General features: G+C 41.4%; 1 protein-coding gene, 1 long non-coding RNA gene and 1 pseudogene across 3 annotated transcripts; 2 read left to right on the forward strand and 1 right to left on the reverse strand.

Moving 5' to 3' along the window:
- Positions 1-122: 122 nt before the first annotated feature.
- Positions 123-5,760, reverse strand: LOC117513791. The gene is made up of 2 exons (XR_004561717.1): positions 5,529-5,760; positions 123-1,103 (listed from the first exon to the last, which is right to left on the reverse strand). It is a non-coding gene; the product is annotated as an uncharacterized LOC117513791 (long non-coding RNA).
- Positions 5,761-22,862: 17,102 nt separating this feature from the next.
- On the forward strand, positions 22,863-75,506 carry LOC117513793 (alpha-aminoadipic semialdehyde synthase, mitochondrial-like). Of its 2 annotated transcripts, XM_034174019.1 has the most exons (10): positions 22,866-22,949; positions 53,472-53,592; positions 53,750-53,879; positions 54,995-55,105; positions 55,190-55,298; positions 57,503-57,643; positions 57,752-57,919; positions 69,797-69,892; positions 73,522-73,637; positions 74,797-75,506. In XM_034174019.1, exons 2-10 carry the CDS (start codon positions 53,484-53,486, stop codon positions 74,930-74,932), a joined length of 1,116 nt encoding a protein of 371 aa, XP_034029910.1. In that variant the 5' UTR covers positions 22,866-22,949; positions 53,472-53,483; the 3' UTR covers positions 74,933-75,506. The 2 variants fall into 2 exon arrangements, with proteins under 2 accessions (XP_034029911.1, XP_034029910.1); XM_034174020.1 differs by lacking the exons at positions 69,797-69,892; positions 73,522-73,637; positions 74,797-75,506 and adding an exon at positions 64,921-65,766 and having other exon boundaries at positions 22,863-22,949.
- A 4,100-nt stretch (positions 75,507-79,606) lies between these two features.
- LOC117513422 lies at positions 79,607-113,527 on the forward strand (annotated as a pseudogene).
- The last annotated feature ends 22,880 nt before the right edge of the window (positions 113,528-136,407 follow it).

Here is a 136,407-nt window from a genome sequence, read left to right on the forward strand (position 1 = left end):
GGCAAAGTGCATGAAGATGCCCAACAATGCGAGGGAGAATGGCCACAGAGCTATGGAGTTGTAGAAGCATAAATAAGTCTTTAGGATCTTTAAGGTACCACACCACAGTGGACTTAGGAAAAAAAGTGACTCGACCAAATGTAGTCGTTTTATGCACATAATGCCTGGTGCTTATTTAAGTAGGCTTTTTTTTTTTTCAAATGATGTTTTGATCCGGCCATTAAATGAAGCAGGCCCCTATTCAAGGTCACGCATTTAATTAAGGAAATATGGTAGTCCTGGGACCTAAAATATCTACCACACATAGAGCAACCAGATTGTTTCAATCCTGTATGAACTGTGATGTGTCTCCTCAGATAAAGCTTTCTCCCAATTTTTTTAACCACACTTAAAGCAGCCAATGGGTTTCTCTGTAGTATGTGTAAGCATGTGATTCAACTATATTTTTTGACTAAATATATTACTGTACTCAGAACTGGTCTCTATGAATGCTCATGTGGGCATCCATTTGTGTTTTTGTGAAAATGTTTTGCAACACTCTGAACAGGCATATGGTTTCTCTGTTATATGAATGCACATGTGGATATCCATTTTCTCCTTTCATGCAAATCTTTTGCCACACTCGGAGCAGCTAAATGGTTTCTCTTTTGTATGAATTGTCATGTCTCTCCCAGTAATATTTTCATCCAAACCTTTTACCGCACTCAGAACAGCCAAATGGTTTCTCTCTTGTATGTATTCTAATTTGATTGTACAGACTGCATTTAAATCTAAAAAAATCTAATCTAATCTTAAATCTAGAAAGTAAAGCTCTCATCACGTTTTCAGTGTGCTGTGTTTAGCTGAACTGCTAGCTGCAGCCTCTGTGTTCTCATCAGTTAGGCTTGAATGAAACTTTGATTGTGGGTTTTCTTCACGATTTCCAGTCTTCACAGGGAAAAAGGTGAGAGCGAACTTGCTGACAACAGCATCTTCCAGCCCGTGAAGCTGCTCTTTCTCCTGTTGTTGATTAGTGTTCAAGGACTTTGGGTCATCCTGGTCCAATCTCAGAATCTGCTCCTCCTACTCAGCAACATCTTTATCCACAAATGGCTGCTTCATGTCTGAAAGGAAGTAATTAAAATTGGGAACATTTATTTGAGTGTGGACTGAGTTATAGTTACTGTTTAATACAAAATTACTTCAATCCATGAAACAGGACAGACAAAAAAGAAAGACGTCAAACAACTAATTTAGTTATCCATTAAGGGCCTTTCACATCAAATGCATTGGTCAGTCGTTTTGACTGTTTCACTTCAACACATTCAACGCACTGGATGCGGCAAGAACGTGCAGAGGGGCAGAGATTTTGACATCACTATCTGCCTTTTTGAGGCCTCAGTGAACAACCCGGACAATTGCTATCATGGATTCGCAACAGGAAAAAGCAAAACACTCAGACTGCCAGTCATACCACAATATTAAGAGAAAAAAGCAGAAGAAAGAGTGACGGACCTCATCCTGTCAGGAGAAGCTTTTTTTCAGCAACTGTTTGGAGTGAGGCTGAGCTGAAGAGGCCAGGTGGCCAGAAGTGAAGCGGCCAGTGTTCAGGCCACAGACCCGGGCAAAGTGAGACACAGCAGCCAGTGTGATCGAGCAGACACACTCCAGCTGAAATTCTTCACTTTTGGATATATACACACACCCAGAGCTGGAAGAAAGTGCTGAAACTGAGACTTCGGCTTCAGATACTGCTAACCCTGACAGCAGTTCTGAAGGGTATAATGTTGACTGAAGGTGTGGAAGGACTCTCCATGAATGATAATTTTGATACCTCCTCACGGCGGCAGAAAAAGAATGCAGAAAGCAAGAAAAACAAAGGGAAAAGGAGGGACTGGGAATGGCACGTCAGCACCTGCCTCTTCAGAGGCGGGAGCTAACCATGCACCACCTCTTGATACCTTAAAGGGCACCCCTGGCAAAGCGCTCATGCCCACTCACCATAAGCAAAAGCAGGCTGCTGACTCCATGCCAGGGAGTGCTCAGTATTGCAGAAAGAAACATACAAGAGCTCCCATGTCTCTGGCGGTGGGGGGAGACTTGCAGGTTGTTATCTATCCTGGTGACAACCAGCAAAGACTTCTCACTACTGCTGAGGCAAGGCACATTAGGGCTGGTACAAGATAACTAATATGGTCGTCTTGCCAAAATGGTGGGTACAGTCATAAATGTTATCCAGACTAAGAACCAGTTTTTATAAGAATCAGGCAGGTTTCTATTCGAGGGTGATTCATAACCCCTTCAGATTTGTCCCCCCCCCCCCCAAAAAAAATTATGGGTAGATATATGTTAGAAAGGGGGAAAAAAAAAATCACATTTTTAATCCTTGATAAGGTCCGCTTTTTCTTTTTCTTTTTTTTTTTTAATGGGGGTCCTGGAAATTTGGAGTCAAAGGGAGCCAAAATGGCAAAATCACAAAATTTAGGTTTTCGAATGCTCATATTTCTGTGCACCCTGAGTGATCCAAATTGATTTTCATTTGTGTTAGTCTATCAGGTACAGACTCATTCAAAAATGTGAAAATTTTGGCAGCTGACTCAGGGCACAGCCCATAGGTGGTACTGCAAATCGCTACTTTTGGTAATTGTGCACATTTACATAGGGACGGTGTGGCCTGCACCCTTAGTCAGCCAAGGTCTTTTATGCATGTGATGATAAATTAGGACCTCTTACTTTGATTTCGCTGAAAATTCTGGCAGCTGAGTTTGGGCGCACAAGTATAGGGACACTTTTTGCTGACAAAATGCAAAATTACCTCTTTTTCACACAGTGATTTCCCCATGCGCACTATGTCAAAAGTGATGAAATGTGGCTCATATTGTCACTCAGTATCTGTAGTTTCAGTGGTAAAGAGTTTTGTGGCTGGTTTTGATATTGACCCTTTTTGCACCCTTTTTGTTGGACCACTTCACGAAGAGGCCAAATATGGTAAATTGACAACTTCCTCTGATTTTCATGAAACTTGCAGAATGTGCTCCCATAACAGGGTAAAGGGGGCCTCTGTAAGTTTGAGTGCAGTGTGGCAAGCCATTGTGGCTGTTGGCTGCCATTTGCAACTGCCGTTTAGTTCCTATTTAGCCACCAGGTGGCAGCCTACAGCCAAAAGAGCTCCCTACACTTGTGCGCCCAACATCAGCCGCCAAACTTTTCATTGAAATCAAATTAAGAGGTCCTAATCTATGACCATATGCATAAAAGACCCTATGAAAATGTGCACAGTTATGAAATATGAGCATTCGAAAACCTAAATTTTGTGATTTTGCTCATGTTGACCCCAAATTTCCAGGACCCCCTAAAAAAGTAGAACCTATCAAAGAGACAAAAAATGTGTTTTTTTGGTTTTTTTATTGATTTCTAACATATAGCTACCCATAATAAAAATTTGGGGAAAATCTGAAGGGGTCATAAATCACCACTTGCCTGACTCTTACAAAAACTGGCTCTTGCATCACTGTAAGGAAGCGAGTGCTCTTTTGTGTGTTCATCTCAGCAGGATGCATACAGCTACAGTTGTATACAAACGTTTGGACACCCCTGATAATTTTCATGACTTTACTTTATAAATCATTGGTTGTCTGGATCAGAAATTTCAGTTAGATATATCATACAGCAGACAAACACACTGATATTTGAGAAGTGAAATGAAGTTTCTAGTATTTACAGAAAGTGTGCAATAATTATTTAAACAAAATTAGGCAGGTGCATAAATTTGGGCAACGTTGTCATTTTATTGATTTGAATACATTTAGCGCTAATTATTGGAACACAAAATTGGTGTGGTAAGCTCAATGACCCTTGACCTCCTTACACAGGTGAATCCAGTCATGAGAAAGGGTATTTAAAGTGGCAACGAGCCTCTAAACACCTCTCAAATGACCTGAAAACAAAGATTGTTCAACATCATGGTTTAGGGGAAGGATACAAAAAGCTGTCTCAGAGATTTCAGCTGTCAGTTTCCACTGTGAGGAACCTAGTGAGGAAATGGAAGACTGCAGGCACAGTACTAGTTAAGGCCTGAAGTGGCAGGCCAAGAAAAATCTCAGATAAGCTGAAGCGAAGGATGGTGAGAACAGTCCTAGTCAACCCACAGACCTGCTCCAAAGACCTACAACATGATCTTGCTGCAGATAGTGCCTCTGTGCATTGTTCAACTACACAGTGCACTTTGCACAAGGAGATGCTGAGTCGCTTGAGGTATGCTAAAGCACATTTGGACAAGGCAACTTCATTTTTGAGGTGGATTTGGAGATGGTTCCATCATGCTGTGTGGCTGTGTAGCCAGTGCAGGTACTGGGAATCTTGTTAAAGTTGAGGGTCACATGAATTCCAGTCAATATTAGCAGATTCTTGAGAACAGTGTTCAAGAATCAGTGACAAAGCTGAAGTTGCGCCAGGGCTGGATCTTTCAAAAAGACAATGACCCAAAACACTGCTCAAAATCTACTAAGGCATTCATGCAGAGGAACAAGTACAACATTCTGGAATGGCCATCTCAGTCCCCAGACCTGAATATTACTGAAAATCTGTGGTGTGATTTTAAGCAGGCTGTCCATGCTCGGAAACCAACAAACCTGAGATGTTTTGTGAAGAAGAATTGTCCAAAATACCTTCAACCAGAATCCAGACTCTCATTAGAAGCTATCATTGACATTGATGACAGAGATATTTTTTTTTGTCATCCTTGACATTGATGGGGGATTTTACTGCATCATTTTGATGTATGTATTTTATTTTGCATTATGCATATTTTACATGGCATTTAGGAGGTATTTTTTTCGCCACCTAGTGCTCTGTAAACTTCGGTCAACTTCGGCGACAGCATACTCACCACCGAGTGCTGACACCTAGAGGTGGGCGATACCGGGAATTTTTGTATTGATCCAATACCAAGTAAACACAGGCCCAGTATCGCCGATATCAATACCAATACTTTTTCATATTTAAGCTTTATAGAGCCAAAGGATCCAAAAGCCCTAGGATAGAAATTCGCCAAACACTGTATGTGACAACAAAATACTTTATTATGACAATCAACTTTTTTGTTTAAAAAAATATCACTCAACACAACTTAAAACAAAATCTCCTGAGGTAGAGGACTGACAAACCACAATACAAGGGTGCGCTGCTCCATGTTGTGTGACACAGCGCAGCGCTGCTCTTACAGACGGAGAGCAGACGTTGATAAATCTGCATGCGCAGCAGTCATTGCGTGCGGGAAAGAAAAAAAGCTTGAGTATTGATCTTTTTACACGAGGATCGTTCAATATCAATACCAGCGTTGGTATTGATATTATCGATATTAGGATCGATCCGCCCACCTCTACTGACACCCCCTTCCTCCGAATGGTTTGTGCCGACAGTTCACACTCAACCCGTGCGTTCGTCACACCCCTGTGGGATCATTCCGTGTAAAAAGATGCTCAAGCTTCCTCAGCCGATCAGTAAATAATGACCAGGACCCAGTGTAAAATGATATTTGAGAAACAAACCTGCTTTGTAGAGACGAACTTCAGGCTTGAAAACTGCATCCAGCATTTTCAGCCGCTTGTTTTCTTCTTTTAAACGAGAAACAACTTCTCCTTGTTCTGCGACTGCTTTTTCAAACACCCAAAATATGTCCATATCAGCACCATTTAAACGTTGTTCCAACAACGTTCTCAGCTGTTGGATTTTAGACATTTTTGAAAGCCTTTAAACAATGGATTTGTGCGCTGGTGAACTTCGCACAAAACGTCTCTGCTGCACGATGACTTCCTGTTCACGGTCATAGACGTGATAAAGACCAACACTAGATCGGACACCGTCATTCATTGAAACATTGCTCGGGTCGCCATCTTGAGTTAGGTGTTGGATGACGTTGCAAAAAAATCAGAGCAACGTGATTGTTTACACCAAAGAAAATAGCAGGAATATTTTGGAAGGGGGACCCTGTCTGAGAATTGTGGTTGTTATGTATTACGTGGGGTTTATTGTGTGTATTTACAAGACAATATTTTACACAAAAAACAATTTTATTGGAGATCAACAACAATTCTGCTCTCTCTTCTCTCATTCACAGTGTGTCCATGACAGGAGACAATTCTGTTATGAATGTGGATTAATGCAGATATATTAGGGGGGTCAAAAATATGTCTGTTTTGCAATTCATTAAAATGTAACATCATATATGTATAACTCAGCCACATGGGGTGTGCAACCAGTACGCTCTGAGTGCAGGTCCAAAGCCCGAATAAATGAGTACAGTTGCATCAGGAAAGGCATCCGGTGTAAAACAAGACAACCTAACCATGCAGAGAACAAAATGAATTTCAGTACGGGATCGGTCGATGCCCAGGCTAACAACAACCATCACCGTTGCCCAACAGGGTGCTGACGGGAATTGGGCTACTGCTGGGTGAAAAAGAACCGCGGGAGAAGAGGAAAACTAGAAGGGTGGCAGTGAGAGTCTGGACTTTGAATGTTGGCAGTATGACTGGTAATTGGAGAGAGCTGGCTGACATGATGGAAAGAAGAAAGGCAGACATATTGGGCCTCATTTATCAACATTGCGTAAAAACAGACACAGATCTGAGCGCATAATTGGTCTTACAACAATACACACGTGTGATTTATGAAACATTCGTATCTGACCAATCCCAGCGTACGAATGATCGGCTCTTGATAAATGTGGCGGCTGAATTTAATCGTCATTAGCATGTTACGCCCTTAAATATTCATGGTTCGGAAGCCTCGCCCACTGAACTCAACATGAAGAGAAGAAGCACTGGGAAGAAGAAAAAACTTTTCGGAGATGGAAATCGGCATCCTAACATCGGAGGTGGAGAAAAACAAACATATTTTTTGGCAGTCTGAAAAGTGGAGTCAAAGGCGCTCATAAAAATGCTGTGTGGAAGAGTGTAACGGAGGCAGTCAACAGCGTTGCCGCAGAGGAACGGACTCTGTCTGAGGTTTGAAGAATTCTTTGACTTAACCAATGCCTAATGATTTTGAATCAATCTTTTATGCACCCACAGTTAAAAGCTTATGCCTGCTAATTGATACTAATTGATTAAGAATTCTTTGCATTTAGGTCAAGAAAAAGTGGTCCGATTTAAAGCTGGCCACCAAAAAACGTGTTGCGGCACTTAAGCGCAGCATTAGGCATTTTAATGTGCAATGATTAGTTGTCATGTTTAGGCTATTTAGCATATGTATTTTTTATTTTACAAAGGAAGCAGTATCATTAAAAACGTGGGCTTTTTTAAATTAATTTTGTTTAATCCATTTTAAGAATTCATTTTGATCTGTTCTGAATATGTGGCTGCTTATGCTTGGATGACAGCTGAGGTTTCATAATTATTTTCAGACTCAGATTTTGTAGTGTTGCGCCGCAGACTCAGATGTGCATACACAAGCTCAGACCAGACGTGAGCTCTGTCATGAGATTCGTCTTAGCCTCCGCTCACGTCCAAATTGATAAATACCGAAGTTTGCTTAAAAATGGTCGAACGCACGTTTTCTGCCGTACGTTCGTTTGATGAAATGAGGCCCATTGTGTGTGCAAGAGGCCAAGAGTGTTACGGTTTGGACTTGAGTGGAACAGAGATCCCAGATGCTGGGAACAGAAATGAGATTGAAGTGAGTCAGAACACTGGATTATTCACAAAAGAGTGTATGGAGGAGGATGAGGAGGCAGGCTTTCAAGGTGGAGACGGGGCCTGCACAACGGTGGAACCAAGGAACCACAGTCCGGGTGGCGCTGAGCCCAAGTGCTGAGTGGATGATGCAATCCGGCCGCCTGCAAGCTGTCGACGTGGAATCTGGAGGAGATACACAGGTGAGTGGATTGCTGAGCACACGAATCAAGTCAGTTCCAGAAGTAGATCAACTCAAATTCAGTCAGATTAAGAGACAGTTTATATCTTAGCTGAGTCCAGAGTGTTGAAATGAGCTGAAGCTAGAAAACGACAACAGAATGCTGAGCTTGGAAACTCAGATAAGCTGCAAGAAAAAAAATGACAGACCAAAAATGCTGAGCTTGGAAACTCAGACAAGCTGCAGGAAAAATTGCAGTGCACAATCTAAAGAGTGTGGGAGCTCAGAATAATCACTGCATAGGAACGCACAAAAGAGAGGCCAGTTACCATGAAAGATATGCTGAGTTTCTGGCGACGATGGAGTGAAGAGCCTGGGTTTATATGCAGGGACTGATGAGATGACAAGCAGGTGTGTCAATCAGCTTGAGGCGCGCCACCTGTGCAGAAGAGAAAGAAACAGCAGCAGCAGGAACAGGCAGCCCACAACAAAGTGGAGGGGATGTTAGAGCAGGAGCATAGGCAGTGGGTTCAAGTTGTTGTATCATGATGTGGATAGGAAGAGAAATGGCACTTGGGTCATTTTAAAGGAAGAGTATGTTAAGAGTGTGTTGGAGGTTAAGTGAGTGTCCAACAGGGTGATGAGTGTAAAGTTGGAAATTGAATGGGGTGATGATGAATATCATCAGTGCATAGGCCCCACAGGTAGGTTGTGAGAAGAAGGAGAAAGTCTGTTGTGTGGAATTCAGTGAGCAGGCGAGACAGATACTGGATGGAGGGGAAGAAATTTTGGACAACTCAAAGTATTGCGATGTGGTGAGGGAGATAGCTAGGAAGGTACTGGGTGTGACATCTGGACAGCCGAAGGAAGACAAGGAGACTTGGTGGTGGAATGAAGATGTCCCAGAAAGCATAAGGAGAAAGATGGTGGCGAAAAGAATTGGGATAGTTGGAAAGATGAAGAAAGTACACAGGAGTACAAGGAGATGTGGTGTAAGGTGAAAAGAGAAGTGGCAAAAGCTAAGGAAAAGGCATATTGCCAGCTCTACAAGAAACTGAATAGCAAGGAAGGAGAAAAGGACACATATATATATATATACTCAACAAAAATATAAACGCAACACTTTTGGTTTTGCTCCCATTTTGTATGAGATGAACTCAAAGATCCAAAACTTTTTCCACATACACAATATCACCATTTCCCTCAAATATTGTTCACAAACCAGTCTAAATCTGTGATAGTGAGCACTTCTCCTTTGCTGAGATAATCCATCCCACCTCACAGGTGTGCCATATCAAGATGCTGATTAGACACCATGATTAGTGCACAGGTGTGCCTTAGACTGCCCACAATAAAAGGCCACTCTGAAAGGTGCAGTTTTGTTTTATTGGGGGGGGATACCAGTCAGTATCTGGTGTGGCCACCATTTGCCTCATGCAGTGCAACACATCTCCTTCGCATAGAGTTGATTAGATTGTCAATTGTGGCCTGTGGAATGTTGGTCCACTCTTCTTCAATGGCTGTGCGAAGTTGCGACGACGAACTGGAGTCAGGTCGAGACCCTGATAAGGACGACGAGCATGCAGATGAGCTTCCCTGAGACGGTTTCTGACAGTTTGTGCAGAAATTCTTTGGTTATGCAAACCGATTGTTTCAGCAGCTGTCCGAGTGGCTGGTCTCAGACGATCTTGGAGGTGAACATGCTGGATGTGGAGGTCCTGGGCTGGTGTGGTTACACGTGGTCTGCGGTTGTGAGGCTGGTTGGATGTACTGCCAAATTCTCTGAAACACCTTTGGAGACGGCTTTATGGTAGAGAAATGAACATTCAATACACGAGCAACAGCTCTGGTTGACATTCCTGCTGTCAGCATGCCAATTGCACGCTCCCTCAAATCTTGCGACATCTGTGGCATTGTGCTGTGTGATAAAACTGCACCTTTCAGAGTGGCCTTTTATTGTGGGCAGTCTAAGGCACACCTGTGCACTAATCATGGTGTCTAATCAGCATCTTGGTATGGCACACCTGTGAGGTGGGATGGATTATCTCAGCAAAGGAGAAGTGCTCACTATCACAGATTTAGACTGGTTTGTGAACAATATTTGAGGGAAATGGTGATATTGTGTATGTGGAAAAAGTTTTGGATCTTTGAGTTCATCTCATACAAAATGGGAGCAAAACCAAAAGTGTTGCGTTTATATTTTTGTTGAGTGTGTATATATATATATATATATATATATATATATATATATATACGAGGTCTGTTAGAAAAGTATCGGACCTTTTTATTTTTTTCAAAAACCATATGGATTTGAATCACGTGTGATTGCATCAGCCAAGCTTGAACCTTCGTGCGCATGCGGAACTCCTCCGCACATCTGTCTCAATGTGCCGAAAAAGTGCTGATGTCTACGTCTTTTCACAATTCCTGTGCTAGTCAGACGACATAATCAAGACATCAAGACAGCGTCCAGTTTAGAAATGAACGGCACATTCCACTGTTACAGGAGTTTTTGTCATGGAAAGAGGAGTGGAGTTCCGCGCGTCGCGGTGGAGCCGCATGGTGCAAAGCAACACTGTGATGAAGCCTCACAGGACATGTTGGGGCATGTCCAGCTCATGCTCAATTTCTCGGATAATCACACGACTGAAAAGCAACCGACAGCCGTCTGAAATCCACCTGAAAGCCGTCCTGAGAGACCAACACGGAGGTGGTTTTGTCCCGCATAATGAATGGCTCCGTGGCGCGTCCCTTCGCTTTTCTTTCCATGAAAAAAACTCCTGTAACAGTGGAATGTGCCGAAAAAGTGCTGATGTCCATGCCTTCTGCCTTTTTGTGAAAGTCAGACGACGTCCCGGATCAACAAAGCCTTCACGTTGGAAATGATCTGGTTGTTTCATCGGGGTTTGAGCCTGTCGATCGGCGCACTTTTTTACAAAAGAGCTGAATCCCTTTTTGATTGACAGCGAAATGAGCGAAACAGCAATCTTTTGGTGTAAACATCCATGGGAGCATTTTTTAATTTTCATTCTGTTCTGAGTTGAACTGGAGACTTTCGTAATCCTCTTAGCGGCATTTTCTTTGTTAAAAACGACTAGCGACAAATCGAGCTTCTATTTCTGGTGTTTTTTGTTTGTTTATTTTGTAGCTGCTTGTGTTTGGAGACTGACTTCTATCACTCTTTCTGACTTCTATTGCAGTTTCTGTTCCTACCGAGCAGCAGGTGCTGCTGAGCTCCTCCACCGTCACAAAGCACTCACAGGCGGACAAACTTCACACTAGCCTCGCGCCAGTCCCAGCTAGTGAGCTAGCTAGGTAGCAAGCTGCACATAATGGCAGACAATTTGAATGTTGTGGACTGGATTTTGGTGAAGCCATTTGATAGTCTTCCTTACGAAGAAAAACTTAGAGTTAAACAGCAGGGCAGATCAACTCCTCAGAATAATTTGGTGCAAAAGGTGGGGAAAAGTAGCTCAGCTCTCAATGGTTTGCAGGCCAAGTTAAAGCAATAGCCCCCAGTGTAATGTTTGTGCTTTGCTATGCACACACATTGTTGTTATGTTGTGGATTTCTATGTTTGTTTCGGAGATTATTTAAGTATTGTATTTATTATTTAAGTATTTAATTTTGATTACAACTTTATTTTTCTGTAAGATAATGTGAATGTCATTTGATTCTATTTTGTATTTGGATATTGAACATTTTGCACACCATTGTACATCTGAAAGAAATTAAACTATTTAACGTGTTTACTATAAATGCAGTCTCCTGCCTGCTGATGTTACTTTCAAATAGTTAAATTAATGAGCCATACTTATACATCACTCTGTATGTAGAAGTTAATTAAAACATATTTATGAGTTTGCTACGCCTTTAAGGTTAAAAACAAGAATGACTGTTGTGTGGGCCGCCGAAGAGGAGGTACTGCTGGCCCACCACCACAAGATGGCACCCTACTTGAAGTGCAGGCTTCAAGCACGAGAGGGCGTCGGAGCGACCAGGAGTGACAGCTGTCACACATCATCCGTACCAGCTGTCACTCATCCACTACTCATCACCACCACCATAAAGGCCGGACTGCAACTCCACCTCCCCGCCGAGAAATCAGCTACCATTCAGGTAATTTTCTCTGCTGACTCAAAATATTATTAATCTGAACTTCTTTGCAGCCGTTTTCCTGGTGTGTTCTTATCTGTGGGATTGGCGTTTGGTGTGATCAGCGACGGCTTCGCCTCACACCCCAAACCAGATAAGTGGTGAAACAGGAGCTGCACGAGTGTGTGATTGGAGGTGGAGGTGCTCCCTCCTAACTAAACACTGACTGTGGGATTACTGAGTGTGCGAACTCACACACATCAGGACTGTCTCTGTTCTCTGCCAGCAGTACCGGGTCTGACTGCTGAAGACAGCGGCCACCTGGGGCGCAGGGCTTGGCGGCTCCGGTGTTCTTCAGCTTCGTTGGTGGTGGAAGCTGTGTGGGGATCCGGCTCTTCTCTCGCCAGGCGTCTTCTATCGTCGAGCCTGCCCACACGTCACCTGGTGTATGATTGACAGTCCACCATATTGTTATTGTCTGTACGTCGTTGTGCGATTCACAACATTAAATTGTTACTTTTGGCTTATCCATTGTCCGTTCATTAACGCCCCCTGTTGTGGGTCCGTGTCACGACACTTTCACAACAATGACACCTGTATGATGTAAGATAATTACAAACAATGCTAATGATTGTAGGTACGTTACACACATAACAGTGTAGCCTATGGAATAATGAGGCATCTGGTGCTGAGGTGATGGTAAGGGGGCCCCCAAATGAAATTCTGCTTAAGGCCCCATAAAGGCTTGGGCCGGCCCTGTAAGTAGGGATGCTTCGAATGTACTTCAGTGTGCTTACACTCTTAGAAAAAGCGTTAATCTAGGTAAAGTGACAAAATATTGTATAACTCATTGTGAATATCAATATACCTATGCAATATAGCTGTTAGTGAGCATAGGGCAAAGGAAAGATGCTACTCATGCACTCTAACATATTTAAACTCTAACAACAGTGTTTGAACAGAAAGAAATGCTTTTTTATTATTTACAAGAACTCAGTTTTGTTTTGATGGCTATAACCATTTAGTTTACAATTTAAAACACTCAGTTTACCTTATGCTATATCTTCCATAACATAAACTTTTTGTGACCGGTATTGACTGCTGTTGTGTCAGAGATGATCATCTGAATACTGTTCCATGCATTGTACTCATGGTCACACTCACGCAGGTCCTATCTTGGTATATAGATGTCTGCAGTGGTTCTACTGTCATAAGCCAAAATGCCAAGTTGTAATGTTCTTTTGTCATTTTTCAAGCACACAACTTGGTACTCCTTATTGTTAATTTTCTTACCATCAAACTGCAAACAAAATTTCTCTTCAGAGATCAGTTCCATGAGGCGGTTCTTAACTTTTTCTGCATCTCTGATTGTTCAACTCCAGACTGTGATGGTGTTGGGACACTAACTCCATCTTAAGCCAGACTTTGAAGCACCTGTGGCGCTTTTCTGGTTGACAAAGAGTGTTTAGACACCAGTTTGGCAGCAGACTTTGAGTGGCGTGTTCAATTTGATCTATTTTACCTTTATTTTTTATTTCTTTTAATTATTGTTTATTAACATATTTTAGCAATATTTATTTGTATATATTTTTTGTTATTTCTTGATACTTCTTAATTCTTTTCTTGTTACGTTATTTTTTTAAATCGTATTGTGTAAACTCATGTATTTTTAAAAGTGATGTGGCGCTAGGTGCGGGAGGTTTTTTCAAGATCCAATGAAATAAACTTCAGAAAAGCAATCTATGGGTAAAGGTTCGTCAAATGCAACCTCAGGAAAATGAAAGTTTTGAAAAAAGTTTTGTAGTCATAACCCTAGTAGACATGCTGTAAAATTATAGCTGTCCCAGTTCTAACTACTTCTCTTGCACAGTCACCCACATGGATCTACAGGTTAGGCACATGTTCCTACAGTTGTGTAATCTGAAGTGGTATAGACCTGACAGGGTTCTACGTATGGGGCTTGAACCTCGTGTATACCTGCGAACAGCTACAGTGAGGAAAATAAGTATTTGAACACCCTGCGGTTTCTACGTTCTCCCACTTAGAAATCATGGAGGGGTCTGAAATATTCATCTTAGGTGCATGTCCACTGTGAGAGACAATAAAAATAAAAAAAAAATCCAGAAATCACAATGTATGATTTTTTTTTTTAATAATTTATTTGTATGTTACTGCTGCAAATAAGTATTTGAACACCTGCAAACCAGCAAGAACTCTGGCTCATACAGACCTGTTAATTTTTCTTTAAGAAGCCCGCTTATTCTGCACTCTTTACCTGTATTAATTGCACCTGTTTGAACTTGTTACCTGTATAAAACACACCTGTTCACTCAATCAATCACACTCCAACCTGTCCACCATAGCCAAGACCAAAGAGCTGTTTAAGGACACCAGGGACAAAACTGTAGACCTGCACAAGGCTGGGATGGACTACAGGACAACAGGCAAGCAGCTTGGTAGAAGACAACAACTGTTATGATTATTTATTAGAAAGTGGAAGAAACACAAGATGACTGTCAATCTCCCTCGGTCTTGGATTCCATGCAAGATCTCACTTTGTGGAGTAAGGATGATTCTGAGAAAGCTCAGAACTACACAGGAGGACCTGGTCAATGACCTGAAGAGAGCTAGGACCACAGTCACAAAGATTACATTAGTAACACATGATGCTGTCATGGTTTAAAATCAGATGGCAGTCAGATGAGACCAGAATAGAGCTTTTTGGAATCAACTCCACTTACCATGTTTAAAGGATGAGAACAACCCCAAGAAAACCATCCCAACTGTGAAGCATGGGGGCGGAAACATCATATTCTGGGGGTGCTCTTCTGCAAAGGGGACAGGACAACTGCACCATATTGAAGGGAGGATGGATGGGGTCATGTACGAGGTCTGTTAGAAAAGTAACGGACCTTTTTTTTTAATTTTATTTTAAGCGCGAATCCCTCCGCATGTCTTTTCATGCCGAAAAAGTGCTGATGTCAAACTCTTCTGCCATTTCTGTGGTAGTCAGACGACGTCCCGGATCAACAAAGCGTTTACTTTGGAAATGAACGGCACATTCCACTGTTACAGGAGCTTTTGTCATGAAAAGACGTGCGGAGGGATTCGCGCGTCGGGACAGAGGCGCAGAGCACAGAACAAAAAGCAACGCCGTGATGAAGGCTCACAGGACATGTTGTGGCATATCCAGCCTGTCCACAATTTCTCGGATAGTCACACGACTGAAAAGCCACCGAAAGCCGTCTGAATTTTCCGAATGGTGCAAGAGCTGGGCATGTTAGGGCTTGTCCTGTGAGACCAACACAGAGGTGCTTTTGTTCCGCGCCATGAGCGGCTCTGCGGCGAATTTCTCTGCTCCTCTTTCCATTACAAAAACTCCTGTAACAGTGGAATGTGCCGAAAAAGTGCTATGTCCAGCTGTCTTGCCATTTCTCTGGTAGTCAGATGACATCCCGGATCAACAAAGCGTTCACTTTCAAAATGATCTGGTTGTTTGAGCCTGTCGATGCACGGCGCGCCATCCGCCGCTGTGAAATCTTGATCCAAAATCTGGATCTGGATCCAGATCACCTCCAAAATTCAGTGGAGTCTTCCATGGCCTAATATCTACTTGTGGTGAAAATTTGGTGAGAATCTGTGAAGTAGTTTTGACGTAATCCTTCAAAGCCTATATAAAATGAAACTTGATCCTGAATCCTATTTCCAGATCTGGATCATCTCTAATATACAGTAAAATGGAGTCTTCCATGGCTTAATATGTATCTGTGGTGAAAATTTTGTCAAAATCTGTGCAGTACCTTTGACGTAATCCTGTTAACAGGCAGACAGACAGAAAGACAAAGACATAAATAAATCCCGATGATTTTATTACAACGTTGGTGGGCGTATTCATCACTTTTAAACTTTTATACATTCCATTAAAACATCTCAGTTAAAAAAAAAAAAAAATCTTTATTTAAATATAGAAGAAATATACAAAAAAGTAAATCTTTTAAACCAAAGAGATCAGGGTTTGAAGATGTATGATGTGCAGTTTTCATCTGTCATCCTGACACGTAGAAACAGATGGAAGGCTGCTATCATCATCATCTACATTAAAAGCTGTGCTCAAATCCAGCAACAGCAACACTGGTGTAGAATCTGCATCCATGACCACCATCAAATTATTCACCACAGCTTCTGTGCAATGTAGATGCTTAGATAGAGCTTCTGTGTAGCTGTAGATGTTGACTGCAAGGGCTCAAACACATCATCTTCTAAAGGCAAGAAGTTGGTTTGACACGACCTGCTCTAACACTTTTGAGAAAAAAGATACATTTGAAATAGGTCGATAAGTCATCAGTAACCCTGAATCCAAACTAGGTTTCTTAAAGGAAAAGAAAACCCCCTGATAATTTATGATTGGGTTGGTAGATTATGATATTGAGAGCGCATATGAAAAGTTGTAGGCATGTGTGATCATTTGTGATTAACATCACTTTGAGCAGGTGGAATCAGTTAATCAGTGAAATCACTTGGTGGAGTGGGTGGTTGCAAAGAAAGCCTGCCTCTCAGCCCTTTCTGTAACGAGTTTGAGACCTCTGTATAGACAGAAAGATTTTTTAACTTTTAATTAAATACGTACCGTAAATGCTGTTGTTTCTGATGCGCACATCATCCAGTGCACGCATGGTGGCTCACGGAGTCTGATGTGCTCCACATGCAGAACTGTGTACCGGTAATTTTAACTTTTTTTTCTGTTGTGCATCATGACATAATGTCATTGTGCAGCCAGGATTGCCTGGTGTCTGTGGTAAATGAGACGTTAAGGTGCTGTGATGCTTTCAACTCGTAGCGCAAAGACACGATGGGGAGGGGACGGGGGGTGAGGCTCGGCTGACTGATCTAATGGGAGGCGCAGCTGTAGTGCGCCAAGTGCCAGAGGGACTTTTCTTCATCCACGACAAGGATTTAATTGTTTTCAGACGTCGTTTTCTGCAGGACGTGTTGATGAATCCACTACAACTAAAAGGTAAGACTTTATATTTATTGTGTGTGTGAATTTACACCACGAGGACCGCAACTTTCAACCAATTAATGGACAGAATCAATTGACGTATTTTGACTTATGAGAAAGCCTGTAAAAATCCATACATTAGCCACCATTATTGTTTACACCCCAGTGTTCAAAGTGTGTGAAAAAAGTAGCAGCTTAATGTCCAGCAATTACAGTATAAATACTGTAATCGCCAGTCATCAGCGTGTGTTCACCATGTGTTGCTTTCTGTGCTCATGCTATGTCACAGCATTCCACAGTGATTCTGGGTTTTTTTTCTGATTGGTTAAAATTATGTCAATGGCGGCATTTATGAATATATATATTATATTATATATTTTATACATATATTGATTTAAAGATGCCACAACACCAGAGCTTCCTGCCGTAGCTGGGGTACTGTATCCCTCATAACCTCAATTCTAATCCAATTACATTTGTTCCGCAAATCTGACTGGTTAATCATGTGAGATTTCCAACCATAAAATATAGCGTTGACGGTGGCAAAATATTCAGCCATTTCACATTTAATGTATTACTCCATGCCCTGACCGCATTGCTAGGCAGATGTCAATAATGGCTCTGCCAGCTGAGAGTGAGAGAAACTGGTGGAGCGACGACGATGCTGAAATGGGTGAATTTAATCTGTCATAGAAAAGCACTGATGTGGATTCTGATACAGAATTACTCAATGCAGGTGACCAGATGGAGAAATCTGTGGGTCTACTGACAGAATTTCCAGTTTGGCATGAAGACGCTGTTGCTATGGTAAGCTTTGCTGACCGATGTAAATATTGAATTACTGCTGTAATAACGGATAAATACAATACTAATTATTTGATGACTTGGGGCCAGGAATCTAGCAACATTTCCCTAAAACTACAGTCTGCATAACAGTTTTATTGAACTATATTCTTATGCAGGTTTAGATGTAGCCTTCAGTGGTGAAGCAGTCTTTCGCTGAAAACAGCTTGAATTCCAGTTTGAATTACTTACAGAAAAATAAACCGTGCAAACAGTGGAACTGGATTAGAATAGGAATAACCTCCTTGTGTCTGATGATTTGCAGATGTTAATGCTGGATTTTACGGTCACAAATATCCATTTTGCGCAATTTGCGACCGTAAAATCCATCATGAACGTCCGCAAATCATCAGTCACAACAGGGTTATTCCCTAATTTTACTATAAAAAATCCTCAAGAATGGAAATCCTACATGAAAGCAAGACAGTGATTTTTTCAGAATTGGTTTCTTCACTTTACATGGATTCATTTCATTTTAAAACAGTAAGTTTCTGTAAATGTGTGTGTTTGTATTGAGGGGGCAGCAATGAAGGAAAGGTTATGTGGTTATTAAACTCAAAATGTGTATTCCAAAGGGAGCATGAATATTGTCAGCAAATGTCATGGCAACCCTTTGACGACTTGAATAGTTTGTGTATAAAGCTGACATTTTGTCCTGCTGATGAGCACCGGAACAAATCTCAGTGCCTGAAACACAGGGGATTTGTTTTATTTTGACTTTTAATATGTACAAGTGAAAATTTTGTTCTGATTGCACTGAAAAAGTTCAGCATTCATCCCTCATGAAAAGCTAATCTCCATATTATAAAGCAATCCGACTGGTTTTCTTTGTGTAACAAGTTAATTGTCTGTTTACTCTTTGCTGGCATCTCATATGATTACTGTCATTCATTAGGTCAGTTTCAAACTTTCCAGAGACAGTCAGCACAGTGATCTATTTTCATTGTATACATAATCAAACAGACCATATCATATCCATCTTCTCGAGATGACACTGGACCTGATTCTGTTATGTGTCGGACGCAGCTCGGAGAACCGACCAGCGTTTGAAGGACCCAGTATGAAATAAGCAGAGCACGGTACAAAGGCTAACTGAATTTAATACATAACAGTGATAATATAATAACAAAAAGGTGCGGCCTGGCGTGGTGCGCTCCCAGCAGCGCTAACGGTCCGGAGCCAGAAGCTGTTTCGGACCCAAGGACCCCGCCGACACCCCCCAGGTGGCCGCAACAACCGAGTCTGTGAAAGAAGGAACCATTATGTGAGTCCACACTCTACACACAGAACACTTAAAGGTGTACAAACAGCAAACACTTCCTGGCTTGATTACTGATCAGCTTCCCAACCTGCAGGCATGGAACATCCAGTTCACAAAACTCCACTGCAGTGGAAGCTGATACATGACTAACAAACAGCTCAATATAATAAGGTGTGAGGGACACCACATTTACTGACTGTATAACTGTTAGTCACAAAATCTAACGTACCTCAGGAAGTGTGCTGACGAGCGTGAGACCTCACCCCCTCCTCTTTCACAAACTGTGCATCAAACCTGGACGTTCTCAGCATCCGCTGCTGATGAGATGGCTCCCGAGACGACGATCTCACCCGTCTGGTCACAAGGTCGAGTCTCTGGCAAATACACACTGTGCACTCCAGTCTTAAATGCCAACATGTTCCAATCCATCCAGATGCACCACAGCTGTGAGTCCTGACGAGTCGCAGGTGATCAGGGTGAGGTCCTGACAGCCTCAGCAACACAGCCACTCAGTCCCAAACGCACGCCACCTGGGAGGAAAACCAAAAGACAGAAACAAACCGGCAGCCAGGCCCCCCCAGCCATATAACAGATTCAATAAAAATCCAACGCTGGTCCCAAACATCAATGTGGTACAAGTACAAATACACACCCGGATGTGTGAACAGCCTCCGGTCGATGTGGCTGTTTGTCTGGCTGTGGGAGGAATAATTCCATTTAAGCATTAGGCTGAGACAGTGTAATAGGGAACAGGATAAAGGTGAAGGCAGATTTTTGTCCCTGTAGGCTGAATCTCCAGACTCCACTCCTTGAGCTACCATTTTGATCAAATTAGCAATTTTCCTCAGCCGTGTTACCCTTCAGCCTCCAACTTTCACCATCATTATGAGATTAGACCACATCAGGAACATTATTCTGATTGTTTATCACACGTTGGGCTTTTGCACTGATCTAAATCACATTTTGTCAATTTCTTCGGTGTAACTTTGGTTTTGCATCTGCTGTTTTTATCTTTTTAATTTCTATCTTTGCTATGAAAAGTCCTGTGTTTCTCCACAATTAATATAGACTGCAATAATCTATTAAAAATGGACATTTTCCATACATTTCCAGAATATAATGCCTGATCACTGGACATTTTTACACAATGACAGTGACTCATCTATTGTATGTTCTGGCGTATAAATCATACATCTTTGAGTCAATTATCAGTGCTTTGATTCCTGGAAAAGTCCTTTATAAAATGTTATTATGACTATCAGTATTAATAATGAATACATTGTTTTTTGGCGTATCAGTCACATGAGTATAAGTTGCAGGAACTCTCAAATTTGTAAAATAAATAAGTAAATAAATACGTGACATATACTGTATTTTCCGTAGTACAAGTAACACCAGAATATAAGTTGCACTGGTCCAAAAATCCCTATATATAAGTCACTTCAGAGTACAAGTTGCATTTATCACTTCATGCAAGAAGAAAATCACTGTATTATTCATTTATAAAGGCACACAAGGTGTTAAAGAGCTGAGCCAACATGCTAATTAGAGCCAACATGCTAATTAATATCACAGTAAGGACAGAAAATGTGAGTAAACTGCTTCTTTAAGCCACTGAACAGATGATTATATGTGAGGTGAACGTACCACGCAGTGAAACATTTGAAAACCTGATGTATCATTTATTTATTTATTTACTTACAACACAAACACTGCTCTAGCCATCGGAAGCTAAGAGCTAATTAATGTTTTCTGTTTAAAAGCACAAACTGCTTCTTTAAGTCACTGAACAGAATCATATGTCAGATGAATGTACAACGTAATTACTTAGTGACTGTGGGTGTGTGTGGGCGTGTTTCCGTAATTATCGGGAAATTTTATCGGTTTACATACCGACATTATCAGGACACCACCGGATTATGAGGACACCTCAAGTGTCCCGATAATTCAAGTACTGTAGATGCATTTAGAACAATGCAATTAAGCTTCTCCCGCTTTTTCTTGACATGTCCTGACAATTACGTAAATCTAACTGGCTCACAATATGCTAAACCGTTATATTACACCTGAGGTACTTCATGAATGTGTTTATTAAATATGGATTGTTGAATAGAAATGTTTGTTATTGTTAACACTAATGTAACTAATGTGTATATATAGGATGCATAATTTGAGTGTATTTCGTTGCTCATAAAATAAAGAAAAATTGAAAAGAAGTTTGGAAAATCCACTTTTTTCATCACATATTATAAACACAATTGGACTTCACTTTTTCAACCAGGTCATATTTTTTTCAAACCAACCTCAAGGCAATTGCATTGTGCGTTAGTCAATAGAAAACCCATGAAATTAAAAATTAAAAGCAAATAAAAGGCCCTTGAGTCAATTTTAAGTACAAAAAAAAAAAATTAAATTAAAAATGACCCTTGCGGATGTTACGCTGTCTGTCAAAACCAAGTGGGAGATATAGATGGTTAAAAGTCGCATAAACTATAGCTAACATTTACACTTAGATGGGCATTCTACTTTGAAATATGTATTCTCCGATATACATAGTCAATTTGTATAAAAGATACACGTATTAAGAAATTATAACAAGTTGAAAACAACCTGAGAATTGTCCATCAAAAATAACATCCGCAAGGGCCCATACTCTTATTAATTTCACTTTTCCATAATGGAAAAGTGAAATGTTTAAAGTTAATAGTTGAGTTATGTTGAGCTTTGTGGTTTATGAAAGAAATATATGTGTACTACAATTTCAAACTAGTTTGCAATAAAAACATGTAACTTGAAAAATTGACCTTTGTGTTACACTTTCATAACAGTTTAGCATATTGTGAGCCAACTTTTTTGTCTCACACTAGTGCAGCAGCTAAGAGAATATTTAGAGCAAAATCATGCAAATAGTGATACAAGCACCAAAATTGGCACAAATACTCCTTAGATATTACTCTTTTGAACAAACCGACTGGCCACTTGAATTTTCAATAGGCGGCCAGGTAGGGGTCAATTGAAGAATTACACAGGGGTCAAAATTATAACTGCTCATATCATTTTGAAAACTACACCACATTATTTGTCCGATCGTAAAGATTCCAAAAAGGTATCGTTTGGACTATCTATGACTGAATGTTCTGGAGGTATGGGGTAAAAACAGTAAAAATGGTGAGAAAGGTCACTTTCAGTTTGTACAGAGGTCAAAAGTTAAAGTTGCTCCAAAGTTGAGTTAATAGGGTTTTAAAAAGGAATAGTTTGGACCCATGTATCATGCTTAGTTATTATGTTACAGGGTAATATATGTCACATGTTAAAGAATGCAATGGACGTTGACCTTGTTTGACCTTTACTTTGGAGACCAAACATTCAACACAATCAAAACGATTCCATTTATTAATCCTATTAGCTCAACCAAGAATTTGCATCACTTTTTACCAAAATTGAAGGATTGATGATTTGAGCATTTTTAATTTTGACCCCTGTGTAATTCTTCAATTGACCCCTACCTAGCCGCTTATTGAAAATTCAAGTGGCCAGTCGGTTTGTTCAAAAGAGTAATATCTAAAGAGTATTAGTACCAACTTTAGTGCTTGTATCACCATTTGCACGATTGTTTCAGTTATCTGCTGCACTACACACAAAGTCATACACACGGAAAAAATTTGCCGCGATCGGGCTTCCATTTGGCGTAAATGGGCTTCCGTTCAGTGTACCATACACAAGTTCAGCTCAATTCATTGGCCGAGTGCTTACGTGACGTTTTGCTCCGTGGATGGCTGCTTTCGACGTCAATCCCGGAGTTTCTGCGCAGTGATTGGCTGTCGTTGGTCTGTTGGCGCTGCTGTTTCCTGATTGAGAGACGGAGGGGATGACGCAACCACTGTTCAGTGGACGCAACGAGGGGGATTTAAAGAGGAGGTAAGGAAAATGTCTGTTTTTAACTTTTTCGATGTAAATTTACTTATGTGTTCGTGACATAGTCGTTTAATATCCTTATCCTGTCTGTTGTACCGAGTTGACCTGCAGTAGTGATGGCAATTTCGAAGCCTCACGAACCAATGAGCCACTTCAACACATCTGGCTGAAAATCGACGCACTGCTTCGACGCGTTTGATACAGTTTGAAGGGTGACATCTGCTGGATTGTTTTGAGAATTACCGTGAGCGAGTGCTCTGACAAATGTTTGCAGTAAATCATGACTGATGTGGTTTGTCCTTGAAAAATAATAATAAAAAAAAGTCATATGTATTATTGTGTCTTTCTTAATGTAATAAATAGTCCCTACAGATGCACACATAATGGTTATGAAAGCCTTTATTGTAGACTATATGTACATTTATCATTCCTCAAACAATATTTGGATAAAATGTGACAGGAAAAGTGAGGAAGGCATGTGCTTCTGCAACTGGTGTTTATGTTACTGTAATTTGTAAATTAGAGGGGATGGGAGACTGTGATTGTGCAACTTTCAACAATTTTTATTCAAAAAAAGAATAATTTCAACGGTGCTGGGCTTTAATCGGCTCCTCTTCTGCCTCACCACCTCTCCAGCTTTGGAGAAGACCCACTTGCAAGGCACTGATGTTGCTGGCATCGACAAATATTTTTTTGCCATTCTATGTAAATTGGGATAGACTGCGGCTCGTGTCGCCCAGTACATGAGCGGGTCTTCTCCTCTGGAGAGGTAGGGCTCCGACAAGAAGCGTTGAACCTCCACTGTGGCATCTGCGGTCGCGCTGTGTGTTCTTTGGGTTGCGCCTACAATAAAAAGAAACAAATTATCCTTTGAAGATTTCTTGACATGTTTATATCATTGAATGATACAAACCAACTCTGCTGTCCAGTAGTTCCCACAGGCTATCTCCGCTCTCCTGCCTCTGTTGTGCAGCCTGATAAAGTTGATCATATGTAAGATGCAAGTATATATGTAACAAAATAATAGAGTTTGTCAAATGAGAGACTACCTGTGATGTAGACGGCATCCTATCCTGTCGAACTGCAGAAGGCTATTCGGCTGTTAGTCTGTTTACTGCATCCTGGGCATGTGATTGGTTTCCAAAAGCTAACGTTTTGAAACGCGGATCGAGAATTGTTGAAAATGCAAGGACCCTCACTGTTTCCACATTGCATCTGGCAGCCAAGAGATGTTGCAAGTTGTACATTGTACTCCTCATAGAAGCTGTGTGATGATGTGCGCAATGTGAGCGTCCAATCGGAATTGGTTCACCGTCACATGGTTTTCCAATATCCAGTCGTAGGGCAGAGCAGTCTCAGATGGTAGGGCCAAAGATTGTTAGGAGCAGTGATCTGTTACTCTGTGAGTTCTTGTTTCTGTAAAAATAGAACAGCTGTGTGACACTATATTCATGGGAAATATATTGAGTTTGTACAAAATACCTACAATGTACTTGTAGACATTGATTTTATTGACAGCAAGCAATTTTTCTGTGGAGTAAGAGGATTTAACTGTGGAGGACTTCCACCATAAAAGAGCCCATGAGATCCCTGATGTTAGTTATTAATATATGGACAAAACCCCAGTTATTTGATACCGCTATGCAGTTGTGTGTACTGTAATAAAACTGATTTTGGTGCGATTTAGGAGGTTATAAGGATTTTGTGTTGATTGTATGGATTTTATCACATGGTTATACAGGTGGACCCTCAAAGGGGTTGACATGTATGTACCGGGTTGGTTACGGGCGCCATTTTGGATCACCGCTGAAAACAAACCGCTCGTGCACTCTCAACCATTGTTCATATAATCGTCTTTTACCACTGTTAATCTCGAATTCCTGTCAAATCGGTGATGCCAAATGGTTATGATTAATAGGTACAGAGATGAGAAGGGGAGGTGCACGGTACAGATATTCAAACAATGTGTTGGAATGTGCAGTTGTGTGGGTGTATGGTCTATAGAGGGTTTTCATTTTGTGTCCCGCGGCCATTCTGGATTACGACGCGGTGGCCGCTGTGATACACTACGTGCATTTGGTGAACAATTGTAGAAGCTTCAACGTCGGTGTGAAGAAGCCTCACGGCACTGTGGCGCTGAGAGAGATCCGCCGCTAACAGAAATCCACTACCAGAATTTTATTTTATTTGGCAATAAAGTTATATAAGAATACATAAAAATACTGCCGAGGATAACACAAGAATGCTTCCAATACGGATGCTTATTTACATTGTGGTCCTCGAGCACCGAGCTGCTGATCCGCAAGTTGCCCTTCTAGTGCCTGGTGAGAGAAATCGCTCAGGACTTCAAGACCGACCTCCACTTTCAGAGCGCCGCTGTGATGCTCTGCAGGAGGCCGGCGAGGCTGACCTGGTCGGCAGCTTCCTAGTTCACAATATCACAGTGTGACACTGTCGGCCAGTTCGTTACATCACCACTAAATTCACTATCTGGTATAAGATACGGATCCACTGAACCAACTGTTACACATCTATCACGATAAGTAGCTTTATCCCGAGGATTTAAAGCATCGTAATAACCGTACATTCTCTCCATTTTTCTATCACGCGGCAGCCTCCTTGTAATCCAGAATGGAGACGGCACCTGTCCTGCAGCAAATCGGACACGTGATTGAAAACACTCTATAAGGGTGGGAATGTGTACCTATGTATGACTACCTCTGGAGGGAGTGTATTGTGGTTGGAATGTTATTTTGGATTGGAGATGTATGCTGGTTTGCACATATACAAATAATGAATGTTTATAAGTTCAATGGTACGAATATTTCATGAGGTTTCATTTAACGTGGCGAAGCCGAGTTGAATGGGACGTTCCATCTTTCACCAAGTTAAATATTCATTCCATTGAAAGAATGTAAAAACATTCATTATATGTTTTATATAATGACTAAAATAGATCCTTGTTACTTGATATTAATTTCTAAACAACATAAAAGGGACTTACATTTTCGTTCATCACTGCTGCTTTGACATCAACAGTCCAAGACGAACTTCAGATAGGAGTCCAAAAATAATTCTGATGTAGTCCATAATGCCATGCACTGACTTTGTGTACAAAAAAAATTTGTCGAGTTTTTCATTCTATCTTCATGCCACCCGGCGGCTTATGACGTAGTGGATTTGTTTTGTGTGCGTGTTAGAAAAATTAGCACGCTCCATTAGCTTGTTCACATTGTCATCCGTCAGCAAAACAAATCCTGCCATGTTTAGCTAAACACTGCCCCCACTAGTGTGTGTGTGTGTGTGTGTGTGTGTGGGTGGGTGGGTGGGGTTTGCAGCATGCAATGGTACAAAACTTATTGAACCAAATTGCACACTAAATGGAATGAATAATCCATGTCACGTGACATACAAAGCACCAATCAAATGACAAGGATCCACTCAGCTGTTATATAAATTGGAATGGTGTATAGTTGGACTTAAAATGTATTTGGTATGAATTTATGTGTAGATATGTGTGTGTGTATGTATGTCTATATGGGCGGCACGGTGGATTAATGGTTAGCACTGATGCCTTACAGCAAGAAGGTTATGCGATCGCTTCCCCCATTTCTCTGTGGAGTTTGCATGTTCTCCCTGTGTCTGCGTGGCTTTCCTCTGGGTACTCTCGTTTCCCCCCACCATCAAAAACATACCTAGACATGCCTATCTCGGCTTTCAATGCTTACCAGTCCAGTAAGTATCAGAGAAATTGTGGAGAGCTGGGCTTGTCCTAACTTGTCCTCTGACACGCCGAAACGGAGGTGTTCCAGATTCGTGTGACGCACGAATCTGATGGCACTGTTCACTTGCAGTGTTGAGTAGACAAGCTGTCAAGCCCTGCCATAGGATATGGCCTTTTGGTAGCTGAATTGATCGAAATCCGTCATAGTGATGGAGAACTTTAATCCTCCCAGTTGTAAGGAGAAACTTCTTCTGGCATTCTTGACGATGAAACCTCAAGCAAACCAGACTTAGAGGGGGGACCCACTGCTTAGGCCATACTACCAGTTACAGAGTTACAAGCAGTTACAGCAGTTAAATTGCATAATAGTTCAAAGTCCAATATAAGCCCAAGCCGACAGAGTCCCATATCTGTGCCACCGACAGTGGCACATCTGGCTGTCGTTGTGGAATGCGGAGGACAGATTTGCTATCCATCATGTGACAGTGGTCACACCTCGACTAATCACCCAGCCATGGGGCACTCAGGTTCCCCAGTCTCTGGAATGATACCTAAGACAGAGAGAGAATCAGAGGATCAATCAGACAGAATTACTAGCATTAGTTTCACAAGAAATAAATCAGCAGAGAAGCAGAGAGAGTACTAAAGTGGCCACTGGCAGCTAACCCCTAGTTTCAATAACAATCCCAAAATGTTTGATCTACTACGACTGAGACCTGTTCCATTTTTAATAATACAATTTAAGAAGAGAGGAAAATTGACAACAGCCCCATAAAACAGTTTCTCTCTCTTTTTTAATACTGGGCCTGGTAGTAGAGTTGAATGTCACAGTTAGTGGGTAGGCCATTCAAGTGTGACCAGCCATACTGCAGTGAATGTTGCAGCATTGTTAATTTATAACTCAAATCCCATATCCATGATATCAGATTGATCATTGACTTGAGCACATGTATCAGAGACGCATTAGCATCCTGGTATGCAGTTAAGCTTACACACTTTGCAGCTATATACTTGGGTGTACAGGACATGCACTTGCACATCTGAATTACAAGAAGCTTATTCAGTGCTGCTTTTGCATCCACAATTTTTTATCCCACCTACAGTTGGGGAGGAAGTATCAGGCATGTCTGAAGCACTTCACTCTCCCAGAAGCACAGCTTGAGGCAGCAACATACAGATACCTTTTGGCAAAATCAGGTTGCTGAGGAAATGAACTTACATTGATTTTCCACCAAGAGAATGGATCCTCCTCATCACTGCGTTCTGGCATATTAAACAAAGACCTCACCATTTAAAGGGCAAATTGCACTCCAGTCAACACTATCTTTTAAAAATTCTGTACCACGTTATACTCATTACTTCCAACTCTTTAACTTGTGAGTCCTGATGTAGCTGATAAAAATAAAATTAACCATACAGCGTCTGAAAAATGCACACAGATTCAGAGCTATTTTTTGCCATAAACGTGACGTAACCTAACGTGATGACTATCACCTCTCTGAAGGTCACTACACCTGTGTTCATAACTTAGTCATCTGGAAAGTATTCACAGCGCTTCACTGTTTCCACATTTTGTTATGCTACAGCCTTATTCCAAAATGGGCGAAATATTTTTTTTTTTCCCCACAAAATTCTACCTACAATACCCTAATGACAATGTAGGTTTTTTTTTTAAAGTTTTTATATGTTTTTTTAGATTTTTTGCAAATTTGTAAAAATTAAAAATCTAGGACATGCCCAGCTCTCCACAATTTCTCTTATAACTCACTCGACTGGTAAGCATTGAAAGCCGAGATAGACATGTCACAACTTGTCCTCTAACACACCGAAACGGAGGCGTTCTTTGTCTCGCTCAAACAGCGAATCGGTCGTGACATACAAAGCCTCCGAGCGGCTTTCCACGACAAAATCTCTTCTTAAAAGTGAAATCTGCAGGAAAATGGTTGATGTCCAGCTCTTGTGATAACCAGAGAAAGTGCACAGGACGGTTCCAGCTCCACACAGCCATCCGTTTAGAAATAATCCGGTGGTTCATGCCTGTCGTCGCAGCTCGGAGTGCGGCGTGCCGAGCGCCATTGTGGGCCGTCCTTAAAGCTGTAGTAATAGTCCTTATTCTCTGTGAAGCCCATAACATTTTCACTGAAAGCCAGATAAATTTTTTGAATGGTTTCCAGGTGCCAGTCTCTAACAGCTTCTGAAAAAATTCTGATGGGAAAAAAAACCCCAAATCATTCTGCCATTTCCAGACAATGAAAATCCGACCATGGGGTGGGACCACTCCTTCCACAAGGCGTGCTCACAGGCGAATGACGTCACCGACAGGCGTGGAAAAACTCACGCATGCGCACGAGGGTTCAAGCTTGTCTGACATGAAAACACATGAATCAAATCCATATAGTTTAAAAAAAAAAATAAAAAGGTATGATACTTTATGGACAGACCTCATATTTACCACTGTGTTACATCACTTTTCCTTCTAACAACACTCAATAAGCGTTTGGGAACTGAGGACACTAAATGTTGAAGCTTTGTAGGTGGAATTCTTTCCCATTCTGGCTTGATATACGACTTCAATCAATCAATTTCAATCAATCAATCAATTTTTTTATATAGCGCCAAATCACAACAAACAGTTGCCCCAAGGCGCTTTATATTGTAAGGCAAGGCCATACAATAATTACGTAAAACCCCAACGGTCAAAACGACCCCCTGTGAGCAAGCACTTGGCTACAGTGGGAAGGAAAAACTCCCTTTTAACAGGAAAAAACCTCCAGCAAAACCAGGCTCAGGGAGGGGCAGTCTTCTGCTGGGACTGGTTGGGGCTGAGGGAGAGAACCAGGAAAAAGACATGCTGTGGAGGGGAGTAGAGATCGATCACTAATGATTAAATGCAGAGTGGTGCATACAGAGCAAAAAGAGAAAGAAACAGTGCATCATGGGAACCCCCCAGCAGTCTACGTCTATTGCAGCATAACTAAGGGATGGTTCAGGGTCACCTGATCCAGCTCTAACTATAAGCTTTAGCAAAAAGGAAAGTTTTAAGCCTAATCTTAAAAGTAGAGAGGGTGTCTGTCTCCCTGATCCGAATTGGGAGCTGGTTCCACAGGAGAGGAGCCTGAAAGCTGAAGGCTCTGCCTCCCATTCTACTCTTACAAACCCTAGGAACTACAAGTAAGCCTGCAGTCTGAGAGTGAAGTGCTCTATTGGGGTGATATGGTACTACGAGGTCCCTAAGATAAGATGGGACCTGATTATTCAAAACCTTATAAGTAAGAAGAAGAATTTTAAATTCTATTCTAGAATTAACAGGAAGCCAATGAAGAGAGGCCAATATGGGTGAGATATGCTCTCTCCTTCTAGTCCCCGTTAGTACTCTAGCTGCAGCATTTTGAATTAACTGAAGGCTTTTCAGGGAACTTTTAGGACAACCTGATAATAATGAATTACAATAGTCCAGCCTAGAGGAAATAAATGCATGAATTAGTTTTTCAGCATCACTCTGAGACAAGACCTTTCTAATTTTAGAGATATTGCGTAAATGCAAAAAAGCAGTCCTACATATTTGTTTAATATGCGCTTTGAATGACATATCCTGATCAAAAATGACTCCAAGATTTCTCACAGTATTACTAGAGGTCAGGGTAATGCCATCCAGAGTAAGGATCTGGTTAGACACCATGTTTCTAAGATTTGTGGGGCCAAGTACAATAACTTCAGTTTTATCTGAGTTTAAAAGCAGGAAATTAGAGGTCATCCATGTCTTTATGTCTGTAAGACAATCCTGCAGTTTAGCTAATTGGTGTGTGTCCTCTGGCTTCATGGATAGATAAAGCTGGGTATCATCTGCGTAACAATGAAAATTTAAGCCATACCGTCTAATAATACTGCCTAAGGGAAGCATGTATAAAGTGAATAAAATTGGTCCTAGCACAGAACCTTGTGGAACTCCATAATTAACCTTAGTCTGTGAAGAAGATTCCCCATTTACATGAACAAATTGTAATCTATTAGACAAATATGATTCAAACCACCGCAGCGCAGTGCCTTTAATACCTATGGCATGCTCTAATCTCTGTAATAAAATTTTATGGTCAACAGTATCAAAAGCAGCACTGAGGTCTAACAGAACAAGCACAGAGATGAGTCCACTGTCTGAGGCCATAAGAAGATCATTTGTAACCTTCACTAATGCTGTTTCTGTACTATGATGAATTCTATAACCTGACTGAAACTCTTCAAATAGACCATTCCTCTGCAGATGATCAGTTAACTGTTTTACAACTACCCTTTCAAGAATCTTTGAGAGAAAAGGAAGGTTGGAGATTGGCCTATAATTAGCTTCATATTCACTAGATATTTAATGTACAAACTGATAGACTTTTTTGTTTTTGTGCAAATATTTGCTCATTTTGAAAGAGATGCCTGCAACACATTTCAGAAAAGTTGGGATGGTGCAACAAAAGAATGGGAAAGTTGAATGCTCAAAGAACACCTAATTGGAAACAGGTGAGTGTCATGATTGGGTATAAAAGGAGAGTCCCCAAAAGGCTCAGCCGTTCACAAGCAAAGATGGGGTGAGGATCACCACTTTGTGCAGAACTGCATGAAAAAAATAGTCCAACAGTTTAAGAACAATGTTTTTCAACATTCATTTGCAAGGAATTTAGGGATTCCATCATCTACAGTCCATAATATAATCAGAAGATTCAGAGAATCTGGAGAACTTTCGACATGTAAGCAGCAAGGCTGAAAACCAACACTGAATGCCTGTGACCTTCGATCCCTCAGGTGGCACTGGATTAAAAACCAACATCATTGTGTAAAGGATCTTACCATGTGGGCTCAGGAACGCAGTTAACACAGTTCATTCCCTTACCAAAAAATAGTACTGATAAGTATATAAAAAGTAAACTGGAAGTATACTTGAAACATACTTGCATGTACTACTTTTTGGTAAGGGTTGCTACATCTACAAGTGCAAGTTAAAACTCTACCATGCAATGCGAAAGCCATACATCAACAACATCCAGAAACACTGCCGCCTTCTCTGGGCCCGAGCTCATTTGAAATGGACAGACGCAAAGTGGAAAAGTGCTATGGTCTGATGAGTCCACGTTTCAAATTGTTTTTGGAAATCATGGACATTGTGTCCTCTGGACAAAAGAGGAAAAAGACCATCCAGATTGTTACTAGCACAAAGTTCAAAAGTCAGCATCTGTGATGGTATGGAGGTGTGTTAGTGCCCATGGCATGGGCAGCTTGCACATCTGTGATGGCACCATCAATGCTGAAAGGTACATCCTGGGTTTGGAGCAAACCATGCTGCCATCTAAGCAATGTCTTTTTCAGGGACGTCCCTGCTTATTTCAGCAAGACAATGCCAAGCCACATTCTGCATGTGTTACAACAGCGTGGCTTCGTAGTAAAAGAGTGCGGGTACTAGACTGACCTGCCTGCAGTCCAGACCTGTGGCCCATTGAAAATGTGTGGTGCATTATGAAGCGTAAAATACGACAATGGACACCCCGGACTGTTGAACAACTGAAGTCGTGCATCAAACAAGAATGGGAAAGAATTCCACCTACAAAGCTTCAACAGTTAGTGTCCTCAGTTCCCAAACACTTATTGAGTGTTGTTAGAAGGAAAGGTGATGTAACACAGTGGTAAACATAGCTTTTTTGAAATGTGTTAAAAATGAGCAGATATTTGTGCAAAAATAAAGTTTCAGTTTGAACATTAAATATCTTGTCTTTGTGGTGTATTCAGTTGAATATAGGTTGAAGAGGATTTGCAAATCATTGTATTCTGTTTTTATTTACATTTTACACCATGTCCCAACTTCATTGGAATTGGGGTTGTACATATAAGGTCCCACAGTTGACAGTGGATGTCAGAGCACAAACCAAACATGAAGGCAAAGGAATTGGCTGCAGACCTTTTTTTTTTTTTCTTTTTTTAGAAAATACATTTACAGTATCTGCTTCTTGATTTTAGCCATTTCACGGTCCTGTTAAAAGACAGTAATTGTAGTGCAGTGGTAAAGTTTCCATCTGGTAATCAGAGTGTGCGAGTTCAAATCCCATCAGTGGCATTTTTTATTTTACCAGGATTATTTAACCACAGGTTCTGTATTGCAGCAGCAGCAGCTTGCACTGTGTTCCTGCTCGAAAGACACCATAACATGCACGAACCGTCGCACCGGGATCGTGCACGGCTGCCCATCGGCGCCGTGTTTCATGGTTCGCTCATACGACCTGTTTTGCCGTGAGTCACCCTGAGTTGTACTTATTCACACTATGTGTGAACGGGCCCTTAACAATGGACATTGATATTTACATTCTGGACTCACATGCCAATCCAAGAGGGCGTGGTAAATCATCTATATATGTTAAAGCCTGAGTGTGTGAATATATTTAGTAAGTTCAGTGTAAGGAAATAATATAATTGTAAATACATTAAAAATACATGGATGCCACAAGAAAAAGATAAAATAATAAAAGCCTTTATTCATCCCTCAATGGGGAAATTTCAGTGTCACATCGCAGCATAGAACAGTAGGAATAGAAGGGCATGCAATAAAACAGACAAGTATCTCTTAAAAAACAAGAACTAAAACTGCTGCACTGCCGGGATGATATAAACTGTCGGGATGTGAAAGTGATCAGATAAAGTGACTTCAGCGTGAAATGAACGTTAAGTTACTCTGATATTTACAATATGGATAGGTTAAAATATAGTAGGTAAAGTGACTTAAGTTTGCACCATAAGTTAAATTATTGCACCTAATAAATACAGCAGGTAATGACATGATTAATGACCTGGTTTCTATGGTTACCACAGTACTAGCATTGTTCATTGTACAGTCTGACAGCAGCCGGGAGAAACGATCTGCGGAATCTCTCCCTCACACAGCGAGGGTGGATGAGTCTGTCACTGACACTGCTCTCCAGAGCAGACAGAATATCCTGCAGGGGGTGACACTCATGGTCCAGCATAGATTTAAGTTGGACCCTCCTGTCCCCCCACCTCCTGCAGAGAGTCCAGAGGACAGCTCAGGACAGAGCAGGATTTCCTGATGATCTTATCCAGTCTTTTCCTGTCCCTCTCTGTGATGCTGCTGCTCCAGCAGACCACACCGTACGGGATGGCTGAAGCCACCACAGAGTCATAGAAGGTCCTCAGGTAAATAAGTAAACACTTATTTCCATTGTGGTCCATTTAAAAATCAAATGACAAAATACAAGTAAAAATATAATAAAAAATAATTAACATTCAGAGATTTCTGATGTCTGCCAATCTGTATCTGGATCACCTCCAAAATTGTCTTTGTTGAGGTCTAACGTCTAAGGTTCTAAAAACATTCTGGAATCACACACCATTCCACCTCATTATAGAAACTGTGCACGATTTATTACCACCCTTGTAAAATGTAAGCTACCTATTTTACCCAATCTAGAGCCCGTGGATCTCCGCGGGCAATGCGCTAGTCTAGATTATAAAAGCCAAGTAACCTCTGTGTGTGCGTGCATGTATATGGCTTCGGTCACCCAAAATCTGGGGAGAGCTGGCATTTGCTGTTTGGTAGACTTATGTATTTTGGGTCAAGGATGAACGCCATGGAAACAGAAAGTCGTGAGGACAAATATTTTTGGAGAAATTAGCAATTTTAGCTAGCCAGTAAACAATGGACATTTTGCTGCAATGCACCATGGGAGTACGGGGTTTTGAGGTTTTAAATATTATTATTGTGTTTCATGTTAGTTTAACAGTGTTGTTGGTGTTACTAATTTATTGTGTTTTTGTCGTTCAATTGGTTTAGTCAGTTTAGTTAAGTATTATGTTGCTCTTACCATGAGTGAGTTAGGTCTCATGTTGGTACCATGACTGAAATGTTTAGTGGTTTTCATGTCTTCAGCCACTGTCTTTTTTTTTGTCAAATTAAAAGCACATGCTTACAGCAGCTGTGCCTGCGTGCGTGCGTACGTACGTGCATGTATCTTCAACCACAGAGAAACTATGGACGGCTGACATATGCCATTTGGTATGCTTATGTATTTGGGTCAAGGATGAACGCCACCAAAAACGGAACGTTGATAGGACTAATGTTTTTTGAAGAAGCTACGGATATTGGCTAACAACACTGAATGGATGTTGCTAACTACTTTAGCTGCTTTTCACACCGGGGCCAACGTAGAGTTGCGTATTGAGACGTACTGACTACGCTGAGTTTAAGCAGCTGTATGCTGAGTTTTTCCTCCCCTACACTGCAGTATGCTGAGGGGTACGCAAGGCGGATGCAAGAAATGAAACATTTAATTTTTTCTGCGTCGAGCACTAGAAGCAGAAAGTATGCAGTTTTTAAGCAACAACACTGTGCTACTGCATACAAGTCTGTGCAACACTGCACAGCTTTACACATCCAAAAACTGAGTGCATGCATCTAGAGTGAATCAGCTCGAGGAGAACAAGTGTTGCGCATGTGTGTGGCTGCATGGTCCACACAGCCCATAGCACCTGTGCATGCTTACTACAGGTGATCGAACTGGCGCATGTGTGTGATGAAATAATTCCTCAGCTGCGTGTGTTTGTGTGTTCATAAAACGGGTGAAAGACAGCACCGTCTTGTTCTCTCTCCCTCTCTGTCTCATTCTCTTTTGAATGCTAAAACAAGAAACAGGATGTTTAAGTATGCTTGTGAGTTTAAATGGCAATGTTTTCTACTTTTTGGGGGGAGTGGCGAGGGGCAACAGACTCTGAACTTTGCGATCTGATGTTACGAGCGCCGACGAGGCAGCAGCTTGTGTCCCTGTACGTCTGGAAACGTGAGTGCCGTTTGCTTTTTCATGTACCATTTTGAGAACGGAGTGCATTTCCACAATGCCAAAAAACCCCTCCAAAAGTAGGCAGGAGTGGACTGTGAGGCAGAAAAATAGCAGCGAGGGCTACGTATGTGGCAGTAAGCATACAGTAAGCAACCATATGCAACTGAAAAGACTAGCAATGCAACCATACGAGGTCTGTTAGAAAACTATCCAACCTTTTTATTTTTTTTTTAAACTATATGGATTTGGATCATGTGCTCTTGCATCAGCCAAGCTTGAACCTTCGTGTGCATGCGTGAGTTTTTTCACGTCTGTCGGTTGCGTCATTCGCCTGTGGGCAGGCTTTGAGTGAGCACTGGTCCACTCCCCTTGTCAGATTTTCATTGTCAGGGAAATGGCTGAGCCATTGGAGCAGCGCTGAATCAAATTTTTCCAGAAACTGTGAGAGACAGCCAGGTGGAAACCATTCGGAAGATTCAGACGGCTTTCGGTGAGGATACTCTGGGCGTCACACAGATTAAGGAGCATTACAACCGGATTAAAGACGGCCCACAGCGGCGGAGTGTGCGCCGCGCTCCGAGCGGCCATTGACAGGCTGAAATGGCCAGTGAACGCTGTGTTGATCCGGGACATCGTCTGACTACCAGAGAAATTGCGGAAGAGGTGGACATCAGCACTTTTGCGGCACATTCCACTATTACAGGAGATTTTGTAATGAAAGACGTGCGGAGGAATTCGCGCATCAGGATGGAGCCGCAATGGTGCACAACAAAAAGCACGTCCGTGTTGGAAACCATTCGGAAGATTCAGACGGCTTTCGGTGGCTTTTCAGTCGAGTGAGTATCCGAGAAATTGTGTAACAGCTGGGCATGTCACAACTTGTCCTGTGAGAGAAGTCTCACAGGAGTCTCAGCCATTTCCCTGACAATGAAAATCCGATGAGGGGGGGTGGACCAGTGCCCCCTCAAAGCCTGCCCACAGGCGAATGACGCAACTGACAGCCTGCCTTTCAGAACAGCTCTTTATATGATCATTTTGATTCATCTACCTGTTACCACATGTACAGAAGGACTGGATTATCATTCCTACACTCATATTGTTATATTTAATAAAAATAATAAGCGCACGCAGCAGCTCCTGCTGCCGCTGATGCTGCATTCAAGTACCGTCGGAAATTACACAACTTTTTTGTTGTTTCAAATTCAATAGTTGCTTGTGGCAAAATAATTAATTATATCCACACAAGAGATTAATTCTGGCCTATGTAAGGTGCCTGAGCCCATTGAAGCTGCCCCCCCACACAGATAAAAAAATCCAAGCAAGCAGGCTGAGTTTGCCCTGTAATTTCCGACAGTACATGAACACAGCAGCAGAAGCAGCGCTCACGAACCAGCTTCTGCGCTGTGTGAAAACGTTCAGCTGCTTCAACGAAGTCAAATTAAACAACAACAATACAAAAACTACACAAATGATTAAAAACATCAAGAACGACAGCAAAACGAGACACAGACAAATTGAGGTTTTCGTTGCCCTTCGTTCAAATTTTTCAACAGTTTAAAAATCCTTAAAAGCCAAACAAATTATTTTATTTTCACCAGTGAATTAAAAAAAGTGGCTGTTGAATGGTCAGATCTGCCAGCATTGACTGAGTCTGTTTTTTTCTCCTTCTGTGTAAGAAACTGTTTATTTCCATGTTCCAATCTTATTTTTTTTATTTTTAATTTTTTTTGTGATTTAGATGTGCAATAGTACAGTCTCTACGGAGCATTGATTTCTGATTGTGTCTGATTGTGATATCATGACATGGTGATATTATGCCTGTGAAAGTGATTTATTTCAGCCTGTCAATGGCCGCTCGGAGCGCGGCGCGCACTCCGCCGCTGTGGGCCGTCTTTAATCCGGTTGTAATGCTCCTTAATCTGTGTGACGCCCAGAGTATCCTCACCGAACGCCGTCTGAATCTTCCGAATGGTTTCCACCTGGCTGTCTCTCACAGTTTCTGGAAAAATTTGATTCAGCGCTGCTCCAATGGCTCAGCCATTTCCCTGACAATGAAAATCTGACGAGGGGAGTGGACCAGTGCTCACTCAAAGCCTGCCCACAGGCGAATGACGCAACCGACAGACGTGAAAAAACTCACGCATGCACACGAAGGTTCAAGCTTGGATGATGCAAGAGCACATGATTCAAATCCATATAGTTTTTTTAAAAAATAAAAAGGTCGGATAGTTTTCTAACAGACCTCGTATGGTTGCATTGCTAGTCTTTTCAGTTGCATATGGTTGCTTACTGTATGCTTACTGCATAATTTCTGCTTCTAGTGCTCGACACAGAAAAAATTAAATGTTTCATTTCTTGCATCCGCCTCGCGTACCCCTCAGCATACTGCAGTGTAGGGGAGGAAAAACTCAGCATACAGCTGCTTAAACTCAGCGTAGTTAGTACGTCTCAATACGCAACTCTACGTTGGCCCCGGTGTGAAAAGCAGCTAAAGTAGTTAGCAACATCCATTCAGTGTTGTTAGCCAATATCCGTAGCTTCTTCAAAAAACATTAGTCCTATCAACGTTCCGTTTTTGGTGGCGTTCATCCTTGACCCAAATACATAAGCATACCAAATGGCATATGTCAGCCGTCCATAGTTTCTCTGTGGTTGAAGATACATGCACGTACGTACGCACGCACGCAGGCACAGCTGCTGTAAGCATGTGCTTTTAATTTGACAAAAAAGACAGTGGCTGAAGACATGAAAACCACTAAACATTTCAGTCATGGTACCAACATGAGACCTAACTCACTCATGGTAAGAGCAACATAATACTTAACTAAACTGACTAAACCAATTGAACGACAAAAACACAATAAATCAGTAACACCAACAACACTGTTAAACTAACATGAAACACAATAATAATATTTAAAACCTCAAAACCCCGTACTCCCATGGTGCATTGCAGCAAAATGTCCATTGTTTACTGGCTAGCTAAAATTGCTAATTTCTCCAAAAATATTTGTCCTCACGACTTTGTTTCCATGGCGTTCATCCTTGACCCAAAATACATAAGTCTACCAAACAGCAAATGCCAGCTCTCCCCAGATTTTGGGTGACTGAAGCCATATACATGCACGCACACACAGAGGTTACTTGGCTTTTATAATCTAGACTAGCGCATTGCCCGTGGAGATCCACGGGCTCTAGATTGGGTAAAATAGGTATCTTACATTTTACAAGGGTGGTAATAAATCGTGCACAGTTTCTATAATGAGGTGGAATGGTGTGTGATTCCAGAATGTTTTTAGAACCTTAGACGTTAGACCTCAACAAAGACAATTTTAGAGGTGATCCAGATACAGATTGGCAGACATCAGAAATCTCTGAATGCTAATTATTTTTATTATATTTTTACTTGTATTTTGTCATTTGATTTTTAAATGGACCACAATGGAAATAAGTGTTTACTTATTTACCTGAGGACCTTCTATGACTCTGTGGTGGCTTCAGCCATCCCGTACGGTGTGGTCTGCTGGAGCAGCAGCATCACAGAGAGGGACAGGAAAAGACTGGATAAGATCATCAGGAAATCCTGCTCTGTCCTGAGCTGTCCTCTGGACTCTCTGCAGGAGGTGGGGGACAGGAGGGTCCAACTTAAATCTATGCTGGACCATGAGTGTCACCCCCTGCAGGATGTTCTGTCTGCTCTGGAGAGCAGTGTCAGTGACAGACTCATCCACCCTCGCTGTGTGAGGGAGAGATTCCGCAGAGCGTTTCTCCCGGCTGCTGTCAGACTGTACAATGAACAATGCTAGTACTGTGGTAACCATAGAAACCAGGTCATTAATCATGTCATTACCTGCTGTATTTATTAGGTGCAATAATTTAACTTATGGTGCAAACTTAAGTCACTTTACCTACTATATTTTAACCTATCCATATTGTAAATATCAGAGTAACTTAACGTTCATTTCACGCTGAAGTCACTTTATCTGATCACTTTCACATCCCGAAAGTCTATATCATCCCGGCAGTGCAGCAGTTTTAGTTCTTGTTTTTTAAGAGATACTTGTCTGTTTTATTGCATGCCCTTCTATTCCTACTGTTCTATGCTGCGATGTGACACTGAAATTTCCCCATTGAGGGATGAATAAAGGCTTTTCTTATTTTATCTTTTTCTTGTGGCATCCATGTATTTTGAATGTATTTACAATTATATTATTTCCTTACACTGAACTTACTAAATATATTCACACACTCAGGCTTTAACATATATAGATGATTTACCGCGCCCTCTTGGATTGGCATGTGAGTCCAGAATGTAAATATCAATGTCCATTGTTAAGGGCCCGTTCACACATAGTGTGAATAAGTACAACTCAGGGTGACTCACGGCAAAACAGGTCGTATGAGCGAACCATGAAACATGGCGCTGATGGGCAGCCGTGCACGATCCCGGTGCGACGGTTCGTGCATGTTATGGTGTCTTTCGAGCAGGAACACAGTGCAAGCTGCTGCTGCTGCAATACAGAACCTGTGGTTAAATAACCCTGGTTAAATAAAAAAAATAAAAAAATACCACTGATGGGATTTGAACTCGCACACTCTGATTACCAGATGGAAACTTTACCACTGCACTACAATTACTGTCTTTTAACAGGACCGTGAAATGGCTAAAATCAAGAAGCAGATACTGTAAATGTATTTTCTGAAAAAAGAAAAAAAAAAAGGTCTGCAGCCAATTCCTTTGCCTTCATGTTTGGTTTGTGCTCTGACATCCACTGTCAACTGTGGGACCTTATATGTACAACCCCAATTCCAATGAAGTTGGGACATGGTGTAAAATGTAAATAAAAACAGAATACGATTTGCAAATCCTCTTCAACCTATATTCAACTGAATACACCACAAAGACAAGATATTTAATGTTCAAACTGAAACTTTATTTTTGCGTATCTGCTCATTTTTAAATGGATGCCTGCAACACATTTAAAAAAAGCTATGTTTACCACTGTGTTACATCACCTTTCCTTCTAATAACACTCAATAAGTGTTTGGGAACTGAGGACACTAACTGTTGAAGCTTTGTAGGTGGAATTCTTTCCCATTCTTGCTTGATGCACGACTTCCGTTGTTCAACAGTCCGGGGTGTCCATTGTCGTATTTTACGCTTCATAATGTACCACACATTTTCAATGGGCCACAGGTCTGGACTGCAGGCAGGTCAGTCTAGTACCCGCACTCTTTTACTACGAAGCCACGCTGTTGTAACACATGCAGAATGTGGCTTGGCATTGTCTTGCTGAAATAAGCAGGGACGTCCCTGAAAAAGACATTGCTTAGATGGCAGCATGGTTTGCTCCAAACCAGGATGTACCTTTCAGCATTGATGGTGCCATCACAGATGTGCAAGCTGCCCATGCCATGGGCACTAACACACCTCCATACCATCACAGATGCTGACTTTTGAACTTTGTGCTAGTAACAATCTGGATGGTCTTTTTCCTCTTTTGTCCAGAGGACACAATGTCCATGATTTCCAAAAACAATTTGAAACGTGGACTCATCAGACCATAGCACTTTTCCACTTTGCGTCTGTCCATTTCAAATGAGCTCGGGCCCAGAGAAGGCGGCAGTGTTTCTGGATGTTGTTGATGTATGGCTTTCGCATTGCATGGTAGAGTTTTAACTTGCACTTGTAGATGTAGCAACCCTTACCAAAAAGTAGTACATGCAAGTATGTTTCAAGTATACTTCCAGTTTACTTTTTATATACTTATCAGTACTATTTTTTGGTAAGGGAATGAACTGTGTTAACTGCGTTCCTGAGCCCACGTGGTAAGATCCTTTACACAATGTTGTCGGTTTTTAATCCAGTGCCACCTGAGGGATCGAAGGTCACAGGCATTCAGTGTTGGTTTTCAGCCTTGCTGCTTACATGTCGAAAGTTCTCGAGATTCTCTGAATCTTCTGATTATATTATGGACTGTAGATGATGGAATCCCTAAATTCCTTGCAAATGAATGTTGAAAAACATTATTCTTAAACTGTTGGACTATTTTTTTCATGCAGTTCTGCACAAAGTGGTGATCCTCACCCCATCTTTGCTTGTGAACGGCTGAGCCTTTTGGGGACTCTCCTTTTATACCCAATCATGACACTCACCTGTTTCCAATTAGGTGTTCTTTGAGCATTCATCAACTTTCCCATTCTTTTGTTGCACCATCCCAACTTTTCTGAAATGTGTTGCAGGCATCTCTTTCAAAATGAACAAATATTTGCACAAAAACAAAAAAGTCTATCAGTTTGAACATTAAATATCTAGTGAATATGAAGTCGTATATCAAGCAAGAATGGGAAAGAATTCCACCTACAAAGCTTCAACATTTAGTGTCCTCAGTTCCCAAACGCTTATTGAGTGTTGTTAGAAGGAAAAGTGATGTAACACAGTGGTAAATACGAGGTCTGTCCATAAAGTATCATACCTTTTTATTTTTATTTTTTAACTATATGGATTTGATTCATGTGTTTTCACGTCAGACAAGCTTGAACCCTTGTGCGCATGCGTGAGTTTTTCCACGCCTGTCGGTGACGTCATTCGCCTGTGAGCACGCCTTGTGGAAGGAGTGGTCCCACCCCGTGGTCGGATTTTCATTGTCTGGAAATGGCGGAATGATTTGGGGTTTTTTTTCCCATCAGAATTTTTTCAGAAGCTGTTAGAGACTGGCACCTGGAAACCATTCAAAAAATTTATCTGGCTTTCAGTGAAAATTTTACGGGTTTCACAGAGAATAAGGACTATTACTACAGCTTTAAGGACGGCCCACAATGGCGCTCGGCGCGCCGCGCTCCGACGACAGGCATGAACCACCGGATTATTTCTAACGGATGGCTGTGTGGAGCTGGGACCGTCCTGTGCACGTTCTCTGGTTATCACAAGAGCTGGACATCAACCATTTTCCGGCAGATTTATTTTTAACAAGAGATTTTTGTCGTGGAAAGGCGCTCGGAGGCTTTGTGTGTCGACGACCGATTTCGCTGTTTGAGCGAGACAAAGAACGCCTCCGTTTCGGTGTGTTAGAGGACAAGTTGCGACATGTCTATCTCGGCTTTCAATGCTTACCAGTCGAGTGAGTTATAAGAGAAATTGTGGAGAGCTGGGCATGTCCTAGATTTTCAATTTTTTACAAATTTGCAAAAAATCTAAAAAACATAAAAACTTAAAAAAAAAAAAAACCTACATTGTCATTAGGGTATTGTAGGTAGACTTTTGTGGCGAAAAAAATATATATTTTGCCCATTTTGGAATAAGGCTGTAGCATAACAAAATGTGGAAACAGTGAAGCGCTGTGAATACTTTCCAGATGACTAAGTTCTGAACACAGGTGTAGTGACCTTCAGAGAGGTGATAGTCATCACGTTAAGTTACGTCACGTTTATGGCAAAAAATAGCTCTGAATCTGTGTGCATTTTTCAGACGCTGTATGGTTAATTTTATTTTTATCAGCTACATCAGGACTCACAAGTTAAAGAGTTGGAAGTAATGAGTATAATGTGGTATAGAATTTTTAAAAGATAGTGTTGACTGGAGTGCAATTTGCCCTTTAAATGGTGAGGTCTTTGTATAATATGCCAGAACGCATTGATGAGGAGGATCCATTCTCTTGGTGGAAAATCAATGTAAGTTCATTTCCTCAGCAACCTGATTTTGCCAAAAGGTATCTGTATGTTGCTGCCTCAAGCTGTGCTTCTGGGAGAGTGAAGTGCTTCAGACATGCCTGATACTTCCTCCCCAACTGTAGGTGGGATAAAAAATTGTGGATGCAAAAGCAGCACTGAATAAGCTTCTTGTAATTCAGATATGCAAGTGCATGTCCTGTACACCCAAGTATATAGCTGCAAAGTGTGTAAGCTTAACTACATACCAGGATGCTAATGCGTCTCTGATACATGTGCTCAAGTCAATGATCAATCTGATATCATGGATATGGGATTTGAGTTATAAATTAACAATGCTGCAACATTCACTGCAGTATGGCTGGTCACACTTGAATGGCCTACCCACTAACTGTGACATTCAACTCTACTACCAGGCCCAGTATTAAAAAAGAGAAACTGATTCGTGCGTCACACGAATCTGGAACACCTCCGTTTCAGCGTGTCAGAGGACAAGTTAGGACAAGCCCAGCTCTCCACAATTTCTCTGATACTTACTGGACTGGTAAGCGTTGAAAGCCGAGATAAGCATGTCCAAACTTGTCCCATGACACGCCGAAACGGAGGTGTTCTTTGTCTCGGATTATCATTCCTACACTCATATTGTTATATTTAATAAAAATAATAAGCGCACGCAGCAGCTCCTGCTGCCGCTGATGCTGCATTCAAGTACCGTCGGAAATTACACAACTTTTTTTGTTTCAAATTCAACAGTTGCTTGTGGCAAAATAATTAATTATATCCACACAAGAGATTAATTCTGGCCTATGTAAGGTGCCTGAGTCCATTGAAGCTGCCCCCCCACACAGATAAAAAAAATCCAAGCAAGCAGGCTGAGTTTGCCCTGTAATTTCCGACGGTACATGAACACGGCAGCAGAAGCAGCGCTCACGAACCAGCTTCTGCCCTGTGTGAAAACGTTCAGCTGCTCCAACTAAGTCAAATTAAACAACGATACAAAAACTACACAAATGATTAAAAACGTCAAGAACGACAGCAAAACGAGACACAGACGAATTGAGGTTTTCGTTGCCCTTTGTTCAAATTTTTCAACAGTTTAAAAATCCTTAAAAGCCAAACAAATTATTTTATTTTCACCAGTGAATTAAAAAAAAGTGGCTGTTGAATGGTCAGATCTGCCAGCATTGACTGAGTCTGTTTTTTTCTCCTTCTTCTGTGTAAGAAACTGTTTGTTATTTCCATGTTCCAATCTTATTTTTTTAATTTTTTTTATTTATTTATTTTTTTTTAGATGTGCAATAGTACAGTCTCTACGGAGCATTGATTTCTGATTGTGTCTGATTGTGATATTGTTGTGTGGGCCGCTGAAGAGGAGGTACTGCTGGCCCACCACCACCAGAGGGCGCCCTGCTTGGAGTGCGGGCTCCAAGCACGAGAGGGCGCCAGACCTAGAAGAAGTGACAGCTGTCATTCATCCCCTGCACCAGCTGTCACTCCATCATCATCACCACCATAAAAACCGGACTGCAACTCCACCTCCTCGCCGAGAAATCGACTACCAGTAACAAGGTAATTTCTCTGCTGACTGACACTTTGTGTGTATAACCTGAACTTCTGTTGCAGCCGTTTTCCTGGAGTGTTTCCTTATCTGGAGGATTGGCGTTTGGTGTGACAGTGACGGCTTCGCCTCACACCCCAGCTCAGAAAAGTGGTTGACCAGGAGCTGCACGAGTGTGTGTGATTGGAGGTGGAGGAGCTCCCTCCTAACTGTGTTTGGACTGTGGATTACTGAGTGTGCGGACTCACACATCATATCGCTGCTTTCTGCCAGCAGTACCAGGGTTGACAGCCGAAGACAGAGGCCACCTGGGGACTCGGGACTTGGCGGCTCCGGTGTTCTTCAGACCGTTGGTGGTGGAAGCCGTGTGGGACGCGGCTTCTCTCTCGTCAGGGGTCTTCTATCTTCGAGCCTGCCCACACGTCACCTGGTGTTTATTGACTGTGAAAATTACTGTACATTTCGTTGTGTATTATCACAACATTAAATTGTTACCTTTTGGCTTACTCATTGTCCGTTCATTTGCGCCCCCTGTTGTGGGTCCGTGCTACGACACCTTCCCAACAATCATGACATGGTGATATTATGCCTGTGAAAGTGATTTATTGTGGGATTTTTTGTTCTAATAGAATTTTAATAGAATTTTAGAATATTGTGTTATTGTTAATTTATTAATTTTTATTTATTTATTGTTAATTTATTTGATGTGCCCAGGGACTGCGGATGGAAAATAGCTATATAGTTACAATCTTGTACAACTCATCTTTGTCCTGATGAACTTAATGATGTTGTACACTGTCCCTCAAATAAACTAATAAACTAAACAATGTATATACATAATATATTTATAAATATGTTAAAAATACAAGGATGACACAAGAAACTGAAAACACTTATTTCCATTGTGGTCCATTTAAAAATCAAATGACAAAATAGAATTAAAAAAGATCAAATAATAATAATACTGTGTATACGATAAGAAGAACCTAAGCAATTTATAAATACATTAAGACAGTAAATTAACATTAAAAAAATTACATAACAGGAAAGGGTTGAGTTCCTCTTCTAAAAATTGTTGAGGTCTAAGGTTCTAAAACATTCTGGTCTCGCACGCCATTACAACTCATTATACAACCTTTGCTTAATTTATTACCACCCTTGAAAAATTTTAGCTACCTATTTTATAAACACTACCCAAACTAGAGTCCGTGCATCCCCATGGGTAACATGCTAGTTTAACATTGGGACTATATGTGCATTTAAATATACTGATCAGATCAAGTGAAGAACTAACATTCGAAACCACGTTCAACTGTTCACCCACCAATTTTTTTTTAACTTACTCTTTTAAGGAGTTGCATGTCTGTTAATTAACTTTGCTCTTGGGTGAGACAATTGGCAGATCATCCACTTCTGGTAAATGCAACCACATGTTCATTCTGACCAATGCATTGCTTACAGTTCACTGCAAGCAAGTATATAATTGACACAACCCTCTGGTCCTCTGAAGGAACCGGTCTTTCTCGTGGGTGAGTACATGTCTGCCACAGGCAATACTTTCAGCACACTTCTGAGTTTATCACCTAAATGCGTCTTGTAGTGTAAACTCATGTTTGTTTACCAGTCTGTCCTGTCTCAGAAAGTTGGTAGCTGCTCACTAATTTTGCAATCGAACAACAGCTCTGTTACCAATGAGGCTCAAAGCAAATTACTTTGCAGTTAATTTGAGTTCAGGTAATGATTTTGATGCAGCGTTGATACGGCGTTTGATACGGCGTTGTGTTTCATTTAAATACGCCCGTAATATGCGCATACTCAGCCTTTAACAGTGGTCGTTCATACTTGCAGCTGAATGTGTTCACGTTTTAATGTGTGCACACAGTCACGTGTGCCATGCTGCACCAGTGTCAGTGCTATTTTCTGCCTCTGTGGAAGTGTGCTCTGTTCTCTACTGCATGGTGTGGTGCGGCTCCAAAACAGTCATTTAACATTGTTATTATTTATTTATTTATTTATTTTTATGCAGCGAGTGCGCATTTATTTTAAAGAGTCACAGCTCTGATATGAGAGAGAGAGAGAGAGCGCCCTGGGAGGGGTACTAGATAGCGCTCCGACTGGGGACTCCATTGTTCTCCTGGGGGATTTCAACACCCACGTGGACGGCGACAGTGAGACCTGGAGGTGGGTGATCGTGAAGCACAGCCTCCCTGATTTGAACCCGAGTGGTGTTCAGTTGTTGGATTTCTGTGCTAGTCACAGTTTGTCCATCATGAACACCATGTTCGAGCACAAGGGTGTCCATAAGTGCACGTGGCACCAGGACACCCTGAGCCGGAGGTCGATGATCGAATTTGTAGTCGTATCATCTGACCTTCGGCCACGTGTCTCGGACACTCGAGTGAAGAGAGGGGCAGAGCTGTCGACCGATCACCACATGGTGGTGAGTTGGCTCCACTGGGAGTGGAGGAAGCCGGTCAGACCTGGTAGGCCCAAACTTATCGTGACGGTCTGCTGGGAACGACTGGCGGAACCCTCTGTCAGCGAGGTCTTCAACTCCCACCTCCGGGAGAGCTTCTCCCAGATCCCGGGGGGAGGTTGGAGACATGGAGTCTGAGTGGACCATGTTCTCCACCTCCATTGTTGATGTGGTTACAAGGTCTCTGGTGCCTGTCGCGGCGGCAATCCCCGAACCCGGTGGTGGACGCCGGAAGTAAGGGATGCTGTCAAGCTGAAGAAGGAGTCCTACTTACACTCAACAAAAATATAAACGCAACACTTTTGGTTTTGCTCCCATTTTGTATGAGATGAACTCAAAGATCTAAAACTTTTTCCACATACACAATATCACCATTTCCCTCAAATATTGTTCACAAACCAGTCTAACTCTGTGATAGTGAGCACTTCTCCTTTGCTGAGATAATCCATCCCACCTCACAGGTGGGCCATATCAAGATGCTGATTAGACACCATGATTAGTGCACAGGTGTGCCTTAGTCTGCCCACAATAAAAGGCCACTCTGAAAGGTGCAGTTTTATCACACAGCACAATGCCACAGATGTCGCAAGATTTGAGGGAGCGTGCAATTGGCATGCTGACAGCAGGAATGTCAACCAGAGCTGTTGCTCGTGTATTGAATGTTCATTTCTCTACCATAAGCCGTCTCCAAACCAGCCTCACAACCGCAGACCATGTGCAACCACACCAGCCCAGGACCTCCACATCCAGCATGTTCACCTCCAAGATCGTCTGAGACCAGCCACTCGGACAGCTGCTGAAACAATCGGTTTGCATAACCAAAGAATTTCTGCACAAACTGTCAGAAACCGTCTCAGGGAAGCTCATCTGCATGCTCGTCATCCTCATCGGGGTCTTGACCTGACTCCAGTTCGTCGTTGTAACCGACTTGAGTGGGCAAATGCTCACATTCGCTGGCGTTTGGCACGTTGGAGAGGTGTTCTCTTCACGGATGAATCCCGGTTCACACTGTTCAGGGCAGATGGCAGACAGCGTGTGTGGCATCGTGTGGGTGAGCAGTTTTCTGATATCAATGTTGTGGATCGAGTGGCCTATGGTGGCGGTGGGGTTATGGTATGGGCAGGCGTCTGTTATGGACGAAGAACACAGGTGCATTTTATTGATGGCATTTTGAATGCACAGAGATACCATGACGAGATCCTGAGGCCCATTGTTGTGCCATACATCCAAGAACATCACCTCATGTTGCAGCAGGATAATGCATGGCCCCATGTTGCAAGGATCTGTACACAATTCTTGGAAGCTGAAAATGTCCCAGTTCTTGCATGGCCGGCATACTCACCGGACATGTCACCCATTGAGCATGTTTGGGATGCTCTGGACCGGCGTATACGACAGCGTGTACCAGTTCCTGCCAATATCCAGCAACTTCGCACAGCCATTGAACAGGAGTGGACCAACATTCCACAGGCCACAATTGACAACCTGATCAACTCTATGCGAAGGAGATGTGTTGCACTGCATGAGGCAAATGGTGGTCACACCAGATACTGACTGGTATCCCCCCCCAATAAAACAAAACTGCGCCTTTCAGAGTGGCCTTTTATTGTGGACAGTCTAAGGCACACCTGTGCACTAATCATGGTGTCTAATCAGCATCTTGGTATGGCACACCTGTGAGGTGGGATGGATTATCTCAGCAAAGGAGAAGTGCTCACTATCACAGATTTAGACTGGTTTGTGAACAATATTTGAGGGAAATGGTGATATTGTGTATGTGGAAAAAGTTTTAGATCTTTGAGTTCATCTCATACAAAATGGGAGCAAAACCAAAACTGTTGCGTTTATATTTTTGTTGAGTGTATCTTTGTTGGTAGGTGGGACCCCGGAGGCAGCTGACAGGTACCGGCAGGCCAAGTGTGCCGCAGCCCGTGCGGTCGCAGAGGCAAAAACTCGGGTCTGGGAGGAGTTCAGGGAGGCCATGGAGGAGGACTATCGGTCGGCCTCGAAGAGATTCTTGCAAACCGTCCGGCACCTCAGGAGGTGGAAGCAGCTCTCCACCAGCACTGTTTACGGTGTGGGTGGGGAGCTGTTGTCCCTAACTGGGGATGTTGTCGGGCGGTGGAAGGAATAATTCGAGGATCTCCTCAATCCCATCGTCACGTGTTCTGAAGAGGAAGCAGAGAGTGGGGACTCAGAGGCAGACTCATCCATTACCCAGGCCGAAGTCACCGAGGTGGTTAGAAAGCTCCTCGGTGGCAAGGCTCCTGGGGTGGATGAAATCCATCTTGAGTACCTTAAATCTCTGGATGTTGTGGGACTGTCGTGGCTGACATGCATTTGCAACATCGCGTGGCGATCAGGGACAGTGCCTCTGGATTGGCAGACCAGGGTGGTGGTCCCTCTGTTTAAGAAGGGGGACCAGAGGGTGTGTTCCAACTATAGGGGGATCACACTCTTCAGCCTCCCCGGTAAGGTCTATTCCAGAGTACTGGAGAGGAGAATTCGACCGATGGTCGAACCTCGGATTCAGGAGGAGCAGTGTGGTTTTTGTCCTGGTCGCGGCACACTGGACCAGCTCTACATGCTCCATCGGGTGCTCGAGGGTTCATGAGAGTTCGCCCAACCAGTCCACATGTGTTTTGTGGATCCGGAGAAGGCGTTCGACCGTGTCCCTCGGGGCACCCTGTGGGGGGTGCTCCGGGAGTACGGGGTCCGGGGTCCTTTGCTAAGGGCTATCCGGTCCCTGTACGACCGCAGCGGGAGCTTGGTTCGCATTGCCGGTAGTAAGTCAAACCTGTTTCCAGTGCACGTTGGTCACCAGTTCTGTTCATTATTTTTATGGACAGAATTTCTAGGCGCAGCCAGGGTGTAGAGGGGGTCTGGTTTGGGAACCACAGAATGTCGTCTCTGCTGTTTGCGGATGATGTGGTTCTGTTGGCTTTGTCAAATCAGGACCTTCAGCGTGCACTGGGGCGGTTTGCAGCCGAGTGTGAAGCGTCCGGGATGAAAATCAGCACCTCCAAATCCGAGGCCATGGTTCTCGACCGGTAAAAGGTGCTTTGCCCTCTTCAGGTCGGTGAAGTGTCCTTGCCTCAAGTGGAGGAGTTTAAGTATATCGAGGTCTTGTTCACGAGTGAGGGACGGATGGAGCGTGAGATCGATAGACGGATCGGTGTAAGTGGTGAAGTAATTAGTGCAACAAGACACAGGTGTTGGTGAAGGTTCTGAAGGGGGCATGACCAGGGAAGACAAAGGTAACTGCAAGAGAGTGAAGGCAGGAAAACACAGTGGAGTGATGAAAGTAACAAAGACGTGAGCAAGTGCAAGAGCGTGAGTGAGTGAAAATACAAACCAGACAGAAACAAAGTGTGAGACAAAAACACAATAGCTGGTGCAGTGATATGGAGTGGGAACATACTTGGACAAGCATGATGGAAACATTGAACTATGAACAAAGCTAAAACAGAATAATTTATTAACCAGACCTGACAGAACTAAGTAAGTGGCAGAAAATAAGGAAATCAATGATCTTAAACTAAACTATAGTTTAGTTTCATGAATTACATGAAAATGTAAAAGATAGACACAAGCTCATTTTGCACAATGTGACCTTTTTAATAATTAATCTTATTTGATGAAGAATATAACATGGACTATTTTCATTTACAAATACAACCCAATTCCATTGAAGTTGGAACATTGTGTAAAATGTAAATAAAAACAAAATGCAGTGATTTGCAAATTCTCTTCAACCTATATTCAATTGAATACACCACAAAGACAAGATATTTAATGTTCAAACTGATACGCTTTCAGTTTCAATGTAGTTCATTTATATAGCACCAAATCACAACAGAGTTGTCTCAAAGCACTTCACACAGCCAAGGTCTAACCTTATCAACCCCCAGAGCAACAGTGGTAAGGAAAAACTCCCTCTGAGGAAGAAACATCAAGCAGACCAGACTCAAAGGGGTGACCCTCTGCTTGGGCCATGCTACAAACATAAATTACAGAAGCAATTCACTGACAAATATACAAGAAATGCTATTGGTGCACAGGACAGGAGGATCGCCAACACAAATGCAACTCCCATCTCTGGATGGAGCTGCACCTTAAACAGAGAGAAAAAACAGAATCAGACATCAGAAAGACAAAAAATACTGTATAATTTGCCAGCATTAAACAACAAGAAAAACAGAGACATACTAAGGTGATCGCCGGCCACTAGCCCTAAACTTCACTAAAAGACCCAGAATTTAGGTAAAGTTGAGGCTGCAGCCTGCTTCAATTACTAATAAATGAATTAAAAGAGTAAAAAGCGTAAAACAAAACTGTACCAGTATGCTAGTCATATGAAAGTGAAAATAAGTGCGTCTTAAGTCTGGACTTGAAAATCTCCACAGAATCTGACTGTTTTATTGACGCAGGGAGATCATTCCACAGAACAGGGGCACGATAAGAGAAAGCTCTGTGACTCGTAGACTTCTTTATTGTTTTAGTGTAAATATTTGCTCATTTTTAAATGGATGCCTGCAACACATTTCAAAAAAAGTTGGGACAGTGGTATGTTTACCACTGTGTTACATCACCTTTCCTTCTAATAACACTCAGTAAGCATTTGGGAACTGAGGACTTTAATTGTTGAAGCTTTGAATTCTTTCCCATTCTTGATTGATGTACGACTTCAGTTGTTCAGCAATCTCTGTTGTCATATTTTGCGCTTCATAATCTGCCACACATTTTCAATGGGCGACAGGTCTGGACTGCAGGCAGGCCAATTGAGTACCCACACTGTTTTACTATGAAGCCACGCTGTTGTAACACGTGCAAAATGTGGCTTGGCATTGTCTTGCTGAAATAAGCAGGGACGTCCCTGAAAAAGACGTTGCTTGGATGGCAGCATGTGTTGATCCAAAACCTGGATGTACCTTTCAGCATTGATGGTGCCATCACAGATGTGTAAGTGTCCATGCCATGGGCACCAACACACCCCCATACCATTACAGATGCTGGGTTTTGATCTTTGCGCTGGTAACAATCTGGATGGTCTTTTTCCTCTATTGTCCAGAGGACACAGCGTCCATGATTTCCAAAAACAATTTGAAACATGGACTCATCAGGCCACAGCACACTTTTCCACTTTGCATTTGTCCATTTCAAATGAGCTCAGGCCCAGAGAAGGCGGCGGCATTTCTGGATGTTGTTGATGTATGGCTTTCGTTTTGCATGGTAGAGTTTTAACTTTCACTTGTAGATATAGTGAAGAACTGTGTTACCTGACAATGGTTTTCTGAAGTGTTCCTGAGCCCACGCGGTAAGATCCTTTACACAATGATGTCGGTTTTTAATGCAGTGCCAACTGAGGGATCGAAGGTCACGGGCATTCAGTGTTTGTTTTCGGCCTTGCTGCTTACGTGTAGAAAGTTCTCCAGATTCTCTGAATCTTCTGATTATATTATGGACTGTAGATGATGGAATCCCTAAATTCATTGCAATTGAAATGTTGAAAAATATTGTCATGAAACCTTTTCATGCAGGTGTTCACAAAGTGATGATCCTCACCCCATCTTTGCTTGTGAATGGATGAGCCTTTTGGAGATGCTCCTTTTATACCTAATTATGACACTCACCTGTTTCCAAATAGGTGTTCTTTGAGCATTCATCAACTTTCCCATTCTTTTGTTGCCCTGGCCCAACTTTTTTGAAATGTGTTGCAGGCGTCCATTTCAAAATGAGCAAATATTTGCACAAAAACAAAAAAGTCTATCAGTTTGAACATTAAATATTTTGTCTTTGTGGTGTATTCAGTAGAATATAGGTTGAAGAGAATTTTCAGATCATTGTATTCTGTTTTTATTTACATTTTACACAATGTCCCAACTTAATTGGAATTGGGGTTGTATGCTACTTCAAAATTAAAATCAATCAATAACTTCATGAATCAAAGAGGTTATTTACAGTTTCACATTTAAAATATCTATGGCTGTGTAATTAATGATCATTTAGAATTAAGGCCACTGATTCAAACAACAGAATCATAGTTTAACCATTTCCCATAACCATTAAGATTTGAAATTGCTTCATAGCCAGTCTGTAAGAAAAGTATTTAAGGGGTGCATTGACTCACACATGCTGCACATCAGAGAGAGAGATTTCATTTTGTCAGACATCAAATGTAGATTTGATATAATCGTAGAACAGAATGAAATTGTAACAAAATACTCCATGTTGTGTTCAGGCTGTGTGATTAGACTATGGAATCCCCTCTCCCCAGGAAAGGACCCAAATGATGAAGAAAAGTGGGATGAAACACGTGCTCCTGCTGGGTTCAGGCTATATGTCTGAACCTGTTGTTGAATATCTGATTCGTGACGAGAAGATCCAGGTCACTGTGGGTAAGCCTTATTTTTGCTACCAAGAGGGTCTTCGAGTCAAACAGAAAATTGTGAGGGCAAAGAGTAACTTCCTGGTGTGGGGCTTGCAAGATAGGCAGTTTATTTCACAGTCCTGTTTCATCCAGATATTTTTATATTTTCTTTTTTTTCCCCTCAGCATCGGTACTGAAAAAGCAGGCAGAAGATCTTGCAGCCAAATATCGCAACACCACTGCCGTCCTGCTGGATGTCAGCAGCCAGGAAGAATACCTGGACTGCTTGGTGCAAGATCATGATCTGGTAGTCAGGTATGGAACAGCACTGATTGCCAAAGATGAAATAGTGCTCATCATAGGATATAGTACTGGTGATTGAGCTCAGTATCCAGTTTCAGTCAGAAGTGTGAATGATGAATGTTATGACAATATTGAGGTGTCAATGTTTTCTTTGAATTGTTCTCATGTGTCTATAATAGGAAAAAACAAAACATCAGCCACTTATCTTTGTCACTGGACTTCATCATCATACATGATCCAGTGTCCATGATATTCCCGCCATAGAACTGTTGGCCCCACAACCCAATCCCGGATAAGCGGTTGAACATGAATCTGAGTGAGAAGCCATTCACAAGCCAAAATGACCAAGTGATGACCATCATGTCACCATACAAGAACTTGCAGAGGATGTTAGATTTTAACCACGTTCCATTTTAGAATAACAGAGGATTTTGGCATATGGAGCATGTCAGCGAAATTCATGCCAGAGTAGCTGATGATGGAGGAGAAGCAATAGTGTCTGGAAGAGCTGTAGCCACTCATTCTGCTCAAATGACTCAGGCTTTTCTGGCCAAACAGAACACTTCTGCAGACTCCGTACTCTCTTACACACACTTCTCCCGGTGGTTCTGCCATTGACAGAAGCATTTCTGGAAGCTAGAAATGATGGCGTTCAGCTGGGCCATCACATTCCACATGAAGTCTTGTCGTGATTCAGATAGAGTCCCTTTTAGTGTAGCTTTGAACTGCCAAAAACCAGAGAGAGCCATATCAGTAGAGTAGGAAGTCCGAACGAATTACAGGAGTGATGCGTTGACCAGAAAAACCTGAATGAGCTCGCCGCATGCCCAAGTTCCCACCTCAAGTCGTTCTATCGTTAAAATCGACATGTCTGCACTGATGCTTGCTACTGGTGTGAGCTGCGGACAAGACAAAATTCACGCATTCCTTTCACCCTCAAAAGGTCACACTATAGAGAAACAACACGCTGGCCAAACTTTGCACAGTTCAGCCAGCCCATACAACAGCTTTGTGTTTATAAATGCATGGACTCACATGTAGTCAGTATTGGCTTGTTTGTATCCAGTAGCTGGAATCGTGTATGTAATCGCTGGCCTCTTTTGTGTTGCTCATCCCTATGCCCCCAGCATGCTGCCTCAGGCCTTACACTCGCTAGTTGCCAAGCACTGCATCAAAAGGAAAGTGAATATGGTGAATCCTAGCTACATAAATGCTGCCATGAAGGAGCTGCAAAGCAGGTGACACCAAATACACCAAACAGAAAATAAATATTTTTCAATGGATTGAGGCTTAAAATCAAATGGAAACTGTTTTGGTGACAGTGCACAGGCGGCAGGTATCACCATTTTGAGTGAGATGGGGCTGGACCCAGGCATTGACCACATGATCGCCTTGGAGTGCATTGACCAGGCCATAGCCGATGGCTGCACTGTAAGTTGCAAAATGTTCTGGACATGCATTAACATTATGTAGATTGTTTCAGGCTGAGGTCATATTGAGCTTTGGGTCGTGACTGAAAGTGCAAGATTGTGGATACAAGTAGCAGAAATTAGGGTACCTGTGTAGGATATGTGGGCCCATATGCATGAAGCATCTCAAAGTCCTCTCATAGAGCTCCTAACTTAAACTAAAATTTCCTGGTAAGGAATGTTAGCCTCAGGGTGAGCCAGCAGGTGTCTGAGAGCAAGTCTGAGCAAGAAGGAGACTGAAACTCCTATCTTAGTGAAGAGGCGGGGTTGACCCCGTTGCTAGGTATGACGTGGTCCTTTAAGAGCTGTGATTGCTTGTTACAGAAAGGGAAGGGGAAATAAAAAATAAATGCACTCTGCGCTCCTACATATGAATGAACATTAAAAATTAACCGATCATATAACTGCATTAAGAAATGCATAATCATGAAAATAATATAGTGGCAGAATGCCAAAAAGACAAAAGCTCTCGCTTGTCTTTGATTATCTCGCATACTCAGCTCACCACAAAATGAATTGTTACACAGCTTGAAGATGTTTGAACATATCTCATTCAAATGCTGATTATCTACATATTAAAACTGTGTGTGGGTGCGTGAGTTTATTAATATGTTCAATGTAAGTACATAATATAATTGTAAATACGTTAATATTGCATGCATGACACAAGAAAGTGAAAACACTTATTGCCATTGTTGTCAATTTAAAATCAAATGACAAAATAGAATAATAAAATATCAATAATACTGATAATAAAAATAATTATAATATTAATGTGTGTATCTGATAACAAGAACCTAAATAATTTAAGTCCATTAAGACAGTAAATTAACATAAAATAATTACGTAGATCAAGCAGGTAATGTGTTATTGACTCACTGTCATTCTACATATGGAGAATATCTCTGCTTCCTTTGTCTTTTCCATCAGCTTATCTGCTTAAGACACTCGTAGGCTTCTTAAAAGTCCTCCTCACTACTTTTACCAGTTTGGCACCTTAGGAGCTCTCTTAAGGCCTAAGGTGCTTTGTGGACAACTTTCACCTTACCAAGGGAAAAAATTCTAAGAAATGTCTTAGAATTTGAGGAATTCTAAGATTTTTCTTAGAATAACGTCACTAGGAGCTATTTTTAGCCTGGTTTACACTGCAGGATAATTAGGCCGATATCGGACCCGATCTTCCCTTTCCGACAATCTTATGGATGCCCTGACAATCATGATGATGCTAAAGATAATCTTATCAGATATTCCTGCCATGTGTGGTGTGTTAAGAGTACTCTAATCTGCTCGGAAGGACGTCAGGGGCGCTCCGATCGCAAATCAGGGGTATTCAACATGTTAGATTGTCTTGGCCCGATATCGTAGTGTGTGTTGTGTCTTCCAACCACAAACGAGCACGCAGCCTGCTGAATGTGACGTGTAGCCAATCAGAAAATGAGGTGACGGATGCACGGAGCAGAAAATAAAATCAAAACAGCTCTTCTGACTTACCAGAAAGTCCGGTGGTCGCGCTTTCTCTACTCCTTTAAGGAACGCCTTTAATTTTTCTTTTTGTATTGTTTTTTTTCCTCTGTTTTAAATAGTCCACAAAGTATCTCCGTTTGTTTACTCTGAAGTCATGTTTAATCTCGAGAGATTTTGCGAGATTTCCTGTCTGAGCTGGGAATGTTCGTGTGTGAAATCTGTTCGTGTGTGGTGTGTTGTTTTTACCATGTGGCTGAACACTACACACTGTACGACCAAAACTGTTAGATCTGTGATTTTTTTTATCTTCACGTGTGTGGTCTCTCAGGTTTTGGAAACCTAAAGATAATTTTAAAATCCTGTTGTGTGAACCAGGCTTTAGGCTGCTTTGTGGATATGGGCCCTGGTCTTTTATTCAGAGACAGGATGAGAAGCATGAATATCTGGCAGGGACTAAGGACTAGAGCTGCTGCTCCTTTGCATTGACAGGAGCCATTTGTAGATAGTTTGGTCATCTGGCGAGGATGCCCCCTGGTCATTTCTCAAGGGAGGTCTTCCAGGCATGTCCAACTACAAAGAGACCCCAAGGAAGACCCAGTTACTGCTCCACATCGTCTCAGAAAAAATGTTGATTCATGGTGGTCTTGTTACTGAACCATGCAAGGATTCTAAGCAGAATGGTCACTTTGGATGTCCATTCAGGTGGAGTCATACATCTCATTCTGTGGCGGTATTCCTGCACCTGAATGTTCAGACAATCCTCTTCACTACAAGTTTAGCTGGTATCCTTACGGTGCCCTTCTCAGCACTACTAGACCTGCTGTCTTCCTCAAGGAAAACCAGGTATGGTGGCTTTAAATGAGCACAGATGACACACACACATGAAACACTTGTTTATTGAATTTGCTGTTTTTAAAATTGGAGACTAAAACAAATCCTTGTGTCATCCAGGTGGTGAATATCCCAGAAGGTGGTTCTCTGATGGATGCCGCAACTGCAATGGATTGCTTTTCTGATTTTAAGCTGGAGGGATTTCCTAACGGTGACAGCACAGTATATGCAGAGTTGTACGGCATCCAGACGGCACACACTCTGATCCGAGGCACACTGCGCTTCAAGGTAAGACACATATACAATGTACAAACAACATATGTCAACTCAAAAAATAACAGCAAAGTCATTAAGACTGATAACAGTCTACTTCTGTCATTTGGAAGCAATTTTAGTCCTGACCCAAGACTTGAGGTGGGCCAGTGCCAAATTTTATTTTTCTTAATGAATGTTGTGCATTCCAGTTCTAGAGTATCATATTTCTGGTTGTTGTCAAATGTGTAGAGGACATACTTTTGGTCATGTTGGGTTCTGATTATCAGCACATCCAGGTAGGCAACCAGTCTATCCCCACCTCCGGAATAGTCATCCCTCTGTAAAAATTAGGTGATACAAGAGGATCCCTTGTGTTTTTTGCTGTTGCTTGGATCCTCAGCATGGTGATGGATCATACTCAGAGAAGTACACATGGCACAGTGTTATAGCTGATCTTCCCTCACAATGAAAAAAGTACCCCTGAACCGAGTACACCTAATTAACAAGTGGGAAGCTTTCATGGTCTCAAATAACGCATATCTGGAACTAGAAAAAGTTGCAGTTCCTTGACTGGCTGCTTGAAGCTGCCTCCAAAAGCAAGCATGTTCCCATAGGAATACATGTTAAAATGTCCAACTTTAGAAGAGAAAAAATAAAGCTGTATATACAGTGGGTAAAAAGTATTTCGTCAGTCCCTGATTGTGCAAGTTCTCCTACTTAGAAAGATGAGAGAGGTCTGTAATTTTCATTATAGGTACACTTCAACTGTGAGAGACAAAATGAGAAAAAAAAATCCAGGAAATCACATTGTAGGATTTTTAAAGAATTTATTTGTAAATTATGGTGGAAAATAAGTATTTGGTCAATAACAAAGTTCAACTCAATACTTTGTAATATAATCTTTGTTGGCAGTGACAGAGGTCAAATGTTTCCTGTAAGTCTTCACTAGGTTTGCACACACTGTAGCTGGTATTTTGGCCCATTCCTCCATGCAGATCTCCTCTAGAGCAGCAATGTTTTAGGGCTGTCGCTGGGCAACATGGACTTTCAACTTCCTCCACAACTTTTCTATGGGGTTGAGGTCTGGAGACTAGCTAGGCCACTCCAGGACCTTGAAATGCTTTTTACGGAGCCACTCCTTCGTTGCCCGAGCGGTGTGTTTGGGATCATTGTCATGCTGGAAGACCCAGTCACGTTACATCTTGAATGCTGTCACTGATGGAAGGAAGTTTTGGCTTAAAATCTCATGGTACATGGCCACGTTCATTCTTCCCTTAACACAGATTAGTCATCCTGTCCCCTTTGCAGAAAAACAGCCCCAAAGCATGATGTTTCCACCCCCATGCTTCACAATAGATATGGTGTTCTTGGGATGCAACTCAGCATTTGTCTTCCTCCAAACACGACGAGTTGCATCCCAAGAACACCATATAGCAATATCTGACCACATGATATTCTCCCAGTCCTATTCTGGATCATCCATATGTTCTATGGCAAACTTCAGACGGGCCTGGACATGTACTGGCTTAAGCAGGGGGACACGCCTGGCACTGCAGGATTTGAGTCCCTCTCTGCATAGTCTGTAGCCTTTGTTACTTTGGTCCCAGCTCTCTGCAGGTCATTCATCAGGTTCCTCTGTGTAGTTCTGGAATTTATGTTCACCGTCAATTGTTCAACTGTGGGAGATTCCGGTTTCAACCAATAATTTGTGATAATTTTTCTTGCGGTCATCAAAAGAAGGTGAAGCAGAAATTTTTGTTCCTGAGAAAAGTTGTCTGGAAAAACATCCAGTAAGAAAGTAACAGGGTTCAGAGAGGTGCTCACTTTCATTAAATTCTCTTGTTTTTAATATTTTTCCAGTAGTTCTGTATGTTGGGATAGTCCCAGAAGATGTGAGTTTGGTCACCCACAAATCCAGAATTTCTCCAGCACTTGTCATTGACATTTACTTTGAAGTGGACGGACTTCAGTGGTGTTCTGAAAAACCTAATTTTCATCTTCCAATCAAACTCCTTCCAACTTTGACTGCCCACTCCCCTATGGCACCCAGAGCAAATATCCCTCCAAACAGCATCCTCTAAAATTACATTTAGCTACATTTCCCATTGCTGTTTTATGTGTTGCGTGTTGTCTGCCATATCAATCAACAATTTTTGGTACATTAATGATATTTGTTTTTTCATTACCCCTGCATTTTCAACCAAATTGATAAAATGTTTTTTTCTATGTTTGTAGATTCTCTTCTAATATGTTCCTGGTCTGTATGTTTTGTGACGTAACTTCGTATTTGTAAATACCTATAAAAATTGCTTGTTGGTAACTCAAATTTAGCTTTTAGTTGTGCGAAACTTTTAATCACATTTCCATCAAATAACTGATTCAGTGTGATGAGTCCCCTCTTGGCCCACCCATGAAAACCACTGCTGTCTAATAGGGAAGGAAAAAACTCAATATTTACACTAATGGGCATAGCTCGTGAAAGGACAACCTTTCCCTTTAACTGCTTTTGAATCCTATTCCAAATTGTAAAGTATGTTTGAACCAAATATTTGTAATTTTAATTTTTTTCATTGCCTGCATGCTGATAAATGGGAGTTGTGCTAGGGAAATTCCTGGTAAAGAATATTCTTCCATAGAGATCCATTGCTTCTCTGAATCACTAATGATCCATGTCACCATAGCTTTAATTTGGGCCGCCCAATAATACAGTCTGAAGTTAGGCAGATTTAATCATCCATTTTCCTTAGGAGTCAATAAAATTTTAAGATGTACTCGTGGTCTTTTGTTCTGCCAAATAAATTTTGAAATTAATTTATTCAGTAATTTAAAAGTGGATTGTGGGATTAAAATAGGGAGGTTTTGGAACAGAAATAATAGTCTAGGAAGAATATTCATTCTTATACATTCAGTTCTCCCCAAGAGAGAGAGCGGTAGTACATCCCATCTGTTTAAGTCAGTCTTAATTTCTTTCAGCAATTTATCATAGTAAGATGAGAATAGCTGTGTGGTCTTAGATGTGAGAATTACTCCTAAGTATCTGAACCCTTGTTTGGAGTGTCTGAATGAAACCAGATTATTCAATTGTGATGGCCAATCCCCTGAAATCATTAAAGCTTCTGAGCTGGAACAGAAATGATAGGATTCTCCAACAATAACAAAATATCATCTGCAAAAAGCGACAGTTTATGTTGTACATTGGATTCATCTCTTATTCCCTGTATGTAAGGGTTGGATCTTATAAGTTCAGCTAATGGTTCTATATACAAAGCAAATAAAGAGGGAGAAAGAATTTCGCCCTGCCTAGTGCCGTGTCCCAATGGAAAAAAAAAAAATCTGAGCAATAACCATTGACCCTCACTCGTGACCATGGATTCTTATAAAAAGTTTGGACCCATTTTATGAACACCTCATTGAAGCCCATGTGTCTTAGTGTCTGTTGTAAAAAGTCCCAGTCTACCCGCTCAAATGCCTTCTCAGCATCCAAGCTGAGAAGTATTGATGGGGTGTTTTTCTGTACAACTATTTGGAGGTTTAAAGCTCTTCGAACATTATCAGTTCCATGTCTTTGGGCAGTAAAGCCAGTTTGATCAGGTTTCACAAGCTTCCTAATATACTTTTGTATTCTGTTTGCGATAATGGCAGTAAGTATTTTAAGGTCCACAGACAGGAGGCTGATGGGTCGATAAGATGTACACAGAGTTGGGTCTTTACCATCTTTGTGGATGACGCTTATAATAGCTTCAGACCATGACTGAGGAGGATCACCCTCTGAAAGTGCATAGTTATACACTTTATCCAAAAGTGGGACAAGCTCTTGGACCAATACTTTGTAATACTCTCCTGGAAAACCGTCCACCAATCTTCTTTTAGATCGGAAAATGACGTCTCCAGTCTTGTCAAGGAAAGTTGTGTCTGCATGTGGCCCTCTTGGTTGTCTTTCCTTAGTTTCTAAAGTTCAGCCAGTATTTCTCAAAGATGATGTCATGTCTATTTAGTAAAAAAGAAAAGAAATGCCGAGTAATTTGCTGGTTTAGTTAGGAAATAAACTAAGCTGGACGGTGTTTTTTAGGCTGCAGCCAACATGGAGTCACTGGAAGCCATCCTTTCCACCCTAATTTCCAAATAAATTCTTTAAAAATCCTACAATGTGATTTTCTGGATTTTTTTTCTTATTTTGTCTCTCATAATTAAAGTGTACCTATGATGAAAATTACAGACCTCTCTCATCTTCCTAAGGAGGAGAACTTGCACAATCAGGGACTGACTAAATACTTTTTTACCCCACTGTAGTCTGGTACAAAAAAGAAAAAACAAAAAAACTTTTTTGTCTCTGTAGATAGTTTACTTCCTCCATGACAACAGCGGCTACTGGCTGTTTTCTGTGTCTGTCATTTTGAGCATTTTATTTCATGACTTGTGTGGTTAGTTCTCCGACCACATAATCATATGGGAGCCACTCTTTCAGTCAAGTGAAATTACTGTTTGATCTCATTTTGGATGCTAAGGGCATTAGGACTTTCAGCAGCTATCAGTAGCTTGATCCATTAGGTCCAGTTAATCTACAATTACTGACAAAATAAGTGTCATAAGTGTTAATGTTCAATGTACAAAATGTAATGAGAAGCACCTTGCAGTCCCCAAAATATGATCTTACTGGAGTACGGTGTTTGTAGATTACAAACCTCCACCAATACTGGTTTCCAAATTCTAAAATTTTTAACTGGGAAAACATTTTCAAGATCATAGTCCTGTTAGAAGTGGCTTTTCAAAAGTTAAAATATAATACAAAATATAGATCAAAATAGTGAAGTGGATAACTGTAACAATTGTTAATTTCTGGAAACAATCCCCAAAATTGGCACACATACACTCTTGAAATAACCGATCGGCCACTTGAATTTTCAATAGACAGCCTAGTAGGGATCAACTGAAGAATTACACAGGGGTCAAAATTAAAAGATGCTCCAATCATGTTGAAAACTATAACACATTATTTGTCTGATCACAAAGATATCGTTTGGACTATCTATGACTGAATGTTATGGGGTAAAAACAGCAAGAATGGTGACAAAGGTCCACTTCACTTTGTACAGGGGTCAAAAGTTAAAGTTGCTCTAATTTTGGTAAAAAGTGATGCAAATTATCAGATTTTACGCCTGTATGTCTGTTTTCCAGTTATCAGTCGGAAACCGAGTGCCAAAAAGCAATGACAAATTGTGCACCAAACCAAAGTTCGGTGAATATTATTTGAAAAAAAGTTGAAAAAACAAAATAAATCCTGACAACATCACACACACAAACAAAAGATTCAAGCGCATGAGCTAAATACATATTCTTGATATTTGATCACATCTAATTTAGGTTATGAAAAGCCACTTCTAACAGGACTTTGACCTTGAAAAAGTTTTCCAAGATAAAATTTGTGGAATTGGAAACTAGCGTTGGTGGAGGTTTGCCCTCTATGAGCGCGATGCTCTAGTTTTCAATATGATTGGAGCATCTTTAATTTTGACCCCTGTGTCAATTCAGTTCACCCCTACCTGGCTGCCAATTGAAAATTCAAGTGGCCAGTCAGTCTAAGGTCTGAGTTTTTGTGACGAATTTGGTGCTTGTTTCACCGTTCATCCTCTGTATTCTGTTATCTGCTGCACTAAAAGGGCTTTTCAATATTCAAATCAAATAGCCTCTAAATCTACATTATACATCAGATCCCTGAACAGCAAACCTTATTTCTTGCATGTCTCAGTTAGTTACACACCTCTGTGATTCCTACATCACACCAGCTTCTGTGTCTCCATCCGCCATGAAAGTAGTTCCCTCATCCGCGTCAGTTAGTCCGGCTTCCGAGCCATGTCTCTGTCATCCAGAACCTTATGCCAATTGTATAGAAACGTGTGCAGTTTTTTTTTTTTTTTTTTTTGATGCAGTGTCTTCTCGTTTTTTTCCCCCAGAGACCCTCGCAGTAATCATGCGGCATTAATTCCAGGTCTGCGTTTTTCTGCCTGTCTTTAATTCTTTTTTATTTATTTATTTATTTTTTTTAGTAGTTTCCCATGTTTTAGTTCTCTGGTTCCCTGACCAGTTAATGTTTTGTTAGGGGTCCTGCCGAGTTGAAACATTGGCTGGTGGGTGCTACAGTGTATTTTCTTGCAGGAGGGGCCTGTCCTCCATTCCTCAATTTTTCCATTTCCCTAACAGGACAGTTTTTCCTGGACTCCACAGTTACCTCAAGTAGATCCTATTCCATCATTCCACAGGTGACCGACGACCATGGACCTCATCTTCCAAGGTAGTGGGGGCGCTTTCCTGAGTTGATTGTGAATGTCATCTGGGAAGCGTTGGAGCGACTCCCCACAGGTGACCCTGGACCTCTTTTTCCACAGCCGTGGGCTCCCTTCCCTGGATGATTGAAAGTGTGGTTCTGGGAGCGTTGGATTGTTGTTCTGGACCCTGAACTTTTTTCTTTTCCCTCAGCTGACCTAACCTCCAAACAGTTCCTGTTCCCCTGTGGGCCCTGGAGAGTCTCTCAGCCTCTGTGTTCTTCGCTGTGGGCTCTAAGTGGTTCCATTCTGCCCTGTTTAGTCACCAGGAGGCGCTCTTTGGGGGGGGGGGTTGTACTGTCATGGTCTGCCTCTATCTGCCTCTCCCCTTTCCTTTTTTTAATATTGTGTGTAGTTTGTTAGTTTTTTCCCCCAGATGGCGCGCTGCAGAGCTGAGCAACACCTGCTGCTCATCACCGCCTCACACCTGATGTCCATGAGTGGCTCATCAGCAGCAGGTTACTTAAACCCAGGCTTTCAGCTTATTCACTGCTGGATTCTTTATTTTCCATGCCATGAAGCCAGTTCGTTTTTCCTGAGGCCAGATTCTTCCACGAAATTCCCAGAGCTTCACTGAGATTCCATGACCTTGACCTCGTCTTTCCTGCCGCTTCCATGCATTGTGATGTTGGAGCTTTCCGCAACTCGTTTCAAGGTAACCTGGCCAACTATAATTCCTTTATTAGAGCTTGTTGTTTTCTTTTGTGTTTCTAGACACTCTCCTGTGTGACTTCCATGTCGCAAATGCTTCTGTATGGCGTCCGATCAGTGACAAAACCCCATTTGCGTAAAAAATGCGTTCACGCGTACATATTAACTGCGCGCACAAAGGTGCTGTGTGTGAGGACCAGCCCTGCCCCCCCGCCCGCTTGAACTTGATTTCTGCTCGTGCAGAGTTTATTTCTGCTCGCTCGCTTGAAACTTATGGAACTATGGGGGAGGGAACCAGGTCGGCACTGGCTCTTCTGCGATTGCCCATTTCTGCAGAGCAAGGTTTGATTGACAGCCGTGCTCTCTGACGCGGACGTCAGTCGGAGACAACGGCTTTAAGCGATTATCACCTCCTTTCTGGTATTAATAATATAATATTACTAAGCAAACATTACATACACAAATGTCTTTTTCCAAGACAAAGCCAAACACTCATTGGAAGAATGAGTTTAAATTTGATTATAAGTCTCTATCATTGATTGAATCCAATAATGTTTTAAAAGTAGTTTCTTTTATAGACAAATTTGATTTGTAAATGTTTGGTTGCCCTATATTTTCTTTTATTTTATTATTTGTAAATAATATTCAATAAGCTCCTTATGTTCTTGTATTCATAATTTCATGTATACAGCTATTTCAGGATTTGGTACAGGACCTGTTTTGTTTGGATTTGATTCATAAATAAATAAATTATTTATTTTTTAAGGAGATGCCGTTGTCTCCTTCAGGAGGTGGTGGCGTCATGGTTTGCATGTGATTTACGACGTTTTAATTTGTCATCTGATGGTTAATAATCACATTATTCCCTTTGATCTGTTTGGGTGTACAGAGTCAGTCTGCAGATGCGCCGGTTTCAGGAGGTGATTTTGAGGACTTTCTGTAATGTGGTTATGAAATAATGCTGAATTTATGTGGAAATGATTGTTGTACAGAAACTTCATAGATCTGTCGCTGAGATAGATGATGACTGGAGTGAAATTTTAAGCAGAAACCAGGTGATAATCGCCATTGTTGCCGACTGATTTTCGCTTCAGAGAGGAGGACTGTCAATCAAACTTCACTCTCCAGAGACAGCCAATCACAGCAAAGCCAGTGCCAACCTGGTTCCCTCCCCCATAGTGCCATAATCCTGCCCCCATAGTGCCATAAGTTTCAAGCAAGCGAGCAGGAATTCTCTGCGTGACCAGAAATAAACTTCACGCGAGCAGAAATCAAGTTCAAGCGGGCGGGGGGAGTGCTGGTCCTTGTGCACACCACCTTTGCAGAGATAATTTGCGTGCATAGTTAATACTTACGCTGGAATGCATTTTTTACGCGACTGGGGTTTGTCACTGATCTGACACCATACTCCTGTCTCCCATGACTATCTGCACCACGACTCAGCTACAGAGCGCGTAGCTCTGCCACGCTTCAGTTAAGTTCCTTTATGTTCTACAAGATTCCGCTCTCGCGCAGCTCCTGTCCGTGATTGTGCATGACTAATAACTGTCTCCAAGAACTATTTCCAAGAAATGTTCCAATAACTATTTCCTAGAACTGTATGAACTCTGATATTGAACCACTAAGAGCTTTCAAGTTATTTTTAAAAGTCAAGTCCTGCTTAATTGGAACTGAGTCACAAGAAGCACCTCACCTCTGAAGATAACTCATGAACTGTGAACAATTCCTGTTTTGATCCTTCCTGAACTGTCTGTTGTTAAAGGCTTCAGTGTTACGAGTGCACTCACTCACCTCTTCTCTCCTCCATTCTCCTAGTTCCTGTTCTCTGCTCTATGCATCCCACCTGGTCCCGGCTCCAGAACCTTAAACTCCAGGATTTCTGCTTGTTCTCAGACTCCCAAGTCTGTCCGTGTGTGCACTGCAGCTCCCAGGTGTTCCATCGCTACAAGTGGGCCCAGTCTTGGCTCAGCAGGCCGTCTAACCAGTGCAGAATTGTTCACTTGTTTATTGTAAATAAATCTCTTCTCATTCACAACCAGTTCTGTTCCTTGCTCCCAGCATTTAAGTCCATCACCTGTAACGGTCCGGTCCCGTCCTGACCCAAAACACCAAATCAAATTGGCTTTTCAAAATTAGACTCAAATGCCCACAAAATCCACAAATGTATCTAGATCCAAATCAGATCTGGATCAAATTTTGTCATGTGATGAGTGCCAGTCTCCACCTCACTTTCAAATATTTGTTTGATTAATGTGTAATGTAAAATATACATTGAATGGGGTTTTCAGTGGTGACAAATCTGTAATCCAGATCAGATCTAGATCAAACAATGTCAGTCAATTAGGGAATAATGCTGTTGTGTCTGATTTGTGGATGTTCATGCTGCTAACACATCGCCAGTAAAACAGATATTCGCGACCGTAATCCAGCATGAACATCCGCAAATCAAACACAACAGGGTTATTCTCATTCTAATCCATTTCCATAGTTTGCACGGTTTATTTTTCTGTAAGTAATTCGGTCGGCTCTTTGTGAAAGGGTGTGGTCGGCTCGTTAAAGTTTACAGTCACAACGGTGTCTTCATGCCAAACTGGAAATTCTGTGAGCAGACCCACAGATTTCTCCATCTCATCAGCTGCACTGAGTTAAATTCATAGTAAATCCATCAATCAATCCAGTTAAATCCATTAAATCCACGCATTTCGGGATGGTCGTCACTTCACGAGTTTTCTGTCGCTGTCAGGTGACAGCGCCATTGTTGACACCTGCGCAGCAACGTGTTCAGGGGGTGGAGTAACATCAAATGTGAAAAACGGTTTTAATATTTTGCCACCGTCCACGTGATATTTTATGGTCTGAAATCTCACACGATTAAACAGATTCGTGGAAAAAATGTAATTGGATTAAAATAAAGGATACCATCCTACATAACGGTCTTTACTATGAAAGAAGCTTGATCTTTTTTTTACAGAGAGATGAATTTTCGAAAATTCATTCAGTGTTAAAGATGGGGATTTTTCTAATATTTTTCCTGACTTTGACCTATGACCTGAAAATTTGATCACTGGCGTTGGCAGAGGCAATAAACACCTGAACCCGAGGTTATCTTGTGCTTAGCCATAACTCAAACACAAACACACGATGTACAGTTTCTCCAGTCACACAGAAGCCTATAACACCGCCAGAGTTACGGGTGTCTTGGTGGCTTCCCTCATCTTCTTGCACTGTTTATGAAAAGTGCCCATTCCAGACAGATTTAACATGCAGCACTACACTGTGCTCTATGTGACATCAATGAATACGCTGACTGCTGCACTTCAGAGCCTAAGAGACAAGTCAGAGTATCTGGGTTTCCAATTGTCCTGCAACAACACTAATGACCAGGCTTCAATTGAATTGCCTGACCTGAACTTCAGAAATGTATCTGTGTATATCATTGAAAGTGTTGAACATGTAGACGTTCACTTTTCTCAGCAGTGACTCTCAGTGTCTTGGTCCTTGCTCTTTGAGACATGCACTGGAGGAGCTTATGGAGTCATGAGGTCACTGGACAGAGATGTTTTGCAACTACCATCACTGTCACATGGCCTCTACCACACCTTGTCTGATGTTGTGTTTCATGAGTGGTTTACTTGCTGACTTGTTACCTCCGCCAAGGAGGTTATGTTTTCGGTCGAGTTTGTCTGTCTGTTTGTCAGCAGGATAACTCAAAATGTTTTGAACGGATTTTGATGAAATTTGTGGAGTGGTTGAAATGACAAGAGGAACAAGTGATTAAATTTTAGTGGTGATCCGGATCACGATCCAGATCCAGGAATTTCTTAAAGGATTCTTCACCATTACGGGATTAGGGGGAATTTTTGATATTCTAGTTTCTAACTCCACAAAAACAAGGCAGAAAGGCTTGAACAAAAATTAGGGTGGTAACATAGTCAAATGTTCTATCAAACAACAAAGTTTGGTGATGATCGGATCCGGATTCCGGATCTGGTGATCCAGAATATGCAAAAATATAGGGAAAATAGAAAATGTGTCAGTGTGAGGTGACAAATTAAGCTAGAGATGCACAACTAACACCAAATTGTAGCTGAATCTGTACTGATTTAGTAAGGTGTCATCATATTTGACGTAGCTTCAAATGTTATGGAGCTAGATCCAGAAGAAAACCGCCATTACAGAAAAATCGTTGTTATACAATAACGTTTGAACTAATAAAGACATAAAAGTGATTCCAAGTTCTAGTGCTATGTTTCATGGTCAAGGATGTCAAATATAAAGGAAAGAAAAGTGTATGTATCATAGTTTTGGTTGTAACACTGAATTGTTGAATAGATCACTGTGCCAAGGAGGGAATCTCTTTAGGGTCAGTGACCCTATGGCCTTGTGTAGCACATACAACACTTAAAAAATAGTTCTATTTCAGAATTGACTGTTATTTATTTAGAGAAGTGTTTCATAAATGTTAAAAAATTCATATTTGCAGTTTAGCTGAATATAAATTGAATTTTGTCTCTTGTTTGTATGTGTCTATAAGCACATTCAATATCAGTATCAGTGCTCAGAAGTAGTCAGTAGTTTCTGGAAAGGTGCAAGTTGCAATAAACTGTGATACCAAGTGCTAAGGATACATGCTATCCAGTCACAGCAGATGAAACTTTTTTTTTTTTTTTTTTTTTTTTTACTAGCAATCATCATTGTTAGACTTTTTTAGCTTCAGTGATCACGGCGTGTAGATGTTATGGTGTCAGTGACCCCATGGCCTTGGCGGAGGTTTGCACTCTCCGAGTGCTTCTAGTCAATCGAATAATGAGGTTATAACACACACCTTGACAGGAAACAGTTCACAGCTATCCAATTATTTGTGTCTCTCGACATGGGCAAGACATTAAGGGCAATCATTCCTCAGTATGTGTCAGTTTATCTCTGTTCTGTGCTGCAGGGTTTCTCAAAGGCCATGAGCAGCTTTGTGAAGCTGGGTTTGATTGACAGCGAGCCCTGTGCAGCACTGCAAAACACAGCCACTCCTGTTTCCTGGGTAAAGAATCCGCTGTTGCGATCGTATATGTAAAATGCTCATTGTTCATGTCACACATTATTCAGTTTCTCATTGAGATGTTTGCAGCACTGGAAATGAGATGTTCTGTTTCATGAAAACATATCAATCTTTTTTTTATGTGGACTTCCTGTTTCTGATGAGTTTACCGGTGTCACAGACCGAACGGTCCCCTCTAAAAAATCAGTCCCTCCGTCTTCAATGTGCATGCGTCATATTTGGGGCATCAGCAGCAATTCACGGATTATCACCTTTTGCTTCTGCTTAAAACTACACTCCAGTCATCATCTGTCTCACTGCCAGATATCTGAAGCTTTTTACAACAACGATTCCACATAATTAAGCATTATTTCATAGTAAAAGATAGGGAGGGATCAGAGCGCCACAAAAGTAACATCCGAGACTTAAGCCCCGTTTACACATAGACGGTAAGAGCTCCCGGAAGCGTCCCGGAAGAGTTTTTGGCCGTCTTAAGGATCAAACGCCGTTGTTAACGCTGGCACTAGGGGGCGTGGCTTAGTTCCGGCTTTACCGGGAATCGTCGAAAAAATTATTCAACATGTCGAATAATTCCGGGAGCGCTCCCGGAGAATTCGCGTGACGACGGAGACAACGCGAACAACGGCGTTTGATACTTTTTAATCGCCATGTCATCCTGCTCCTTCCTGTAGTGCCGCAGTTTACACCGCCGTAATTGGCCGCCGGCATTGTATCCCTAACCAACAGCATGTAAAATGGCGATAGAGCCCACATCGGCGTCCTCAAAGGCGTTTTAACCGACGACAGAGGCAGATAAAACGGCGGCGCTAGCGGACAGTACGTCGTTCTAAACGCCACCTCCCGGTTAACGGCGTTCCAAACGGCCGATAGGCGGTGGTCAATATAAAAAATGCTAGTGCGCTGCATGCAGGCCTCTCACTCGTGGCCAGCTCCAGATATTTTTGCAGAGAAGCTCCAGTATGCCTCCTAAAAGAAAATTGGCAGCGGCAAGGACTTACCAAGAGGTCTGGTTCAGAAGCAGAGGAGAGCTCTGTAGTGGAGACGAGCGACACGTTGAGGAGGGGAAAAGGAAAGGAGAATAAAAGGCTGAGAGATGAGCTCCCTCCCCCTGAAGTGACAGCTGCTTCAGCCTATTATACTCTGGGGGCGGTGCCTATATGCAAAAGTTCCTGCAGTAACGTAGGATTTGCCTGGATAAATCCAGCGGTACACAGGGCATTATCGGCGGCAGCAGAACACCGCCGTTCTCACGTGCGTCTTAACCTGCAATTGTAAAGGATAGAACTGGGTATTAACCCCCATTGCCTGACGTGTGCTGGATGCTACGGCGTCAAAACGCCGCTTTATTTGGCGGATTTAGCGGCATTTTATCCGCGCATTTGCGGCTAGTACAGCGCTCAAAACGTGGCAAAATGCTCCACCCCTTTCCACTGCGAAAACAGCCGGAACTACCGTGAACTTCGGTCTACTTACTGCCCGCCGACAAAACCGTCTATGTGTAACCTGGGCTTTAATCTCTACATCCAAAGCGATCAAAGGGATAATGTGATTATTAACCATTAGATGACAAAGTAAAAAATCCTAAAATCATTCTAAAGTCAGTTTTAAACAGAAACAAGGCAGTCTTTAGCAAAAATGAGGCTGCTTTAAGCAGAAACGAGGCAAAATTACGGCGCTTTGAAATGTCTGACGCGCAGTGAACACATCAGCAGCAGCTCATTTAGCCGCGGTGCTCTGATCGCTTCCACTGCCTTTTATGATGAAATAATGCTGAATTTATGTGGAAATGATTGTTGTACAAAAGTTTCACATATCTGTTGCTGAGATAGATGATGACTGGTATGCAGTTTGAAGTAGGTACGACGTGTTAATCTGTGAACCGCGACATCGGGGGGACCGATTCGGTCGGCGACACCGGTACAACGCACAGCACTAACATGTTTACATTAGTTTCTGTCAAAAGGGTGATTAAACTGTTAAAAACCTGTGTTTTGAAGGAATCAAAAACATTTTTATCTGCAAAGAAACAGTCCAAGTTTAAAGGTCAAAGTCTTTGTTAAATATTTTCAGAATTGTGCTCAGGTTGTGTCACTGACGATTGCCACCCTTCTGTGTTTATTTTTGGCACATTACCCTTAGCCTGTGTGTTAGAGGTCACTGCTGCTTTGTGAAACCAGTTTGAGAAAAGTTCACTGAAAGTAAAGCGTTTTGGTGACAAAAGATAGTTACTAAAGTAAGTCCCATCAGCTGCTCCCTTGTTTGCACTTGCGGTCACCACAGCACATTTGAGGTGGATCTGCATGTTGAATTGGCACAGGTTTTATGCAGGAAGGGCACTTTATATAGGCTTTGAAGGATTATATCGAAACTACTTCATGGATTCTCACCAAATTTGCACCACAGATAGATATTAAGCCATGGAAGACTCCACTGATTTGTGGAGGCGACCCAGATCTGGATTAGCGGACATCAGAAATCTCAGATTGCGCTTGTTTGTTGTTAGATTTTCCACAAAGTGGAAGAGGCTATTGTAATGGACATGCCTGTCTGTCTGTCCACGAGGATAACCTTAAAACACAAAGAGCAAGTTGAATCAAACTTGGAGAATAAACTCAGTGGACTATCCTCCTACAGCAAAGTTCATGTCAAGTTCATATGGCCAAGGTCAAATCATAGTTTATGACTAAAATACATTAATGACCATAAACTGCCTTTTAAAAAAGTTTTAAAAGGTCTTGAAGTTTGCTTACTTATTCTTTGGAGACTGTTACTGTTGTTAAATTGTCACCTTGCTGCACCAGAGTTGTTGCTGGTTCCCATGATTATAACATCTCCATTGCCATGTTCGGACGGACTTCCTGTGCCGCTGACAACGTAAGCAAATCTCTTCTGTGCTGAGCTAAAGGCCGTAATTACTCAGCCCTTTGGTTAGAATTAGGTGTCATTGTACGCTGTCAACACACAGATCAACAACTGTGTAAAGAAACTTTTTTGTGACTTTGGACTGTGAGGAGAAGAGTTGTGCTTGCTAGTTAGCTAACAACGAGCAGCACTGATAGTGGTCCAGCAACTAACAGCTACAACTTCCTGCACTGGTAAATGGCAGCGTGGCAAGAAAGTTAACTGTGCGGCAGAAAATGCCACTGAAAGCAGCTAAAGTAGAGGCTAAACCAGATGACGAGTATGTGTTGCTATTTATAATTAGTTGCTAGTTCATAATTATTTCTGAAAGTATATATTTATTTATAGAAAACTGTAAATATTATAAATATTTAATGAGTTAATTAATAATCAAGAAGTTAATTATAGATTGTTGATGTTGGACAGGGGGTGTCTTTTTTAACATTTTAGAAGAAGGGGTCAGACTCGATAAGCAATTGTGCTTATTCCTCTTCATTCAAGCAGATTTTTGTTTTTGTTTTTTTTAATCAATACTATGTGTTGTTTTTGGTGCCTATTTTACATGGTGTCTCTTTGAGTTAAATAACTAAAATAAAAATTAATAACACCTGGAAAACACCAAAGTATATTTTGGCCTCCAAGTAACACGGGCATAGCTATGTCTTCAATAAAGCAGCAATATTCTATAATCCGTTATCTCTTCATTACAGAAGGAGCTCATTTGTAAGAAGATGGGATGGTCCTCCTCGATGCCCAGTGATGCCTTTGAAAAGGCTGTTTATGAATGTATTGGAAAGGATGACTTCAGGATGGACACCCTAAGATGGTGAGACCAGAACGCATTTCTCTCAGTGAGAACAGTTGAAGAAAATAAATGACCCTCTGATGAATGAAAGCTGTTGAAGAGGATTCTGGCAAAAAACAAAAGCCCCCCCCCAAAAAACAACAACATTAAAATCACTTTGTCTCTCTACCTGTAAAGAATTTAAAACTTCCCCTGTTTGAGCACTAGACAATACCAAAACATCTAACAATACAAAGTTCAGTTTCTATGTATAAGTGGTCTACTTTCTGTCACGGATGATGCAGTGAACCCCCTTTGTGGGTTCACAGGTTTGTTCATATATTGAGAATTAGTCCAAAATAACAGAGTCCAATTCCAATGGGCATTACTCAGAAAGGAGTCCCAGTGTCACAGACCGAACGGCCCCCCCCTAAAAATCGGTCTGCCTTTTGCATCTGCACGTGTCATTTCGGACCACAGCAGCACCTCTGAGGCAGAGTCTCTTCACCCAAAGCAATCAAATGGATTAATGGTATTATGAACCATCAGCTGATAAAGGTAAAGCCTCTTAAATCATTCTAAAGTCAGTTTTAAGCAGAAATTAGGCTGTTTTAAGCAGAAACGAGGAGAAATTCCGTGATGCTTTGAAATGTCCGATGAACGCACCAGCTAGCAGCTCATTTAGCCGCAGCGCTCTGATCACTTCCGCCACCTTTTATAATGAAATAATGCTGAATTTATGTGGAAATGATTATTGTACAAAAGCTTCAGATATCTGTTGCCGAGATAGATGACGGGAGTGCAGTTTGAAGCAGAAATTAGGTGATAATCAGTGAACCGCGTCATCGGGGGGACTGATTTATAGGAGGACCGTTCGGTCTGCGACACCGGCAAGAGTTTGGTACACAGTGAAGTTTATAACTGGCAGCAGTCTTTCAAAGGACACAACAGGTGGATTATCAGAGTTCAGAACAGCAGTCCAAATTTGGCAACGTCTGAGATATTAGGCAAAACTCAGAAATCAACGCAACGTCAAAAAACATTTTAACTGTGACACTAAGAAGAGTGTGAGAAAACAGGATGAACCACAATGATATGCTTATCTCTACATATTTATCCAAGGATCCGTGGCTGACACTGCTGCAATTTTAAGCAGAGTAATTTTCATTTCATTTGATAATGTTGCTGTCTGTGTGTTCAGGCTTGGGATGCTGAGTGATGAGTGTGTTCCTCATGCAGACAGTGTTCTGACTGCTCTGGCGAATCACCTGGAACCCAAACTGTCCTACAGTGAGCCTGACACAAATTGGTCATTTCAGCATGCTTTGATTGATTGACTGTCAATACACAAAAGGACTATTGTATGCAGAGTAGCATACAAGAAAAGCACAAATTTCGTCTGAAATGTGGCTGTAGAAACTGCAGACATGGACACAACTGGTGATACAAAAGGAATGTGAGAGTTCCACCCTGAAAGTTGCTGCGTATTGTGTTGGAATCACTAATGTGCATAGGCAGATCCAGCATCAGACACAGATTTGTGGAGCCCCTTGCATTGCTCTGAGGGAGGCACTTTTTTTAAGGCCATAAGTGTAAAATCCTATTTAATCAGGGGTTTCTCCCCTGGGATACTTAAAAATTTGAACTGTTGAATATGCAATTATAACAGTTTGAGAAGGAAAGAGCAGCTTCTCATGTCTGACTCATGTGAACAAAGCGCAGGTCTGTAGTGCAAGTGCAGGCTAAATGCATGCGAGCGCAGTTTAAATGCACAACGCAGCTCATACCCAATGTGAGTTTTCTGTAACTGTGAAATTCACCATTTCTTTCACTCTTTCATTCTCTTCTAGGGCCCTCCATAGTCCTTGATTAAAGAAATGCCATATATCCATCTTTTCCTTCAGCATAGTTTTTTTTTTTTTCCATTTCTCACTCTCTTTAACAGTTAGGTCCAGTAGTCAACACTCTACACATATTTTTCAATTTTACGTTTCCATTTTATCCAGGTCATTTCATGAACCAATTGAATCATTCACAAACATTTTGTAAAAATCAGATAAATCAAAATGTGTTTATCATTATGATTATGAATCATCTGCTTATATTGGAAATTTGCACAAATCGTAGTCATGGTGGCCTGCGATTTTTTTTTTTTCTCTCTTTGTGGTTGGCGGGTGACTGGCAAGCTTCTCCATCCAGAGCAGTCCCATCTGAGGGTGGGCAAGGCCCCCTAAGGCCTGCCCATGATGCCGGGTATGTGCATATGAGGTGTTTTATGTCTCTGGGCACTCTGAATATCATCCACAGGAGTTGTAGGGTGTAGGCTGTGTTCAGGTGGCTAACCGTCTATGATCCAGCAAACTTCTCCCTGCTTACATAGAAATCAAGGCACTGTGTTGCTCCAGATACCTCGTCCAACCCCAGTCATTTCCACAGACAGATTCATCCTGACAAATACTTCTGCTGTAGTATTGTATTGGGCTGGCTGTTTTAAGCAGTTGTATAAGTCTGATCATCCTGTCAAGATGTTAGATATCCAGCCTGATCTCACACCATGGCATAACGAAATGTTAATTAATCTCTTAGTTAGTGATACTGTCATAAAATGTGCCATATCTTCATGACAGTATCATGAAATGTGTGTGGTGGGGGGTCTGTAGGGGTTATGGTAAAGGCAAGGGGTAGGGTTCGGTTACGGGAATGGTTAGAGTTAGAAATAGTACAAATAAAGTGAAGTGTCCTTGCCTCAAGTGGAGGAGTTTAAGTATATCGAGGTCTTGTTCACGAGTGAGGGACGGATGGAGCGTGAGATCGATAGACGGATCGGTGTAAGTGGTGAAGTAATTAGTGCAACAAGACACAGGTGTTGGTGAAGGTTCTGAAGGGGGCATGACCAGGGAAGACAAAGGTAACTGCAAGAGAGTGAAGGCAGGAAAACACAGTGGAGTGATGAAAGTAACAAAGACGTGAGCAAGTGCAAGAGCGTGAGTGAGTGAAAATACAAACCAGACAGAAACAAAGTGTGAGACAAAAACACAATAGCTGGTGCAGTGATATGGAGTGGGAACATACTTGGACAAGCATGATGGAAACATTGAACTATGAACAAAGCTAAAACAGAATAATTTATTAACCAGACCTGACAGAACTAAGTAAGTGGCAGAAAATAAGGAAATCAATGATCTTAAACTAAACTATAGTTTAGTTTCATGAATTACATGAAAATGTAAAAGATAGACACAAGCTCATTTTGCACAATGTGACCTTTTTAATAATTAATCTTATTTGATGAAGAATATAACATGGACTATTTTCATTTACAAATACAACCCAATTCCATTGAAGTTGGAACATTGTGTAAAATGTAAATAAAAACAAAATGCAGTGATTTGCAAATTCTCTTCAACCTATATTCAATTGAATACACCACAAAGACAAGATATTTAATGTTCAAACTGATACGCTTTCAGTTTCAATGTAGTTCATTTATATAGCACCAAATCACAACAGAGTTGTCTCAAAGCACTTCACACAGCCAAGGTCTAACCTTATCAACCCCCAGAGCAACAGTGGTAAGGAAAAACTCCCTCTGAGGAAGAAACATCAAGCAGACCAGACTCAAAGGGGTGACCCTCTGCTTGGGCCATGCTACAAACATAAATTACAGAAGCAATTCACTGACAAATATACAAGAAATGCTATTGGTGCACAGGACAGGAGGATCGCCAACACAAATGCAACTCCCATCTCTGGATGGAGCTGCACCTTAAACAGAGAGAAAAAACAGAATCAGACATCAGAAAGACAAAAATACTGTATAATTTGCCAGCATTAAACAACAAGAAAAACAGAGACATACTAAGGTGATCGCCGGCCACTAGCCCTAAACTTCACTAAAAGACCCAGAATTTAGGTAAAGTTGAGGCTGCAGCCTGCTTCAATTACTAATAAATGAATTAAAAGAGTAAAAAGCGTAAAACAAAACTGTACCAGTATGCTAGTCATATGAAAGTGAAATAAGTGCGTCTTAAGTCTGGACTTGAAAATCTCCACAGAATCTGACTGTTTTATTGACGCAGGGAGATCATTCCACAGAACAGGGGCACGATAAGAGAAAGCTCTGTGACTCGTAGACTTCTTTATTGTTTTAGTGTAAATATTTGCTCATTTTTAAATGGATGCCTGCAACACATTTCAAAAAAAGTTGGGACAGTGGTATGTTTACCACTGTGTTACATCACCTTTCCTTCTAATAACACTCAGTAAGCATTTGGGAACTGAGGACTTTAATTGTTGAAGCTTTGAATTCTTTCCCATTCTTGATTGATGTACGACTTCAGTTGTTCAGCAATCTCTGTTGTCATATTTTGCGCTTCATAATCTGCCACACATTTTCCAATGGGCGACCAGGTCTGGACTGCAGGCAGGCCAATTCAATTGAGTACCCACACTGTTTTACTATGAAGCCACCGACTGCTTGTAACAACAGCTGCAAATGTGGCTCTGGCATTGCTCTTGCTGCAACTAAGCAGGGAGCGTCCCTGAAAAAGACGTTGCCTGGATGGCAGCCATGTGTTGATCCACAACACCTGGAATTGTACCTTTCAGCATTGATGGTGCCATCACAGATGTGTAAGTGTCCATGCCTGGGCACCAACACACCCCCATACCATTACAGATGCTGGGTTTTGATCTTTGCGCTCTGGTAACAATCTGGATGGTCTTTTTCCTCTATTGTCAGAGGGACACAGCGTCCATGATTTCCAAAAACAATTTGAAACATGGACTCATCAGGCCACAGCACACTTTTCCACTTTGCATTTGTCCATTTCAAATGAGCTCAGGCCCAGAGAAGGCGGCGGCATTTCTGGATGTTGTTGATGTATGGCTTTCGTTTTGCATGGTAGAGTTTTAACTTTCACTTGTAGATATAGTGAAGAAACTGTGTTACCTGACAATGGTTTTCTGAAGTGTTCCTGAGCCCACGCGGTAAGATCCTTTACACAATGATGTCGGTTTTTAATGCAGTGCCAACTGAGGGATCGAAGGTCACGGGCATCAGTGTTTGTTTTCGGCCTTGACTGCTTACGTGTAGAAAGTTCTCCAGATTCTCTGAATCTTCTGATTATATTATGGACTGTAGATGATGGAATCCCCTAAATTCATTGCAATTGAAAGGTTGAAAATATTGTCATGAAACCTTTTCATGCAGGTGTTCACAAGTGATGATCCTCACCCCATCTTTGCTTGTGAATGGATGAGCCTTTTGGAGATGCTCCTTTTATACCTAATTATGACACTCACCTGTTTCCAAATAGGTGTTCTTTGAGCATTCATCAACTTTCCCATTCTTTTGTTGCCCTGGCCCAACTTTTTTGAAATGTGTTGCAGGCGTCCATTTCAAAATGAGCAAATATTTGCACAAAAACAAAAAAGTCTATCAGTTTGAACATTAAATATTTTGTCTTTGTGGTTGTATTCAGTAGAATATAGGTTGAAGAGAATTTTCAGATCATTGTATTCTGTTTTTATTTACATTTTACACAATGTCCCAACTTAATTGGAATTGGGGTTGTATGCTACTTCAAAATTAAAATCAATCAATAACTTCATGAATCAAAGAGGTATTTACAGTTTCACATTTAAAATATCTATGGCTGTGTAATTAATGATCATTTAGAATTAAGGCCACTGATTTCAAACAACAGAATCATAGTTAACCATTTCCCATAACCATTAAGATTTGAAATTGCTTCATAGCCAGTCTGTAAGAAAGTATTTAAGGGGTGCATTGACTCACACATGCTGCACATCAGAGAGAGAGATTTCATTTTGTCAGACATCAAATGTAGATTTGATATAATCGTAGAACAGAATGAAATTGTAACAAAATACTCCATGTTGTGTTCAGGCTGTGTGATTAGACTATGGAATCCCCTCTCCCCAGGAAAGGACCCAAATGATGAAGAAAAGTGGGATGAAACACGTGCCTCCTGCTGGGTTCAGGCTATATGTCTGAACCTGTTGTTGAATATCTGATTCGTGACGAGAAGATCCAGGTCACTGTGGGTAAGCCTTATTTTTGCTACCAAGAGGGTCTTCGAGTCAAACAGAAAATTGTGAGGGCAAAGAGTAACTTCCTGGTGTGGGGCTTGCAAGATAGGCAGTTTATTTCACAGTCCTGTTTCATCCAGATATTTTTATATTTTCTTTTTTTTCCCCTCAGCATCGGTACTGAAAAGCAGGCAGAAGATCTTGCAGCCAAATATCGCAACACCACTGCCGTCCTGCTGGATGTCAGCAGCCAGGAAGAATACCTGGACTGCTTGGTGCAAGATCATGATCTGGTAGTCAGGTATGGAACAGCACTGATTGCCAAAGATGAAATAGTGCTCATCATAGGATATAGTACTGGTGATTGAGCTCAGTATCCAGTTTCAGTCAGAAGTGTGAATGATGAATGTTATGACAATATTGAGGTGTCAATGTTTTCTTTGAATTGTTCTCATGTGTCTATAATAGGAAAAAACAAAACATCAGCCACTTATCTTTGTCACTGGACTTCATCATCATACATGATCCAGTGTCCATGATATTCCCGCCATAGAACTGTTGGCCCCACAACCCAATCCCGGATAAGCGGTTGAACATGAATCTGAGTGAGAAGCCATTCACAAGCCAAAATGACCAAGTGATGACCATCATGTCACCATACAAGAACTTGCAGAGGATGTTAGATTTTAACCACGTTCCATTTTAGAATAACAGAGGATTTTGGCATATGGAGCATGTCAGCGAAATTCATGCCAGAGTAGCTGATGATGGAGGAGAAGCAATAGTGTCTGGAAGAGCTTGTAGCCACTCATTCTGCTCAAATGACTCAGGCTTTTCTGGCCAAACAGAACACTTCTGCAGACTCCGTACTCTCTTACACACACTTCTCCCGGTGGTTCTGCCATTGACAGAAGCATTTCTGGAAGCTAGAAATGATGGCGTTCAGCTGGGCCATCACATTCCACATGAAGTCTTGTCGTGATTCAGATAGAGTCCCTTTTAGTGTAGCTTTGAACTGCCAAAAACCAGAGAGAGCCATATCAGTAGAGTAGGAAGTCCGAACGAATTACAGGAGTGATGCGTTGACCAGAAAAACCTGAATGAGCTCGCCGCATGCCCAAGTTCCCACCTCAAGTCGTTCTATCGTTAAAATCGACATGTCTGCACTGATGCTTGCTACTGGTGTGAGCTGCGGACAAGACAAAATTCACGCATTCCTTTCACCCTCAAAAGGTCACACTATAGAGAAACAACACGCTGGCCAAACTTTGCACAGTTCAGCCAGCCCATACAACAGCTTTGTGTTTATAAATGCATGGACTCACATGTAGTCAGTATTGGCTTGTTTGTATCCAGTAGCTGGAATCGTGTATGTAATCGCTGGCCTCTTTTGTGTTGCTCATCCCTATGCCCCCAGCATGCTGCCTCAGGCCTTACACTCGCTAGTTGCCAAGCACTGCATCAAAAGGAAAGTGAATATGGTGAATCCTAGCTACATAAATGCTGCCATGAAGGAGCTGCAAAGCAGGTGACACCAAATACACCAAACAGAAAATAAATATTTTTCAATGGATTGAGGCTTAAAATCAAATGGAAACTGTTTTGGTGACAGTGCACAGGCGGCAGGTATCACCATTTTGAGTGAGATGGGGCTGGACCCAGGCATTGACCACATGATCGCCTTGGAGTGCATTGACCAGGCCATAGCCGATGGCTGCACTGTAAGTTGCAAAATGTTCTGGACATGCATTAACATTATGTAGATTGTTTCAGGCTGAGGTCATATTGAGCTTTGGGTCGTGACTGAAAGTGCAAGATTGTGGATACAAGTAGCAGAAATTAGGGTTCCTGTGTAGGATATGTGGGCCCATATGCATGAAGCATCTCAAAGTCCTCTCATAGAGCTCCTAACTTAAACTAAAATTTCCTGGTAAGGAATGTTAGCCTCAGGGTGAGCCAGCAGGTGTCTGAGAGCAAGTCTGAGCAAGAAGGAGACTGAAACTCCTATCTTAGTGAAGAGGCGGGGTTGACCCCGTTGCTAGGTATGACGTGGTCCTTTAAGAGCTGTGATTGCTTGTTACAGAAAGGGAAGGGGAAATAAAAAATAAATGCACTCTGCGCTCCTACATATGAATGAACATTAAAAATTAACCGATCATATAACTGCATTAAGAAATGCATAATCATGAAAATAATATAGTGGCAGAATGCCAAAAGACAAAAGCTCTCGCTTGTCTTTGATTATCTCGCATACTCAGCTCACCACAAAATGAATTGTTACACAGCTTGAAGATGTTTGAACATATCTCATTCAAATGCTGATTATCTACATATTAAAACTGTGTGTGGGTGCGTGAGTTTATTAATATGTTCATGTAAGTACATAATATAATTGTAAATACGTTAATATTGCATGCATGACACAAGAAAGTGAAAACACTTATTGCCATTGTTGTCAATTTAAAATCAAATGACAAAATAGAATAATAAAATATCAATAATACTGATAATAAAAATAATTATAATATTAATGTGTGTATCTGATAACAAGAACCTAAATAATTTAAGTCCATTAAGACAGTAAATTAACATAAATAATTACGTAGATCAAGCAGGTAATGTGTTATTGACCTCACTGTCATTCTACATATGGAGAATATCTCTGCTTCCTTTGTCTTTTCCATCAGCTTATCTGCTTAAGACACTCGTAGGCTTCTTAAAAGTCCTCCTCACTACTTTTACCAGTTTGGCACCTTAGGAGCTCTCTTAAGGCCTAAGGTGCTTGTGGACAACTTTCACCTTACCAAGGGAAAAAATTCTAAGAAATGTCTTAGAATTTGAGGAATTCTAAGATTTTTCTTAGAATAACGTCACTAGGAGCTATTTTTAGCCTGGTTTACACTGCAGGATAATTAGGCCGATATCGGACCCGATCTTCCCTTTCCGACAATCTATGGATGCCCTGACAATCATGATGATGCTAAAGATAATCTTATCAGATATTCCTGCCATGTGTGGTGTGTTAAGAGTACTCTAATCTGCTCGGAAGGACGTCAGGGGCGCTCCGATCGCAAATCAGGGGTATTCAACATGTTAGATTGTCTTGGCCCGATATCGTAGTGTGTGTTGTGTCTTCCAACCACAAACGAGCACGCAGCCTGCTGAATGTGACGTGTAGCCAATCAGAAAATGAGGTGACGGATGCACGGAGCAGAAAATAAAATCAAAACAGCTCTTCTGACTTACCAGAAAGTCCGGTGGTCGCGCTTTCTCTACTCCTTTAAGGAACGCCTTTAATTTTTCTTTTTGTATTGTTTTTTTTCCTCTGTTTTAAATAGTCCACAAAGTATCTCCGTTTGTTTACTCTGAAGTCATGTTTAATCTCGAGAGATTTTGCGAGATTTCCTGTCTGAGCTGGGAATGTTCGTGTGTGAAATCTGTTCGTGTGTGGTGTGTTGTTTTTACCATGTGGCTGAACACTACACACTGTACGACCAAAACTGTTAGATCTGTGATTTTTTTTATCTTCACGTGTGTGGTCTCTCAGGTTTGGAAACCTAAAGATAATTTTAAAATCCTGTTGTGTGAACCAGGCTTTAGGCTGCTTTTGTGGATATGGGCCCTGGTCTTTTATTCAGAGACAGGATGAGAAGCATGAATATCTGGCAGGGACTAAGGACTAGAGCTGCTGCTCCTTTGCATTGACAGGAGCCATTTGTAGATAGTTTGGTCATCTGGCGAGGATGCCCCCTGGTCATTTCTCAAGGGAGGTCTTCCAGGCATGTCCAACTACAAAGAGACCCCAAGGAAGACCCAGTTACTGCTCCACATCGTCTCAGAAAAAATGTTGATTCATGGTGGTCTTGTTACTGAACCATGCAAGGATTCTAAGCAGAATGGTCACTTTGGATGTCCATTCAGGTGGAGTCATACATCTCATTCTGTGGCGGTATTCCTGCACCTGAATGTTCAGACAATCCTCTTCACTACAAGTTTAGCTGGTATCCTTACGGTGCCCTTCTCAGCACTACTAGACCTGCTGTCTTCCTCAAGGAAAACCAGGTATGGTGGCTTTAAATGAGCACAGATGACACACACACATGAAACACTTGTTTATTGAATTTGCTGTTTTTAAAATTGGAGACTAAAACAAATCCTTGTGTCATCCAGGTGGTGAATATCCCAGAAGGTGGTTCTCTGATGGATGCCGCAACTGCAATGGATTGCTTTTCTGATTTTAAGCTGGAGGGATTTCCTAACGGTGACAGCACAGTATATGCAGAGTTGTACGGCATCCAGACGGCACACACTCTGATCCGAGGCACACTGCGCTTCAAGGTAAGACACATATACAATGTACAAACAACATATGTCAACTCAAAAAATAACAGCAAAGTCATTAAGACTGATAACAGTCTACTTCTGTCATTTGGAAGCAATTTTAGTCCTGACCCAAGACTTGAGGTGGGCCAGTGCCAAATTTTATTTTTCTTAATGAATGTTGTGCATTCCAGTTCTAGAGTATCATATTTCTGGTTGTTGTCAAATGTGTAGAGGACATACTTTTGGTCATGTTGGGTTCTGATTATCAGCACATCCAGGTAGGCAACCAGTCTATCCCCACCTCCGGAATAGTCATCCCTCTGTAAAAATTAGGTGATACAAGAGGATCCCTTGTGTTTTTTGCTGTTGCTTGGATCCTCAGCATGGTGATGGATCATACTCAGAGAAGTACACATGCACAGTGTTATAGCTGATCTTCCCTCACAATGAAAAAAGTACCCCTGAACCGAGTACACCTAATTAACAAGTGGGAAGCTTTCATGGTCTCAAATAACGCATATCTGGAACTAGAAAAAGTTGCAGTTCCTTGACTGGCTGCTTGAAGCTGCCTCCAAAAGCAAGCATGTTCCCATAGGAATACATGTTAAAATGTCCAACTTTAGAAGAGAAAAAATAAAGCTGTATATACAGTGGGTAAAAAGTATTTCGTCAGTCCCTGATTGTGCAAGTTCTCCTACTTAGAAAGATGAGAGAGGTCTGTAATTTTCATTATAGGTACACTTCAACTGTGAGAGACAAAATGAGAAAAAAAAATCCAGGAAATCACATTGTAGGATTTTTAAAGAATTTATTTGTAAATTATGGTGGAAAATAAGTATTTGGTCAATAACAAAAGTTCAACTCAATACTTTGTAATATAATCTTTGTTGGCAGTGACAGAGGTCAAATGTTTCCTGTAAGTCTTCACTAGGTTTGCACACACTGTAGCTGGTATTTTGGCCCATTCCTCCATGCAGATCTCCTCTAGAGCAGCAATGTTTTAGGGCTGTCGCTGGGCAACATGGACTTTCAACTTCCTCCACAACTTTTCTATGGGGTTGAGGTCTGGAGACTAGCTAGGCCACTCCAGGACCTTGAAATGCTTTTTACGGAGCCACTCCTTCGTTGCCCGAGCGGTGTGTTTGGGATCATTGTCATGCTGGAAGACCCAGTCACGTTACATCTTGAATGCTGTCACTGATGGAAGGAAGTTTTGGCTTAAAATCTCATGGTACATGGCCACGTTCATTCTTCCCTTAACACAGATTAGTCATCCTGTCCCCTTTGCAGAAAAACAGCCCCAAAGCATGATGTTTCCACCCCCATGCTTCACAATAGATATGGTGTTCTTGGGATGCAACTCAGCATTTGTCTTCCTCCAAACACGACGAGTTGCATCCCAAGAACACCATATAGCAATATCTGACCACATGATATTCTCCCAGTCCTATTCTGGATCATCCATATGTTCTATGGCAAAACTTCAGACGGGCCTGGACATGTACTGGCTTAAGCAGGGGGACACGCCTGGCACTGCAGGATTTGAGTCCCTCTCTGCATAGTCTGTAGCCTTTGTTACTTTGGTCCCAGCTCTCTGCAGGTCATTCATCAGGTTCCTCTGTGTAGTTCTGGAATTTATGTTCACCGTCAATTGTTCAACTGTGGGAGATTCCGGTTTCAACCAATAATTTGTGATAATTTTCTTGCGGTCATCAAAAGAAGGTGAAGCAGAAATTTTTGTTCCTGAGAAAAGTTGTCTGGAAAAACATCCAGTAAGAAAGTAACAGGGTTCAGAGAGGTGCTCACTTTCATTAAATTCTCTTGTTTTTAATATTTTTCCAGTAGTTCTGTATGTTGGGATAGTCCCAGAAGATGTGAGTTTGGTCACCCACAAATCCAGAATTTCTCCAGCACTTGTCATTGACATTTACTTTGAAGTGGACGGACTTCAGTGGTGTTCTGAAAAACCTAATTTTCATCTTCCAATCAAACTCCTTCCAACTTTGACTGCCCACTCCCCTATGGCACCCAGAGCAAATATCCCTCCAAACAGCATCCTCTAAAATTACATTTAGCTACATTTCCCATTGCTGTTTTATGTGTTGCGTGTTGTCTGCCATATCAATCAACAATTTTTGGTACATTAATGATATTTGTTTTTTCATTACCCCTGCATTTTCAACCAAATTGATAAAATGTTTTTTTTCTATGTTTGTAGATTCTCTTCTAATATGTTCCTGGTCTGTATGTTTTGTGACGTAACTTCGTATTTGTAAATACCTATAAAAATTGCTTGTTGGTAACTCAAATTTAGCTTTTAGTTGTGCGAAACTTTTAATCACATTTCCATCAAATAACTGATTCAGTGTGATGAGTCCCCTCTTGGCCCACCCATGAAAACCACTGCTGTCTAATAGGGAAGGAAAAAACTCAATATTTACACTAATGGGCATAGCTCGTGAAAGGACAACCTTTCCCTTTAACTGCTTTTGAATCCTATTCCAAATTGTAAAGTATGTTTGAACCAAATATTTGTAATTTTAATTTTTTCATTGCCTGCATGCTGATAAATGGGAGTTGTGCTAGGGAAATTCCTGGTAAAGAATATTCTTCCATAGAGATCCATTGCTTCTCTGAATCACTAATGATCCATGTCACCATAGCTTTAATTTGGGCCGCCCAATAATACAGTCTGAAGTTAGGCAGATTTAATCATCCATTTTCCTTAGGAGTCAATAAAATTTTAAGATGTACTCGTGGTCTTTTGTTCTGCCAAATAAATTTTGAAATTAATTTATTCAGTAATTTAAAAGTGGATTGTGGGATTAAAATAGGGAGGTTTTGGAACAGAAATAATAGTCTAGGAAGAATATTCATTCTTATACATTCAGTTCTCCCCAAGAGAGAGAGCGGTAGTACATCCCATCTGTTTAAGTCAGTCTTAATTTCTTTCAGCAATTTATCATAGTAAGATGAGAATAGCTGTGTGGTCTTAGATGTGAGAATTACTCCTAAGTATCTGAACCCTTGTTTGGAGTGTCTGAATGAAACCAGATTATTCAATTGTGATGGCCAATCCCCTGAAATCATTAAAGCTTCTGAGCTGGAACAGAAATGATAGGATTCTCCAACAATAACAAAATATCATCTGCAAAAAGCGACAGTTTATGTTGTACATTGGATTCATCTCTTATTCCCTGTATGTAAGGGTTGGATCTTATAAGTTCAGCTAATGGTTCTATATACAAAGCAAATAAAGAGGGAGAAAGAATTTCGCCCTGCCTAGTGCCGTGTCCCAATGGAAAAAAAAAAAATCTGAGCAATAACCATTGACCCTCACTCGTGACCATGGATTCTTATAAAAAGTTTGGACCCATTTTATGAACACCTCATTGAAGCCCATGTGTCTTAGTGTCTGTTGTAAAAAGTCCCAGTCTACCTGCTCAAATGCCTTCTCAGCATCCAAGCTGAGAAGTATTGATGGGGTGTTTTTCTGTACAACTATTTGGAGGTTTAAAGCTCTTCGAACATTATCAGTTCCATGTCTTTGGGCAGTAAAGCCAGTTTGATCAGGTTTCACAAGCTTCCTAATATACTTTTGTATTCTGTTTGCGATAATGGCAGTAAGTATTTTAAGGTCCACAGACAGGAGGCTGATGGGTCGATAAGATGTACACAGAGTTGGGTCTTTACCATCTTTGTGGATGACGCTTATAATAGCTTCAGACCATGACTGAGGAGGATCACCCTCTGAAAGTGCATAGTTATACACTTTATCCAAAAGTGGGACAAGCTCTTGGACCAATACTTTGTAATACTCTCCTGGAAAACCGTCCACCAATCTTCTTTTAGATCGGAAAATGACGTCTCCAGTCTTGTCAAGGAAAGTTGTGTCTGCATGTGGCCCTCTTGGTTGTCTTTCCTTAGTTTCTAAAGTTCAGCCAGTATTTCTCAAAGATGATGTCATGTCTATTTAGTAAAAAAGAAAAGAAATGCCGAGTAATTTGCTGGTTTAGTTAGGAAATAAACTAAGCTGGACGGTGTTTTTTAGGCTGCAGCCAACATGGAGTCACTGGAAGCCATCCTTTCCACCCTAATTTCCAAATAAATTCTTTAAAAATCCTACAATGTGATTTTCTGGATTTTTTTTCTTATTTTGTCTCTCATAATTAAAGTGTACCTATGATGAAAATTACAGACCTCTCTCATCTTCCTAAGGAGGAGAACTTGCACAATCAGGGACTGACTAAATACTTTTTTACCCCACTGTAGTCTGGTACAAAAAAGAAAAAACAAAAAAACTTTTTTGTCTCTGTAGATAGTTTACTTCCTCCATGACAACAGCGGCTACTGGCTGTTTTCTGTGTCTGTCATTTTGAGCATTTTATTTCATGACTTGTGTGGTTAGTTCTCCGACCACATAATCATATGGGAGCCACTCTTTCAGTCAAGTGAAATTACTGTTTGATCTCATTTTGGATGCTAAGGGCATTAGGACTTTCAGCAGCTATCAGTAGCTTGATCCATTAGGTCCAGTTAATCTACAATTACTGACAAAATAAGTGTCATAAGTGTTAATGTTCAATGTACAAAATGTAATGAGAAGCACCTTGCAGTCCCCAAAATATGATCTTACTGGAGTACGGTGTTTGTAGATTACAAACCTCCACCAATACTGGTTTCCAAATTCTAAAATTTTTAACTGGGAAAACATTTCAAGATCATAGTCCTGTTAGAAGTGGCTTTTCAAAAGTTAAAATATAATACAAAATATAGATCAAAATAGTGAAGTGGATAACTGTAACAATTGTTAATTTCTGGAAACAATCCCCAAAATTGGCACACATACACTCTTGAAATAACCGATCGGCCACTTGAATTTTCAATAGACAGCCTAGTAGGGATCAACTGAAGAATTACACAGGGGTCAAAATTAAAAGATGCTCCAATCATGTTGAAAACTATAACACATTATTTGTCTGATCACAAAGATATCGTTTGGACTATCTATGACTGAATGTTATGGGGTAAAAACAGCAAGAATGGTGACAAAGGTCCACTTCACTTTGTACAGGGGTCAAAAGTTAAAGTTGCTCTAATTTTGGTAAAAAGTGATGCAAATTATCAGATTTTACGCCTGTATGTCTGTTTTCCAGTTATCAGTCGGAAACCGAGTGCCAAAAAGCAATGACAAATTGTGCACCAAACCAAAGTTCGGTGAATATTATTTGAAAAAAAGTTGAAAAAACAAAATAAATCCTGACAACATCACACACACAAACAAAAGATTCAAGCGCATGAGCTAAATACATATTCTTGATATTTGATCACATCTAATTTAGGTTATGAAAAGCCACTTCTAACAGGACTTTGACCTTGAAAAAGTTTTCCAAGATAAAATTTTGTGGAATTGGAAACTAGCGTTGGTGGAGGTTTGCCCTCTATGAGCGCGATGCTCTAGTTTTCAATATGATTGGAGCATCTTTAATTTTGACCCCTGTGTCAATTCAGTTCACCCCTACCTGGCTGCCAATTGAAAATTCAAGTGGCCAGTCAGTCTAAGGTCTGAGTTTTTGTGACGAATTTGGTGCTTGTTTCACCGTTCATCCTCTGTATTCTGTTATCTGCTGCACTAAAAGGGCTTTTCAATATTCAAATCAAATAGCCTCTAAATCTACATTATACATCAGATCCCTGAACAGCAAACCTTATTTCTTGCATGTCTCAGTTAGTTACACACCTCTGTGATTCCTACATCACACCAGCTTCTGTGTCTCCATCCGCCATGAAAGTAGTTCCCTCATCCGCGTCAGTTAGTCCGGCTTCCGAGCCATGTCTCTGTCATCCAGAACCTTATGCCAATTGTATAGAAACGTGTGCAGTTTTTTTTTTTTTTTTTTTTTGATGCAGTGTCTTCTCGTTTTTTCCCCCAGAGACCCTCGCAGTAATCATGCGGCATTAATTCCAGGTCTGCGTTTTTCTGCCTGTCTTTAATTCTTTTTTATTTATTTATTTATTTTTTTTAGTAGTTTCCCATGTTTTAGTTCTCTGGTTCCCTGACCAGTTAATGTTTTGTTAGGGGTCCTGCCGAGTTGAAACATTGGCTGGTGGGTGCTACAGTGTATTTTCTTGCAGGAGGGGCCTGTCCTCCATTCCTCAATTTTTCCATTTCCCTAACAGGACAGTTTTTCCTGGACTCCACAGTTACCTCAAGTAGATCCTATTCCATCATTCCACAGGTGACCGACGACCATGGACCTCATCTTCCAAGGTAGTGGGGGCGCTTTCCTGAGTTGATTGTGAATGTCATCTGGGAAGCGTTGGAGCGACTCCCCACAGGTGACCCTGGACCTCTTTTTCCACAGCCGTGGGCTCCCTTCCCTGGATGATTGAAAGTGTGGTTCTGGGAGCGTTGGATTGTTGTTCTGGACCCTGAACTTTTTTCTTTTCCCTCAGCTGACCTAACCTCCAAACAGTTCCTGTTCCCCTGTGGGCCCTGGAGAGTCTCTCAGCCTCTGTGTTCTTCGCTGTGGGCTCTAAGTGGTTCCATTCTGCCCTGTTTAGTCACCAGGAGGCGCTCTTTGGGGGGGGGGGGGTTGTACTGTCATGGTCTGCCTCTATCTGCCTCTCCCCTTTCCTTTTTTTAATATTGTGTGTAGTTTGTTAGTTTTTCCCCCAGATGGCGCGCTGCAGAGCTGAGCAACACCTGCTGCTCATCACCGCCTCACACCTGATGTCCATGAGTGGCTCATCAGCAGCAGGTTACTTAAACCCAGGCTTTCAGCTTATTCACTGCTGGATTCTTTATTTTCCATGCCATGAAGCCAGTTCGTTTTTCCTGAGGCCAGATTCTTCCACGAAATTCCCAGAGCTTCACTGAGATTCCATGACCTTGACCTCGTCTTTCCTGCCGCTTCCATGCATTGTGATGTTGGAGCTTTCCGCAACTCGTTTCAAGGTAACCTGGCCAACTATAATTCCTTTATTAGAGCTTGTTGTTTTCTTTTGTGTTTCTAGACACTCTCCTGTGTGACTTCCATGTCGCAAATGCTTCTGTATGGCGTCCGATCAGTGACAAAACCCCATTTGCGTAAAAAATGCGTTCACGCGTACATATTAACTGCGCGCACAAAGGTGCTGTGTGTGAGGACCAGCCCTGCCCCCCCGCCCGCTTGAACTTGATTTCTGCTCGTGCAGAGTTTATTTCTGCTCGCTCGCTTGAAACTTATGGAACTATGGGGGAGGGAACCAGGTCGGCACTGGCTCTTCTGCGATTGCCCATTTCTGCAGAGCAAGGTTTGATTGACAGCCGTGCTCTCTGACGCGGACGTCAGTCGGAGACAACGGCTTTAAGCGATTATCACCTCCTTTCTGGTATTAATAATATAATATTACTAAGCAAACATTACATACACAAATGTCTTTTTCCAAGACAAAGCCAAACACTCATTGGAAGAATGAGTTTAAATTTGATTATAAGTCTCTATCATTGATTGAATCCAATAATGTTTTAAAAGTAGTTTCTTTTATAGACAAATTTGATTTGTAAATGTTTGGTTGCCCTATATTTTCTTTTATTTTATTATTTGTAAATAATATTCAATAAGCTCCTTATGTTCTTGTATTCATAATTTCATGTATACAGCTATTTCAGGATTTGGTACAGGACCTGTTTTGTTTGGATTTGATTCATAAATAAATAAATTATTTATTTTTTAAGGAGATGCCGTTGTCTCCTTCAGGGAGGTGGTGGCGTCATGGTTTGCATGTGATTTACGACGTTTTAATTTGTCATCTGATGGTTAATAATCACATTATTCCCTTTGATCTGTTTGGGTGTACAGAGTCAGTCTGCAGATGCGCCGGTTTCAGGAGGTGATTTTGAGGACTTTCTGTAATGTGTTATGAAATAATGCTGAATTTATGTGGAAATGATTGTTGTACAGAAACTTCATAGATCTGTCGCTGAGATAGATGATGACTGGAGTGAAATTTTAAGCAGAAACCAGGTGATAATCGCCATTGTTGCCGACTGATTTTCGCTTCAGAGAGGAGGACTGTCAATCAAACTTCACTCTCCAGAGACAGCCAATCACAGCAAAGCCAGTGCCAACCTGGTTCCCTCCCCCATAGTGCCATAATCCTGCCCCCATAGTGCCATAAGTTTCAAGCAAGCGAGCAGGAATTCTCTGCGTGACCAGAAATAAACTTCACGCGAGCAGAAATCAAGTTCAAGCGGGCGGGGGGAGTGCTGGTCCTTGTGCACACCACCTTTGCAGAGATAATTTGCGTGCATAGTTAATACTTACGCTGGAATGCATTTTTTACGCGACTGGGGTTTTGTCACTGATCTGACACCATACTCCTGTCTCCATGACTATCTGCACCACGACTCAGCTACAGAGCGCGTAGCTCTGCCACGCTTCAGTTAAGTTCCTTTATGTTCTACAAGATTCCGCTCTCGCGCAGCTCCTGTCCGTGATTGTGCATGACTAATAACTGTCTCCAAGAACTATTTCCAAGAAATGTTCCAATAACTATTTCCTAGAACTGTATGAACTCTGATATTGAACCACTAAGAGCTTTCAAGTTATTTTTAAAAGTCAAGTCCTGCTTAATTGGAACTGAGTCACAAGAAGCACCTCACCTCTGAAGATAACTCATGAACTGTGAACAATTCCTGTTTTGATCCTTCCTGAACTGTCTGTTGTTAAAGGCTTCAGTGTTACGAGTGCACTCACTCACCTCTTCTCTCCTCCATTCTCCTAGTTCCTGTTCTCTGCTCTATGCATCCCACCTGGTCCCGGCTCCAGAACCTTAAACTCCAGGATTTCTGCTTGTTCTCAGACTCCCAAGTCTGTCCGTGTGTGCACTGCAGCTCCCAGGTGTTCCATCGCTACAAGTGGGCCCAGTCTTGGCTCAGCAGGCCGTCTAACCAGTGCAGAATTGTTCACTTGTTTATTGTAAATAAATCTCTTCTCATTCACAACCAGTTCTGTTCCTTGCTCCCAGCATTTAAGTCCATCACCTGTAACGGTCCGGTCCCGTCCTGACCCAAAACACCAAATCAAATTGGCTTTTCAAAATTAGACTCAAATGCCCACAAAATCCACAAATGTATCTAGATCCAAATCAGATCTGGATCAAATTTTGTCATGTGATGAGTGCCAGTCTCCACCTCACTTTCAAATATTTGTTTGATTAATGTGTAATGTAAAATATACATTGAATGGGGTTTTCAGTGGTGACAAAATCTGTAATCCAGATCAGATCTAGATCAAACAATGTCAGTCAATTAGGGAATAATGCTGTTGTGTCTGATTTGTGGATGTTCATGCTGCTAACACATCGCCAGTAAAACAGATATTCGCGACCGTAATCCAGCATGAACATCCGCAAATCAAACACAACAGGGTTATTCTCATTCTAATCCATTTCCATAGTTTGCACGGTTTATTTTTCTGTAAGTAATTCGGTCGGCTCTTTGTGAAAGGGTGTGGTCGGCTCGTTAAAGTTTACAGTCACAACGGTGTCTTCATGCCAAACTGGAAATTCTGTGAGCAGACCCACAGATTTCTCCATCTCATCAGCTGCACTGAGTTAAATTCATAGTAAATCCATCAATCAATCCAGTTAAATCCATTAAATCCACGCATTTCGGGATGGTCGTCACTTCACGAGTTTCTGTCGCTGTCAGGTGACAGCGCCATTGTTGACACCTGCGCAGCAACGTGTTCAGGGGGTGGAGTAACATCAAATGTGAAAAACGGTTTTAATATTTTGCCACCGTCCACGTGATATTTTATGGTCTGAAATCTCACACGATTAAACAGATTCGTGGAAAAAATGTAATTGGATTAAAATAAAGGATACCATCCTACATAACGGTCTTTACTATGAAAGAAGCTTGATCTTTTTTTTACAGAGAGATGAATTTTCGAAAATTCATTCAGTGTTAAAAGATGGGGATTTTTCTAATATTTTTCCTGACTTTGACCTATGACCTGAAAATTTGATCACTGGCGTTGGCAGAGGCAATAAACACCTGAACCCGAGGTTATCTTGTGCTTAGCCATAACTCAAACACAAACACACGATGTACAGTTTCTCCAGTCACACAGAAGCCTATAACACCGCCAGAGTTACGGGTGTCTTGGTGGCTTCCCTCATCTTCTTGCACTGTTTATGAAAAGTGCCCATTCCAGACAGATTTAACATGCAGCACTACACTGTGCTCTATGTGACATCAATGAATACGCTGACTGCTGCACTTCAGAGCCTAAGAGACAAGTCAGAGTATCTGGGTTTCCAATTGTCCTGCAACAACACTAATGACCAGGCTTCAATTGAATTGCCTGACCTGAACTTCAGAAATGTATCTGTGTATATCATTGAAAGTGTTGAACATGTAGACGTTCACTTTTCTCAGCAGTGACTCTCATGTGTCTTGGTCCTTGCTCTTTGAGACATGCACTGGAGGAGCTTATGGAGTCATGAGGTCACTGGACAGAGATGTTTTGCAATACCATCACTGTCACATGGCCTCTACCACACCTTGTCTGATGTTGTGTTTCATGAGTGGTTTACTTGCTGACTTGTTACCTCCGCCAAGGAGGTTATGTTTTCGGTCGAGTTTGTCTGTCTGTTTGTCAGCAGGATAACTCAAAATGTTTTGAACGGATTTTGATGAAATTTTGTGGAGTGGTTGGAAATGACAAGAGGAACAAGTGATTAAATTTTAGTGGTGATCCGGATCACGATCCAGATCCAGGAATTTCTTAAAGGATTCTTCACCATTACGGGATTAGGGGGAATTTTGATATTCTAGTTTCTAACTCCACAAAAACAAGGCAGAAAGGCTTGAACAAAAATTAGGGTGTAACATAGTCAAATGTTCTATCAAACAACAAAGTTTGGTGATGATCGGATCCGGATTCCGGATCTGGTGATCCAGAATATGCAAAAATATAGGGAAAATAGAAAATGTGTCAGTGTGAGGTGACAAATTAAGCTAGAGATGCACAACTAACACCAAATTGTAGCTGAATCTGTACTGATTTAGTAAGGTGTCATCATATTTGACGTAGCTTCAAATGTTATGGAGCTAGATCCAGAAGAAAACCGCCATTACAGAAAAATCGTTGTTATACAATAACGTTTGAACTAATAAAGACATAAAAGTGATTCCAAGTTCTAGTGCTATGTTTTCATGGTCAAGGATGTCAAATATAAAGGAAAGAAAAGTGTATGTATCATAGTTTTGGTTGTAACACTGAATTGTTGAATAGATCACTGTGCCAAGGAGGGAATCTCTTTAGGGTCAGTGACCCTATGGCCTTGTGTAGCACATACAACACTTAAAAAATAGTTCTATTTCAGAATTGACTGTTATTTATTTAGAGAAGTGTTTCATAAATGTTAAAAAATTCATATTTGCAGTTTAGCTGAATAATAAATTGAATTTTGTCTCTTGTTTGTATGTGTCTATAAGCACATTCAATATCAGTATCAGTGCTCAGAAGTAGTCAGTAGTTTCTGGGAAAGGTGCAAGTTGCAATAAACTGTGATACCAAGTGCTAAGGATACATGCTATCCAGTCACAGCAGATGAAACTTTTTTTTTTTTTTTTTTTTTTTACTAGCAATCATCATTGTTAGACTTTTTTAGCTTCAGTGATTCCACGGCGTGTAGATGTTATGGTGTCAGTGACCCCATGGCCTTGGCGGAGGTTTGCACTCTCCGAGTGCTTCTAGTCAATCGAATAATGAGGTTATAACACACACCTTGACAGGAAACAGTTCACAGCTATCCAATTATTTGTGTCTCTCGACATGGGCAAGACATTAAGTGCAATCATTCCTCAGTATGTGTCAGTTTATCTCTTGTTCTGTGCTGCAGGGTTTCTCAAAGGCCATGAGCAGCTTTGTGAAGCTGGGTTTGATTGACAGCGAGCCCTGTGCAGCACTGCAAAACACAGCCACTCCTGTTTCCTGGGTAAGAACCGCTGTTGCGATCGTATATGTAAAATGCTCATTGTTCATGTCACACATTATTCAGTTTCTCATTGAGATGTTTGCAGCACTTGGAAATGAGATGTTCTGTTTCATGAAAACATATCAATCTTTTTTTTATGTGGACTTCCTGTTTCTGATGAGTTTACCGGTGTCACAGACCGAACGGTCCCCTCTAAAAATCAGTCCCTCCTGTCTTCAATGTGCATGCGTCATTTTGGGGCATCAGCAGCAATTCACGGATTATCACCTTGTTTCTGCTTAAAACTACACTCCAGTCATCATCTGTCTCACTGCCAGATATCTGAAGCTTTTTTTACAACAATCGATTCCACATAAATTAAGCATTATTTCATAGTAAAAGATAGGGAGGGATCAGAGCGCCACAAAAGTACATCCGAGACTTAAGCCCCGTTTACACATAGACGGTAAGAGCTCCCGGAAGCGTCCCGGAAGAGTTTTTGGCCGTCTTAAGGATCAAACGCCGTTGTTAACGCTGGCACTAGGGGGCGTGGCTTAGTTCCGGCTTTACCGGGAATCGTCGAAAAAATTATTCAACATGTCGAATAATTCCGGGAGCGCTCCCGGAGAATTCGCGTGACGACGGAGACAACGCGAACAACGGCGTTTGATACTTTTTAATCGCCATGTCATCCTGCTCCTTCCTGTAGTGCCGCAGTTTACACCGCCGTAATTGGCCGCCGGCATTGTATCCCTAACCAACAGCATGTAAAATGGCGATAGAGCCCACATCGGCGTCCTCAAAGGCGTTTTAACCGACGACAGAGGCAGATAAAACGGCGGCGCTAGCGGACAGTACGTCGTTCTAAACGCCACCTCCCGGTTAACGGCGTTCCAAACGGCCGATAGGCGGTGGTCAATATAAAAAATGCTAGTGCGCTGCATGCAGGCCTCTCACTCGTGGCCAGCTCCAGATATTTTTGCAGAGAAGCTCCAGTATGCCTCCTAAAAGAAAATTGGCAGCGGCAAGGACTTACCAAGAGGTCTGGTTCAGAAGCAGAGGAGAGCTCTGTAGTGGAGACGAGCGACACGTTGAGGAGGGGAAAAGGAAAGGAGAATAAAAGGCTGAGAGATGAGCTCCCTCCCCCTGAAGTGACAGCTGCTTCAGCCTATTATACTCTGGGGGCGGTGCCTATATGCAAAAGTTCCTGCAGTAACGTAGGATTTGCCTGGATAAATCCAGCGGTACACAGGGCATTATCGGCGGCAGCAGAACACCGCCGTTCTCACGTGCGTCTTAACCTGCAATTGTAAAGGATAGAACTGGGTATTAACCCCCATTGCCTGACGTGTGCTGGATGCTACGGCGTCAAAACGCCGCTTTATTTGGCGGATTTAGCGGCATTTTATCCGCGCATTTGCGGCTAGTACAGCGCTCAAAACGTGGCAAAATGCTCCACCCCTTTCCACTGCGAAAACAGCCGGAACTACCGTGAACTTCGGTCTACTTACTGCCCGCCGACAAAACCGTCTATGTGTAACCTGGGCTTTAATCTCTACATCCAAAGCGATCAAAGGGAATAATGTGATTATTAACCATTAGATGACAAAGTAAAAAATCCTAAAATCATTCTAAAGTCAGTTTTAAACAGAAACAAGGCAGTCTTTAGCAAAAATGAGGCTGCTTTAAGCAGAAACGAGGCAAAATTACGTGGCGCTTTGAAATGTCTGACGCGCAGTGAACACATCAGCAGCAGCTCATTTAGCCGCGGTGCTCTGATCGCTTCCACTGCCTTTTATGATGAAATAATGCTGAATTTATGTGGAAATGATTGTTGTACAAAAGTTTCACATATCTGTTGCTGAGATAGATGATGACTGGTATGCAGTTTGAAGTAGGTACGACGTGTTAATCTGTGAACCGCGACATCGGGGGGACCGATTCGGTCGGCGACACCGGTACAACGCACAGCACTAACATGTTTACATTAGTTTCTGTCAAAAGGGTGATTAAACTGTTAAAAACCTGTGTTTTGAAGGAATCAAAAACATTTTTATCTGCAAAGAAACAGTCCAAGTTTAAAGGTCAAAGTCTTTGTTAAATATTTTCAGAATTGTGCTCAGGTTGTGTCACTGACGATTGCCACCCTTCTGGTGTTTATTTTTGGCACATTACCCTTAGCCTGTGTGTTAGAGGTCACTGCTGCTTTGTGAAACCAGTTTGAGAAAAGTTCACTGAAAGTAAAGCGTTTTGGTGACAAAAGATAGTTACTAAAGTAAGTCCCATCAGCTGCTCCCTTGTTTGCACTTGCGGTCACCACAGCACATTTGAGGTGGATCTGCATGTTGAATTGGCACAGGTTTTATGCAGGAAGGGCACTTTATATAGGCTTTGAAGGATTATATCGAAACTACTTCATGGATTCTCACCAAATTTGCACCACAGATAGATATTAAGCCATGGAAGACTCCACTGATTTGTGGAGGCGACCCAGATCTGGATTAGCGGACATCAGAAATCTCAGATTGCGCTTGTTTGTTGTTAGATTTTCCACAAAGTGGAAGAGGCTATTGTAATGGACATGCCTGTCTGTCTGTCCACGAGGATAACCTTAAAACACAAAGAGCAAGTTGAATCAAACTTGGAGAATAAACTCAGTGGACTATCCTCCTACAGCAAAGTTCATGTCAAGTTCATATGGCCAAGGTCAAATCATAGTTTATGACTAAAATACATTAATGACCATAAACTGCCTTTTAAAAAAGTTTTAAAAGGTCTTGAAGTTTGCTTACTTATTCTTTGGAGACTGTTACTGTTGTTAAATTGTCACCTTGCTGCACCAGAGTTGTTGCTGGTTCCCATGATTATAACATCTCCATTGCCATGTTCGGACGGACTTCCTGTGCCGCTGACAACGTAAGCAAATCTCTTCTGTGCTGAGCTAAAGGCCGTAATTACTCAGCCCTTTGGTTAGAATTAGGTGTCATTGTACGCTGTCAACACACAGATCAACAACTGTGTAAAGAAACTTTTTTGTGACTTTGGACTGTGAGGAGAAGAGTTGTGCTTGCTAGTTAGCTAACAACGAGCAGCACTGATAGTGGTCCAGCAACTAACAGCTACAACTTCCTGCACTGGTAAATGGCAGCGTGGCAAGAAAGTTAACTGTGCGGCAGAAAATGCCACTGAAAGCAGCTAAAGTAGAGGCTAAACCAGATGACGAGTATGTGTTGCTATTTTATAATTAGTTGCTAGTTCATAATTATTTCTGAAAGTATATATTTATTTATAGAAAACTGTAAATATTATAAATATTTAATGAGTTAATTAATAATCAAGAAGTTAATTATAGATTGTTGATGTTGGACAGGGGGTGTCTTTTTGAACATTTTAGAAGAAGGGGTCAGACTCGATAAGCAATTGTGCTTATTCCTCTTCATTCAAGCAGATTTTTGTTTTTGTTTTTTTTAATCAATACTATGTGTTGTTTTTGGTGCCTATTTTACATGGTGTCTCTTTGAGTTAATTAACTAAAATAAAAATTAATAACACCTGGAAAACACCAAAGTATATTTTGGCCTCCAAGTAACACGGGCATAGCTATGTCTTCAATAAAGCAGCAATATTCTATAATCCGTTATCTCTTCATTACAGAAGGAGCTCATTGTAAGAAGATGGGAGGTCCTCCTCGATGCCCAGTGATGCCTTTGAAAAGGCTGTTATGAATGTATTGGAAAGGATGACTTCAGGATGGACACACCTAAGATGGTGAGACCAGAACGCATTTCTCTCAGTGAGACAGTTGAAGAAAATAAATGACCCTCTGATGAATGAAAGCTGTTGAAGAGGATTCTGGCAAAAAACAAAAGCCCCCCCCCAAAAAAACACAACATTAAAATCACTTTGTCCTCTCTACCTGTAAAGAATTTAAAACTTCCCCTGTTTTGAGCACTAGGACAATACCAAAAACATCTAACAATACAAAGTTCAGTTTCTATGTATAAGTGGTCTACTTTCTGTCAACGGATGATGCAGTGAACCCCCTTTGTGGGTTCACAGGTTTGTTCATATATTGAGAATTAGTCCAAAATAACAGAGTCCAATTCCAATGGGCATTACTCAGAAAGGAGTCCCAGTGTCACAGACCGAACGGCCCCCCCCTAAAAATCGGTCTGCCTTTTGCATCTGCACGTGTCATTTAGGACCACAGCAGCACCTCTGAGGCAGAGTCTCTTCACCCAAAGCAATCAAATGGATTAATGGTATTATGAACCATCAGCTGATAAAGGTAAAGCCTCTTAAATCATTCTAAAGTCAGTTTTAAGCAGAAATTAGGCTGTTTTAAGCAGAAACGAGGAGAAATTCCGTGATGCTTTGAAATGTCCGATGAACGCACCAGCTAGCAGCTCATTTAGCCGCAGCGCTCTGATCACTTCCGCCACCTTTTATAATGAAATAATGCTGAATTTATGTGGAAATGATTATTGTACAAAAGCTTCAGATATCTGTTGCCGAGATAGATGACGGGAGTGCAGTTTGAAGCAGAAATTAGGTGATAATCAGTGAACCGCGTCATCGGGGGGACTGATTTATAGGAGGACCGTTCGGTCTGCGACACCGGCAAGAGTTTGGTACCACAGTGAAGTTTATAACTGGCAGCAGTCTTTCAAAGGACACAACAGGTGGATTATCAGAGTTCAGAACAGCAGTCCAAATTTGGCAACGTCTGAGATATTAGGCAAAACTCAGAAATCAACGCAACGTCAAAAAAACATTTAACTGTGACACTAAGAAGAGTGTGAGAAAACAGGATGAACCACAATGATATGCTTATCTCTACATATTTATCCAAGGATCCGGGCTGACACTGCTGCAATTTTAAGCAGAGTATTTTCATTTCATTTGATAATGTTGCTGTCTGTGTGTTCAGGCTTGGGATGCTGAGTGATGAGTGTGTTCCTCATGCAGACAGTGTTCTGACTGCTCTGGCGAATCACCTGGAACCCAAACTGTCCTACAGTGAGCCTGAACACAAATTGGTCATTTCAGCATGCTTTGATTGATTGACTGTCAATACACAAAAGGACTATTGTATGCAGAGTAGCATACAAGAAAAGCACAAATTCGTCTGAAATGTGGCTGTAGAAACTGCAGACATGGACACAACTGGTGATACAAAAGGAATGTGAGAGTTCCACCCTGAAAGTTGCTGCGTATTGTGTTGGAATCACTAATGTGCATAGGCAGATCCAGCATCAGACACAGATTTGTGGAGCCCCTTGCATTGCTCTGAGGGAGGCACTTTTTTTTAAGGCCATAAGTGTAAAATCCTATTTAATCAGGGGTTTCTCCCCTGGGATACTTAAAAATTTGAACTGTTGAATATGCAATTATAACAGTTTGAGAAGGAAAGAGCAGCTTCTCATGTCTGACTCATGTGAACAAAGCGCAGGTCTGTAGTGCAAGTGCAGGCTAAATGCATGCGAGCGCAGTTTAAATGCACAACGCAGCTCATACCCAATGTGAGTTTTCTGTAACTGTGAAATTCACCATTTCTTTCACTCTTTCATTCTCTTCTAGGGCCCTCCATAGTCCTTGATTAAAGAAATGCCATATATCCATCTTTTCCTTCAGCATAGTTTTTTTTTTTTCCATTTCTCACTCTCTTTAACAGTTAGGTCCAGTAGTCAACACTCTACACATATTTTTCAATTTTACGTTTCCATTTTATCCAGGTCATTTCATGAACCAATTGAATCATTCACAAACATTTTTGTAAAAATCAGATAAATCAAAATGTGTTTATCATTATGATTATGAATCATCTGCTTATATTGGAAATTTGCACAAATCGTAGTCATGGTGGCCTGCGATTTTTTTTTTTTCTCTCTTTGTGGTTGGCGGGTGACTGGCAAGCTTCTCCATCCAGAGCAGTCCCATCTGAGGGTGGGCAAGGCCCCCTAAGGCCTGCCCATGATGCCGGGTATGTGCATATGAGGTGTTTTATGTCTCTGGGCACTCTGAATATCATCCACAGGAGTTGTAGGGTGTAGGCTGTGTTCAGGTGGCTAACCGTCTATGATCCAGCAAACTTCTCCCTGCTTACATAGAAATCAAGGCACTGTGTTGCTCCAGATACCTCGTCCAACCCCAGTCATTTCCACAGACAGATTCATCCTGACAAATACTTCTGCTGTAGTATTGTATTGGGCTGGCTGTTTTAAGCAGTTGTATAAGTCTGATCATCCTGTCAAGATGTTAGATATCCAGCCTGATCTCACACCATGGCATAACGAAATGTTAATTAATCTCTTAGTTAGTGATACTGTCATAAAATGTGCCATATCTTCATGACAGTATCATGAAATGTGTGTGGTGGGGGGTCTGTAGGGGTTATGGTAAAGGCAAGGGGTAGGGTTCGGTTACGGGAATGGTTAGAGTTAGAAATAGTACAAATAAAGACATCATGAAAATGTGACTCATTTCATGATGGGATCACAGAAAAAAAAAAAGCATGAGACTGGGCTGTAGATATCTCCAGTACCAGTGTTCTTGTGCCTGATCCTCCCATCAGGGAGCTTGGTCATTTCTTCAACCTAGGGTTCCACTATCAACTTCTTCAAACTGTGGTTTCGTCAACCAGTGTTGACTGATTGTTAGGGTTCAGGGTTACTGACATTCTGTTGACACTTTTCAGCTGAGGACAGTGATTTGATGATCCTGTTCTGTAGGGATGTGAATCGTACAACAACTCACGATTCAATTCGATTCCGATTCTTGGGGTGACGATTCGATTCAGAATCGATTTTCGATTCAAAGAGCCCTGAGAAATAGTTAGATTACTTAAAAATGTTTATGTTTAAGAAAATGCAGCTTTACAAGGTTAATCAAGTGATTCTAGATGTATCTGTGTAGGCTCTCAGTGGTCCAGGTGGTTTCCATAGTAGAGAAGCTTGAATCTTCGACTGGACTGGGTTGCTTGACGCGAGGATGTTTCGCTTCAAATCGCAGAAGCTTCCTCAGCTAAAATTCTTGCTCTGGAAGTCTGACTTCTGTCTGACTCTTGTAGAGAAGAATAAAACAGAAGCCAACAAAAGCTGGAGTTTTAAACCTAACCAGACCCCTCCTACTGACAGGCAGACTGCTATAGGCTAGTGACTAAACAATAGCTCTAATTAGCAACTATTGTGCTGTAGTTAGCACACCTAATGGCAGGACAGCTGTCCCTCTAATGATGGAATGGATGACTGTCTGATGGCTCCCTTGATGACGTGAATGACTCATTACCATGAACAAAAGACTGAAACTCCTTTGACCTGATGTTGGAGTGATTCTGTGGATACACTGTTTTATTTTATCATGCATGTTTTGTGTTCTCTCTGCTCTGATAAAGTGTATTGTACTGATGTGATGGGTGAAGGTTACTTAAGATATGTGACATGACGTGTTTCTGAAAGTTGTGGTATTTCTGTGTGCACGCTAAGCTCTTTTTCAGGACATGTGAAGATGACTCATGCAGGATGCAGCCGAAGCTGAGCAGTGAGATAAAGAATAGAGAATTGAATGTTCCAACCACAGTGTGATTGTGATACATCAGTCCTTGTGTCAGAAGAAGTGTGATTAATCGTTAGATGTCTTAAACACATCTTAATCGAGCCCAAGATTAAAAAGGTTCTGAACATCCTGAATGTATTGTGCAATCAGCAGTTCTGCGGCAACAGCTCACGCGCTATCACTCTTCCCCTTAGGAGCTGTACCGCCCATGTATGTAGGGAAGTCCTAAATAAAAGGAGCGGGAGCGCAGGCCAGACTTTAGTGTAGCTTTGGTGTACAGCCTGACTGCACTCCTCGCGAGCTTAAATTGAATTCTATCTCTCACTTGTTTTATTGCCTGGTTGTCTCTTCCTCTTATCAAAGATACAGTATTCTAAACCCGACACCTGAGTACCCCATTGTAAACAGGGGATAAAGTGTGTCTCAGACCCCCTCCCCGGTTAAGGCTGGGTTTCAAACGTTTCACAAAGAATGCCTCCTTGACCCCTCTCTCAAACCATTTCTTCTCTCTGGCTAATATTTTAACTTCCTTGTCCTCAAACGTGTGGTTAGTGTCTTTAAGGTGGAGGTGAACCGCAGACTGAGGTCCACTGGCGCCCTCTCTGCGGTGCTGGTATAGCCTTTTGTGTAAAGGTTGCTTCGTTTCACCTATGTAGTGTTCGTTACAGTTTTCCTGGCATCTGATAGAATACACTATATTGCTCTGTTTGTAACTAGGGATCATGTCCTTAGGGTGAACTAATTTCTGTCTCAAGGTGTTAACCGGTTTAAAGTAAACTGGGATTTTGTGCTGTCTGAAGATCCTCTGTAGTTTTTCCCCTACTCCTGCTAAATAAGGGAGAGACACTCCTCTCCTCACAGTCCAGGAAGGCTAAATGGTTGTTTCTGACATCCTCACGTGTGAACTTGATATTGGCGTCCACCGAGTTGATGTGTTCTGTAAAGTCCTCAACTTGCTGTTGCTTGATTTTGACCCATGTGTCATCGACATATCTGAACCAGTGACTGGGAGAGATGCCTGTGAAAGATGTCAAGGCTGTCTTCTCCACTCGCTCCATGTACAGACTGGCCACAATGGGGGATACCGGAGACCCCATCGCACAACCATGAATCTGCCTGTAGTAATTCCCCCTAAACAGGAAATACGTGGTGCTGAGACAGATCTCCAAGAGTTGGCAGATGTGGTCTGGTGTGAGTTTGGTCCTTTCAAGTAGAGACACATCCTCCAGCAGTCTCTGTCTCACAGCTGAGACGGCCTCAGCAGTGGGGATGCAGGTGAACAACGATGTCACATCAAATGACAAATGATTCTAGATGTAAATTTACTTATCTGCTTTGCTCGTTCGGAGTTGGCTGGCAGTTTAGCGAAGCGCTGGTCAGTAGTCGGCAGAGACCGCTGCTCCCCTCTTTTAGCTCCGGGTGATAGCGTACCATGTGGGCTTGCGGATTTGAAGTGTTTCCGAAGTACTTGACTTTCATTTTGCAGATTCTGCACACTACATAAGTCATGTCAAGCTCCTTCTTACGCAGCAAATAATAAAATCCAAAATGCGGCCAAACATTTGCCTTCAGCAAAGACGGTGCTGGCTGAATTAGATCTTTGTCCGCCATGGTAAGCTACAGCCACTGAACTCTGCAGCTCACGAGTGTTTGAAGCACGCCGGACCACCCCCCCTCACAGGGATGCTGTAGTACGGAAGCCATTGCCTGACAAACAGTACATGCGAGTAAGCAAGATTATGTTTAAAAAATGCTTTTAAAAAAATAGATTCTTGGACATTTTGGATCGATTCAGAATCGTAATAAATAAGAATCGCGATTCGGACGTGAATCGATTTTTTTCTGACACCCGTACTGTTCTGCTATTGCTGCACTTATTTGGTTGACGAAGTACCTGGAAAGTCCAGTCAACTGCAGACCACCAAATGTTGGTGAGATCACAAAGTCAGTGAAACAGCTGATGGTGGGAAATGTTCCAGGCATCTGTGGTACTGGAGCAGAACTGGAGATGCCATTCTATTGCAGACAATCTTGCTTTAAATCTGGGAGACACACCATCCATATTAACTGGAAAAATGTACTAATTTTCCAAATCTGAAAAGAAAATGGTGATCGCTTGGACTGCAACAATTGCATGGGTATTACAATGCTCTGTGTGTCAGGAAAGGTCCTTGCAAAGATCATCCAAAACAGGATTCACTCCCAGGTACTTGCCACTCAGCAACTGGAGCTGTCTGGCTTCACACCACAGTAGTCAACCATTGAGCACATCCAAGACAATGAAGGTGTTTCCATTTTATTTTCATTAACAGACTACATGCACTAAGGTTTGTGATGTGTTTCCAATTTTAAATAATACTTCTTGGTCATTTCCAGTCACGTTCCTGTTAACTGTGTTTATGCTGTTTCAACATGAATGTATGAAGCCCGTTGCAAAGAGCCACCTCAGTCTTCTAGCAGGAAAAGTGCAGTTGTATGACTTAATATACTGGCAACAATAGTCTGCTTCTCTTTCTTACTGCCAGATAATGGTGAACGTGACATGGTCATCATGTGGGTTGAAGTTGGCCTTCGCCATCCATCTGGTGAGCTGGAGACCAAGCAAATCAGCATGGTGTTGTATGGTGACCCCAACAGCTTCTCTGCCATGGCCAAAACTGTGGGCTATACAGCAGCCATTGCCGCACAGATAATCCTAGATGGTCAGTACCAGTCAGAAAGTTTCGTCATTTCTTTTTCTGAACTCAGTCAACCACAGTTTATGTCTCTCGTGAACCTTTTTAATGCTGGTTACCAGCAGAGGATGGAGTTTGTGCGATCGCAAAATTAAAAAAAGTTCAAAAATTTCATTTTAATTTTGTGGTGAGATCCTGCCGGGATCAAAGCACAGCTGATTACATGTTGGTGGTGATGCTAATCTGTTTCAATTATTTATTTTATGTTTTTATTGTAGCACACACATTCATATATAGTACTATACAAAACGTGTTGGGCATCCCAGAGTGAAAATAAGTTTTTAATGCCCCTCCCCCACCCCATTTTTTTAAATAGGTATGCTAACACAAAATTAGTTCCAACAAAACTGAATGTGTGAGCTGTGTTTTTTTAATTCCATACTACAATAATCATAATTTCTTTGCAAGTGTACTGGCCAGCAGAATACCACATAAATACAGTTGCAAATGATTATGTAATAAAAACACAATTTTCATACTTTAAGTTTTTGAGATCCTGCTACTTTTAGTCTGGTGTGACTTATTCACAAAAATCTTTACCCAATTTTCATGTAGATCATCATTAAACTTGAAATTCATCAGATTTCATTTTTTTATGAATATTTATCAGGTTTTCACAATTGTTAATGCTTTTATGATGCATTAATTGTGCCTAACATTTGAACACTACTGTATATACAGTTTTAAAACTTCTGAAACCCTCACATGTCAAACTTTATTTGTATAGCAGTTTACAACAGTGACCACTGAACCAAAGTGCTTCACATAAATGCATAAAATCAACAACAATAAAACCACACAAAAACCGTCATAAAAAGACTCTACGTACTAAAAGCAATTCTGAACAAATAAGTTTTTAACTTAACTTTGAACACAGACAAAGTAGTAATTGAACACAACTCCATGGGCAAAGAATTCCACAGTCTAGACCCAGCCACAGCAAAAGAGCGATCACCCCACTGCCTGCTTTTGGTCCTAGGAATCACCAATTGATTCTGATCAGCAGACCTCAAACTTCTGGTGGGTGTATATACAGTTAACAGTTCACAAAGATATACGGGTGCAAGTCCATGTATAGCTTTAAAAACAAATATCAAAAGTTTAAAATCAATCCTAAAACAGATGAAGCCAGTGAAGAGTGAACATGTGACATCTGCTTTCAACTCTTGCACCTACTTTAGGGTTTAGCGTAGGTAACTGTATGCACAAAGCACTCCAGGATGATTCTTTAACTACGGGCACTATTGGCCTTGTAAATGTAATTTCCACCACACCATTGCCTTACAATATAAAGCGCCTTGGGGCAACTGTTTGTTGTGATTTGGCGCTATATACATGGGCTCTGATGTCACTGTTTATCTCCATAGGAACTACCCAAACAATCTTTCATACAAACTGTTTAAAGGGACATTACAGTGTTGTGGTGGAAATTACGGCAATAGTGTGGGACTACATTTTGTTTAAAAGAATCACAACAGTTGTATGACATTTCTTTACCATTCATTTTTGTCATTGAAGATCAAAAGTCTGGGTGTGGGACAAGCACAAAACGGCAATATTTGCATATAATGATGCTGAAAAAGTCATCATAGACTACTAGAACAAATTTCTTAACACACTTTCATTGTAAAGATAACTATAAAAGTGTGAAATTTCCCCTTTTTTCTGTTTTTCATACAATATGATCAAAGGACATAAGTGCCCATAGTCTAAGAATCACCCTCCAGTGACACTGGGCTGACAATGCATATGGAGAAAGATGAGCCTCAATTGCTGCTAGTTGCAAAAAAAAAAAAAAAAACAATAAGCGAAAACAAAACAAAAAGGTATCAGAGTACTCATACAAATTCTGCACTCTCTGCAACCTGGGATCTATTCATGTCCCATAGTTCATTTTAAAACAAGCAAGTTTTTGCGTGTTGTGATGTTGGTGATCATTTGTTAGGGCCCCTTTGCACATAGTATGAGTAAGTGCAAATCAAAGCGAATCGCAGTGGAACAGCTCATATGAGTGAACCATCGAGCCGGTTTCATGCATGCGACTGTGTCGTGCACGAGTGTGCACAAAACCGTCTCAGTGGGAACACAGTGCGAGGAGTTGGTGAGGTTAGACCTTGTGTGAAGCGCCTTGAGGCAACTTTGTTGTGATTTGGTTTTACATAAATGAAAATTTGAAATTGAGCAGCTTGAGCATGTGTAACCACAGTGCACAGGTGCTGTGGGGGAAAAAAAAAATACATGCCACCCATGGGATTCGAATCTGCAATTTACAAAAGCTCTGATTGCCAGTCAGAAACTTTACCACTGAGCTACCATCTGTGGCCTGTCAAGGGTGCCAAAAAATGCCTGAAATCAACAAGGACAAACATATTTAAAAAAAAAAAAAAACACACACACACAAAAAGCACCGTGATAACTGACCAAACAGCTTTTGTTACCACGTATTTCTTCTGATACGTGACTGAAGGTGGTATATTTGTCGCACCGTTGTCATATAGTCCTGCAGCACGCATTCACAGGACACGTGCCCTGTCAGACAGACTTCACATTCACCTGCTGCATGTCCACATGAACTGATGGTCCGTTTCAGCTGGGCCAGCCTGTCAATGTGGACGCTGTGTGCGCTCTCCAGCCCATCGCAAAAGCGATATACGTTTTTATTAGGGCCGGGCAACGTTAACGCGCTAACGTTGCGTTAATTATTGAGGTCATTATCGCCGACAATTTTGTTCCTCCCCTTAATGCTGCGTTTTTTGTTTTTTTTTTTAGCCTTTTCTGACTATTGTTCGTTGTCTTTTATTTTGAAAGCGTCAGTCGGGAGCGAGCTTATGTTGCTGCTTCCTGCTGATAGCTGAGTTCACACAGAAAATGACAAAGATCGAGTAAAGTACATGCTGTGCAATGCACAACAAAACAAAATGCAGAAAGACGCCGAACTTTTGAATGGACATTTTCAGTACAAAGTTCTACAGGATCAGGCCCGGATCCAGACCGGTTTAATTTTTTTTCCACATCGTTCGTCATCGGTAAAAAAAAATCTTGAATAATCCCGAATAGTGCCGAACGTGTCCCCGCGGTGAACAGCTTTCCAGTGGTTTTCATGTCAATCTATAGTCCGTAAATTATACTGATTTTTCCGAGTTTCAGAGTCATACGACGTACAAATAAAGTCGGATATTCAGGGTTTGGTCTATAATCAACCGTTTCTGCAGCGCGGCTCCACTTTGAAACCATGAACCATTGAAGCAATGCTTCGATCCAGTAGCTCGTTGGTTCTTTGATTCACTGCTCTTCAGAAACGGCAAGTCCACTTCTTAACCCCTCTCAAAGCTATTAAAATATCGTCAGTCACTTTTATGTGGATTAAAGTCACTAACTGGGACTCTTGTCTTGTTGCTGTCAAGAAACGAGAATCGTCCTCCGTTTCGTTCACACAGCTCGAAACGCTGCGTGGCCGAGACAGAGTCCGGTTGGAATTAATAACTTCAAAATGAATCGCTGCTTTAAATAAAATGACACCTCTTTCCAAATGTAATACAGACAAGAAACTACAATCGACTAAAATGTTTTTTTCCTCCCAAAATGAAACGCGCTGTATTTTGTTTTCAAATTACATTCTGAAGTGAAGCACAGCAGCTGTAAGGATACAGCTGCTGTGTAAGGATACATATGGAAACACATTCATGCCAATAATGCCTGAAAGGAAATGCTTTTGACAAAAACTACAGATTTTGTTTATTCCTATTTATGTCCAGAGATCAAGGATTCACCATGTAGAGTTTATTATGTCCAAAGTTTAAGGATCCAGTGACCAATTTCATATTTGATTTCATTAGAGTGATCAGTTGAACTTTACATTTTCAAATAAAACTGTGCTTTTAAGCAGCTTTTGAATTCATTTTTGGGTTTCACATATACCATGCGATTAATCATGATTAATCACAGAAAGTCATTGAGTTAATGCGATTAAGATTTTTTTATGTTTGCCCACCCCTAGTTTTTATGTATTTCCACGTGAGGACGGCAAGCACACACGCATATGTCCATCAAAACACGGCATGTGTTCTGCAGCTGTGATGTCCAGGAACAGAGTCATCAACAGCTCCTGCTGTTGGCAGCCAGCCATGCCGTGTCCGTTCAGGTGCACAGTCCAGGGTGTCACTCTCTGATCAGATGAGAGGTGCCTCGCAAACTACACGCGCGCACGTCTTGGGGGGGGAGTGGGGGGAGCGCCTGAAACACATACACACGTGTTGTGGGCGGAGCAGACACTGTGGCACTCCACATGTGTACTCAGCAACTCCACAATCGTGGGGGCACTTAGACAAATTTCACATCCAGCTCGAAAGTAATCATCTTTCAGCCACTGGGGTGGTGGCCAAGTGGTTAATGTGCTTGGTTTCACTTCAGAAGGTTCCGGGTTCAAATCCCACCCCTGTCACGTTTCTCCATGTAATGTGGAGTTGCGTCAGGAAGGGCATCCGGCGTAAAACCTGTGCCAATTCAACATGCAGATCCACCTTGGATTTGCTGTGGCGACCCCAAGTGCAAACAAGGGAGCAGCCGAAGGGACTTACTTACAATCATGATTTCCTCTTAGGACTTCCTTGTGATTTCAACATGACCCGATGTATACCAGGTGTTGCCACAGTTACTTTATTAGCAGCTGCGAACAACTTGTTGGCAACTGCTGAATGTAACTAATAAAGTAACTAGTAAACTAACTACACTCCTTGAACTATGAAAACACAACAAATCTATAACACTGACAATGCTGCTAAACTAACATGTACTACAATGGTAAATGGTAAATGGACTGCATTTATGGCTTTTAAGATTAGGCTTAAAACTTTCCTTTTTGCTAAAGCTTATAGTTAGGGCTGGATCAGGTGACCCTGAACCATCCCTTAGTTATGCTGCTATAGACGTAGACTGCTGGGGGGTTCCCATGATGCACTGTTTCTTTCTCTTTTTGCTCTGTATGCACCACTCTGCATTTAATCATTAGTGATCGATCTCTGCTCCCCTCCACAGCATGTCTTTTTCCTGGTTCTCTCCCTCAGCCCCAACCAGTCCCAGCAGAAGACTGCCCCTCCCTGAGCCTGGTTCTGCTGGAGGTTTCTTCCTGTTAAAAGGGAGTTTTTCCTTCCCACTGTAGCCAAGTGCTTGCTCACAGGGGGTCGTTTTGACCGTTGGGGTTTTACATCATTATTGTATGGCCTTGCCTTACAATATAAAGCGCCTTGGGGCAACTGTTTGTTGTGATTTGGCGCTATATAAAAAAAAAATTGATTGATTGATTTATATAGCGCTTTTCCATCTGCATCAGACGCTCAAAGCGCTTTACAGTTATGCCTCACATTCACCCCGATGTCAGGGTTCTGCCATACAAGGTGCTCACTACACACCGGGAGCAATAGGGGATTAAATAATATGAGACAATAATAATAAAACAACTCCCATAATGCAGTGTAGCAGTGGTCGACAGTGTGTCTGCTTTAAAGACAGCGTGTACATGCAAATCTTTACTTTTAAAGTGAAAAGACATTTATGGAGTTAAATTTGTCTTAATACCTGCAAATGCACAGAGGGTGATCAACAAATAGTCATTGATTTGCATGTGTTTTGTGATCCATAAACACAAATTTCTGATTTGTAACGTGTGTTGGTTTTTACCAGTAAATGTATATTTGTAAATATGTATTTTTTTCATTTGTAAAAAAAAAACAAAAAAGCATTTGCAAAACTGAAAATTCTGTTTGCAAAGTGTGATTAAGCATTTGTGAATCACCGATCACATGGTCGCTATTCACACTCCCATCCAGTCTTCTATGCATGTTGACAGGAGGGGGTGTAATGAGAGGAGACTCTTTTCCCATAATACCTTTTGGCACATGTCGGTTAACACGCAAACCTTCAGAATTAGTGCATTACTTTAAAGATATCTGCAATATTTTCACTTTGTAAAAGTGACAGAGTTGCCATTAATGTTGATAAACTGTCCAGAATTAGTTTTTTTATAAATTAAACCATGAGTGAAAAGTACCTTATGCTTGATGTCTCCTGCTACTGTCTGCATTGTTGTGTGTGAAAAGTAAGTGATATCAAAAGTTTTAAATCAATTCTAAAACAGACTGGAAGCCTTGCCTGTGTTTTTTGGATTTTTTTTTTTTTTTTTTTTTTGCTTGCAGGGTGTGTAAAGGCTAAAGCTGTGGCTTGTTGTTTTAGGTTTGCAATCGCCTTTGAATTTAGACGGAAGCCCCTGCAGTGCTTAAACTTTAAACTGGCTTATAAGTAGCTGACAGTGTGCCGAGTCATACTAAAAGTTAGTGATTAGCTGTAACTTCGCTAAATGTTTCCGCGGTTTATCATTGTAAAAGTTAACTTTTCAGTTAGTGGATTTGCAGTTGTCAAAGCTAACTTGGATTGGTTGAATTCAGCAGCTGCCAAGTTGTCAGCAGCTGCTGATGAAGTAACTGTATAAATTAACTGGGGCAACACTACTTATACCAATTACTCACAAGTTTTGCTGATCAATATAAACTTTAGAGATTATTGCTTGGGCCTTCTTGGTGGTGGAGACACAGCAGAAAATGTTGTTGACCTTGACCTTTTGTCTGTTCTCCAAAAGTTCAGCATGTGACACAAGTCACATGGCTCAAGTAATATTTCCACTAAGTTTGGTGAAATGTTTTTAAGTTGATTTTTTTTAAGTGATCTTGTTCACAAACAGATAGAAACACACACAGGACCAATTACAATACCCTGTTTTGTGATGTCGGTGGTGTGCAGAGTAAAAAGAAGCATTTGTTGATTGACCAAAAAATTTGTACTCTTAAATGCAGATATGATTTTAAATTTGCTAATGAAGAATGCATGTTTGTTTATTTACTCTGTAGGTGAAATCAGAGCAAAGGGTGTAATTATTCCTGCGACGAAAGAGATCTACAGGCCTGTGCTGGCCAAACTGAAGGAGGAGGGACTGCAGATTATCTCCAAGAGCATTTTCTAGGAGTATCAGTATGTTGTCTACACAGGTGACAAGAGATTGTCGCGATATTAACTGCTCAGTTTTATTTAAAGTCAAATCAAAGATCAAACTAGCTCAAAATGTCTGCATGAAATCACAAGCACTTACAGGTGCATCAGGAAAAAATTCATGAAAAGTGCAATATTTTTTGTCAGCTATTTCAGAAAGTGAAAATTTTATATACAGGGGTCCCTCGTTTATCGCGGGAGTTACGTTCTAAAAATAGCCCGTGATAGGCGAAATCCGCGAAGTGGCCAGCGTTATTTTTTACAATTATTAGACATTTTAAAGCTGTAAAACCCCTCACTACACACTTTATACACTTTTCTCAATCAGGCATGAACATTTTCTCACTTTTCTCTCGTGTGTAAACACTCTCAAAGTTCAAACCTGAGTAGAAAAATAAGACCAACCTGTTTTCAGGCCCAAACATTTGTTTGAGAAATAAAAATAGAACATTTTCCTATAAATAATTATGATGGCTTTTAGAACTAACAAATTTAATTTTAACGATCAACGTACGAGGTTGGACACATAAGAAATTATTAATAGTGACTGACCAGTATTTCACAGTTCCTCTGATCGCGCCTCTGCGCTGTCACGTCTTTTTCCACTGACTCACACCTCGCTGCAGATGTCTTTTTCTGAGTGTAGAACACAGTTATGGGTAGTTGTTGGCGCTCTTTTTTCTTCTGGGCGAGAAGATTCTTATAAACAGACACGCAGAACACAATGCGCGTGCTCTCCCTTCGCGGTGTCGCGACCGGCTGCTTGATGAGGCCGCGAAACACAATGCACTGTAAAAAAAAGAAAAAGCAGCATGCAAAATTGGACTAAAAAAAGTCCGCGAAACAGCGAGGCCGTGAAAGGTGAACCGCGTTATAGCGAGGGACCACTGTATTCCAGACACATTTCATATAAACTGAAATGTTCCAGAAAATAATTTTAATAATTACAACCTATATTTCAAAAAATTTGAAAAATACCCACCTCAAAACAGAATATTTCACAAAACCATTAACAAAAGGATTTATTATATGGAAATATCAAGCTTCTGTCAGATCTGTTCATTTATGTAGTCAGGACTTGGTTGGGGCTTCTTTTGATTGAATTACTGCCTCACTGCAGTGTGGCATGGATACAATCAGCCTGTGGCACTACCGAGGCGTTAATGAGAGCACAGGTTGCTTTGATTCTGCTGCTTCACAATGACTTTTTGGTTGTGCACACCTGACAGTGTTAATTAGCTGTGGGTGGAGCAGGGAGAGTGGAAAAAACATGCAGGGCAGGTGCACTCCGGGACTGGATCTGGGCAGTCCTGTTCTATGGGGTTCAAGTCAGGTGAGTTAACTGGCCCATCAAGTACAGTAAAGTCATGGTTAGCAAACCAGTTTTGAGTAGTTTTAGTAATGTGGACAGGTGCCAAATCGTCCTGGAAAAGAAAAATCAGCATCTTCATAAAGTTTCTGAGCAGATTGAAGCATGAAGTGCTCTAAAATGTCCTGGTAGATGGCTGTGTTGACTTTGGACTTGATAACACCGTGGAGCAACACCAGCAGATCACATGGCACTAAATCATCACCGACTGTGGGAACTTCACACTGGACCTCAACTAATTTGGATTCTGTGCCTCTCCACTCTTTTTCCAGACGAAATATAGTCTCCTTGTAAAGCTCTGCCAAGTTCTTGAATTGGCTTTTCCTGCCATTTTTCTCAATGCTGCTGTCATCCCTGTTGCTTGTGCATATTTTCCAAACATTTTTCTCTTTCATAGTAGAGAAGCTTGAATCTTTGACTGGACTGGGTTGCTTGACGTGAGGACGTTTTGCTTCAAGTCACAGAAGCTTCCTCAGCTAAAATTCTTGCTCTGGTAGTCTGACTTCTGTCTTGACTCTTGTAGAGAAGAATAAACCAGAAGCCAACAAAAGCTGGAGTTTTTAACCTAACCAGAACCCTCCTACCGAGAGGCCGGCTGCTATAGGCTAGTGACTAAACAATAGCTCTAATTAGCACCTATTGTGCACTCTCCTAATGATGGGATGGAAGCCTCTCCTGATGGCTCCCTTGACGACTCTCCTGATGACGTGAATGACTCATTACCATGAACAAAAGACTGAAACTGCTTTGACCTGAGTACCCCATTGTAAACAGGGGACAAAGCATGTCTGAGACCCGCCCCCCGGTTAAGGCTGGGTTTCAACTGTTTTACAAAGAATGCTTCCTTGACACCTCTCTCAAACCATTTCTTCTCTCTGGCTAAGATTTTAACTTCCTTGTCCTCAAACGTGTGGTTAGTGTCTTTCAGGTGGAGATGAACTGCAGACTGATGTCCACCGGCGACCTCTCTGCGGTGCTGGTATAGCCTCTTGTTTAAAGGTTGCTTAGTCTCACCTATGTAGTGTTCATTACAGTTTTCCTGACATCTGATATAATACACTACATTGCTCTGTTTGTAACTAGGGATCCTGTCCTTAGGGTGAACTAATTTCTGTCTCAAGGTGTTAACCGGTTTAAAGTAAACTGGGATTTTGTGCTGTCTGAAGATCCTCTGTAGTTTTTCCCCTACTCCTGCTAAATAAGGGAGAGACACTCCTCTTCTTGTCTCCGTCTCCTGTCTATCTGGTCTCTTTGTTTTCTGGGACTTCTGCACTTTGTCCAGGGACCATCGTGGGTACCCACATACTGTGAGGGCTTTCCGTACAAGTTGTTGTTCTTTAGCCCTTCCCTCTGCAGTTGTGGGCACCTGTAGGGCTCTGTGTTGAAGAGTCCTGATCACCCCGAGCTTGTGTTCAAGGGGGTGGTTTGAGCCAAAGAGCAGATATTGGTCAGTGTGAGTGGGTTTTCTGTAAACCTCTGTCTGGAGCTGCCTGTTCTCTCCAATCGTAACATCACAGTCCAAGAAGGCTAAATGGTTGTTTCTGGCATCCTCACGAGTGAACTTGATATTGGAATCCACAGAATTGATGTGTTCTGTAAAGTCCTCGACCTCCTGTTGCCTGATTTTAACCCATGTGTCATCGACATATCTGAACCAGTGACTGGGAGAGATGCCCGTGAACAATGTCAAGGCTGTCTTCTCCACTCGCTCCATGTACAGATTGGCCACAATGGGGGATACCAGAGACCCCATTGCACAACCATGGATCTGCCTGTAGTTAGTCCCCCTAAACAGGAAATATGTGGTGTTAAGACAGATCTCCAAGAGTTGGCAGATGTGGTCTGGTGTGAGTTTGGTCCTTTCAGGTAGAGACACATCCTCCAGCAGTCTCTGCCTCACAGCTGAGATGGCCTCAGCGGTGGGGATGCAGGTGAACAACGAAGTCACATCAAATGACACCATAGTTTCATCTGCCTCCAGCTGCAGGTCCTTGATCTTGTTCACAAAATCTTGTGTGTTCTCCACATGGTGGTTTGAGTTACCAACTAGAGGAGCCAAAATCCAGTTGAGGTGCTTGGCCAAATTGTATGTGATGGAATCTGTGCTACATACAATAGGCCTGAGTGGCACGTCCTGTTTGTGGATTTTGGGCAGTCCATAGATGCATGGAGTGGTGTCCCCCGGGTACAGTCTGTAGTATGTCTGCCTGTCGATGAGTCCCTCTTTCTCCAGGTTTTGGAGGTAGCTAATGATTTTCTTCTTATAGCCACTCGTGGGGTCTCTTTTCAGACGTTCGTATGTACTGGAGTCACTGAGCAAGTTGTTGATCTTGGCCTCGTAGTCCGATGTGTTCAGGACCACTGTGCATCTGCCTTTATCTGCTGGCAGGATAAGGATGCTTTGGTCCTTCTGCAGTGCTGCCAAAGCTTTCTGTTCTTCTCCTGTGATGTTGGAAGGAGGAGGCTTAGCACTGTTAAGCACTGCTGTGACTCTAAGACGGAGGTCTCTTTCAGTCAACTTTCCATGAATATGCTTTGATACAGCACTCTGTGAACAGCCAGCACTTTCAACATTGTCTTCTGGTGATGGTCTAGTGGTTAAGGCGTTGGGTTTGAGACCAAAGGATCCTCGGTTCAAATCCCAGCCTGACCGGAAAAATCACTAACAGCCCTTGGGCAAGGTCCTTAATCTCCTAATTGCTCCCCAGTGTGTAGTGAGTACCTTATATGGCAGCACCCTCACATCGAGTTGAATGTGAGGCATTATTTGTAAAGCGCTTTGAGCATCTGTTGCAGATGGAAAAGTGTTAAATAAATGTAGTCCATTTACCATTCTGGACAACTGTCAAGTCATCAGTTTTCCCATGATTGTGATTGTGTCAACTGAAGCAAACTCAAGATTAATGGTATTTATACTGTATAGTGAGCAACACAAACATGAAATGAAACACTGAGATTTTGGGGGGGGGTTTGTGTTTTTGTTTTGTTTTTTGCATCTGCAGGCAGTCATCAATCAAAATTTCTATTTAAAAATACAACCCCAATTCCAATGAAGTTGGCATGTTGTGTGAAATGTAAATAAAACAGAATACAATGATTTGCAAATCCTCTTCAACCCATATTCAACTGAATACATCACAAAAACAAGATATTTAATGTTCAAACTGATACACTTTTTTGTTTTTGTGCAAATATTTGCTCATTTTGAAATGGATGCCTGCAACACATTTCAAAAAAGCTGGGACAGGGGTAACAAAAGACTGGGGAAATTGATGAATGCTCAAAGAACACCTGTTTGGAACATTCCACAGGTGAACAGGGGAATTGAAGACAGGTGAGTGTCATGACTGGGTATAAAAGGAGCATCCCCAAAAGGCTCAGCCATTCACAAGCAAAGATGGGGTGAGGATCACCACTTTGTGAACAACTGCGTGAAAAAAAAAAAAAAAAAAAATAGTCCAACAGTTTAAGAACAATGTTTCTCAATGTTCAGTTGCAAGGAATTTAGGGATTCCATCATCTACAGTCCATAATATAATCAGAAGATTCAGAGAATCTGGAGAACTTTCTACACATAAGTGGCGAGGCCGAAAACCAACATTCAATGCCCGTGACCTTCGATCCCTTAGGTGGCACTGCATTAAAAACAGACATTGTGTAAAAGGATCTTACCGCGTGGGCTCAGGAACACTTCAGAAAACCATTGTCAGTTAACACAGTTCGTCACTACATCTACAAGTGCAAGTTAAAACTTTACCATGCAAAGCGAAAGCCATACATCAACAACATCCAGAAACACCACCGCCTTCTCTGGGCCCGAGCTCAGTGTGCTGTGGTCTGAGTCCACATTTCAATTTTTTTTTGGAAATCATGGTATCAGGTTCAACAGGCAAGACAGGCTGGACACAAATGCAGGTACACAGCTCAGTTGAGTTAAAGCGTTTACTCGGTTGACATGCTGGGGTCGGTACACAGAAGCAGTCCAAACAGAGCAACAGTATCACAAACATCAGGCAAGGGTGTGGTCAGGGTACACAGGCAGGTAGTCAAAAGCACGATGAGGCAGACAAAGCAAGGCAAAAATACTCAAACTGAGCTGGAAAGAGGCACTAGGCACATTAATTTGGTGAAGGACAGAGGACTCTGGAGAGCTATAAATACACCCCAGTGATGAAGTGCAGATTGAACGCAGGTGTGTGTGGAACGCACCAGAATGAGGGTGTGGTCAGTGAGGGGAAACACCCACCACCAAGAACCAGGAGAGTCCATCAAGAGAGACAGGGACAGAAGAACCCAGGCAGACAAAACCCTGGCAAGAAAGTAACCAAACATGGAAAACAAACTGACTAGGACAAAGCAAACCAGCACATGAAAACAAAACAGGGCCAAACTCAAACCCTGACACATGGATGTCATGTCCTCCAGACAAGAGGAAAAAGACCATCCGGATTGTTACCAACGCAAAGTTCAAAAGCCAGCATCTGTGATGGTATGGGGGTGTGTTAGTGCCCATGGCATGGACAACTTACATATCTGTGATGGCACCATCAATGCTGAAAGGTACATCCATGTTTTGGAGCAACAGATGCTGCCATCCAAGCAACATCTTTTGCAGGGACGTCCCTGCTTATTTCAGCAAGACAATGCCAAGCCACATTTTGCACGTGTTACAACAGCGTGGCTTCGTGGGTAAAAGAGTGCAGGTACTAGACTGGCCTGCCTGCACTCCAGATCTGTCACCCGTTGAAAATGTGTGGCACATTATGAAGCACAAAATACGACAACAGAGACCCCAGACTGTTGAACAACGGGAGTCATACATCAAGCAAGAATGGGAAAGAATTCCACCTCCAGAGCTTCAACAGTTAGTGGCCTCAGTTCCCAAACACTTATTGAGTGTTGTTAGAAGGAAAGGTGATGTAACACAGTGGTAATCATTACCACTGTCCCAGCTTTTTTGAAATGCGTTGCAGGCATCCATTTCAAAATGAGCAAATATTTGCACAAAAACCATAAAGTTTATCAGTTTGAACATTAAATATCTTGTCTTTGTGGTGTATTGAAATTAATATAGGTTGAAGAGGATTTGCAAATCATTGTATTCTGTTTTTATTTACATTTTACACAACATCCCAACTTCATTATATTAATTTGTATCAATAATTACAATGGTTCAGTGCTCAACTTTCCTCATGTTGTTATTGTGACATTTGAGGGTGTGACCCTTAAGCACAAACCAGGACTTTTTCATGATTAAAAAAAAAGAAAAGTTGCTACATTATCATGAAAACAGTAACATCAAAAAACAAATACTGTTTTTAAAAAGATCAAATCACAATCAAGTTTACTTATGCAGTACTGTGCAAATAAAATCTTTTGAAAGCTTCTGAATGGCTAGTTTGAGTTTGTACTGAGAGCAAAATGGTGCCAAGGTGGCAAAGTTATTGACAGGCGGGTTGGTCAAGGACGTTTGGACACAAATACAAGGCTCACACAAACAGCTCTGGTTGGTAAAAGACTTTAGTGAGGTGGTTAGCAATGGTCGGTACACAGAGAGGCAGTCCAAAATACACACAGAAGTACAAGAATCATCAGGCTTTGGCACGGTCGGAAAAATGGGCAGGAGGTCAAAAACACACGGAGGCAGGACGATGGAACAGGAGAACAAGAGCTGGAGAGAAGGCACAAGGCACATCAATCTGGCAAGGAACAAACGCACCCAGTGATCTTATAGAACCCCAGGTGATGAGCTGCAAATTAGGATCAGGTGTGTGTGGAAAGCACCAGAACAAAGGTGTGGCCAGAGAGAGAGCAACGCCCACCACCAAGAACCCAGGGACAGACAAGACAGATAGAAACAGACAAACCCAAGCAGAAAAACCCAGCAAGGGAACAAACGCACAGAAAGCAATGAAAATAATAAAACTGACCAGATGGAAATAAAACAGACAAGCAAAGAGAAACTCACATCCTGACAGTTGTTGAGAGTTCCATACGTTCTCTTTCTTACTGTTAATAAATATATATATATAAACACACGCACACACTCTTGGACCCATTGCACTTGGGCAGTGTTCCTTATCAAGGTTTGTTTTCAAGTTGGTACGCCCATTGTTGAGTTAGTGGAGGGTGCCATGTGTGCCTACCTCTTTGTAATACATCAGGGCCTCCAAGGGTGGTGGAAGGCTGCTGAAGATTATGGGGGAGCTCAGATGGTAAAACTCTGAGTTGCCCTGTAAGGTCTTGTTGGGGATTATAAAACCCTGATTTTGGACAGACTGAGGAAAGTGCCAGTGACTGCAGGGAAAATCCTGCTGAGAGCTGAGAAAGGCCACAAGCTGGGATCCTTTTGGGGTCACGTAAGACCAATAGACCAAATATGAGTTTAGGGAGTGTCTGGGGTGGTATCTGTCTAGCTTACCTAGGTTTGTAGCTGTACCCCTTGCTGAGTTAGTGGGGGTACCCTGTATGCCTGCACCCCTGTAACACATCAGGAACTCCAAGGGTGGTGCAGGACTGTGCTGACGTTAGTGCATGAGGTCAAATGGTATGACTCTGGGCCACACATTTAAAATATTACACCCACATTCCACAGGGCAGTGTTCTATTATGACTGCTCACAATCAAAGTGCAAAAACAGGGTGAAATTGAATTGCTCCGACTTTTCCTCCTAACAGGTTAATTAATAAAAGGGCAGTCCTGGCACCTGGCTGGCTCATAAAGTACAGACCTGAGCCCATATCTGTTAAGCACCCTAAAGCTAAAAGTAGTTCCTAGTGACATTATTCTAAGAAACCTCTTAAAATTGCTCACATTCTTCGAATTTTCCCTTGGTAAGATAAATGATGTTCACAAAGCACCTTAGACATTAAGAGAGCTCCTAAGGTGCCAAACTGTTAAGAGGAGGGAGGAGGACTTTTAAGAAGTCTAAGAGTGTCTTAAACAGAAAAGATGTTGTAAAAGACAGAGAGATATTCCTCGAATGTTGAATGGCAGTGATTCAGTAACACGCTACTGGCTTGATCATGCAGGGATAATGTTTGTGGTTGACCTCATCAGGAATGCGTTTACTTTTCCCATCCAGCGTAGTAACATAACACCTGAGATGATCATCACAACATTGCGATACCTGGCTACGGGAAAAATGTCAAATTGAATGTAAATACATACACACACAAATCTAATTATCATATTTATTTGTACATAGACATTTTCATCTGTTTGCACTGACACAGGAGAAGCTCTGATGTCATTGTACCTTTTGTATAATGACAATAAAGGGCATTCTATTCTATACAGTTATTAATATCAAAGTAAGTGATGTCAGCAGTCATAGTCTAAATGGTAGCCAACAACATCCATCTGTTTGAGAAGAACTTCATGTGTGCTGCAACCTCTGCTCGCTTTGGATTACAGCACGTACCAGCGCTTCTCACACTCGCTGCTTGTGCACATTTACCAGCATGGAGATTAAACATAATAAGCTAATCAATATATGTAAGTAGTGTGTTGCCCGTGGGGATCCACAGGCTCTAGACTGAGTAGTGTTGATGAAATAGGTAACTGACATTTTTCAAGGGTAGTAATAAAATATGCGCAGTTTCTTTTATGAGTTGGAATGGCGTGTGAGTCCAGAATGTTGAGAACCTTAGACCTCAACAATCCGGATCAAGATTTCACTTTATATATGCTTTGAAGGATTACGTCAAAACTACTCACACATTCTCACCAAATTTGTACATATTTATACATATTAGGGCACGAAAGACTCCACTGAATTTTGGAGGTGATCTGGGTCCAGAGCTGGTGTCCCGTTGAGATGAGGTGAACGTCGAGATGAGGTGTGTCGCGCTACTGCGCATGCGCACATCGCTCTACCCCGGACTTGAAGACGTCACCCGTCAAGATGAGGTGCCTCGCGCAACTGCACATGTGGAGATGATGTAACTCGCTCGACATGCAACTGCACATTTTGTTTTTTCTTTTTTCTGTCAGTTTTTTTTTTTTTATTAAATGTATTCAGTATATTTATAGCCTAGTAAGTAAAACATTTTCTGTATTTTACGTTAGGAGCATAAATGTATGTATATGTATAATTTGCCTGTTGAAATAAGCTAACTCCAGGTTAAAAATACTTATTGTTTTATAGAGGGTAAATTTTATACAATACTATGTTCGGATGAACAATTTATACATTTACTTGCCCATCAAAATAAGAGAACTTCGTCAAGTAATTTTTTTCAGTGCACATATATGCAGTTACGCGAGGAACCTCATCTCGACAGAACACCGGATCAAGATTCAGTTTATATAGGCTTTGAAGGATTACGTCAAAACTACTTCATGGATTCTCACCAAATTTGCACCACAGATAGACATTAAGACATGGAAGACTTTTGGATTTGAAATTTTGTAGGTGATCCAGGTCCAGATTGACAGTCATCAGAAACCTCTGATTGCTCTTGTTACTTCTATTTTGTCATTTGATTTTTAAATGGACCACAGTGAAAATAAGTGTTTTCATTTCCTTGTGTCGTGCATGTACTTTAAAGGTATTTACAATTATATTATGTACTTACACACACACACACACACACACGCTTTTAATATATCAGCATGCAAAGAGGTAAATTCAAATATTTTCAAGTTGTGCAACAATTCATTTGGTTTTGCTGAGTTTCGTCATGACAAGTTACTTTCATGATTACACGTCTTAATGCAACTGAGCTTATGTGATTGGTTGATTTCACTGTCCATTCGTAACTATAGGTGTGCAGAGCGCATTTGTTTTTTCATTTCTCCTTCCCATTTTGTCACAACCAGTCACAGCTCTTAGAGGACTGCATCATACCTAGCAATGGGGTCAACCCCGCCTCCTTATAAAGATAAAACTTTGTCCACTCCTTCAGCAGAGTTGCTCTCAGATCTCTTTTAGGCTAAGATTCCTTATCAGGAAATTTTAGGCTAAGTTAAGAGCTCTTTAAGTGGGCTTTGAGTTGCTTCATGGATATAGGCACTGGCAACCCACCCGAAAACCAAAGTAAGGAGCTGCGCCCTCATCCAGAACGGCAAGAAATGCTGATTCTGCTTTAAATTTTTAGCCCAATGGAGCACAATCAAACAAGTTTCAAACTATACTCACTAGGACCACCCTGTTTAAAGACAGACTGGTGCCAAATTAGAAAAATGTGGTTATTTAAAAAAAGCTCAGGCATTTTTGGGACAAAGTTGACAGGCAACCACCCAGTCTTATTTTGTCAATTTGGGTGTGATGAAGTCATATCTGCCACATAACAAACCTTGACCTCTGGAGATTACTGAACTTTGTGACTAAGCGCCCCATCGGGACAAGGTTTTATAAGCAATCAAATGCACTGAATTGATGAATAAACTTAAATGGTCTTTTGTCAATTCTATGGTGCCGATTTCAAATTTTTAAGTTTGACCTCTGGTGACCTCTAGAGGTCATTGACCTTTATGACAAAAAAAAAGAGGCAAATAAAAGTTTCTTGCCTTCATAAACCTGTTACATATGTGCTTAAATGATTAAGTTGGCAAATAGTTTTATGTTGTGAATTTTGAGTGAGTATTTAAAATTCTCAACTGCAAAAACCTGTATGACCTGTATATGGCTTCCATTACGCAAAAACCGGGGAGAGCTGACATTTGCCATTTGGTATGCTGATGTATTTTGGGTCAAGGATGAATGCTGCGAAAATGAAATGTTGACAGGACAAATATTTTTAGAGAAATTAGCCATTTTATCTGGCCAATAAACAGTGGATGCTGCGCTGCAATGCACCATGGGAGTTGGGGGTTTTAAATGTTATTGTGGTTTATGTTAGTTTAACAGTGCTGTTAGTGTTATTGATTTGTGTTTTTATAGCTACTTGGTTTAGCCAGTTTAGATAAGTCTCATGTTACCATGAGTGAAATGTTTCACAGTTTTAATGTCTTCAGCCACTGTCTTCGTTTGTCAAATTAAAACCACCTGCTTGTAGCGGTTGTGTATGCATGCATGTTGCTAACTACTTTCTGGACTCGTGCCATTCTAGCAGGGGATGGTAATTCATGTTTATATTAAAAGCGTGAGTGACTTTAAGTTCAATGTAAGTACATAATATAATTGTAAATACATGGATGACAAGAAAAGTGAAACTTATTTCCATTATAGTCCATTTAAAAAATCAAATGACAAGATAGAAGTAGAAATAAATTAATAATAATAATGTATATGATAACAAGAACCCAAACAATTTAGAAATACATTAAGGCAGTAAATTAAGATTAAAATAAGGTTGCATTATTCTAAAAAATTGTTGAAGTCTCAGGTTCTAAAAACATTCTGGACTTACACGCCATTCCAACTCATTATACAAGCTTTGCTTAATTTATTACCACCCTTACCACAAAAATGTCAGCTACCTACAGTGGGGAAAATTATTTGACCCCCCTATCAGTTTTGCAGGTTTTCCCACCTACAAAGAATTGAGAGGTCTGTAATTTTTATCATAGGTACACTTCAAGTGTGAGAGACAGAATAAAAAAAAAAAAAAAAAAAATCCAGAAAATCACATTGTATGATTTTTAAATAATTAATTTGCATTTTATTGCATAAAATAAGTATTTGACCCCCTACCAACCAGCAAGAATTCTGGCTCTCATAGACCTGTTAATTTTTCTTTAAGAAGCCCTCTTATTCTGCACTCTTTACCTGTATTAATTGCACCTGTTTGAACTTGTTCACACCCTCAATCAATCACACTCCAACCTGTCCACCATAGCCAAGACCAAAAAGATGTCTAAGGACACCAGGGACAAAACTGTAGGCCTGCACAAGGCTGGGATGGACTACAGGACAACAAGCAAGCAGCTTGGTAGAAGACAACTGTTATGTTTATTACAACTGTTATTAGAAAGTGGAAGAAACACAAGATGACTGTCAATCTCCCTCGGTCTGGGATTCCATGCAAGATCTCACTTTGTGGGGTAAGGATGATTCTGAGAAAGCTCAGAACTACACAGGAGGACCTGGTCAAGGACCTGAAGAGAGCTGGGACCACAGTCACAAAGATTACATTAGTAACACATGATACTGTCATGGTTTAAAATCCTGCAGGGCAGCAAAGTCCCCCTGCTCAAGCCAGCACATGTCCAGGCCCATTTGAAGTTCACCAGTGACCATCTGGATGATCCAGAGGAGGCATGGGAGAAGGTCATGTGGTCAGATGAGACCAAAATAGAGCTTTTTGGAATCAACTCCACTTACCATGTTTAGAGGATGATAACAACCCCAAAAGAAGACCATCACAACCGTGAAGCATAGGGTGGATACATCATACTCTGGGGGTGCTCTTCTGCTCCGTATTGAAGGGAGGATGGATGGGGTCATGTATTGCAAGATTTTGACAAACAACCTCCTTCCCTCAGTAAGAGCATTGAAGATGGGTCATGGCTGGGTCTTCCAGCATGACAATGACCCCAAACACACAGCCAGGGCAACTAAGGAGGGGCTCCATAAGAAGCATTTTAAGGTCTTGGAGTGGCCTGGCCAGTCTCCAGACCTAAACTCAATAGAAAATCTTTGGAGGGAGCTGAAACTCCAAACCTGAAAGATTTGGAGAAGATCTGTATGGAGGAGTGGACCAAAATCCCTGTTGCAGTGTGTGAAAACTTGGTCAAGAACTACAGAAAATGTCTGACCTCTGTAATGGCAGACAAATATTTCTATACCAATTGTTAAGCTCTGTTTTTCTAGGGGGTCAAATACTTGTTTTATGCAATGAAATGCAAATTAATAATAATAATAATAAAAAAAAAATCATACTGTGATTTTCTGGATTTTTTATTTTTTTTTTTAAGATTCTGTCTCTTACAGTTGAAGTGTACCTACGATAAAATTACAGACCTCTCCATTCTTTGTAGATGGGAAAACCTGCAAAACTGACAGGGGGTCAAATACTTATTTTCCCCACTGTATTTTATAAACACGAGTCGACCCAACATGAGCCTGTGGATCCCCACTGGCAAAATGCTAGTGTTTGTTTAGTTCCTGTTATTTCATGATATTATTTTGACTTATTTTCATTTCAAAAGCTTGTTTTATTTTTAATCAAGTGTTTTCCTTAAGCTCAAATTCTGATGCCACAAAATGCGCATCTTTCACTGAAGACGTGATTTTCTTAGCCCTGTTGAGCACAAAGCATGTTTCAAAGTTATAATCAATTATGCAGCTATCTCAACATATCACAAATCAAGACCAAAAATATCAACCCATTGAGGACTAATTAATACACATGGAAAGTGCCTTTTATACCAGTTTCTAAATTTATATAGTACCTCTTTCTGAATTTATGCAGCTCCCTGTAGCGTGGCCTAGCTTGACCTAATTTTAGATTTCAGAGCTGGCTCATGCACCTCAAACAGGGCCAGGGCCTCTTAGGCCACTGGCAAATACCCTGACCCCACACACCCCCCTATGTCAGAGTGAAACGAATTTTTTCTGAAACCTAAACATGTCCTTTATGCAAATTTGACTGGTAACTGTGTAAACTGGGAAGCACCTTGCAATTTTAAGATATTTCCTTTGAACCGTCAAACACATCGAAGAATCTGCAGCAGGTCGGAAATTTGTAGTTCTGTTTCTGCTTCTAATTGCTGTAGAATCACATCTTGGTGTCTGAACTTGTGTTTTTCATTGATTGGTGGTCCTTCTGACAACTTATTACTAACCATTTTTTTTTTAGAAATTTTAGATGAATTTTTTTAAAAAGTTCATTTTTACATGGTTCTAATTTTTGTGCAATTCCTGTTTGCACCCTTTGCTCAGCCAAAGTGTTTTTATATTTTTGGTTATTGACAATTATAAAATGCAGTATGTTATGAAAATAGACAACTATGTAATTTTACATCATTTTAATTGATAGCCATCTTGATAAGCATGTACATAGATAATGTCTGACAACAATGTGTACATAGATAATTGTGTATCCCTTTTTTACACAAATCATCTGAAGTACACATTGCTGTCACATGTCACGTACATGCTTATTAACAAGGCTATCAATTAAAATGATGTCAAGTTACAGTTTTCACAACATATAGTTACTGCATCATACTTTTCAATAACCAAGAATATAAAAAGACAGAATTGCATAAAAAATGGAACCATGTAAAAATGAATTTTGAACTAATGATTTCTCTGATATGTAGGTCAAAGGACTGTGTCGACCCCAATAGGCCATGAGACGTGACCATTTATTTTTCATTTTTGTAGCGCACATCTGGTAACTACTGGGAAATGATTTAAAATATCTTTACCTATCGATACGGAATTTCAGCCTGTTACCACTTAAAGATTTGCACATTTTCCAGAAAAAAATATTTTATCCAAGAAAAAAAAAAAAATCATTAGAATTGATGGCTGACCAATGCCTAGATCAAGGTAGAATGCATTTTGTAATTATAGGAAGAGAAAGGGGGATCAAGACTGAGGAGTTACTTGCTTACACCCTGGGACCCATGCCCTTGGCTTTAGCGTATCCAGATGGAGGTTGCATGAAGACGCAAAAGGCGAATCTGCTGCATCACCTGGAGGACAAAACACCAGTATCTGTTGCCAGTAGAGTCCCACCCAATTCAGTTTGGATACTTGATGTGATGGCCATCCTTCAGAGCATCAGCCTCAGAAAGATTCCAAAGACCTTTGGGGAACTTGCCACACAGTACCTGAAGAAGGTGGCAAAATTTGCCAGGGAGAGCTCTGCAAAGACAGTTCATCTTGTTACAGACCAGTACCCAACAGTCAGCATCAAGAATGCAGAGAGGGACCGCAGGGCTAAGGCTCAGTCTGCTTCACAGTTGAGGGCCACTGAGATTTTTTTCACAGGGTCAAAAAGTACCTGCTCAGTGGAAGAAGTACTTGTCCTGTGAGAAAAACTAGGAGCTTCTCATTGACTTCTTTATCAAATCATGGGTACAAGATGGCCAGGGACACATCTTTACTCTCTTCATTGGCCATTCAGACACCAGCCACAAAATCTGTTTTGCTGGCATCTCATCCTCCCCCACAATTGCAGAAGTTGAAGAGCTGAAATGCTGTCACCATCAGAGGGCAGCATTGCTTCCAACAATTGAACCACAATACATAAATCTACTTACACACTAATTTGTCCTCAGATTTTAGATTGCATAAATAATATGGAGCTGGAAATGTATGCATTCTCAATAACCGTAGACCGTCAACATATAGTACTGCAGTGAATCATGAGATCTATGCATTTGAGTAACCCCTCCCTTAATTTGTTTTGTTTAATTCAATTCCATCCAATAAATCACAACCATCAGTTTATTGACCCTTGGAGTCTGTGGATCATGAAATGGATCATAAAATATTCAGTGTTTCATGCTCTTTTTTGCATGTGGGTTTTCACTTTGACAGTCCTCAAAAAAGCAAATATTAGCATGCTGGTATAATTTCTTAGCAATATGCATCATAAAGGTGTCCAAATTACCCTAATGTCATGAAATAGGGCATGAATTAAAGGTTTAATCCTCCTCCCATCTGTGTTTAACAGCAGAGAAACCCCCCTAAATGTTCAACTTTGAATGTTATGACTTTTCAAGAGTTACCACAATATCAGAAAGAGGGAAATATTGCCTTTATTCATATTTCCATGGAAGCAAAAAACCTTTGCACAGGTGCAAAGATTGTCTCTGATCATTTTTGATGCAGTACGTAAAATCAGAGTCACACACACACAGCTTAGAACTAAAACTGTGCAGGATCACCTTTCCACAATGCCACACACAATTCGAGATCCTGGGGAACAACTACTGAGGCAAACAACCATTCCATGCTCACTTCTGGAATGCAGCCATCTATCTACTGCAACCAGGTGAAATATGGTTGCCTTGGCCTTTTATAGTTGCTAGGGTCCTCAAACTGGGGCACATGCATGCAGGATCATAATCCAAAGAAATGCACTACATGAACAAGAAGTCAGATGATGTAGGTGATTCTTCAAGTCTCCCCAAGTAACTGCTTTTTTGACAAAAATGTCACTCCTGCAGTACCCAAGGATTCTGCAGAGTGACTTCTCCCTTGCCCTAAATTTTGTGCATTACTTTGAAATGTTGTGCATCTCATTCGTTTGCAGGAAGGAGGGGAAGTGGCCATCTCTCCCTTGAAAATGAATGTGTTCAGATGTGGACTTCAAATGAAGGGGGACACAGAAATACCCCAAAAGGTTTGCATATGAAGTCACTTAAGAATGAATAAGACTACCAGCAGAGTGAAAGAAGCCCATCAATATGACAAGCAATTATAAAATGCATTACATCATCTTAGATTGGAATCAATAATTATGTCCGCCAAGGACGTAATGAAATCATCTGTGTGTATTTGTCTGTCATCAAGATTAGTGTTGTGTGGGCCGCTGAAGAGGAGGTACTGCTGGCCCACCACCACCAGAGGGCGCCCTGCTTGGAGTGCGGGCTCCAAGCACGAGAGGGCGCCAGACCCAGAAGAAGTGACAGCTGTCACTCATCGCACCAGCTGTCACTCTTTAACACCACTACATAAGCCGGACTGCAACTCCACCTCCCCGCCGAGAAATCAACTACCGAAGAGGTAACTTTCTCTGCTGACTCAAAAAACATTAAGTAATAATCTGAACTTCTTTGCAGCCGTTTAACTGTGGCGTGTCCTTATCTGTGGGATTGGCGTTTGGTGTGATCAGCGACGGCTTCGCCTCACACCCCAAACCAGATAAGTGGTTAAACAGGAGCTGCACGAGTGTGTGATTGGAGGTGGAGGTGCTCCCTCCTAACTGAGTGCAGACTGTGGATTACTGAGTGTGCGGATTCACACTCATCCATCCTGTCTTTGTTTTCTGCCAGCAGTACCAGGGTCGACAGCCGAAGACAGAGGCCACCTGGGGACTCGGGACTTGGCGGCTCCGGTGTTCTTCAGGCCGTTGGTGGTGGAAGCCGTGTGGGACGCGGCTCATCTCTCGTCGGGGGTCTTCTATCTTCGAGCCTGCCCATACGTCACCTGGTGTTGACTATACATATCTTGTGTGTTTAGTTGTGTGTTGTCACAACTTTAAATTGTTACTTATTGGCTTATTCATTGTCCGTTCCTTTGCACCCCCTGTTGTGGGTCCGTGCTACGACACCTTCCCAACAATTAGGTCAAAACTACTGCACAGATTTTGATGAACTTTTACCACAGATGTTAGACCAAGGAAGACTCCATTAAATTTTGGAGGTGATCCCAATATGGATTCTGGGTCAAGATTTAACTTTATATATGCTTTGAAGAATTACGTCAAAACTACTTCATGGATTCTCACCAAATTTGCACTACAGAGATATAAGGACATGGAAGACTGCTGAATTTTGAAGGTGATAAGGTGAGCTTGCTCTTGATGGTTCATGGCAGCACAGGCTCCAGAAAAAGGATATTGCCATACCTTTGTGCAAACACCAACTTGTGCACAATAGTTTTCATTCCCAGTTCAGTTAATTTATTCATATAGTGTCAAATCACAACAAAGCTGCCTCAAGGTACTTCACACAAATAAGGTCAAACCTTATCAACCTCTAGAGCAAGCACACAGGCGATAGTGGTAAGGGAAAACTCCCTCTGATGATTTGAGGAAGAAACCTCAAGCAGACCAGACTGAAAGGGGTGACCCTCTGCTTGAGCCATGCTACAGACACTTGACAACACAAATATACAGGAAATTTTGGGAGTTCATGCTGGTGTCCAGGAGGAGAGGCTTGCAGAAGAAGACACCCAACAGAGAGAGAGGGGGGAAAAAAGCAGAAATCAGACAGCAGAAAGACTACAAATAAGGTATTTGTCAGCATGAAGCAACCTGAAAACGAGAAATGCTAAGGTGATTGCTGGCCACTAGCCCTAAGCTTCACTAACAGACCCAAACTTTAGATAAAGTTGAGGCTGTGACCCGCTCTGTTTAACTAATAAAATACATTTAAAAGGGTAGGAAAAATAGTACCATACTATGCCAGTATGCTATAGCCATACGAAAGGGAAATAAGTGCATCTTAAGTCTGGACTTTGAAGTCTTTTCAGAATCTGTTTTATTGAACAGAAAGTTAAGAATTTAGCTTTATAAATAACCCGCCAGAAAATTTTCAGTGCTTTGTTCGTATGAAAGCACAGAGCTGAAAGTTTCATAGACATAACTACAAAATTCAACTTCCTCTTTGTCACTAAATAAAACCATTCCACAGCAGAACATCTCTGAAATAGTGTCCTGTTTATTGTTGGACAAATATTACTGATAAGCTCTGTGAGCCTACAATATTCATGTTCTCAGGGACTCCTGAACAATCTTGGCAACCTGTTACAGTTTCTCATTTCTTGAAACAGATTTTACATTCTCAAAACATGGAAAACAATGGCAAACAATTGTCAAACCACTTCACAATTGTTCACAACAGAACTGAATTTCTTTTTCATGACATCAAATTACAAATGTCTTGTTACATGTCTCAATAAATCTTTGCAAATGATTAAGTGCAGGTAACACAATTTCTAAGTGATTACATTTTGATTTAAACTGATGTTATTTCTCAGTCTAATGGGTGTTCTCTCCAAAACACATCAACATCATTTCATTGTATACGTTATTACCTGCACAATAGTCTGTTCAATTGTCAAAATGTGTCAAGCGGTGAATCTCTTGGAACATTTGAAAAATTGATTACAGTAGTTGACAGTGAGGTGAAACTAGAACTTGACTAACAAAAGAGGAGTTTCACACATCTCAGAAGACCAGTCAAACAGTATGTTTAGTTACCTGACAGGTGATGTCCATGATTGTGAATGCTGCCAAACACACACACTGAAGAAAAATATAAACACTTATTTTTGTTCCCATTTTCCCATGAGCTGAACTCAAAGATCTAAGACATTTTCTATATACACAAAAAACCTATTTCTCTCAAATATTGTTGACAAATCTGTGTTAGCGAGCACTTCTCCTTTGCCAAGATAATCCATCCCATCTCACAGGTGTGGCATATCAAGACACTGATTACACAGCATGAATATTGCACAGGTGTGCCTTAGGCTGACCACAACAAACAGACAAAAAAAAAAAATACTGATAAACAGAGAGAGAAATTACTTGGATTTAAATAGCCGCTCACACGTGGTGGCTGTGTTTGGGTCAAATGACATCTCACCTCTGCATAATGCAGTGCCTCACCCGAGAGTGTCAGGTGGCTTATTTTGGACTCCTATTTAAAGTTTGCATTGAACTGTTGACGTCAACACACCAGTGATGCACAGCAAAATGTAAGACCCTTTTCTGTTGTTTATACATTAATAAAATATCAAAAGACAAGGATCTATTTGAGCTGTTAAATAAAACAAATAATGATTTTTTTTTTCATTCGTTTAACTTTTTTTTATAAGTGGAAAAAGTTGTATTAGTACCGTTGAGATTTTTTATTGTGAGTAGAAAATAACAGTGATACAATTTGACAACAATTGTTGCCAGTGGGGCAAAATGGGTTAATGACTTTGCCTCAATGAATGGAACATTCCATCTTTCACCTCATAAAATATTCGTGCCATTGAACTCATAACCATTCATTATTTGTGTGTGTGTTATATATATATATCAGAAAAGTTTTATTGCCATATGAGTGAACAAGTTCACATTAGGAAATTGCTGCGGTACTTGGTGCTAACATAAAAGAGCAGTAAAACAAGTAATATATAATAAAACTTTACACTATAATGATGTTACAATGTAAAGTTGTAACATTGTTATAGTGTAAAGTTTTATATATATATATATATATATATATATATATATATATATATATATATATATATATATATATATTATACAAATAACGGATGGTAAGGAGTCCAACATAGAGAAATATTGGATGAAGAAAAGTTATACTGGACGAGGCTACCTTGTCCAGTATAACTTTTCTTCATTCAATTGTTATGTTCTCCACCCCTCTCCCAAATTAAGCAAACAACAAAGAGTCAAGTAAATTAGATCCATTAATTTTGTTGTAAACAGCATATGATTGATTCTGATGCGATGAATGCTTCTAAAATGTCAACAGCGTGCTTGTCTACCTTCTTAGTGTTTTTGGCATCCTTGGAGTTCAATATTTCCACCAGTTCCTCCTCTGTGAACTCAGCAAACCTCGCTGGCAAATGATTTTCTGCTGTTGTTGACATGTTTATTGCCATTTCTTCAACCAGTGTCTGTCAGTAAGTTCCTGAACTTCATATGCTGCGCTCTGATTGGCGAGCTGTTGGCAGCAAGCTCCAACGCTATTGGTCAGTGGGAACCGATCCAATATAACTTTTGGTCCTAGCCTTTTTGGATCCTTTTGGATCCAACATAGCGTTTACACGTGAGCAAGACGCGTTCCGAATGTCATTTTTCTGTCATTTATGACACATTCCTGACATTCTTAATGTGACTTAACGCATCTGAATAGGTTTCTTAATAGTGCGTGTTGGTGCGTGATATTCTTGATATTCGTGTCAAAAAATCTTCCACGAATGTCACACCACCATCATTTCGTCTCACGTCGTGGAGGTCGCAATTGAGCGTGTTGATCCGTCTTGATGAGTATTGATCCTTAATAGAACATGACAATGTTCGTAGTGGTTCCTGTGATGGTTCTTGGAGCCCAAACGGTCACCTGTTATTACGAAGTGACACGGAAACTGTCAAGTTTTGACACGACTTGTAACACGGCGTCACATTTCACTGCGCGCCACGACGAATCAGTTTTCTGTCACGTGCGCACAATTAAACTCGGCTCCAAATGTCGTTCCACAGTTCCTGCTGAAGCTCCTCATGATGCTCCTGCAGTTGTTCCACCTGTGCTGTTGTAACCGATGAGCGCGAGAACGAGTCTGAGCCAGAGGAACCAGGGGAGTGAGCACCTCCTCCAGTCCGGCGGAGGAAGAAGCGCATGCACAATTAAACCCTGCTGCACCGCATTCAGTTTGATTGCTGATACCAAGTCGGCTAAAAGTCTAATTTCAGTGCTCTTCAGCGCGCTCCTGCAGGTGTTCCACCTGCTGCATGTGCCTGATGTTTGGGAAAATGCGTGAGACGAGAGTCGCATGAAGCCACACATCTGGCTCTGTCCGTCTCCTCTCTGCTCCACTCCATGGCACAGAGCCCAACTATGCATGCAGTCACAAAGTTCTTCTGAAAAACTGGAGCGATCTGAATTCGGTTGGATGAATATGGGTGTGTGTGTGGAGACAATTCATCTCGTTCACAACGTGACAGAACTTAACAATGTGCTGTTACGCGCAATAGCACGCAACAACGCGGAACACTATTCTTGACCGTGCGTAATGGTTCCTGATAAATTCTCCAGCAACACATGCCATTAATCGTAACGCATGGTAACAGGTTGCAGCAGTTCCTGAGGACACCTGACGCCTCTGCCCCGAATAATCACATTCGTGATCAGCAGCCAAGTATGTGTACTTCCTGGCATTCTTGACTTGTCGTTATGTGTAAAAACTTTCTGGCGCCAAGCATGCCAAAATACAGGTAAATGATGGACAGAAAGGCTAATCTGTGATTGGCTGTTGCAATCTGAGTGGAGAATATATATACTGTGTGTGTATATATATATATATGTTCACAGAAGTTATATTGGACTTGGCTATGCCTTGTCCAATATAACTTTTCTTCTTCCAATATTTCGCTATGTTGGACTCCTTACCATACATTATTTGTATAAAATATATATATATATACATACACGAGGTCTATTAGAAAAGTATCCGACCTTATTATTTTTTCAAAAACCATATGGATTTGAATCACGTGTGATTACATCAGACATGCTTGAACCCTCGTGGGCATGCGAGAGTTTTTTCACGCCTGTCGGTTACGTCATTCGCCTGTGGGCAGTCTTTGAGTGAGGTGTCGCCCACCCTCTCGTCGATTTTTTTCATTGTTTAGGAATGGCTCAGAGACTGTTGCTTTGTTTGATAAAATTTTTTTTCAAAACTGTAAGGCACAAGTGAGTGGACACCATTCAATAAATTCAGCTGGTTTTCGGTAAAAATTTTAACGGCTGATGAGAGATTTTGGTCTGGTAGTATCGCTTTAAGGACGGTCCACGGCGCCTGACGGCGATCTGCGCTTCGAGGCGGCAGCGTCTCGCCGTTTCAAGTTGAAAACTTCCACATTTCAGGCTCTGTTGACGCAGTAAGTCGTCAGAGAACAGAGAACTTTCAGAAGAAGTCGGCATGAGGAGTTTATTCGGACATTCCATTGTTAACGGACATTTTGTAATGAAAGAACGTGCGGGCAGAGTCGCATGTCGGGCCGGACCCGACCACGGGGGGTCGCGGCAGGAAAAACACCTCCGTTGGAAACCTTAACGGGCAAGTTGGAACATGCCCAGCTGTTAAACAATTTCTCAGTTACTCACTTGTTGAAAGCCATTAAAAGCCGCCTAAATTCTACAAATGGTTTTCAACACAGAGGTGTTTTTCCTGTCGCGGCGCACACAGATTCGCCAAGTCGTCACGGAAACAACTCGGCGAATTTGCGCGTACGTCTTTCATTAAAAAAAATGTCCTTAAACAGTGGAATGTCCGCATAAATTCCTCATGCCGGCCTCTTCTGAATCTTCTATGTTCTCTCACGATGTCCTGGGTGAATTAAGCCTTAAATTAGGATGTTTTCAGCTCTAAACAGGCCGACGACAGCGCCTGGAA

Source organism: Thalassophryne amazonica, chromosome 7, assembly GCF_902500255.1.
Source record: "Thalassophryne amazonica chromosome 7, fThaAma1.1, whole genome shotgun sequence".
Lineage (NCBI taxonomy): Eukaryota > Metazoa > Chordata > Actinopteri > Batrachoidiformes > Batrachoididae > Thalassophryne > Thalassophryne amazonica.

Bases quoted from the DNA above. Each gene is read 5' to 3' on its own strand.
- LOC117513793 (XM_034174019.1), top strand. From the start codon at position 53,484: ATGATGAAGAAAAGTGGGATGAAACACGTGCTCCTGCTGGGTTCAGGC. The intron at 55,106-55,189 runs GTGACACCAAAT...TTTTGGTGACAG, and splicing joins ATGAAGGAGCTGCAAAGCAG to TGCACAGGCGGCAGGTATCA. The intron at 57,644-57,751 runs GTATGGTGGCTT...TGTGTCATCCAG, and splicing joins TCTTCCTCAAGGAAAACCAG to GTGGTGAATATCCCAGAAGG.